This window comes from Chelon labrosus (genome assembly GCF_963514085.1).
Source record: "Chelon labrosus genome assembly, chromosome: 22".
Lineage (NCBI taxonomy): Eukaryota > Metazoa > Chordata > Actinopteri > Mugiliformes > Mugilidae > Chelon > Chelon labrosus.
The window spans coordinates 9607492-9729387 of NC_140355.1; the positions used below are offsets into that span (position 1 = coordinate 9607492).

The 121896-nt window shown below is 41.2% G+C and overlaps 6 protein-coding genes across 10 annotated transcripts; 2 read left to right on the forward strand and 4 right to left on the reverse strand.

Moving 5' to 3' along the window:
• Positions 1-4593: 4593 nt before the first annotated feature.
• On the reverse strand, positions 4594-62267 carry trabd2a (TraB domain containing 2A). Its single transcript, XM_084572295.1, has 7 exons — positions 62137-62267; positions 60448-61008; positions 32583-32729; positions 31963-32137; positions 12171-12261; positions 10688-10960; positions 4594-6088 (listed from the first exon to the last, which is right to left on the reverse strand). Exons 1-7 carry the CDS (start codon positions 62239-62241, stop codon positions 5878-5880), a joined length of 1563 nt encoding a protein of 520 aa, XP_084428421.1. The 5' UTR covers positions 62242-62267; the 3' UTR covers positions 4594-5877.
• Positions 62268-79411: 17144 nt separating this feature from the next.
• Positions 79412-105591, reverse strand: hook3 (hook microtubule-tethering protein 3). 3 transcript variants are annotated; one of them, XM_084572677.1, is made up of 25 exons: positions 105388-105591; positions 98655-98740; positions 97380-97452; positions 97116-97166; positions 96791-96923; positions 96608-96675; positions 96387-96449; positions 96179-96262; positions 95284-95346; positions 93603-93766; positions 93347-93487; positions 91520-91607; positions 91189-91302; positions 90933-91043; positions 90707-90791; positions 90561-90630; positions 88613-88753; positions 88258-88345; positions 86239-86273; positions 86007-86089; positions 85781-85881; positions 85580-85684; positions 84773-84844; positions 84148-84284; positions 79412-82601 (listed from the first exon to the last, which is right to left on the reverse strand). In XM_084572677.1, the coding sequence occupies exons 1-25, from the start codon at positions 105442-105444 to the stop codon at positions 82586-82588; spliced, it is 2229 nt and encodes a 742-aa protein (XP_084428803.1). In that variant the 5' UTR covers positions 105445-105591; the 3' UTR covers positions 79412-82585. The 3 variants fall into 3 exon arrangements, with proteins under 3 accessions (XP_084428803.1, XP_084428804.1, XP_084428805.1); XM_084572678.1 differs by lacking the exon at positions 95284-95346 and having other exon boundaries at positions 105388-105588; XM_084572679.1 differs by lacking the exon at positions 95284-95346 and having other exon boundaries at positions 79412-84284; positions 105388-105587.
• Positions 105592-106885: 1294 nt separating this feature from the next.
• Positions 106886-111904, reverse strand: rnf170 (ring finger protein 170). Of its 3 annotated transcripts, none has more exons than XM_084572811.1 (7): positions 111728-111904; positions 110550-110713; positions 110200-110275; positions 109549-109663; positions 109155-109228; positions 108565-108696; positions 106886-108434 (listed from the first exon to the last, which is right to left on the reverse strand). In XM_084572811.1, exons 2-7 carry the CDS (start codon positions 110687-110689, stop codon positions 108165-108167), a joined length of 807 nt encoding a protein of 268 aa, XP_084428937.1. In that variant the 5' UTR covers positions 110690-110713; positions 111728-111904; the 3' UTR covers positions 106886-108164. The 3 variants fall into 3 exon arrangements, with proteins under 3 accessions (XP_084428937.1, XP_084428939.1, XP_084428938.1); XM_084572813.1 differs by lacking the exon at positions 111728-111904 and adding an exon at positions 111517-111684; XM_084572812.1 differs by lacking the exon at positions 111728-111904 and adding an exon at positions 111501-111684.
• Positions 111905-112230: 326 nt separating this feature from the next.
• Positions 112231-114665, forward strand: gpn3 (GPN-loop GTPase 3). Its single transcript, XM_084572810.1, has 8 exons — positions 112231-112378; positions 112538-112646; positions 112951-113118; positions 113334-113458; positions 113556-113671; positions 113921-114017; positions 114109-114237; positions 114337-114665. The coding sequence occupies exons 1-8, from the start codon at positions 112331-112333 to the stop codon at positions 114400-114402; spliced, it is 858 nt and encodes a 285-aa protein (XP_084428936.1). The 5' UTR covers positions 112231-112330; the 3' UTR covers positions 114403-114665.
• Positions 114666-114748: 83 nt separating this feature from the next.
• On the forward strand, positions 114749-117924 carry arpc3 (actin related protein 2/3 complex, subunit 3). Its single transcript, XM_084572815.1, has 7 exons — positions 114749-114867; positions 115248-115347; positions 115911-115987; positions 116433-116501; positions 116730-116856; positions 117317-117411; positions 117661-117924. The coding sequence occupies exons 1-7, from the start codon at positions 114862-114864 to the stop codon at positions 117721-117723; spliced, it is 537 nt and encodes a 178-aa protein (XP_084428941.1). The 5' UTR covers positions 114749-114861; the 3' UTR covers positions 117724-117924.
• An 87-nt stretch (positions 117925-118011) lies between these two features.
• Positions 118012-121348, reverse strand: ube2g1b (ubiquitin-conjugating enzyme E2G 1b). Its single transcript, XM_084572816.1, has 6 exons — positions 121052-121348; positions 120548-120650; positions 120341-120438; positions 119907-120085; positions 119127-119226; positions 118012-118965 (listed from the first exon to the last, which is right to left on the reverse strand). Exons 1-5 carry the CDS (start codon positions 121092-121094, stop codon positions 119140-119142), a joined length of 510 nt encoding a protein of 169 aa, XP_084428942.1. The 5' UTR covers positions 121095-121348; the 3' UTR covers positions 118012-118965; positions 119127-119139.
• Between the last annotated feature and the right edge of the window lie 548 nt (positions 121349-121896).

The following is a 121896-nucleotide window of genomic DNA, read 5'->3' on the forward strand; positions in this document are numbered from 1 at the left end:
TGGTGAGCCATGTTTGAGTTAAGAATGGACTAAATGTGCTACTGTATGTATGATATACTACAAATACATTGAGGTGCATGTATGTTTGGACACTGACAGAACATCAGAGACGCGCTGATGCTACAGGTATATAATGAAAATGCAGACTCACTTCACATCCAAACTGGAGGAAGAGGTTAGGAGTTATAACTATTTTAAACACAGCACTCAGAGGTGGTCGGACAACATAACAATCGTACATCAGAATCGTACAACAGATGGCGCAAAGAAACGGGTTTCCTTCTTTGTGATGCTTTCCTAGTCCTTTATGCAACTGTTTTACAGCAGCTTACACCACTTTTTAATCTTCTCTTAAACTCCTGGGTTGCTTTCACAGGATGTATTGAATCATTCTCCGTCTGTAATGTGAAGCACCGTCCAATCACCAGTTTGCTTCATTTGGATGAATCTGGGCAGTATCCAGTGTATCTGGCATTCGGTAACATCATCAATAAATACCTGTCACCCAGTGCCACTGGAAGCCACGCACAGCCATACATCACACTACCTCCACCATGTTTTCCAGATGATGTCATACGCTTATGAGCAGGTTCAAGTCTTCTCCAAACTTTTTTTCTGCCTGTCATTCTAGTACAGGTTGATCCAGGACTGGTCTGGATTATTTCATTTCTGCTGGTCTAATCAGGCCTTTCCATTCTTCGGGTTTATGAATGGGTTGCAATTAGACATGAACCTCAGGAGTTGTTCTTATCAAGACATCTCCTTACAGGAGACCTGGATAATGATACGCCTACATCCTAGAGAGTGTTCCTCACCTGGCTAATTGATTTTTCATCATCCACGACTGTTGCCTTCTGCAGATGTCCAAACCTGTATCTGAGCTCACCAATATGTTTTTGTTTTTTTTTGCCCAGATTGTACCGACCTGTTGGTTTGGCCAACTCTTAACATTCCAGCTATCTCTCTGATAGATTCCTTTTCATTTACAGCCCAAGGACGGCCTGTTTCACTTGCACAGCTCCTTTAGACACGTGCTGTGAGTTCACAGCAGCAGTTTCCAAATGCAAATGCCAATCTTGGAAACAACCCCAGAACCTTTACCTGCATAACTGACGAAGAAATAATGAAGAAATATCCCACGCCTGTAAATGAAACAGCTATTGAGTCAACTGTCCAATCCCCCTTGAAGACAGACAGCTAAAATAACAACAAATGTGTCATTGTCCAAAAATATCTGGACCTAACAGCATCGTATTAGTAGAACAAAAGAAATGAAGAAAGATGGAGCAGGAGCAGTGACAAAACATACATAATGTTGCATCTTGTTGATTGACAATCCGCAAAAAGACCAACACATCCTGCTGTTTACCCTATGCTCCCATTGGCCAAAGCTCTAACCCACACTGATCACATATTATACATAAGCCCAAGGAGATTTACTATGTAAATATACTGAGAACTCAGTCAACAGAGCTCTTATTGCCATGGGTCTCAGTTAACACACTGCAATGACTCTTAGACCGATGCTGTGATAATAGCCACAGTGAGACCTACGGTTTATTTGTCCAAGACGGTGAGGGATTGACCAGAGCTACATCAGATAAACAATAACACACTGTGCTTGTTTTAACAATAGGAAAGTGATTTGACCTGGTGTCGCAAAATGCACAGGGAGACTGGCTCTGTACATGGTTGGATCGAGGCATGGCTGGGTGATTGAATCTTTAAATGGGCTGGTAATAATTAGAGAAATTAATATCCTGTAATGTCCTCATAATACAAAAGTTTCTGAGTATTCTGCACTCGTATCTTTTTTAACTATGTAACGTCTTCCTTTCACAAAGGATCGGATATTTGTAACATAGTAAATAACAGAGAAGAGTTTTTTAAAGAGAACTGTTACGGTAGAAATAAATTACGCAATATGTTTGATGCCATGTCTTTATTTCTACCTCTAGTTCTCCGCTTTACAGGAAATAGACGTCTGCACGGACATCTGCTTTCAATTCCTACAGGTTTGATTTGTCCAATCTGGCAAGCCCACCTCCAGCCCCGTGTGGTGTTTTTTTTACAGAACCTGTTTTATTATTTAATTGTGTTTTAAGGAGTAGATGTCTGTCAAGGGGATATTTTTTCATATTGAGATGAATGAGGACATAAAGAAAGCAGAAATTCCTCAAGGAACTTTAATAACCAGGGGGGAAAAAAGAAATCCTTTATATTTCCTAAACTTTGTATTATGTGGATGTAATAGTTACATGCATATACATTACATTGCTGGTGGTTCAGTTGCCGGGCTGAAATAATATCCCCTGAGCTAATTTATGTCTGTAATGTCAGCAGGCACCAACATCTTGGGTTTGGGTGTGGAATTAGGCTCACCTGTTATCAAACAGTCTTTACAAGCTTAAATTACACGTGGGACCTGGTTATAGCTAGGAAGTGAAAATGGTCCGTGTTGAATTGATGTCGGCGTCTCCAGATCTCGGTTTCATGCCTTGAAATGATTTTGCCTGGACTGCTCTGAGCTCTCATGCCGCTCGGTTCGACTCATGGAATTCACACCGTTCTTCATACTGTGTTTCTAATAGTAAATGAGCTGTAACGTCTGTCAGCGAGAGCACTCAACGGGAGGCAATTAGAGGAGTGACCTGCACCTTTATTTGTTTGTACTTTTAAAGAATGACTGAGTGACTTGCAAGGTCTGTTGTTTTTTAAAGTCTTGTGTTACATGGAGCGGGGGATACGTGCCGTTTAAAGTGCCGTTTTAACATGACGTGAGTGCAGTTATGACTGTCCGACTGATTTTCCCTGCACTTTTTCTTCTAGGACATAATCACACAATAAAAAGGTACTTTTGTTTAGCTCTGCATTTACATGCAAGGTCAACTGCAAAGTTGTAGGGAATAAGAAAGAAAAGATAAATAGAATTTTATCAAAGTGTCCAACGTAGGCCATAATAATGAGAATAAAAGACATTCAAGCAGCTATTTGATCATGTTAAGTAATTTACTTTTTAGTGATTACCCCTGAATTCTACATTGGCCAGACATGGCAATCTTACCCTCTGTAAACAGCCAGAGAAATTATTAATTATATACCTATATGTATACTTGATTTTTGTTTATGGAATCTCTTACCTGTTGTACATACTTACAGCATTGCCCGTACACATCAGCACATCTAGCACCCGACCCCTCTGACATGAAAGCACAAACTAACAAGTCACTTAGCCCTCCTTTCCTGTTGATATAACAAATCAATTAATTCTCATTTCCTGTACATCTAAAGAGTCAATTAGCTCCGGTTTCCTGTTTGTTTCCTGCTGGGACGACATTTGCCAGCAGGGCAGCTGTCTAGTTCGTGGCAGACCTCGTGCACACATCAAACAACGACGTCTAATAGAGGCCTTATCAGAGCACATTAGCGACACATAAACATGGCATGAACTCCGGATGAGGGCAGCGTGGCAGCATGTGTACGTGTGGGTACCAGCTCACTGTTAAACCTGCCTTTGACATACATCGTTCAGCCACAACATTAAAATAACCTGCCTAATATTGTATAGGTCTCCCTTGTACTTGATCAGTTTGGGATCTAGTGAATTTGGAGGCCAGGTCAACACCTTGTGCTGTTTTTCATGTTTTTTGAGTTGTTCCTAAACTGTTTGCATCCTGCTGGGGATGGCTGCTGCCATCAAAGAGTGTCATTGCTATGGGGTGGGGGTGTCTGGTCTGGTCTAGGTGGGTGCTACATGTCTAAGCAACATCCACACGAATGCCAGGTCCAAAAGTTTCCCAGCAGAACATTGGATTGTCACAAAATGGTCAATGTTATTCACTTTTCCTGTCAGTGCTTTTAATGTTCTGGCTGACCGATGTATTTTGCTCTTGAAGCTGTTAAACACATTAGCAATAACTTACTTAAATACTCAACCGACAAACACAAAACATTGTTAGAATCTCGAGTCTGCTAATAATTATTATTATTTTTTTTTTTTGCAGATTTGTCATGAAAAACAACCTCTATCATGTACACATTGAAATTTGATTTAATATGTAATTCGCTAACAAAGACCATACCTTAATTTATGCAAATATATTTATTGGTAAACATGGATGGACGGATGAGAAGGTTTGAAAGGAATGGGATGAAACGGGGTCGAGGGGATGGGATGAAAAGTTTTGGAGGGGATGGGATGAAAATGATCGGAGGGGATGAGATGAAAAGGGCTGAGGGGATGGGATGAAAAGGGATTGATGGGAAGGGATGAACAGGGTCGGAGGGGATGAGATGAAAAAGGTTGAGGGGATGGGATGAAAGGGTTGAGGGGATGTTTGAGAACTGAGACGAACGGGGGGGGGGGGGGGTTAGGAGACACTTTTATAGGTAAGCACAGGAAATAGAATGATATGGGGCGTGGTCTAGTTCCTGAATTTAAGCTATAATAACTTCATATATTGATTATTCCAGCTTTAAAGACACTATGGTAGAGGGCAACACATGCCATTATACAGTATATTTTTCCCACCAATTTGCTTTGCAACCAAAGATGAGCATTAAAATCCAATTTGAATCTAGATAAATATTTTATTGTTGCCATGGTAATACTATTACAATCATCTCATGCCATAAATGAAATGTGATGTAAAGCACTATGGTGTATGCAGTCTATCTATGTAGACAGCTTTAAAAACTGAAGTATTGTTACCATCATATGCATTTGAAATTGTATTGTATAAAAAAATAACACATATGGACATCATGTTGACAAAAAATATAAAAGAAAGCCATAGGGAACGTTGGCCTACAGCAAACACAGTAGTTAAATAAATTAAACAAATGACCTCTATGTGAAAAGAAAGTACAAAAATCAACACAAGTTCTTTCAGCAAACACATACAGCAAAGCCGGTGATAACACTGATACATAAAGTACAACACGATCGCATGTCCCTTTTTTAAAAAAATTCATTTCAGTGAGACACATGACACGGACTATGGTGGTTAGTTCCTGATTTTTCTTCCAAAAATATACTGCATATCTATTTATATATTTATATAAACAACAACAAGGCTTGATAATTTTCTTTTGTTTTTAATAATTCTAAAATACATCTATAATATTTAGAAACAATATGTACAATTTCCCCCCCGCCGCCGTGCAGTAGGTTTTTATGCAACGTTAAAACAGATTCTTCTAAAATGGAAGAATAAATTAAGGTCTGTAAAATAACACCTCTGTTTGCAAGCCCAGGGGGGGTTTAAGAGCTGATAGACTTTGTTTGTCACACACACGCTCACACACACACACTCACACAAAGGACATAAGGCTCCAGATGTACTTATGAAAGGTACTTGATATTCGGCTATGGTTTTTATGGTTTACTTCGGTGAGATCTCAAATTCTCAGAGGCACTGAAAGTTGAATGAGTGTATACTGTAACAGTGTCATCCATCAGAGAGCTGATATGCCATTTAATGTCTCTGAGATGTCTGATAACACTTCTTCTTTTTGAACTTTTCTTTCCTGCTATATTCTGCGTGCTTGCTCCTGCTCTGTCTGTAAAATAAACCCAAAACCATACCTTTATGTTCCAAGAGAGCTCTCATCATATGAACTCATTATAACCTCAGTTCCCAAGACATGATTCACCATTGTGATTCACCATTCGGCTCCAACAACACAACTTTTATCTAGTGAACTGCTACCTCACAGCTAGAGCTCATGTTACATCGTTTCTCCGTGCTCTTTCACAGCCTCCTCCGAGCCTTAAAATGCTCAATAAGCCCTTACTTTACACTGAAACCGACGTATGTTCAAGTTTTTGCTCAAGGAAGGCTGACAGTTGTTTATAGAGTCCCAACAAATGCTCTACTAGAGAAACAAGGTCCATGTCTGTGGGATCACTGTGAGCAACGTGCAGAGGAGGAGGAGGAGGAGCGAAAACGCTAAGGATGAGGAGGCGGGTGATGCCGAAGCCGCGTGATGGTGGCCGTGCTGGTTGTGGGCTCTGTGAGGTGGCTGCACTGTGATGTAACCGTTGATGATGCGCACCAGCGGGGGAGGCGGGGACTGCAACCTGGAACTGTGGAGAGAAGACAAAAAAAAAGAAAAGATAAATTAAAATGAAACATGTGTCTTTATCACATTTATTGCTCAAAGGCTTCCAGTACTTGATATGTTGTTGCCACGGGGCTTGTTATATTTCACCTTCTCGTTGTAAACCGCTGTGAGGTGCACACCGCCAACTTGATTAAAGACGTGATGACAGTGGATGGGTTGTTTGCTTATGTGCGCCAGCCAGCTCTCAATCAGACATGACTGACCCTTTAAATTTAACTGTTGCTCACATTCTGACAATCTTTTCATTCTCAAAGTTGGAGAAAAACACAGCACAAAGCCAGATTTGTAAAAAAAAAAAATCAGCCCATCAGTTACATCAGCCCATCAGCCTGGTTATGGCCTTATTATTTCCAGACTTTTCCTGAACTTTCTTTTAAAAACATCTCGCCACGTATCTGCACTTTGCATTCTTTGAGAATAAAGGGGGAATCGTTTACCTAATCAGCAGAAGAGCAGGGCTCTTCCCGCAGTTGCCAGGGAAAATGTGCAGTGTGCGGGACGTAAACAATGGAAAAATTAATGACGATAAAAGCTGCAACGGAAACGTTCTCTTACAAAACTCCTGGGCATGAAACTCATTGATCAGCTCGTAATCCAGCTGCCAGTCCACCAGCCAGTTTTCCTTCCCTTCCCCAACCGCTCATTTGGTTTTTCTCCATTTGTCTTTCCTTTTTTTTTCTTCTAAATAATATCTGCTCTCCTGTTTGGTGAAGAGCTTGAGATTTTTTGATTTTGACTGGCCTGAACCTGACCTTAACCCGTTGGTATTTCCAATTAACTTAAATACAGTAATTAAAAATACAGTATATGAAAACACTTAGATCTTAATTTAAAAAAAATTATTCTAGCTCTCATCCCAACTTATCTGTCATGCCTGAAGAAAAATTCTAAAAGGAAATATATTGGACAAGTGAGTGTCGGACTGCTTTATGGAGCGGTTGGCATGGCAACTGATGGTTATGTCACACCCTGTTTCTATAGTGTCAAATAACTAAATGAAACTTATCTGAAATTATATTAACTACAAAAATGACAGAAACCATCCTTGAAAAAAAATATATATATTACGTGTATTTTAGTGTTTTAATTTGGCCCAAGTCCCATCCGTTAACATGGAGGGGGTGGAGCTTATGACCTATACTGCAGCCAGCCACCAGGGGGAGCTCTACTTGCTTTGGCTTCACTATTGAGGAGCAGCTCTGTGTCTGTATTTATACTGTCTATGCTTTGGATGGGCAAATGAAGTATCCTTGGATTTGTTAGCCACAAGAATTTGTGAGTCAAGTGCTGGTCAACAAAAAACGTTTAACATATGGCGTGTGTATGGTGTGGAGAAAACCATGACACAAATGGCCATCAATACAAACTACCATATTTTTCCATTCCCCAATCAAACTGAAGGTAACCAAACACTTTGATTAGTGAAATATTCCCCCATAATTAACCTTCACTAAATTAAACTCAACTGATGATAAGGGATGTGCTGCCATTGATTAGTCTTGCCTTTTATACGAAAGATTATTTGAGAACAAGCAAGCAGCAGATAATTTAAGCCACACCTTTAAGTAAGATTTATTTCTTTAAAGTTTTTGTAAACTCTTGACGTAGTTTTTATTAAACGCGCACAGAAGGTTTTCACAAAGTTGTGCAGCAGGTTTATTTAGGTTTGAGGGCGTCAAAGAGGTGCGAGGAAACCAGGTGTGACACATCACTGTGTGGCCATGCATCAAACACAACGGAGAACTGTGGAGCTGCAGCCGCTTCTGTTTTCCCCCGACCTCGCCTCGCCTCTTCTTACCCGTCCGACTTTTCAGACATTAAAATATACAAAAATGTGCGCTGGGTACACCGTGCAACGTGCGTCCACAAACAGTCTGTTTCTCTCTGCTCAAAACTACGGGGGCTCGCAGAAAGAGAGAAAACATTTCTGCAGACAAAATGTACACAAATGCTAACAAACCTCCTCTGTTCCCATGAAGAACAGACGCTGCTTGGTTGGGTTTTTCTTTCCAACACTAATTCGGAATAGTTCTTACTGTACATGGGAAAATACAGGGGTAGAAATCCCTATATATATTATTGGCAGAGTAATGGACGGATTCAATTTTGCAAACCCTGTATTTTGCATTTAACCATTTAACCCATTTATGTATGTTAGTTTTATAATATCAGAGTATAAATCAATGCTTATATTATAAACAATGACTCTAAAATGATTTTCTGCCAACACTCCTTCTAAATTGGTTCTTAGAAACAAATTCCTATTCAACTTGTCACCGTATAATATAGGAAACAGATCTGCTCACATTCTAAACTTGTTTGAAAATTGCTGACAGGGAAATATCAATTTGGCACATAACAAGGTAAAAATGTGCACAATTACCATAAAATATCTAATAAGCAGGCACCAGGTGCTGGATGCATCTAGTGGAAACTGAAACGGTGATTCTGGAGGAAGTAACTTGTGGTGCTGTTAAACTGGGTTGAAATGGGGTGGTCAAAACTAGAAGAAAAAAAATAGTCGAATCAATAGCTCAATCAATTTAATCCACACGAAGCAATGATTTGTTGCGTGACTGGTGTCATAGACTCCAGTATATAAGTTTCGACTCGGCGTTCCTAATAAACTGGCAGCCGAGTGCATATTCAGACCAGTTCAGGCTGGATTTTTCTCTTTGGATTGAGGGAGGAAACTGTAAGGGAAATTTTTTTTTGAGGAGACTTTTAGTTTGTGGATTTAAGCCAGTGTAAAGAGAATTTAAAGCTCTACGTATTAACGCGGGGAGAGCAAGAGTGAAGACAAGTAACGTCAACACAGAAGCTCATGAAAATAGATCCACACGAGAAGTGCAGCTAGTATTCTCAGGCCACGTGTAGACATCTTAGAAATGTGTAACCATGTGCTGAAATGACATGTATGACAGTAGCGTTTGTGTTGCTGTTTAAACAGTCCAGGTCTCCATCCGTACTATATTACATAATAGTCACCAGACAGCCATAACAGATATATTTATTAATGACTAACAAGAACATTTTCTTACAGCACATTTATGTTGAAAGGTAAATTTTCTACCTTATTAACGTGAGTCCTATGCTAGGACGGATTTCCTGTGCCGTTCATTCATTTCCCTCAGACACAGTGAGAAAATGTGGTGTGAGTTTTCTCCTCGCTGCAACAAGGGCTTTTTGTGTGAAGTTTGCGCGATATTCTCCTCGCTCTTTTAAGTTGCTCTGATTTTCACCCACAATTAGGTGAAACTGGAAACTCCAAATTGCTCGTAGGTATGAACGAATGCGGTCGGGGCGTACACGGCGGCCTCGTGAAAGACTAGAACCTCCAGCTGACCCGTGGTCGGGGCAGAGAGCCGAAGCGAGCGCAGCGCAGCAAAAAGTCCCTTGTAATCTATTATAAATGGTATAAATTATATCTGATATGTGATATAAATGATTTGATTATAAAAATGATCAAATATGGCCGCCACGCTTGCCAACCATTTAGATTTTTCTGCCTAGCTCTCCAATGTTCAAATAGAGCAATTTCACAGATTTAACTCCCCACATGATTACTACAGGCGCTCCAGAAGTGGACATACATTCACAGCTGTTACCCAGAAATATATACACCGATCAGCCACAACATTAAGAATACTGACAGGAGAAGTAAATAACATTTAGTGACAATGCAATGTTCTGCTGGGAAACGATGTTACTTAGACGTGTGCCACCCACCTAGACCAGACCAGGCACCCCCACCCCATAGCAATGACACTTAATTCATGAGGTTATTATCACCTTGTTCCTGGTGTGAATAGCCAGGCTACTGCTCGATTGTCCCTGGGGTGATACATGCTAAGATCTCTGAACTGTGACTGTGGAGAATGGATGGGGGGGGGGGGGGGGGGGGGTCATATTAATCATCATAAACGTTCCATTGAAACAAAATGTTGCCTTTACGCCAACCTGAGAAAAGTTTCACCATGGCAGACCACACCTTGTGCAGAGGGCTTCTTCTTGTCTGAAAGGTGAGCTTGTTTTGTTGTCCGGTTAGTCCCTGCCTAGAGCTACTACGAGACCAAAGCCGATACTTAGCAGGAATTCCCAGGTTGCTATTTTCACATGCAAGATACTTATACCTGCTAAGAACTAGTCTGAACTCATACCACAGTGCTGTGTGAGTGTGTGTCTATATATCTATATCTATATCCATATAGATATATATATGTGTGTGTGTGGGTGTGTGTGTGTGCTGAAGTGTGTGCTGACTACATGAAGAGTTAAGTGATATGATATGGAGGCTGCCTGAGCCTGCGGCACCACATCAGGAAGTGTCAGTTTTATGCTATAGAAAAGTCTGCATTCCCATTTCCCCTCTCTCCCCTCTCACATCCGCTCTGCCTTTCTTCTCTCGGCTTTTACCGTTATACTCTTTTATTTCATTCTGTCCTCACCCCTAGCCTCTCATCTCAGGTCACTGATGACACATGTGAAGAGGCGAGACCCTCGTCTATTCATCTCTCTCTTTCTCTCTCTCTCTCTCTCTCTCTCTCTCTCTCTCTCTCACCTCTCCTCGATGCGAACCCAGAGGTCGTTAAAATGCCGGTGCCGCTGTTTCTTCTGCTTGTTCCTCCTCTTCTTCTTCAGCATTTTTCTCTCAGCTTTCTCCAGCAGCTCCAGGCTATCTGGTGGCAGAAGCATGTGGGGTAACAGGTCGTCCTCCAGAGGACGCCCCTGATCGTCTTCCTTGTGGGGGAGCTCGTGGAGGAAGGGCTCCAACAGAGGGGGCTCATCGTGGTGGCCTTCCAACTCCGAAGAGGCAAGCCTGGATGATGACCTCCTGGAAAATGTCACAAGACCACAGCATATACTTTAATGTAGGCTCATCTGTGACAACTTTAGGGTAAAAACTAAACTGCTTTAGATTCCTTTATGTTTTTAGATCTTTAGATTTGTTTTCACAGGAAAAATAAAAGTTGTAGAAGCAAAACAAATGTTGAGTTTGCTGTAAAGTATGCCAAATACATGCTCATGTACAGTATATGAGTTTTGTTTGGAAATTGGACTATATCCAACCTGAGAATACTTTAAAAATAGATAACAAAGGGTTAACGGTAAAGAAATTACTAAATTAAAGAAAAAATAACTAAGGAAAAGAGAAAAGAAGGAAAGGAAAGAATCCCTGCCATGTAAGAACGGGATGTGATCCAAGAATCCATATTCAGTCTAACAGAGAACATATTCAACATTTTCTTGAAAAACAACAAAAAGGTCTGAAATAGGAAGTGTGACAAACAAACCAAAACTCGTCTTGGTGATTAAAATCACTGTTGCTTCCACTGAGTCGCTAGGCATCTGGACGTACAGTTGCAGGCCCAGGCCCGGTGTTAGCTCGTGATTAGCCATAAATGGGTCAGATGCGGGTTCATCTCAGCCTCATAATCCCGTATCAAGCGCAAGGGTTGGTGTGTGAAAGTGGACTGACTCATTCATTCGCTCCCACACAGGAGCAAGAACACAGATTTGAACGGCGATAGCCACCCGCAGTGTGTCATGGTAGAGTGCACTACATGCTTCACAGCAGGAGGTATGAGCCCTGCTTAGGTTGGCCTTTTCAACACCGCTTCATAGGTGGCCGGTGGGGAATTTGTCAGATTTATCTGGGGTTTACAATCTGTTGAGTGGAAAAATCCCAAAGAATGGCAGACTACGCTGAGAATCTGACACCCAAACATCAGATTGTTAATTTGGAATTACTGTACATTTAGTGTCAACTAATTGTTGTCTGGAATAATTGCCAGATGATGCTAATCAATTTGTTTTGGCTGGCTTTATACAATGATGGACAGAAGAGTAGCAGGGACATCAAAATGACTCTGATTGCTTGTAGGACAGTCTGTTTTTTTCTCTGTATCAGCTGAAAACACGTCCCAACGGAGTGTGGCAATCATTCTGTTTGAACTTTAAATATTTTATCACATTTCAGTCCATGAATTATGTTTCTACATGATGCACATGTGAGTGTGAGTGTGTTTAAGGGCTGAATTTACCTGTTTATGGGCTGCCCAGCAGGGGTGTGCTCCACTTCGTATCCCTGGCGACGGAGCACATCAATGACCGTATTGTTGCCAAGAAAGTGACCTGCAGCCGAGAAAAAGAAAAGTGGTGACCCCCACGCATTTGGGCACTAGCGATCGGCTATTGCGAGCTAAAGGAAACAAGACATTTAATATCCCTCTAACTGATCTCTTTCAGAAGATTACAGGAAAAGTATAATCAAGTCCTAATGTGTAGGAATGTAGTAGAGAAATAAAGATGGTGGAGCCCACAGAACAGAAAGGAGAGGTTGTACCGTGATGACAAATGCTCACATGCACAAAATATGATAGAGGTACGGTTTTAGGTTATTTTTGTCAAGATAAAGTGTTTTTAGGTTAGTTCATTTCTAACATCTTTTTTTCATATGCTCCATACGTATAATCTGAAAAAAATATATATATATATATATGTCAGATAATAAATGAGATATTCCCTTTCTTGTCATCAGATGTTCTTCTCATTTTAACTTCCACCTAAAAGTGTAATCCCAGCTCTGATTTTCTCTGGATCTCCTTTCCACTTGCCTTTCTCCTCTATACCTCTTTACCTTTCTTCCTCAATGCTTGACCATACGTTGCTAACCCCCCCTCCCATATTTTACCTCCTTTCTTCCCCTCCCGTTTTCATCTCATCCATTCTCCTCCTCCTTATCTCTAACTTCCCCTCTTCTCCCCGCTTCCTCTCTTTCTTGCGGTGACCCTCTCGGCTAGGTGAAGTGGGGGCATTGAGGCTTCAGGTTGCCATGTCAAGAGGTCTCCATTCTTCCTCTCACTCTGACAAAGGGGAGCGGGGGCCCATTGTTTGGGCCAGCTCAGCCGTGGCACCACAGAGCTGTGTAAACAATGAGCCCCGGCACTTTAATCTGGCCCAGAGCCATCGATAGAGGGAGGTTAGCCGAGATGCACTATGGGTGCCATGATGCTGCCCCATGCCATGAACTAAATGCTGGTTTAAAAGCAATGTCACAATATGCACTGGTAATAGAGAAAAAGGAAAAAGGTCTGAGGGAGGGGGCTACTGAAGAAAGTGCAATATCAGCATGTGATTCTTTGATTTAATTGTATTTGTGAATTTTAATGGACATTGTCTGCTTAGTCACTTTGAAAGGAACAAAGGATCACGTTTGATCAATTTGATTAAAGCTTTTAAGGCTTTTTACTGGTTTACAACTGATAAAGCTTCAATTTACTGGTTTTGGGAAATGTCGCATTTTTATAGCGACATAAACTTTTTTTCCCCCGTGAGCATTTTCCTCACGTAAGGCATTCATTCATAGGTTAAAGTTCAGATAAACATTTGCCTTATCTTGATGCCAAGGTGCATTTAGCAAGAGTTCTTCTCTACGTATCTGAGAGAAAGAACCACACAGGGACTTTTTTTTTTTTTACTTTACTTTTCTCAAAGCAGTAATCATTATCAATACAGGTGGTCATCTAAATATCCAGAAGCCCTTAAATCCTCCATGAGACCAGAACGAAACAGAGAGACAGAGACAAAGTTCTCCAGCCTGCCCACGTTTAGAAACAACTCAGAGTGATTTATGCAAGTTTACGTCAGGGGATTAAGGTGGGACAAATGGAGCTGTTCAGCACAATGTAGGGCCACAGAGAGGTGGGCGGACTATGAAACTTCAAAGGGACACACACACAAATACGTATACACACGCAAATGCTAAGGAGGTAAGCCATCAATTTTGTCATGTCCCCCAAAGGCCAGTGTGTGTTTGAAGAGTTGAAAAAGCCCAGAGCTTTAAAAAAAAAAAAAAAAAGAAAACACACAAAAAAACTCACTAATCATCAAGAAAAATGTGATTTAAAAGGTGACGTTTCTGTGCTCTAAATCATACTATAGTATTTTGTGAGCTCAAGTTACAATAAAAACTACAACATCAAAAATAAATCCCAGTTTATCCTAGTTATCCTTAAATGAAATCATATTAAAGATACTCCATTAGTCTCACCGTTTGCACAGCTCCTCAAAAACAGTTTTCCTTGAAGCATATTTTTCAAGTCCTGCTTAACAAGAACATGTTTCATACTAAATAAAAGGGGTGAACCTGCGGCGTGCCGGTGAGCAGAAGTCACAGAATTACACATAAAAAGAAAACGTAGACTTCTTTGATTAAAAATGATTGATGCCCTGGAAAAAGGCAGAAATTAGGAACAGAAAATGAAGATTTAGAAGGGCCGCATTTTCCTAAAATTAACCCGTGCATGATGTAACCCTTGGCAACTTGACATGAACTATAAGGCTGAAATATGTCATGTGACCTCATACTGCTAATACCAAGCACCAAGCGATGCATTATTCCGGCAGAGAGGATTTTTTTTTTCATTCTGTGAAATTCCCACTAGATATAATCTTGAGTTTAACTTGACACATAAGTAAATAACTGTAGTCCAGTTTTGTCACTTCAGTAGTTATATTTATTTATAGGCTCTCACCAGAAACAGACCTGCAGCCCACGCTACAGCCCAGCCCACAGTCTTATACACACTTACTTCTGGAGTAACATGTGTGACATCTGACATATATTTCCACTGATTATTTATTTAGGCCAATTTCATACATTTTAAATCTACGGAACCGGCCCAAAACGTGCAAGCCTACGCACAATGTGCTCACTGTATGTCATTTTAGTAGTGCTGAGAGAGGGGAGATGGTGAAGATAAAGACATGGGACAGGCCTGAAAGCTCTCATTCACAACTCACTCCCTACATGCAGCGACAATAATCCGTGAATAGAACACTGAGTGTCATGGTTGTTAAAAAAAAAATTGTATGATTACTGCATTTTTCTATGAAGTGGCAGCTTTTATAATCATCAACAATTTCTAACAAAAAAAATCATAATATAATTAGTTTTTAAAAACAGTCCAGACCAGAACTCCAAGGCTCTTGTAGGGAGGAGATAGGGGCGTGTGGTTGGGTGTGGTGAGCTTCAGACTGTTACACTAGAAGCTTTGCGTTTTATTTTTTAATTTTTTTGTTAAATATGCTGTCAATTGCTATAAATCTAGTAATTTAGCCTGGCATCAGTCAAAACAAAATGTGTTTATCTTAAAAACTGACAAAGCCCTCTGCGGCTGTAGGTATTATAGAGAAGGGGGAAAAAGGGGGAAGACAGAGGATGTTACAGAGCAGTGAAGTTGACTTAATGCGGAGGTTGGGGTGGATGGATGGGTCAAAAGCCAACAGACTCCTTGTGTCCTGTTTCCATCTTGTTTTCCTTTAAAGCATGACCATGCTTGTTCCTTGACCTTAAAGGGGAATTACCGTTTTTTACAACCTGGACCTTATTTCTGGCATAAAATACGATTGTTCACTCACCCATATAACTTTGGTGTCATTTGGAGTATTTAGATCCAGTGGAGCGCCGCGTATATCCATATAGTGGGAGTGACTGGGGCACCGAAATGCAGCCTCTAACTAACGCATTATCTGCAGCGAAACTCATTAATTTCACCAATATTTTGTTATAATACGCTATAGTTGTTATCTATGTGCAGCGGTTTGTTGTTCTTTGGCCAGCTGTTCCTTTCTCTGCCTCCGCATCCTTCTTTCAATGAGCTCCTCATCCGTATACTCTGGCTCAAAACGTAAGAACGTCCATCATAAACAAAGTCATTGTCCACAACCTCAGAATCGGAAAAATATTCAGCCATGTTGCAAAAAACTAGCAGTAGCAAATTACAGGTAAACAAGATGACCATCACGGGTGTGCGCGGCGCTCAGAGATGACATCATCTAGGTCAGAAGTTAGTAGGTCAATCTACAGACCCCGGGTGATGATAACAGGTAAAAATATTGGTGAAATGAACGAGTTTCACGGCAGATAATGTGTTATTCCGTTGTATGATTCATTGTATAATGACAAATAAAGCATTTTACTTTACTTTACTTTACTTTACATTTAGAGGCTGCATTTCGGTGCCCCAGTCACTCCCACTATATGGATATACATGCATCTAAATGTCTTCCGAATGACTCCAAATGACACCAAAGTCATATGGGTGAGTGAACGATCGTATTATATGCCAGAAATAAGGTCCAGGTTGTAAAAAACAGTAATTCCCCTTTAACTACGCAGTTATTTTAACCCAAACCACAATCCTAATATGAATCCAACCAGGTTGTGTTTCTGTCCAATCCTAAAACCTCAGATCAGATCGTTGTGAGGGTGCATGGACAGACACGACATACTGTCATATTTGGAGGACACTGAAGTTGTTCCAATCACATTTGACTTTCTGAATGACCACCATTACCCTAAGCTGCTGTGGCTTCAAGGGATTTCCATTATATGGGAAAATGAAAATAATAACTAATGTTGAACTAATGTTTCTTTGTTAAATTGGTGAAGGAATAGCATTTGGTGGCATTGTATTTGTAGTAAATGTTTCTTTTTTTCTTTTTTTCTTTCTTTCTTTCTTCATAGTTATATCATTTTACTTTCCTGGCTGTCCTTCACACAGTTGTACACATTGTCTTAAGTTGACAATATAAGTACTGAATGTGAAATACGACTTAGGAGCTATGGAAGTCTAAGAAACACGCAGCGTTTCTGAAACAGATATGCCTTCAACTTGGGGGGAAAAAGAAAACGAAACTTTTGCAGACTCTGCACACCTGATCTCAATGAGAGGAACACCAGATGAGAACCGCGGCGGTATCCGTCCTTAAAAAGACATCCAGGCTCCACAATCAGCGGCTCAAATTATTAGAACATATGGTAAGCCTTAAATAGCGTTTCTTTTCCATACACATCAATATTTACATTACAACTTGTAACCGGGGCCAAAGCAGCAGTTCTCATAACATTACAGCATGTTGGATAAACAAACGCTATAGGCAGCTCTGAGGCCATTCTGCCCCATATAGGCTTTTCTTGCTGTTTATGTACACATGTTCCTTGCTAGTCAGCTGGACCCATCAGCCCACGATCTCTGCCACTGGGCACTGAATGAAGCCTTTATTTGAAGAAGCTGACAATAAGGTGTCCGCTGTTATTGTTATTTTTTTTAATGCATCGTTTTAATTTGTTTCTTTCTGAAAGACTCTTTTATTGCCCATGATATGAAGCCACAATTTTCTGGCTTGAATACGCATTACATCTGGCCTTTCTATTCTTGTGTGGATATCTGACACCACAGTGGTTTTAGGAACATCAGTCGTGCATAAATTACAGTACACATGGACATAAAGAGGGCTATAAAAAGGGAGAATCGAGCCATTCAAACTATTGTCAAACTGAATAATAGACTGCATTTTATGATGTGACATTTCTAGGACGTTAGAAGTGCGAACCAGCCAGAGATTTTACTGGAAAATCACATTTTTGGCTTCGCGGAGCCGCTAACGGTCAAGCAAAAACCTCAGTGTCTTCAAGTGTCAAGGGGACTCAGGCATCCATACAAGTGACAGTCATGTCAAAGGCAAATAACAGGAAAATGACGGGTTATCCTCTGGCATGAAAATCACACAGCCATCCAGGTCCTTTCAAACAATGCCAGCTCTATATTAGCACACATATCAAGTGACTGGAAACACGGGCCCCGCTTACATTGCAGTTTTTCTTATCCCTGGTTAAGTCATAGAGCTATATGTCCTTGATGGACAGACAGTTCCTGCCTGTATTGAATTTAGCCGTCGCCTGTTATCAGTCGGGTGCAATTTGTTTGAAAAGAACAGGACGCCGTAGCAGAGTCCCAAAGGAGTGGCAATGCATTTAAATGCTGTCAAGTTAGCTGAGAATAATTGCATGCGGTAGAATTTTAACGCAGACTTCACTTTGTCATCCTGTAATGGTTTGTGAATATACAGTATATTTGTGCGCCATTTTGGTGTTTTCCTGATTTGTAAGTAAACTTTGTGGTTACTTTTTCTTATAGAAACCAGAGCATGAGTGTGCAGTCACTACCCATCAGTGCCGCCAACTATTTAGTAGCTAAAACCTGTTGAAAAAGTACAGTATGTCACTAGGTGGCATTCATCAGAATATAGTGCTGCTTCTTAAGTTTTTAACTTATACAATCTTCTGCATGTACTATATGTTACAGTTTATCTTGTAATTCAAGTGTTGTTAATAGGCAGGATTTAGACACAGCATACGTGTGAAAATGAGTCAAGGTCTCACCAAAGAAATCCGTAAGTATTTATGCTGCTTGGTAATTTTTTATTTTTTTTTTGCTGACATAAAGAGAAGCTTCAAAAATTAAAATATATATCAAGGAAGTTGGTAACAGCTGTAGGTCATTAGGCACGGTCTTTGAGTGCACTGTCAGCATCTTAACACAACACAGCAGTGGCAATGGAAAGCATCTGCTGATGATCCGGCCTTATGTCTGCCATCTTGGTTTAGCGTGTTAGCATGCTAACATTTCGCAGCAAGCTCCAAAAGATTAGTTCATAAACCAAAAGTGTCGGTCAAAAAAAACAATTCAAATACATATACTACATAATGAGAACAGATCATGACTTGATTACTTTTCGTTGAGAGGTAGCATAACCAAAACTGTTAATATCTTGGTGGGATTTGATGAAATGTAAGTGGATGGAAGTCATTTGAATATATTTTCTGGGAACCGTGAACATTCATACAGTTTTTCATGATTCAGGGATCATGAAAGTCATTAGTAGTCCTCCTTTGGGGACCATGAATGTATGTGCAAATCTATACAACCACTAGATGCAGCAAAGAGTGTTTAATATAAAGCCACCTTAACCACAATTTGATTACTGCATAGCGGCAGTTAATTCGTTTAAGTGAAACTTTCATCATTTATGTAATGCAGCCAACTTGTGGCGTCGGGACTTTCTTAATGTTAACATATATCCTTGCAGGCACCAAGATTCTTTACCACTGGATGTACCATGGAAACAAAAATATTTCAGTAGTGACTGTTTTAGCCTGGAATCAATTTAGTGTGATGTTACTAGCAAATATACTGTATGTTGTCATTTGGGTCCAAACTCCCTGTTGGATAAGCGTACTCCTAATATAATAGCACAGGGGAGAAAGTCAGTAGCCAAACCCATGAAATGTTTGGTTATATGAGTTTGCATATAAGCCCGCAAATTCAGTTTTGGTCCCAAGAAGAAGAAAAAAAGAAGACATCAATGGAGCAAACCAGTCTAAACGGACAGCATATTACATTTTTACTCCATTCAGCTTCATCTCTTTATAACTCTCATCCGTACTAAAAAAGCAGAGATGTTCACTTGAAGGGTGAAACCACCGACTGAGCCCGACTAAACCTCCACATCTTGTTTTGAATAAACTTAACAACTTATCCTAAGAATTGGGCCACTTTTCCATTCAAATTCCCCCAAGGATGAGGTTCTGAATGGGATATGACAGTGACGGGAGGAGGCCGGGACAAAAGGCAGCTGTGATATGGCTGTAAGAATTTGAAAGACAAGCACGACTGATCACACAAAACAGCCGGCCGAACGCACATATATACTTTTGTTCCAAGAAATAAGCCTTTCTTCAGTCGCCCCGAAGAATGCTAACATCTCACCCACAACCACAACATTTCCCTTTTCTGTTTCCCTTGGGCGCGGTGAGACATGTGGTTCAGAAACAGGCCGAATTCAATAGGTCACCGCTTTCTTGTAAAAATGATACCGATCACCATTTCATAAAGAGGGCACATGAAAGGCAGGGGAAGCAGGGGTGAGACAGACAAGCAGATGGAGAAACAACAGGCTAGACAGACAGTAAACAAGACAATTCATGACAGAAGCGGAGACAAAAGGCAGAAGGATTGATGTCAACTGCTGAACTTAGCGTGGAAATAAAAACAGGAAGAGAGAGCAAGAGAGAAAAGGCACGCAAAACAATGCAAAAAATGTTAAGGTGTCAGATGCCAGACTGCGATGGGGCCTTTCGTCTTACAAATAAAACACACTATTGAGACTGAATGTGTCTTGAAGTGGATACGACTGAAACAAGAGATTAGAGCGACATGTGAACTGCTTGTCTGTAAAAATCCCATATCAGAGAACCTCAAACATATAGTAAATCTTCACGTTTGCAGTGGAAGCCTGAGTCGCCAGTACCGTCACTTTCACCTCATCCGCAATTACAACATCGAGACACTTTCGTCGTTTACCGTCGCTATACTTTATCGCACGCTGTCATTGTCCCTGCCCCAGACAAATCTCCAAGACTAATGTTCTTTTAAAAAGCATCTAAGTGCAGTTAATTATGAATGGTACTTGGGGGGGAATGTAACAGAAGAGACAGGGAGGCGGTTTGTTTAAGCCGCGAAGCAGGCCTAATGAATTAAATCGCATGTGAAATGTGTCGTTTGCCCCAGCGTTGTGTGCACTTGAGAAAATTAAAAAGATGGATCATTAAACATGTTCACATTCTAATTACTGCGCCCTGCTCTGGGCTGAATAATGTTTCACTGTGTTTAGCGTTGGGCCGCTCAAGAGCTTTCTGAATATCGTGCGGAGCGGCCTCGAATTTATGCCGAGAATAAATGAAAAACAGGGCACGTAAGAGGTCTGTGGTGTGAGGTTGTTTTTTAAATAAACGCTCACTCAGAATTTGTGGTGGCGCGCAGCACTTTGGAGCCGTGTTAGGGATTACATCTGTCAGGCTGCAATAGTCTCTCTCTCTCTCTCTCTCTCTCTCTCTCTCTCTCTCTCTCTCTCTCTCTCAGCGCAGTCCTCACTTTCGCTCTTCGTGCCAAGAAACGATGGCGCACACCAGCTCATTCACTGTGAACGTACGAAAGAGTGATCAAAGCTGGACATTTCTGCAAAAGCTCTGACAAAATAAACCAGAGCACAGCCAGCTCTACACGTCCCTGCCACCAAATGTCTCGTTTTGCTCACAAACACTCAGGGAGTATTTGTACCATGAAAGCCAGCGAAAGGAGATTTTAAAAGCAAGATTAAGATAGGTGAGCTGTGACTCGTCCAACTGTCCACCTGCACTCTGCAACTTAAAGTAGCATGGAAACACTTAGGTAAAGCTGCTCAAAATTAAACTAAAGACACTTTCCAACACTTATTGCCACATCAGTATACACGATCTTCAGCTTCAGTCACCGAGTGCAAATGTTTCCTGTTAATTTAAGTCGTTTTCTGCCGTCAAAGCATGGGACAGACTGTCTTAATATGCAACATGTACACTGATGAAACACGCAATCTTACATCTTTATAGTAATTTTGGTCTCTCTGAAGTGTCTTTGACTAATGATTCACAATCTGTCTGAACAAATGCAAACCTGAGCAGCTGTAAGACTGTACGTTTGACATCCAAAATCCTTTTTTTTTCTTTCCTTATTATTGTTTGGTCAACTGGATAATGCCACTTCTTGAAAACTGTTTAAATATTTGGTTGAAATGGCTGCTATACATGGACGCAATCGGTAGCAACGGTCTGCAAGCGTACAAAGCTTTGTGTTAAGGGTAGTGGTGCACCATTAGAAAAGGCAAGCGTGGGAAAAAAACATTAAAAAAGGGGCCCCCAGATTGGCATATTTTGAAATGACAACCATAAACCCCCTGAAACCTATGAAGACCCTACAGTGACTTGACAATACTCCACAACCCCCTCCTATGGGGCTTGCTCTATACCCTATGACAGATTTAGCTATCTTGGATCGAGGGACGACATACATCTTTGTTTGGGGCCCCCCAGAACCTGGGGTCGCCTCGGTTTAAAGGGTCACGGGCCATCTGACTGAAATATATTGAAGAGTTGGAAATCAAAAAGGAAGAAGACCAGAAATTGGGTTTAAAAATACTGGTTGCCCACCAAACGTCGTGACCTGTTACGTCACACTTCCGCCGTGCACTGGATGGTTTGATCGATCTTTCTCCTCGTTCAGGCGGCAGGAGTCCTGCCTGAAGCTGTGACAGTGTTTTTTTGTTTTTCATCCACTGTATATCTACCAGAATGTATTCCTGCAGTTAGCATACTGCGGCCTGAGAAACCGCTTCCTCAAAGAAAACACATGAACCTCTGCTCTCCTAGCTCCGGATCCCGCTGCGAGACTCTGCTCAGCCTTTCATATGTCTCAGCCCCAAAAAAAAAAAAAAAAAAGGAAACCAAGGGGAGTCGGATGCCCTCTCACTTTTTAAAAAAGCATTCCACGTCGTCGTTTTTCCTCAGATGTTTTCTCGCAAAGCCTCCATCTAAAACATGTGGCTTAGAGCGCAATTTTGTGCCTATTTAGTTTTTTGTAATCTGCAAGAGATCTTGTAGTTGTCCAATGAGGCCTGCATATGATCTGTGAGTTGGGTCTCAGTTATAACTAACAGCAGATCCACAGGATGGAGTCCTGTAAATTCTCACACGCTCCGGTTTGGGCTGTCATGCTCTCTCTCCTTCTCCAGATTCTGTTACTTGCCCCACCCTGTTTCACCCCTTATCACTCCCCCCTCCATCCCTCACTAACTAGTTAACCGGAGTGTGTTATGCTTGTTTTTTTTTTTTTTTTCGAGGTCTCCTGCATTCCTCGAAAATACTCGAGCATCTCGGCGAAACGCTGCCAATTTTTACATCTGCAGCAACTAAAAAGTGTCTGAATCAGCCTCAACAAAAACAGAAAATCATGTTTTTCCTATTACGCTCCAGACCAGTTTTTGACGTCAAACAAGAGTTGCAAACCCCACAAGTGTAATTTCAGGACGAGTTAATAAAAACGAAGCCCCTTTTGTATCGAATCGGGAAGATTATTTTGTTATTGCTGCATTGATAGTATAACAAAGATGCAACAGACATTTTTATAAAGGTTTCTTTTCCCCTTTTCCCCATTTTCTTATTAATTTAGGAGAGATGAAACTCTTAAAAATACTCTTAAACATTGTCACATGACAATAGATATTTACCATTCAGATTAGGTTTCTAATGAAACAGTCATTAAAACACTAGAGGGAAAAATGTCATTTTACATTACTTTTTGCCTCATATCCACATAGAAACAGTTGGAGCTGCTGGAGTGAAGCTTGTTTACATTGGCCATATCTGCTCATATATAGGCTCACAAACTCCTGTAACAGCTCTTGAACTGTCAGTCAAACCCAAAATGGCGCGCCTCTATAAATATAATAAAGTTTAGGGTTTTATTTGAGGATAAAACCTTAAACTAGTGCTTTATGACACGCCAGAATCCTGCTCTGCTTGTGTGACGGTACACACTCCACAACACAGGCTCATTCATGCCACGGTGAAGCAGAAAACTCCCGGCATCAGCAAAAAAAAAAGAAGAAAAAAATTATTCTAAAACCCTGCGGTGTGAAAGAGAGAGAGGGAGAGTGGAAGCCACAAATCACACAAGTCATGTTTTCCTCTGTCTCTTCATATCTTCATCCCCTCCGGCCGGTCTCCTTTACCCCCAAAATGAAAGGGGACAGCTCCTTTCGCAGCAATCCCCCCTTCAAAGTCATCAATAGATGCATTGATGCTCACTACCTGAATATATAATTTTCCTTTCCCTTTCCCCTTTCATATAGGAGCGAGGTATTTCTGGTCCAAATGAAAGCTGAGCCCCTGGGCAGGCACGTAAAGAGCCTGTTCCAGGTGGATAAGGAAATACTGCTGGGTTTGAATGGGGTCAGGGGTGAGGAGTTCAACTCTTTCAATAAATCACAGCAAGCTGTTGTGACAAGCGTTCACTGCTATGACTGAGAGAGAAGTGTGGCCCATATGAAATATGTCTTTCAAGTACAGAGACTGAGGCCTTTGACCAGATGAGCGCAACAAAATGTATATATTTAGGGGCTTTTCACTCAGCAGCTTAACAGGCAGTTAGTTACCCAGAGAGCCTGACAGGTTTATCTTCCTTTTATCCTCCTTTAAGAAAAGACAGGGATCCACTGATGATATATTACAGATGCTCCTGACATCCTGCTCGTTAAAATGTGTTTCAAGTATATCCTGGTTGTATTTAAGACTGTAAATATGTAGATTACAACACTACCGGAGAAAGAAACAACAACAGGGGTTTTGGCTGAACTGTTGTTTTGTTAAGTAGCAGAAACACCTGAATGTTCTCTGTTCCAGTAGCAATAAAAAATCATAGGAGCCGTACCATTAAAAACTAAAAAAATCTTTTGTTTTTTTTTTAAACGTTTGAGCATAAAGGTGTCATTCAAACCTAAATCCGGGACTAAATCCAGGTTTGGCAGACGGTTCGCCCCTGGCTGCCCGCTTCCCTACCCAGTGTGTGGTAGGTCTGGTCTGGATTTTAATGGTGCTGGATGACATGTGTGTACTCGTGTCAGCAACTACCCCAAACAGTTGTAAACTGGCTGTTTATGAGGGCGAGGTGCTGCGAAAAAGCACCACATTTCTGACTTTCACACCATCTGGGAAAGAAAAAAGCAAGGCAGGCGGCTGCAGTGATGTAGTGCTTGGTGAGAAAACATACAGGAGGTATTTGGGCCAGATATGTGGAAGGTTTAGGCTGAAGAAATTGAAAGGGAATTTCCAGTCTATCAGCTGTCACCGAACCTTACATTTTATACACATGGAAAGTTAAAAGAGCGCTTTGCTGATTTTCAACCTTATGTTTTTGTCCAAAAGAGTGTGAAGAACAATAGTTTTTCTAATGTTCTCCGTGTCTCTCTTTCAAAATCTGATGTTAAGTGGCATAATTTGTTCTCAGAAGAACTACAGACTAAAGAACTAGACTGGATTTTTAGGAATCCAGGGGGGTCCTCTATATGCCGCTCAAAATCTGCCACTTGCTTGAAGCTTGAACTAACTAGGCTTAGAAATTTATTTCCTAATGTGAGTGCAGAGGACGTTACAGAAGAGGATACCTTTTATAGTTCATTGGCTGCCTCTGACAGACAACCAGAGTATTTATTTAATCCGGCAGAAACAGCTCGAGGCTGCAACTGCATTAGCCTTGCAAGAGGATACGGACCGGGGGACCATCCAGAAACTGAGCTACCGAGAACAAACAGCGACTGGGTAGTGAATTTGCTGAATTTCACTCTGATGCCAATGGAAACTGAATCATTCTGCCGCCATCAATTTCACAGCGTGTTGTTTTTGTTGGACGCTGTCGCTGAAGCCAGCCCCGAGGGAGTCCTTGTGAGTGTGCCTCACAAAGCATGAAGGTTTTACCCCTCACTTGGACAGAGGTGTGTGCTGAGCACCTTCTTCAAGATCCCAAGGATTAATTGGAAATGACGGCAAAGACCGGCAGGACAGAGGGTGCAGGTGACCGCTGACTGAGGAACATAAAATGTGTAACAGAGCAATATGTTCAGCCAACAAAGAACCTTTTTTTTTCCCAGTGTTATATTTCTACATAGAAGTAACTTTATTTCAGACTTTACTGTTGGGACACGGAGGTGAGTGCTGCTTGGGTTGCTTGAGTGCAGGGCATCCTGGTACATGTAGGCCATGAGCTATAATTAAATAAAATTAAATGTATACTAGCAACAACTACCATTAACGCTGGACTGAATGTGGAGATAAGAAGTGGTGAAATTTAGTTTTAAAGCATGTTCACTTGTAGAATTTAATTTATTTCATCGTAAGAGTGTTGCTATTGACTTTTATTTTACAATTCTATACTACTATTTACAATAAGATTAAGTTGACTCTGTTTCAAAAAATTTGTTTTCATTATGTAATGTTACTTCTTTATAAATGTGGCTATGAGATGACTCAGTACTGTCTATGAAGAGACTATTTCTTTGCCCCAGTACCACACACTGACATGTCAAGGTGCTTTATGTGAGTTATGACTTCATGTCAACTTCTGTCATGTGCTGCAGCTCATGGGCCAAGACATCCATCTATTACAGAGCACCCAGTGCACTAAACAGCTCACTAACCGAGGGGTATTCAATTTAGCGCGGCCCTACCAAGCTAAATAGAAAAAGATCCAAAGGCAAACCTTAATTGTCTGTGAAAAGAGTCAAACATTTCAAAGTACAGTAACCGTTAGAGCCTGTCAACCACCCTGGCAATTACACTGCCGCAAATATTTAAATTTGTGGTTTTGGAGCAGAGTTTGAGGAGAATCATGGTGTGCTAAGCAGCTTCGCGCTGATGCCGAAACACAGTGGCACACAAGTTCAGGCTAGAAAAAAAAAAAAAAAGAATTTTTAAGAGCGGGCAGAAACGGAGCCCTGCGCCTTCACTGATATGTAAACACATCATTTTATTAAAGTCAAGAGTGCTAGGGTATGGCAGAGATTATAAAGGGAACAAGGGTTCAGATTGTATACATGGATTGGGTTACTGTACCTATGGAGCGGAGCAATAACCGCTTCCATATGCCTGTCTGAACATATGGCACTTTTTCAACATCATCATTTACGCTGAATGATGGGTGTGGTATTTCAGACAAACAGATGGGGGGGCCGACAAATTTCTAGGAGATATTTACTTACAGCACAATAAAGTACAGTGAGGCATGAAAGCGGGGAAAGACAGGACAGCAGTTTAGTTACACACAGGAAAACTGGAAAAACCTTCATGTGTCTGCCATGATGGATACGACCACAGTGCTTTAGGCAAAGCTCTATCCACGTTACTCCTCGAAAATCACTGCAGGCTGTCTGAGACTCAAATGCTTCCTGACAGAGTGTAAGAACTGGCAAATTTTAACTGTCAAAAGTACGAATCCAGCCAGTGAGCACAGTTTGGAGTTCTGCGGCTCAAAAAAATAAGCAGATCGCAGAAATATATCCATCCATATCCAAGCAGTTGTCAATATTTTGACAACTGCTTGGATATGGATGTCAATGAAGGTTAGGGTGATGTTTCTGTTCCCCCAATACCGTACTTTTTTAATTTGGCACAAAAAGAAGCTAACATGATAAGGAATTTTGCGCAGCATAGACATTTGCTATATTTTCCCCGTAGATAATTTCATGATGTAATGTAATGGAGCTGAAACTGCTTACCTACTGTCATCAATCCTGATACACTAACATGAATGAGAATTTCCATGAACCAGTAACCAGGACACAAAGGGACTTTTATGCTTAGCTCTTGTTATGTCTTCATTTTCCTTTGGCAAGGCCCACCCTACGAGACGAACACACATCTTTCTAATGTAAGAGAGTGAGGTAACGACACTAGATGTTGTTTTTTTTTCATCTTGGTCTGAAAGTACTGACCAGTGACCACTACTGTTTGTTTGACTGTTGCCTTCCTTACCACTACTCTGACCAGAAAACACAAAGCTGAGAGTTGGGACATAAAATCAATCACAGGCGACTTTCTGGTTCTCCAAAAGATAATTATCCATCACCTATAAACACTTATCCTGCAGAGGTTCCTCAGGGGGGATGTAGACATCCCAGCTGGCATTGCGGGAGAAGTGGAGTACACAGTTTGCCAATCCGTTCACACTCAAATGCACACCTACGGCCAATTTAGAAACAGATTAACCTAAGCGACCACGTCTTACGACCCCACACAGGCACATGGAGAGCATGCTAAATCCACATAGATAGGACATGTGAACTTGGTAGTGCAGTCTTGACAAGCTCAGCTCTGAACTATAGATGGGAGAACACAGTACGGTCATTCTGTAATTGGAACATTTGATGATGCCCGTAAAATTTATTCTGGAATACCTAGCTGTCCCAAGGCCCCGCAAATTACCCCCCTGATGCATCCTCAATAAAGGGGTTAGGGTTAGGGAGAGAACGCATCCCGGGAATTCGGATCATTCTTGGTCAGACTTCAGTTTGGATCCGTACTCGGGCAGCGAGTCGTGATGTTTCGCAAGTCCACAGGAACACAAGTACAGACAAGAACGCAAAACTGAGAAACATCCCTGGTCTCCATCCTAGTGTAAGAAGCTCAGCCAAAGAATATCCTTCCTGTGATATGATCAAGCTACATGTTACAACAGATGTGCTTGGCTTCTGCGAAAAAATGTCACCACAAATTAAATGAGTTTAACACTGCATTTAACACTAAATAAAGTCCAATCCCCGTTATCTCCCATGACTTTCTCCTCCTGTTTTTTTTTTGTTTAGGTTTTTTTTATGTTTCAAACAAAATTATCATTCCATAGCCTAGGCCGAGAACAAAATGTGCAACCGCTTGATTTATGTTTGTGTAACACAGTTTTAATCACCATGTGTACTCACAAACAAACTGCGTCTTGTTACTCTTCATCTATTTAGCCGTTTGCTCTGGCATCAAGGTCTAAATGAATCTCAAAAATGGTTTGTACTCAAATCGGTCTTTGTTGGTCTAAAACTGTGTGTGTGTGTGTGTGTGTTTGCTGTAAACACATGAAAAATCATTTAGGGTTAGAAAACGTTAGCTCTGGTTTGGCATCGAGTGACTGTGAACCACTGATCCTTTCTCCACGAACTATTTCCGACCCCCCCTCAACCAAAAATATTTTATCTCATAGCCACATTTATCCATTGACACAATCTTATTGTCAACCTAAATGTGACACTGTGCTTATTTAAGTTAGGATTTTATAACATCTCTGCTTCCTGTGATGTTATTAAACTAAAGATAGATGAGTATTTTGTTTGACTGTATCAGACAAGCAAAATTAATAGATATGTGGTATCATCAACATATAACATCAACATGATGTTTTAATGTTTGTGGCACATTGTAGACCATTAACATCACTTACTGTCATTAATCCTGATACTCTAACATGATCAAGGCTTCCATGAACAAATACCCAGGACACGCAAACACTTCTACGCTTAACTCTAGTTATATCTTCAGTTTCCTTTGGCAAAGCCCAGTTGGTGTCTAACCAGGAAGTTTGACGGCTACTAAATTATCATGTATAAACTGTTTTGTTAAGTTGTTGTGGCAATAAAGCTTACTGAAGGCAAAAATGAAAACCCTCAACCATTTTCCACATAGCGTCAGTCAGGAATCTGCAGGCCAAACCCTGCAGGCTAATGGGATCATTACTCGGGAAGAGAAATATGTTAAATATGTCATTGCACTTTCAAAAAGAGCAACTCAAAATTATTCTGAATCCGGTTTAGTTTGAAGTCGAGGATGACTGAATTTCAGACGATCATGGATTAATCTGAAGCTTGCAGTGATGCTGTGTAATGGTAAAAGAAAAAAGGAAAGAAAAAAAAAAAGCCAGTGGTTCCCCAGATTCGGGTTACTGCAACATGTCACGCTGACAGTTCAGTAAATTAGTCGTTTGAAAATACACCGGCACTAAATGCAGACTAGAGAATAATTGAACCCTTAATCTGTTGAAACATCCTTTTGTGCTGATTCCGAGGGACATGAGATGGCCACTGATAAGACCGCTCTCAAAGCTGATGGTAACAGGGAAGTTGAGTACACACTGACATAATGGACTGCATTGTAGTGTGTGTGTGTGTGTGTGCGTGTGTGTCCTCTGACCCCTCCAGGGATAATTAAAGACACATTTTACCCAGGTCGGCTCTGAGTATGGCTTCTGGCGGAGGCGTGTGTTTATATATGTGTGTGTGTGTGTGTCCGTGTGTGTGTTTGCGCACATGCACTCTAATATGCCCCGTCCCATTCCTTGTACACATCGACCTAACCTGCCCTCTGTGTCTAAGACTAGTGCTTCTGGGCTGATTGGCCGTATCTCTTTCACTCAGGAGCATACACACACACACAAATACACACAGGCACACACCTTTAGAGACCAAGCCCTTGTAAAGGCGCCTCCTCAGGGACACACCATGAAATGTACTCCTTGTTAGGGGTTGAGAGAGAGAGAGTGTGTGTGTGTGTGTGTGTGTGCGTGTGTGCGTGTATGTCTGCTTTTCCTCAGCTGTTTCCTGCCAGCTCGGAGACCAACAGACTGTGAAGGCCTCGCTCCAACTGCTCAAAGCTCACCGCTCTCTACCTCAAAATAACTTTGAACGGTGTCTCCGACGGTGTCATTATGAGGAAAATCTGACATGAGAAACGGACGCCACTAAAATCTGATCCTCTACGCTCGCATACCCTGCAGTGATTAAAGTGAAATTTTGGTGAAACAGATTCTTTCCAAAGCGTTATCGGCCCTTTGCTGCAAAATATAACTTTATAAACGCTTTAAAGGTTCCCGTCACTCTTAAACTTAAACGGTTTTAGTGTTATTTTTTTAGTAAATGAAACGGACATTTTAACTTTATTAGCTTTAAACGACAACAGTGACCATTTTGTTTCAGTGCACCTCTACAGTACAACACTGGAAAAACATATTCCTATATAATTCATAAAAAGATTATTGAGGTATTTTGTTAATCAATTAAACTTTTTTTTTAGCTTCTTGGATGTGCAATTTACTTTTCCAAGCTTTCTGAAGACATCGCACATCACATGAGTCTGAGACAAACTATACAGGACATTTTATAGACGAATTAATAAGACAATGAATTGGGAAAAGAATATAGGATTTTTCAGTAGTGATGTCTAGTTTCCTTGTCACGTTCCTTCATATATATGCATTTTCTGATATATTTTCTGCTTTAAGTTTTGCAAGACATCTGCTGGCAATAACTACAAGTGCTTATGTTATAGGTGTGTGTTACTTGGCAGTACCTACATATGTAGTTTCCAATGTGTACGTGTCAATATATTCCTTGTGTTGTTGATGTTATATCTCTATAGTCTCCTCTAGTTGATCCAAACCTGCCTGAGCGAGTGACAATGAAATAGCCTTGTCTACTTTATTAGGTGTGACCAATGCTTTAACTGAACCAAAGGTCAAAAAAAAAAAAAAAAACACAACGAAACAACAGGACAAAGGAAATACTTTAGGTATGAACTGCCCGACCACGAAGCTTGAATCTAATCCTCGCATACGCGCACAGTCATTCATGATTTAGTGGACAGCTCTGTGGAATCTTCTCCGTCGCTATCTCTTCCTCTTCATCCTCCCTGTTTTAACTCAAGTCTCTTATCAGTCGGGGTGATGCTTATGAGGCCGCCGCATAGTTACAGAGGAATTCAAAGTATTACACTGACATTTCTAAATGGCTCAAAAAGGCCACGAGTCTGTTTCTGTTCAGCCCTGCATTGATAAAAGGATGTTTTATGGAGCCTCTCCAGAAGGGCCAGGAGCTGATAAAGACCACCAGCTGCAGATCAGAGTGTTAGTCGGTTAAGCCGCTGATCAGCGTTGCAGGTTGTCTAAATTCAGTGCAAATAAAATAAATTTAATCCTAAAAAAAAAAAGAAATCTAGTTTGTCACATCCAATGAAGAAAAGTGCCACTATATTTTTATGTGCATGCATCTTTGTGTTTTTATATCTGAAAGGATCCGAAGTACCTTTCAGCTTGATTCAAAGAAGGCAAATCAGCAAGTTGCACTGTTCCCTGTTTCCTCTGTCGTCTTTGTTTTCTCATATGCCACATGAGTTTGTTAAGCTGCTTGGCCTAAGATGCTTTCTATCTCTTTTCCAGAGGGGCTCTTCTAACAAAGACAGGACTTTAAGACATTTAGTAGAAGGGATAAAAGTAATCTTACTGAGTGCCTCTGTGAATGAGCGTGCAAGCAGAGACTGGTAAAGCCCTAAAAGTTATCTTTTGTCTGACATTTTATGGAAACTTCGGATGCTTCAGGGTGAAGGGAACATTACAATGAGTGGAAATATGAGTAAACTTTTGACCTGCTATGGCAGCAGAGCATGCTTGACTGTGACAATGAGCCAAAACATTGGCACGAGTTTCACAAAAACCAACATAGCTGATTACCAAACAAGCATGAGAATCTTTGATTGATTCTCTTTAATTATATCCTTCTTTTAATCTCTTGTGGCATTTTAAGGACACCAACCTGCTCCAAAGGCAAAGAAGAAGCTCTTGTCAGGGTGTTCCTCCAGCAGTGCCTTGACCCTCTTGCCCATCCTCTCATTCCTCTTGTAGATGAGTTCCTGTCGGAAGTAGCTGTCTATTTCCTGGGCGGTGACCTGCTCACTGGGTGGCAGTGTCACATTATTGAAGTTAGGGACCTATAGTTGCAGGGGTAGCAGTTCGGTCGAAGAAGGTGGAAAAAAAGAAGAGAGGACACAAATAAATAAGCTGTAGCTCTAACCACAGAAATGGCAGACGAACGACAGAAAGAAAACTATGTGGAATGATGAGGTCTGTGGGGATTGTCAGGAGAAAGACATGGCAAAGATGATGAAGAGCAGAAGAACTGACTTGAGACATTGGGAGAAGGGGGGTGAAGAGGAGGGTGAGGTCGTTTAGAAGGTTAGGGGTGAAAGCAAAAGGTCAAGGGTCATGTCAGTGGGACAAACATAAGGCCAAGGGGTCAAAATGACTCGGAGCTTATTAAGTGAGAACGAAAGTAGAAGCAGTACGTAACTGCTACGTACTACTAAGATAAGGTAAGACAAGACAATATAAGATCAGATAACATAAAATCACATAAGATAACAACAAAAGACATACCTGCGAGGTGTCGTGATTGAAGATGATGGAGTTGAGATCTCCACAGTTGTAGTGCCTGATGAGGTCTTCTGTGGTGTACGGGACCTGGAGGCTTCCTGCCCTCAGAGACTCCTGCTGCAATAGCGTCTGGTTCAGGGCAAAGATCACCTAGAATGAGACGATGACAACCGGTTATTGATCGGTTTGTTTGTAACCTGAGATATGTCTGTAAGACTCTCTGAGCTCCAGAACGTACACATAGTTGTAAAAAGACCAAGAAATGTGAAATAACTTAATTTAGTTTCCCACAAAATTGCTCACGATTATACTTTCAGATCTACATTTGTCACTGAAACAGATTTGTTTTATGTTTCATTTATATAAAAAAAAAAGAAACGTTTCCAACTGCTCAAAGAAGAAAGGCTGATCTTAGTGAATCTCCATTCCTGAGGAAGGTTTAGAAATGCAATAATCCAGCCAGTGGAAATGCCAGTGGAAAGCTCTCAGCGTAGCAACACTAACTTAACAAAGTCATGATACGACAGAGGACGACCGCTAAACAGCAAAGTAAGACTGATGTCTTCAGAGAAACCGAGGTCCAAACCACACGCATTCAAGTGGAAGCTACAAAAGCAGTGGCGGCTAAACATTTCTCTCTCTAGTCTTCAGCACAGTTCAGTCATTGAGGACAGGAGAGCATGGACCGGCTGCCTGTGGTCGACCTAGGACCACAGTTGGCTTAGCTTCGCTCTCACCTACTGTGAGGCTGCTGTGGAAACGAATGTCATTAGTGTGGCACGGCGGGACTAAAGCAGGCCAATCTTGGATAGTGTAAAAACTATCAATGAATAATCTTCTTGTAACCGTGAATGCATGTACAGCCTTTTATCCATCCAGTAGTTGACGTAGTTTAGAACTGACGCACAGAAACAGTCCACAAACAACATATATTTTAGATTGGGTATAAAATTTGTAATACTTCTTCTTGAGCAACACATACACATGTATTATAACCCAAACAGGTAGTAAAGCGCGTAAACGTTTTGCTGAATTCAGTAGGCCGTTTGGGTTTCTCCTGCCAAAACCCCTCCAAGCTTTGCTCCAGAGAGTCGGCTATTATGCGGGCGTGAAATCGGCCAGTGTTCGGCGAAGGAGCCCTGGTGAGCCCGCCGCCTGTGATCTGCGCCGCAAGGACACACATGTGCGTGCTTGCACATACGCGTAAACGCACACCCGCTCTGAAGGCCGTACAGTTTGAACACAACAAAACTGACACAGACGCGCATGCAGAAAAGCGCCGCCACTCACTCCGGTGCGCGGCCTCCCTCTCATCTCCCCGCCGCACAGGCACACCTTTCACCCCGCGAGCCATTGATCTTGATTGCCATGAAAGGCGAAAGTTTGTATGGTTTATTTGTCTCTCAAAGGGAACGCTCAGTCAAAGTGAAGATGTGTTTTGTCAGCTGTGGAAGGATGCAAATGTGTCCATAGTATGTCTGCATACTTTCTGTGTATGTATTCATCTGTGTGCGTCTCAGATCTTGTGTCAAGTGTATTGATATGCATGCTGGTACACAAACCAGGGCAACCTAAGCGGGTGTTCAGTTTTCTAAGGTGCTCTGATGACACTTTTCCCTCTCGGCTGTCGCATTGTGGGAGCCTCGGTACAGCAGGAGGAGAGGAGGGCAGCGTGGAGCAGATGCCTTCTTGTCAGGGGACAAAGAACCTCTCCGTCACCCTCTCTTCTCCTCTCCTCCGCGCTCCCTCCAGCTTTCATCGGCCGCGCATCAAAGTGGCGCTCTGCATATGAAAAGGGCCCCGTCTTTATGCCACGCAAATTAGCCTATCGCCGCCCCTCCCCGACTCGTTTCACAAAAAACACCCTCACATCTGTGCCACGTCCGAGAGGGAAAAGCCCTCATCTGCAGGGTCTCCCCTTTTTCTCAGCTCTCCTCTTTCTCTGCTCGCCATGCCTTTCAGCCCCTTAAATTATGGCAGTGAGGGGGGGAGGAGGGAGAGGAGGAGGAGGGGGTGAGGGGAAGGATCAGCAATATATAGGCTGATTAAAAAAAAGGGAAAGTTAAGATCGACAGGAAGGAAACACTAACAAGAAAGTGTAGAAGGACACAGAAAAAAATAAGCAGACAGGAGGCGTGGAAATAAAGAAAGCCTTAGTAAATGATTTCTTTCTTTCTGCTGTGATCCTCCTCCTCTGTTAGTGCACTGTGGGTCAGTGGGTACATTTTCCCACTCGGCTCCTTTCATCAGGTCCCCCTGTTTCTTCTTCTCCTTCACTGCTGTCCCCTAACCCGCCCCCTCCTGCACACACACACACAGACACACTGACACACCCCTTGCTGATATCAAAGCAAGCGGAGCCAATGAAAGTCAATAATTGTCCTTTGTCATGGAAATGTCCCCCCTTGTTGAGATGGAGTGGGGTGGGTGTGCTCATCTAGAGCAAACATCATCACAGTCAGATTCCCACATGTGGAGATTTGGAGTGTTCAGCGGTTCGGTTGAAAAAAAAAACAAAAAAAACACTGTCGAGTGAGTTTAGGATTCGTAAAAAAAAAAAGATAAGATAAGCTTCAAAGAGTATCTTTAAGGGCATGTGGTATTAATTGTATTAGGAAAATCATTTTATTGCAAAGAGAGATGATAGCAAATTAGTTTGATTGGGCCAAAAGTTTGCACCTGAAAACGCTGCAAAGACTGCAGCCAACTAACGTGTGAGCTCTGCCCTAGTGTTGGAGGAGATGTCTCTTCATTCCAGTAGGTGGCGGTAGTTTCAGTGTTCGTTGGTCTTACGTTTCTCCAATCCAGATGACCATGAGGTTGTGAAAATATTTGCGTATGTGGATGTTTAGATGAGAGCAGCAGAGTCTTCTGTGTGCGCCCTGTTGATTTCACATGCTTGCTTCACACCCATTTCCCTTCTTGGGCACTGGTTCGCTAAGATGAACAGACAAGCGCTCCACCAGGGCCACTGACCCTCATCCACGGCCCAACGTTGGTTGACGACCCACTGTCAGCTTGGTGTGGCACGGTCAATGGACGTTGTACTTTATCATTGGTGTAAGAGATCTGTTGCTATGACAACAAATCAGATGAGACACCAGTGGGCTTGTCATCTTGTGCAGACTCCATAACTGAGCACATCACAGTTAATATGATATCGCAGTGTAGAAATAACAGTAGATTTGGGGGGCCAGAACAACAGCACAACAGCCGAGCTACTTCATGTTCGGTATGCACTGATCAGGCATAACATTATGACTAGAGAAGTAAATAACATTGACCATCTTGTGACAATTCAATGTTCTGCTGGGAAACTTTTGGACCTGGCATTCGTGTAGATGTTATTTAGACATGTAGCACCCACCTAGACCAGACCAGGCACCCCCACCCCATAGCAATGACACTCCTTGATGGCAGCATCCATCCCCAGCAGGATGCAGGCTGACACAGACACACACACAAAAATGATTTGGGAACAACTCAAAAAAACATGAACAACAGCACAGGGTGTTGACCTGGCCTCCAAATTCACTAGATTCCAAACTGATCAAGTATCTGTGGGATGTACAGAGGCCCCTCCCCTCAACCCATAGGACCCAAAGACCCCCACTAACAACTTCTTTTGCCAGACACCACGGGACACCCTCAAAAGGCCCATGTCCATTCTTTGACGAGTCACAACTGTTTTGGATAATGTTACGCATAATGTTACGCCTGATCGGTGCATTTCACCCTCTGCCTTCATGATCGCCATAACCGTAACCGGTTATAAGCACTGATAAGATAGCTAGAGGTATTTGGTTTCAGCAACAATGTCAGCAACACGTTCCGTCTGTATATACATGCATAGCGTAAGTAAACTGTACGCGAGGCGCTGTCACAGTATGAATTTGGTGTAATGTGAACAACATGTAAACACAAAGCTACACTCCTTTTATGGTAAAGCCCCTGGCTAATCGAAGTAACTCTGATTGTAAATGCTGGCACTGGACCCGGAGAGTGTTTCAGTAACTTAATTTCCAATTCAGTTTTAATGAGACACTAAAGAGGAGCATGTGTGCACCCGCACGCAACTTTATCTTTATGCGTGCGTGCGTGTTTCCCTTGTTTTCTGACAGACTGTGCCTGTTGTCACAAGTTTTAGAAGTAGTCCATCCATGCTGTCGACAAACCGTGTGCTCTGACAGTCGTGCACAAACAAATACACACACACACAAAGCACTTGCAGCCAGTTCTATGAGTCTTGGCTGTCTCCCAAGTACAAATGAGGACTTCCAACAGCTCCTCTGTTTCCTCCTGACTCTGTGATGTTATCAGAGTAACACAGCTCTGTCTTTGTCTCTCCCTCTTTCTGTTATACACATATATAGATCAGAGTGGCACAGAGAGGACAGTAGAGAGTATGATTCCTACTAGAAATCAGTAAAGAAAGGGGGAGTTAAAGCAGTGGGGGAGAGGGGGACAGAAAGAAAAGGAGAGATAGAGCTCCCTGCATTGATGTTATCAATGAAACCTCAGAGGAGGAAAGAGCAGACAGAGATGAAGGCAGACAGGAAAAAAAAAAAAAAAAAAAAAAGGAGATAGGGATTCTGAATTTCTCATGTGCGATGTTATCGGCGAAATGTTAGTCGGAGCAGTCAGCCCTAAAACAAGACCGGTCAGGAAGACGGCAGCACTGCCAGGATTTTACAGAGCAGAGACTGAGAGTAGTCAGGCCGTCCAACATTTACACACCAACACCTGGCAGTTTGATTGCATTGTTCTCTTTGAACGTTAGGAAGTAACTTCTCCTTTACTGCAGTGACATGACGTGGGAAGGTTTCATGAACTTATTGAATAGCAGATGTGAAGCTTATTCTTAAATTAGTTCAAGGTTGATTTTGCTTTTCAAAGCACGTCAGAGAAAAAAACAACAACGTGAGACCCAAAAATGGGCTAATGATGCAAAAGAATAATCTCTTGTTGGCCCAAGAGGAAGCACTACCTTGGATACTATTTAGCATTTAATCTTCTTCTTTTTCTTGGAACCAAAGTCGAATTTTTATTTATGTGCGCGCAATGATAGCCAAATTTAGCTGATTTCTTAAGAGAAACCATTAAAATCTCTCGGTACGTACATCAGGGAGGATCTCACATGGTCTCGCAGCACTCACGGCCCCGACAAAGACTGTAGGAAAGGCCGAGGATGTTTGGTATGTCAACCAATATCCTCAACACAAGGAGGTTTGGGAACTGCACTGCTCTGGACAGGAAGGCTCTCCAACATGTGATGAAAACCGTGGTATTCATTTGTGGAGGAGCCTTCCCATCACTACAGGACACTGACAGGACCAGGGTTATCAGGAGAGCCCACAACATCATTAAGGACAATACGCATCCACAACACAACCTCTTCTCCCTCCAGCCAGAATCCGATCTAAAGGTGGTCTGGTTCGCATGTGTCAGCATTCCTTTGTTAGTGTGAACACGATGCATCCGGAGTTTTGTGCAGGTCTGATTAACCTCAGGGTGGAGACCAATGAATAGTAACTTAACGTGTGAAGCCAAAGTCATGACACACACATAAAACAGCGCTGTTCTGGATCCTGGAGCAGCAGTCGAGATCAATTAGAGACAGCAGCTGTTAAAATATTCGACTTTGTGCCAGATGATGTCAGAGTTTATTTACATACAGAGCATCTGGAGACGCATTTGGAGAAGCATGTAAATGCCAGGCCTGAACACATAGTACCCAAAGCTGGTCACTTGCGATCGGACAGCCCAGATCTGATCTTAATGCAAGGTCTGAACAGGCACCCCTTACTCTTCTTGCGTCCTCTGTCTCATCTACCTCCTCCAACTCTCCAGTCTCCTCCTTGTCCTCCTCTTTTTGCCTCTCCTCCTCCTCCACCTACACCTTCACCTCTCCTTCACCTACTCTTCTGCCTTCTTCTTCGTCAGCTTTCCTCCCTATCCTTCCTCCGATCTCTTCTTCTGCTGCTGCTGCATCTTCTTCTTCTTCATCATCACCATGATTTTCTTCTTCTTCCTTTAACGGCACTTGGCATTGAGATTTACTCCCACTATATCTTTAGGTCTGATCCTATGAACATTAAACATGTCTTTTGTGCTACATGTAGGTGGCTGTGCAAAAGAGAAGTACTATGTTCAGCCAAGCTTTAAACTTAAGTGAACATGTGCAGAAAGGAAGAAGCAGAGTATGCTACACGGCTGAGAAGTTTCCGTAGACATCTGAATACCTTTTTTCGTCATGACTCTGGATCGACACGGGAACTGACTGAAGCTTTTCTGATTCCAAGACACCCACAGGTGGAGAATATTTCAGATTTCAAAGAGATTTCTCTTGCACTATTCCCTCAACACCACTGAAGCGGAGGAACAGTTTGTCGTTCTTACAGCGGTCACATGCCTGCAGGTTTCACACAAGATCCGTTTTCGTACATCCAAGCACAGCAGTGGAAAACAGTTAACATTCTGGGGCTAAAATGTTTGTTTTCTTTCCCTCACATTTGTAAAGAAATGGCTGTGGCTTCAGTAGCTAATGGGTATTGCGGCTGCAACAGGCTCTGTTTTATTCAGCAGGTATTCGCAGACACTTGACACACACAGACACACACACACATGCTGCACATAAATCTTTCACCACTGCACAAGCTTTCACTTTTGGGCTCAAAACCTTCCATTTAAACACAGATACACACACCTGTCAGTTTGAGTTATCTGTATTCTTTCTTCACCCTTCCTCGTCTACATCTTTTTCCTCCCCTGTCTCCCCCTTTTCTTTCCTCCATTCCCTCCTTTCCACTCCCCATAGCACATTTCCCTCCCCCCTTGCCTACACCTCCACTCTCCCTCGCACATTCATCCTCCCATCATTTCTTTCCTCCCTTCCTCTCCCCCCTTTGATCCTGTATATTCCCTCCCTCCCTCCGCTTCCATCCATCTCTCCCTCCCTTTCTCCCTCTCTCCTTTGATCCTATACATCCCCTCTATCAGCTAGGTCTTTTAAGATTTGACCCCTGCATTCCTCGGGTCACTAATGACCTCCTCGCTGCGCGCGTGTGTGTTTCCATGCATGTAAGTGTGTATACACCTGTACGAGATTAGCCCTTTCCTTTGTGTGTTTGTATGTACATGTATGTTCATGTACATGCGAGCATGTGCGTGCGTTCAGATGCTTCATCATCGCGGATTACTGCAACCTCCATGGAGCTCAAAGTCAACCTTTGAAGGTTTATTAATTTTCCAATATAAGAGGAAGGAAATATGGGGCTAAGATTTCCTGCACGGGAGAAATGAGGAAAGAGCGAACAAAAGAAGAAGAAGCCAAGCCACACAGGCAAAACTCCCCAGGCCTACTGCTTTGAAAATAATGATGACCAAAAACAGTTTTTCCTCCACTTTTTGAAAGGAAAATCCATCTTCCTCTGTTATAATTGATACATCCCATTCCTCTTGATCTTGAGCAGTTCAATCGATGAATGTTGACATGAGCAACTTTCCCCACAGACATAAACCTGAGGTCTGTGCCCTCACAGTACTTTCTTCGAAATGTGCATAAAACTTATTTTTTTTTCCATTTTCACTGGAAATGATGTGTTCAAGCATAGTTTGTTCCAAAAAAGTTAAAATGTAAATCCATTCACCACAATACCAGTGATGTACAGCTGCTAATTCCATGGATAAAGATTCTTCAACAAACCTTTTAATCTATAAAATATCGAATACACTGCACGGTGCGACATGTTCAAATGGCTTCCTGTGACAATAATAAGTATTAAGGCATGACATACACTGATCAGCCATAACATTATGACAACTGACAGGTGAAGTGAGTAACATTGACCATCTTGTGACAATTCAGTGTTCTGCTGGGAAACCTTTGGATGTGGCTTTCATGTGGATGCTACATGTACCACCCACCTAGACCAGGTCAGGCACCCCCACCCCATAGCTATGACACTCCTTGATGGCAGCAGCCATCCCCAGCAGGATGCAGCCTGACACAGGCACACACACAAAAACGGTTTAGGAACGACTCTAAAAAAACCTGGAAGAACAGCACAAGGTGTTGACCTGGCCTCCAAATTCCCTATATCCCAAACTGACCAAAGACCCCCAGTAGCAACATTCTGTTGCCAGACACCACGGGACGCCCTCAGAAGGCACAAGGGAGACCTACACAATATTAGGCAGGTGGTCATAATGTTATGCCTCATTGGTGTATTTACGCTATAGGTGTCCTTCGAAGGCCAAATATTAGTAGGTTAGTAGTTATTTCATACTCCATCACTGTGTCAGATAATTATTTTAGTTCATTTTGTTTTCTATTCTACGTGTTTATATTCAAGTCAATGTACGCTGTCATGTTTACTCGTGCGTAGTGTATTCTGTCTAAAGAACTCTAAATTATTACTGATTAATTTTCAGTCATTTTCAGATGGGTTAACGTCTTCCATCAAAAACCAACACTTGTTCCCTGTGGATCCCACGGCCTGCTGAGACACCAGTGGTCAACACGCAGCCCACACTTATATGAAACTCCTCTTTCAGTGTGTACTCTGTGTTTCTTTATCTCCATCCAAAACCTACCTCGCTCCCTCCCCTCCCTCCCTTTCTCTCCCTCTCTCTCTCTCTCTCTCAGTCTCTCTTGCCCTGTAAAAACATTCTTGCGGGGTGCATTTACCTTGGTGCCCGGACGCGGCCAAATATTTAGGCTGTCACAGAGAATCAGCCTCAAACCAAATGGCTGGAGGTTTGTGTGTGAGTGTGTGGGTGTGTGTGAGTGCGTATTGGGGATTGTGGTGATTGAAATGTCAACTGTTCAAACCCCCCACTCTATCCTGCTTCACTACGCCCTGAACAAGCTGTACACCAAGTCCCCACCAACACACACTTATTTGATAAAAACACATTTGCACACATCTATCATGAGGGAACCCTCGTATCACAAAGAGTCATTCATAGTCAGGGATTAGCTTCTTAACCGAATGCCAACAATTGTGATAGCTGATCAGTCCTCATGTAAAAATCTGAACTACACAGATCAGGCATAACATTATGACCACCTTCCTAATATTGTGTAGGTCTCCCTTGTGCCTCCAAAACAGTTGTGACTCATCAGAGAATGGACATGGGCCTTCTGAGGGTGTCCTGTGGTGTCTGGCAACACAATGTTGTTAGTGGGGGCCTTTGGGTCCTATGGGTTGAGGGGAGGGGCCTCTGTGGATCAGATACTTGATCAATTTGGGATCTAGTGAATTTGGAGGCCAGGTCAACACCTTGTGCTGTTTTTCATGTTTTTTTGTGTTGTTCCTAAACCATTTTTGTGTGTCTGGGGGTGGCTGCATCCTGCCGGGGATGGCTGCTGCCATCAAGGAGTGTCATTACTACGGGGTGGGGGTTGCGGTGCCTGGTCTGGTCTAGGTGGGTGGTACATGTCTAAGTAACATCCCAAAAGAACATTTAATTGTCACAATACGGTCAATGTTATTTACTTCTCCTGTCAGTGGTCACAATGTTACGCCTGATTGGTGTATTATAAAGATTATAGACTAAACAAGTGAGAAAAAACCCTAAGATTGGTGGGTTTAGTACAGTCAACGACTGGATTCAAGTTTCCTTGTATTTCTCACACTTCTGTCGGTCCAGGATATTATCTTGTCATCATTTTAAACATACAAAAAAGAAACTTCCTTCGGTAATCACACACTTTTCAACACACAGTTTGTGAGTCTGTGAGAGCTGCCGACCGCAGACATACACTGTTTTGAATTTCACCTCCTTCTGTCTTTCTGTCTGTCACTCCTCCTTTCTTTTTCTTATCTTTTGCCCCCACACGCAGACACATGGGCTCGCTGGCCAGCCACTCAGTCCGTCAGCCCAGCTCAGAAACAACACGAGGATCTTAAAAACACGGCGAGTCACAAGGAAAACAGCCATCAATCTCAACGACTGTCTGTTGACCGGGAGATCGTCGTTCTGACACCGTGAGTCAAGAACAACACTGCCGAGCTGTCTCATGCAAAGATTCAGACCGCTACAGCTGCGAGCACTTAGTGTGGACACACACTGGCCATGTGAGAATTCACATTGTGTGTGCATTAACATGCAAACAGAGAAAGAGAAGCAGATTAGATCAAGATATTCTGCGAAGATTTGCCACGTATCCATGATAGCTCCACAGAGGCATCATCATCTGAAAACTGTTACAAAGCAGTTAATCTATTCTCTCACTTTGCTGACGCATCCATTTCTATCGGGTTTATTTTCTTTTGTACGGTACACACTTCTAAAGCTGCACAAAAAGATAGGTTCACACCCTCAACCGCAATTATCATGCAATAAAACTTAATCAGCTATTTATCACTTCAACTCCTTTGACAGGCTCCATATCTCAAAACAGGACAAAGAGGAAACACACTGTGTCTTCGCACAACTTCTGGTGCTGTCAAGAGAGTTTTCTACCTCTTCAGACTTTAAGGACGGAGACATACATGCTTTTCAACCACTCGTTCACGTAGACTACCAGTACCATCATGAATGTAGTTGTTGCCACACTACGCACGCACTATGTAAAATGTATGTTACTAGAAGATTCCACTAGAGGGCACACATTATATCTGTAATATTCACTTACAATATTATTTTGAGCAAAAGTGAGCTCAGTGGACCAGTGATGGGCAAAATTGCTAAACTAGCTGTGTCTGATTAGATTTTTTTTGCTGTGCATGGATCTAGCGGCCTTAAGGCTCATTTCAAGTACTTTGGTACCTAGACGCCTTAACCTACGCAGCCATTTATACTTGTGCCCTTGTCAGTAAAAAGTAAAAATACCATTTGCCTGTTGGGTTCATTTTTGTTTCTACTTCCTGCATCGCTATCCACATCCTGCTTCACGTTCAACAATGGCGACTGAAAATTTCCCTGAAGACGAGTCCTCGATGTGTTCCATCTTTATTGACCCAAAACAATCAATTCAAAAATTGTGAGGATGGAGAAGTAGCCGGGAACACTAAAGCAGAAACAAGCGGACCAATCACAGCTCTTTTGGTCTGCGTCGCTGTGGTGCGTAGTTACATTTCTGGGGAGTTACACGTCAGCTACAGCGCTAGGGTCTGCGTATTCCCTGCGCTGACACCGTAGCTACAGCGTCAATTTGACGCAGAAGCCTAAACCGCCTATTGGAGTTTCCATGTCCACTTCTTAAATGTTACCACTCTAATGCCAGTAAAATGCCACTGTCCAAAGACATGCTCATTAGGTTCATTGGTGATTCTAAATTGGCCGTAGGTGTGAGTGTGACTGTGGGTGTGATTGGTTGTCTGTCTCTCTGTGTGTTAGCCCTGTGATAGACTGGAGACATGTCCAGGGTGTACCCCGCCTCTTGCCCAATGACAGCTGGGATAGGCTCCAGCCCCCCCGTTCACAAGTCAGAAGATGAATGAACAAAAGCATTTATCTATAATTATGCATATAATTCGTCTATAATCTAGAAAGAGAAAATCACATTAAAAGTGTTCTTTTAGGGGTTTAGAAACCTCTTCTTAAGACTATGGGACACAATGCTTTGGATGTTGGAAATGTCCTGAATTTCAGAAATTAAAAAAATCTGGTTAATTCATTTGAATTGATTAAAGTGAACGGGAATAGTACGAAGCCTTGTTTGGGCCGTTAAAGTCGCTGCATTACTCTGTTAACACAAATTAAGTATTTTTCCTGTAACCATTAAAGTAATATTTATTATCCCCTAGATACAATTTGTGGCACAGCCAGCAGTAAATACAATCGACACACAAACAGTTTAAGACAATTGCATCTTGGCACATTTCATCTGCAACCATGGAAGCAACATGAACTCGCTGGAATGATTCGGGTCAAATTAAAACCCCACTAGCGTTTCACTTGACAGAAACCTTTCATGTCTTTAATTAACAACAGTTTTTTTCGCTGTTGTTTTTTATCTAAGGAAATATAGTAATTACGATTTCATTGTACGAAGCACAGCCTTCCGACTGCACAGGACGATTGGTACAATCTTGTCAAGACAGCATGTTTTCAGCATTGGACGACAAAACCAGCAGACAGCAGGTCCGGAAATAAATCGCCAACTTTTGACTCTGCAGAAATCAGATAGGAAGACACAGCTGGGATCAAAAACCCACACAGCGCTGTTTACGAGTATCTGCAATTCGCTTAAACCACTGGCCCGAGCTCAGAACCGAGGAACCGCTGGCAAACCAAAATGAAAAGGCCATGCGCACACACACAAACACACACACGCTAGCAGGCAGAGCACACAGACATGCGTGTTCATATTAATATGCACGTAAACACTTTCTGTCAGCTTGCATCAATTCCCTTTTTCTAAACAAAAACACAGACTCAAAGCGCACCACGGTCACGGTCGACCTTTAACGCCATCGCCGGCACAAACAATACACATGACACGCACATGCAGGATGAGTCTGTGTAATGGAAAGTAGGGCCATCCATCCAAACCATTGAAGAAATACAGTGTATCTGTTTATAGCGCTGACAGACCGATCATTGAAGGAGACAACGGGACTGTATCACATAAACAGAGGGCGAAAAAATGTTTTTGAGAGACAAATGGTGGGAAGAAGGAAAGAATCCTGCCTGTAAGGATTAAAAAAAAAAAAGCCAAAGAGGATGAAGAGGTGAAGAGATGGAAAAATCAGACAGACAAAGTGACGGTTGTTGTGCAGACGCCTTCCGCGACACACAGCCTCGCGACCACAGACTTATAAACAGCATCCAAACATCCTAAATGTGTTGGGAGTTCAGTTTTCAGAGACGTGTCCCTTTGCACTCTCTGCGGATGGCACAGGCATAAACACGATCCTGTCATGTTAGGTTACGATCAAAATAACAACCGTGGAAGTTACACAAATGATACAAGATACGGGAAAAAAAAAAAAGACATGGAGCAATTTTAGAAGTGCTGCTGGAAGAGCAACCGCAAAGGGAAGACACACAAAGAGATATAGGGAAAGACAGTGGTTTGAATGCAATTTTAGCTCAGCGCTTGGGGATTCAACGGTTTTTAGGTAAACAGGTTTTTATATCTATACTGTGTTCACAAAGGCTGACATGTTTTCAAGTCATCTGACCATAAAGAAATGAGTAATAACAAATGATTTGCTCCGTAGGATTTAAATTGGACAAAAGCGGTTGGATTTACAACCATTTTTGCGCACCATCTCCTATATTCAGGGACTTGAATGTATTTAACAGTTGACTCAAATGTTGTTTGATTGATTTTGGACTTGTTTATTGGGTCCTCATCAATTATCAATTAAGCAGGTAAAAGTTCAGGAGTTTTTTCCAAGTCAAGACAAGTGCATTAAGAAAACTGTTGCTTCATGTAGGCTATCCTTAGGCCGCAAAAACCTCTTCTGTTTGGACTCCAAAATTAAATCTGTGTGACTTGAACCCCATGTTCACTATATACAGTAACTGTAAGTTTGTATGGTTGAGTAAAAAGCTAAAATTCTGCCAAACATAATTCTGTATAGCATGGCTAAACGTTTATATCCAGAGGGCCCAAAACTGAAAAAAAAAAAATGAAAGTAACATGAAGGCAGTAAAACCTTTGTATGGGAACGGGAGCAAAGAGAAAGTAAACCGCGGCGCTGAAATGAGCTGCGAGGCTGAACAGTGGTGTTTCTGTTAAACTCTCACAGGTTTCATGATGTCAGCTACCACCAGCAGACAAACCCCCAAAACACAAACAGCGTTTGAGTAGAAACAACCCTGAAATCCTTCATCCACAGAGTGGAAGTGACTCTGGGTGGTGGGAGGAATCCGATACGCGTGTTTATTGGACATGTCGGCCCGACGTGCGAGCGTCAGTGCCTGCACTAATGCCTGAAAGCGAATGTGCGTGTAACACCTTACACACACTTAACTGTTTGTGTATGTCAAATCAGAGACACAAATTAAGAGCGGAGCATGCAGCAATGATGCACCACTGTCACTTGTTTCACTGCTGATACAGATTCTAGCATCATCTGGTCTTCTTTGCACAGTTTCCTTGTTTTGTTTTCTAACAGGCGCATGACTTCTATCATCAAATCACGAGGTGCCTTATATTTGTTTTATCTAGATATTAACATCCAGTTATGATGTTGTCGTCTTTTTGTCCACTAACAAGCTGTATTTTTCCAAAATACAGTTTGTTAGTAGTTCGAAAACTTACAAAATGCTTCAGAATAGATGGTCAGACACGGAGACAAAAATGCACCACACGTAAAAACACAACCACACACCACAGGTTTATACAACGTCTCTCCCTTTCTATCCCCGTTTTGAATTCAAAACAAGTCAGAGCAGCAGACCATCACATTTCCCGTTGTGTTCAGACCAATATCTGTCAGTCATCCAAATAGCAACAACTATTAATCAAAAGAAGCTGTTGGACAAAGAGAAGATCTTATCTAGAATTTACAACTGCAAGGTGTTTAGGGTGTGTTCACACTACCGTTGAAAGGCAACAGGCACAAAAAGACGTCTTCGGTGGAAGGCGGCGATTTGAAGCAACAAAGTGAAGCCCGAGCCTTGTCGCTACACGATACGCAACAAATCAAAGGAGATTTGGCCTCGACCTTTTTTTTCAGTGCTTGACTGATGCAGAGGGGCATCAGTCATGTGCGCTTGGTTCACCAGGTAATTTCCAAATGGATGACGGGACAGCGGCGTCAACAAGCGCGTGAACAGCGCTTCAACGGCTGACCATGCTGCTCACTTGAGGAGTTGGCGATATTGTTTTTTACATGCATGCAAGGAAATTATGCAGACCATGTGACAATTAAGTGCCCAAATAAATGAGAAAAAATTGACTCAGTGCCTGGAATGATTGACTGGAAGAGCTCAATCTCAAAGTTTACTTGCCCAGTTTGTGAATGATATACGTTGTTGGTGCACAATGGTTAGTCTGAGACGTCTCTACCAAGTCATGTCAGGCCATGATAATCTAATCCGTCATGGTTACAGTGGTAAACAGACATATAGTATAGTCTGATATAAATCAGATATAAGTGAAAACTTATATCAGACTTGTAGAAAACTTGTAGAAACCACCACCCAGCAAAATATCTTACAAGCCTCAAGTGATGTTTCCACTTGTCATAGTTACTTGGAGAGTGAACGAACTCTGGTAAACATCAGATGAGCAATGACTTAAATGTCAGAAAGCAACTTTGCAGTGCAGGTTGAAAATCCTCACCAAGCTGGAAGGAATCCTTGGCGATGTTTAAGACAGCTATTCACTAGCCTCCTGTTATGTGTGAAGATATGTAACAGCTTCGAGACATTTGGCTGTCTGAGTTGAAGTCGGGCCAAAACATCTGCGGAGAACAGCAAAGTCTCTCAAAACCCTCCTGTGTGGTGCTCACCTGCGAAATTCCACTAAAGCCGCAAAAATGTGGACTGGGTCCAGAAAGACACAAGTGGTTTATGGTCGTTTTAGCTCAGAAACTATGTGGTCCCGACCGTAGTTCATCTCTTTATGGGTTTCTTCCGATAGGTTCGATTTTATTATTATCTACTGTACATAATCAGCGTGAAACCACATTTACTCCTTCGCTGAATAGTTATTGTTGGGTAAAATCTAACACATATTTCTGTAAATTTAAGCCAGAGAGAACAAAGTAAGTACACGCTGCAGTTTCTCTGCAAAAGTGAGGCTGCCACAAAGCAAATGAGAGACACATTAATCATGCAGTTTTTGCTGTTAAAAACAATAAATTAAGTTTATTCCTATTTATAAAGTGGCTGTTACAGAAAAACCTTTCGACAAGGTGACATTCTGCGAGGAAGCAGAAACTATTAATCCTGTGTGTTGGAGCTCGTGGGCAGCTTTGGCCTTGTATTGCTCGGCTGACGTCCAGCCAGGTTTGGCTCATTTCTCCAGGCGGTGGAGTAGCTGGACGTGATCCAGACCAGCCGCAGACCTCACCAGTACACGGGAAGCATACCAGGCACAATTTACGAGACGTCAAGGCAAACAGCAAAAAGGTTAATGGTCCTTTTAAAATTAAAAATCCTGTCTTTATAGGCTTTATCTTTTATTTCTTGGGAGTTTTAAACATTTGGTACTCTTTACTTTGCTAATATATTTGCAGAAGATAAATCTTTCAATTTCTACTTTAGTTTGATGCTATTTAGAATCTAAAAGTGCATCCTGAATGGATAATCTCGCTTCAGTTGCCTAATTTTAGGTGTTAAGAGATTAGGTTCTGTGCCTTAAGGTCACTGATAATATCACAGACGTCCAATTGATTAAAAGTTAGACTCTGAACAGAAGCATTAAACTGTTCACTGCTGTTGTGTACTTCCATGTAAATAAGATCTTTATTCACTTCTTATTATTCACATGACAAACACTGTAACGCTGTTTAAATACCATGTAAACCAATCTAAACCACAGCTTTTACAGTTAAATCCACTGACACATGAGGATTTGAGTCAAAGTACTCCCATACAGTGAAATTACAGCAAAGTGAACTAGTGTCAAACGTTTGTGCCAAAAGTAAATGCTTCAACAGCTGGCTGTGATTGTTCAATGAATTATAAGGCTACTGCAAGAAAATAATCTACTGTAAAAAACAAAACAAAAACATTTTTGTATCATTTATGGGGAAAAATAAATAATAGTCTTGTCTCAGTGAGGTCTAAATTCCACCTCATTCTGAGCCGAGCCCTCCAAGTTAAGACACGTTGCCCCACACAAGGTGTGTTGTGCGTTTGAATGAAGGTTTAATCAAATCTGCGGTGTTTTGATGTAACAGGAGACACCTCTAGAGTGGGTTAAAACTGAACTCACGATGAACCACAGTTGTTTTTTCTAACTACTGTGTCTTGACACTTTGGGTAACTGCTTATTTTCGTCAATACACGTGAATAAATCACCCCTAAATGATCATACGGCACCCTTTAATTTTTATGGGCCGCATGCTAATTGAATGCTAATTGGTTGCTGCTTAGTAAAAACAATGCCCCGGGGGCCTCGGCCGCATTCAGCCTGCTAAAATCTTAACTTACACGACAATAGAGGGGAATGATGGTCACCAAACAAATTAAAATTAGCATCGTAATGACTCTCACAGCTCTTACGTATGACTTACATTAGCTTTAATTATGGGAAGGTCGCCGTTAGGGAGCGTTAAGTTCATTTGTGGATGCTGAGCTTTTCTTACTTAAATGAAGGCGGCGTTACACCGAGCGAGGTAGCAGAATCCCGAATGCATTTTCAGTGCTCCTCCGTGAGCTGTTTATCCTCGGCACAGTTTCACAATCAGATGCTGGAACAGTGGATGGAAAACTGCCTGCTAAAATAAGCGGCGGTAGAAATATCTGTTATTTCATCTGTAATTACATTCGGAGTTATTTTTACTTGTCTCATTTGAGTTATTACGCATTAATCCTGGGAGCAGATCAAGTCTGTGATTAATTCATTATAATGAACTGTGCTTAATTCGAGTGTTACGTTGGAGCCATTGGCCAACTAAAGCAAGTTTTACTTTGCAGAAAGAAAATTACATATCTTTATGTATTCAGTGCGTAATATACACACACAAAAAATTGTAATTGAAAAAAATATCGACTAGGCACAAGGACAAAAGCACTTCTCTGCTTTACTTTCAAATTATGACAATATGTTAAACTGTAGGGATCCCTTGAAAATATTTTATTGATCTGTGAAGATTATATTTAATTTACTGTGCGCTTTTTAATTTAGAAACTGCAGATAAATCATCACAACAAGTATTTAGTAACACATAAAGAGACTCTTTAATCATGGTTTGTTGTGACTTTGTGCGCGGAGTGTGCACAAGCTGTTGCATGGTCAAATAAATTCGGCGTAAACACAATTAACATTTTTGCACGTGGTTAGAGCCAGTCTGTTACACAGCTGATGTTGTGTGTATTTCTGCATGTTTGTGTTGGATTTTTGAGAGGCTTTCAGACTTTGTGATGTGTATTATTTTGAAGTGTACGGGTGCAGAGCGGTGTTGATACTACGAGGCTCCTGAGCCTGCACAAGTTTTCATGACCCGGTGTTAAGTCAGAGAGACAAGCTATTAAATCCCTATTTGAGCTGCAGAAGCTTGTGTTACACAACCAGGAAAAGCCTGCGGCAGTCTCCAGAAGTCAAACTCTACTCTGCAGGAGAGTATTACTGTATATAATTTAAGGGATCTAAGCTCTTTTTCTTGGCGCACTGATGGCACCATCCAGCAGCATCCGATCTGCTTTCAATCAAGTATGCCTGAGAAACAAAACGATGCAAATGGTAGGATTGCACAGGGATGGAAAATCAAATTTGTATCATTATTCTCGTTTGATACAACAGCAGCAAAAGTATGATTTTCTAATGATCGGGCAAAAGGTGATGAGTGGTTCCAAATGGGACAGTCAGAAGTACAAGGAATTCTCTCTAATAAAGCAAATGTTCAAGCAAACAGAAAACATTATGAACTCAGAAACATTTTGTGTTGAGCAACAGATTTCTGCCAACAGATCTTATTTGGATGGAGCGCATATAAAGATGGATAAACAATGTGGTGGCTCCAGCTGTCACCATCTTGACAGCGACTGAAGTGCTCCTCCTAACTCGTAACTGCTAATTCTTTGGCAAAGAGGTCCCACCTGTCACTAAAAGCTGTCTCACCATTAATTATCTATAACTTTGCGAAGTCTTGATATAATTTAAGCGGATGAGTTATGAAAACCATATTTTCATACCGGCAATTTTAACACCGAGGTCTATGTAGATCGACTCGCGTCAGAGTCAGCCTCAAGTGGCCGTTTGAGGTAGTGCAGTTTTTGGCGTGTCCACGTTGGCTTCATTTTTCAACCGTGTCCACATTCTTCTCGTTTGATTAGAGACCGGACACCAACCTTTTCATTTAGTTTGCACTGAAAATGTTAGCAGGAACTACAAACTCATCATCGGCCAACAGTTCAGACTGATGAAGTTGTTTTTGTTTTGCCAGCAGAATGACTTTTTCTGGACTTGTTGACAGACTTTGTGCTTGTGCACAGAAGCTCCGCGTCCTTGTCTCCGGTGTCATGTTTCCAGACAGATGGATAGATAACGTCTGAGGAAACGGCAGACATCTAATATGGGACTGTTTGGTCAACAGTCGGGAGGAAATCAAGCACCTCAGTGTGACATGAAACCCGGGAGTCAAAGCGAGCCGTGAGGGCATTTTGGAAATTCAACCGTACAACTGTATACGCACATAAACATGCATATACAATCCCTCATTCATACCCAAACATGAACTCTTGCAAACAAGCGCAGAAGTGCACACGTGCATGGAAATATCCAGACACACACACACACACTCACACACACACACACAAACAAACAATAATAAACAGACGCGAGCAATTAAATGAACAAATACACACCGGACAAATACGCCCCATTCTGTAATTATACATGGAAAGTTTACTCCCCATGATCAAAGCAGAGCGAAGCAAAATAATACATAGTTTTATGAACTATTTGGGGAGGAAAAACACAAGTGAATACCATAGATAGGAATACAAATCACTTCCTACAATACCAGCGAGAATAAGCATGCAGCTGCACTGCAAGACGTGTATGTACGAAACATCTCACTGCACTCGATCCACCTCTCCTCTTTCTGATTTCAAGAAATCCCACAGCTTGTTTCCTTTTAATATCTCACGCGGTGACATTTCCTTGGCGTTACTGTTTTATCACTTATTTAAAAACGTCCACACGATTCATTATTTGTCCCAGTAACAAATGAATATCCTTTAAGCCAAGACGACTACTTGGCAGAGCTTTAAACCTCCACTTAAAGAATAACTTAATGAGCTTAATAAATTTGAGTACAGGTTAAGATTTATTGTTGTACTTGTCGTTTTTTTTTTTTTTTTTTGGCTGTGTATCCGTGTGAGTACACATGCATACATTTCATCACTCCGGGCTATTCCGCTCTGATGCTCACTGAATCAATGGACCATGTGGCTATGGTTCTTTCCAGTAGGACAAATGAGATCTAATCAGATTTGCTGCCTGTGTAACGCCGTGTACTACTGTCATCATGCCAGCATATGTTCTGGCGGAGAGACAAAACTCACATTCAGAAGGTTTAAAGGTATTGTTCAACATGTTGGGCAATGTACATAGTTGCTCTCTTGCCATGAAACAGGGGGCAACAAAGTGAACAAAGCAACCCATGTAAAGTTCACTAATTAACATAAAAATTGACGACTGGATTTCGTTCGTTCAGAGAGTACAAAAGGACAATATGTGGATTTAATAGGGTTTATGTGAAGGACTGACCTCTGACAGTCACTAGCTATGCTTACAGGGACACTAGTATTCTGCTAATAACTGCAAAAATGCCTCATGTGACAACGGCCTGGTCCGATTGGAAGGAGCACATCACTTCACTGAATGTTTGGGCCATGTGGCGTAAACCTCAGCTGATTCTGAGAGGCACAAAAAGAATGGCAGCAGCCACCACCTAGCAACAGTCCTGCCCAAAGCCCTTCTTTAACCACATGCTGTTGCCTTGGCGTATGGTGTAAGAGGTATAACAAATGGGGATATAGAAAGGTTAATTGGTGAGCTCTACTACTTGTGTTACATTTGGACAGAGAAAAGCTAGCCTTTTCTTCTAGTTTTCAGTCTTTGTGCTAAGCTAAACAGCTTGGCGCGTTTTCATACTTTATTTCACGTGTGCACTCACATCACCATTCTCATTTTGCCATTTATTCTTATTACAAAAGGGATTGAGAAAGATTTTCCATTGTGGGCAAACTCTGGAAATCGGTGGCAGCTTGCTCAAAGCACTGCCCATGCAGGGCTGGAAAATAAGGATGGCCATTGTACTGTCTGCAGTGTGTACTTTCACTTTTAATAGAATTTACATAAACAACGCACTTAGATTCTCACGCTTTGTGACAGCGGTCGTTCAGTGAATCCGTCCGGTGGATTCTGATACAGCGTGAGTCATCTGACCGTACGTGACATCTCAGACTTGAATGCTGATCCTAACATTATCCCACAAATGTGCCGAGCCAAAAACAAACGGTACTCGGGTTACTACCAAAGTTTACCACCTCAAACCAAGAGAGTTTTGCCTGTTTCTCGTAATTGAGAGCAGACCTCATTCCCTGAGTGCAGAAAATATTTCCTGACCCAGAGGTCAAGACGATTTCTACAAATATTGTACCTAAACCTTAACATGTGTTACGTACAATGATGCAAACTGAGGTAGGATATGTGCAACGGCTGATATGACGGGGCTCAAAATTGCAAACAGGCAGGAAGATATGATAATTCATGCTCGGCTTCCCATAAGGCAAAAAGTTACAACATGTTTGGTTTTAGTTAGTGAAATATCTCTCTGATATCTTACACTTCTCCTTCGGCTAAGAATGAGATGCACTAAAGCGAGGGAAGAGAGAGGAGAACTGTAAGTCTAACAAAAAGTGAACTGCATCTGAATCGCATCAAACAAGAAAACAACTTGTTTGACAACCTTGACTTTCTCTGCTGCTCGAAATGTTTGGATTTCTATCCTTGTTGAACTCGCAGATCCAAAACCCCTGTGGCCTGTGAGTTCAAGTTAAAGGAAAATACCGCGAGTGGACTTACAAGGTTGTCAAACAGAGGTAACGTCATGATACCTTTAATGGAGACGGAGTCACGCCTTCCTTCCTTAATGGCTCTTCCACTGATCTCAGTCTGCATCTCTCGGCTCTCCTTGTTCTTCTGCTCAATGAATGGGCTTTAAACATTCCTTCCCTGTTCTCAGAGACGTACACTGAGACCTGCATTCATCACCATCTCCATGCACCATTACTCCCAGTGATGGGAGGAAAGAAACAACACTTTCATTAGCAGGTCTGCTCCACTGAGGTGTGGAATGTCCCGTGGGTATCCAACAACAGTGACAGAGAAAGCCGGCCTTCATGCGGCTATTGTTTTCCTCAACAAGCTCACTTAGTGTATGTAATGGGCAAGGCCGAGCCCGCTCTCCAAAAGACGAGGGGCACCGCGCGCCGAATAAGAGCAGTCATGCTTAGTCAGATTAGAGGAGCGACAAAAAGAGAGCATAATTGATTGTGGTTTGAAAATAATGAGCTAAATGGGCTTAATTTATATTGGCAGGCAAGCTCAAAAATGGACACTTGTAAGAAAAGGGCTGCAGATTTTTTCTTCTTTTAAATGCATTAAGCTATGCAGAAGTTCAGCAGATTAACACAGAAACAAAAGCAAAATATTTTAGAGCATTTTTCCACCAAAAGGTCATGTGGGGACATTAACAGTTAAAACACTGATGTCCAGGGGAAGGCTTCAAGAAATTGGTTAGTCGGTTAGGGCTGAACTCATTCAGTTTTGTAACTGTAATGCTATCAAACATTTTGAGGGAAGAATGACAAACAATGTCCACTATTATCTCCATACTTGGAGAGTATACTAGACCACACCAACTAGAAACCGTCCAGCAAGAATCAAATGGAAGCTGGAAAAACACCAAAGATGCCGTACTGAGCTTAAAAATGTCCTGTTTGGGACAGGAGACAACGGCGTGATCCATTTGTGAGCCGTGGGTGTAAAACAAAACGTGATTTCGAGGCCTCAAGCTTCTTCGGGATCGGTTTTCAGTACAGTTCATGGAGAGCCTCCGTACTTTTCCAGTGTGGAAATCAAGAAACAAAGACCCAGCTGGTAGCGCGCTCTCCCAGTCAGCTGCACAAAGGGTTTGTGTTGATGCTTCAGTGAAGATGCCTGCACCAACTGCGGTTAGTACATTTACTCAAGTATTGCACTTTAGAGCAAACGTTCGGAGCACATTGTACTTCTCCACTCAGAGGGAAATACTGCACGTTTTGTTTCTACAACACAGCTTCTACTTACTTTACAAAGTTAAGATATCTGCACACAGAGCAACAAGTTAACCTAGCGATTAATCACTACCACTCTGATAATTGTTTAGTGTACTTGTGTCAGACTTTCTCACTATATTAAGAGTGATTTATCAATCAAGTCTTTGAGAAAATAAGCATTTGCTGCAGTCCTACACATGAAAACATTCTAGATGAGCTCCAACTCAATCAACTGCAATCATAAAATCCTGCTTTTATACGAAATGCATGAATAATATCATTGTGATTATATAATATATTATAGTTTAACTGTCACAGGGGGTATATTTTTGCAAGACTTTCAATGCGAATACTGTTAAAAGTGACGCAACCGTCGGTTTGCCCTTCACAAAGGTGTTAGGAGGGAACTTTTCACCGCTTCACTACATGAAATATTTTCATTTTGCTGTAAGATCTGCCGCACGCCAGACGCAAATGGCCAGTGAAAACATTACAGAGACTATTACAAACCGTAAATGTGCTTCTCTATTTGTAGCCCGATTAAACATCTCCTTCAGTCAGGAGTGGCGGCTGAGGCGTCGGCATTGTTTCACCAAGCGTGTATCTCACTCATCACGCTCTATCTGGACATCTCACACTTGAGTTGAGCTAAAAAGACTTTAAATGGAATTGCCCTTTTCAACTACAAGGCAAAACAGCGAAGAAAAAAAAACAGAAGCTCTACTGCGATATTAAGCGGGCTGCTTTCAGACAGCAGGGTGAAGGCGTCCGTCGAGCCGCTGCTGATTAGATTGAAACTGAGTGTGGAAATTATGGAGTGCCAAGCTGCGTGCTGTTTTGGTTCAGTGTTGGGATAGGGGTTGTTTTCAGGACACTAGAATTCATTACTGAGCCTTATGGAGGATTTGTGGACTTAATTCAATGAAAGCTAGGATGATGGCAGGTTTATTCTCTTTGCAGGTCTGCTGGCTAACCCAGTTTTAGCCACCCACACTGTTTCTCTAACAACCATAACAATAATTTACTGTCTAAACAACAAAAAGATTGAACTGGCCACCTCCTTCGGGCCAATAAACTTTTTGGTTAAGGCTTGAGCAAATGGTACCCGAAAGAAACCGATGAAACATCATGCAGTCTGCCGTCTCCAGCGTAATTCACAACAAAAAAAAAAGAAATTATTTGCACAACCACAAGAGGTTGCTTGTCACCAGCAATAGTTGGTGCTGTCATATTTGTGTTATAATGACAATCTCATCCAAAACGTATGGAGTTAAGATCATGCCATAAGTGGAAAACTTGAAATCTAACAATAAACATTTTTTCAAGTCTGAAATTAGCATAGCCATTAAATGGTTTTTGGGGGCGCAATGAGTAAATCTCACCTAACCCGCCATGTGATTTGACTCTACTTTGCCACAGAGTAACCAAAGGATAAAAACTAAATGTCTCTGCCTCCAGGAGTCTAAATTCTTTCAGACTCTCTGATTCAGAGTTTCAAACCCGAGCAGCGACAAAATCCTGCCAAAAGAATCAAGTTACTTAAAAGCTTGTAAAACTGTTTGGTCATAGTTGGTGTTGTAAAGTCACCACTTAAAGAACAAAGCAGTACGACATCTTTCAAAGTCCCAAAAATAAAGTTTAGCTCCTTTAAAAACTCAAGTTTCAGCTTCTTCAAACAGCAGCTGTCACGTGTCTTATTTACAAGGTTTAACACCTATAGACACTGTAAAAAGAAAACCTTTCCACATGTTCAAACATTGTGCAAGATCTCTAAAGTGATTTTCAGTCATGCAAAATGTTTTCGTTACACCGCAAGCGTTCAGCTCTTGAAAAAACAATCCGAACATTAAACAATTATGAAAATATCAAGTTTGCCGTTTCAAATTACGGCTGCGTCTTAATCGCATAAAATGACACAATTATTTAAAATAACAGGGGAGAATCTTCTTTCCAAGCTCAATTTGATCATCTCAGTCGGAGAAGGAGAAAAGAAAAATCTGCACTCGTGATAATTGTTAACTGTAACTCCCCGTGTTTATCAGGACATAAACGCTGCCATGGGAAAATGATTTCTACTTCACTGCCTAAGCAAACACGTGGCAAGACCCGTCATTAATTTTGCATCTGACAGATTATATGCAGTGTGTGATTATTGACGTCCCCGATTCTTCCAGAGAATGCAAATAAAAGTGCTGTTGGGTGGTTTGGGCTGAGAGTTATGGTCCGAGGGGCCTGCTTTAAAATAACAGAACTTTAAGCTTCTGGGTGTTAGGGTAAGTGGTCAAGTGTAATCCGTTTAGCTCCCGAGCAGTATTAGCAGAAATTCCTCAATAATATGCAACATGATTTCATAGTGACTGCCGCCTTTGAGACATGTTTGTAATGCTGAAAGGGTCACCGGGGGGCACGGGCAGACAGACAGGCAGGCAGACAAGGAGACTTAAGAGCACTAGTCTGAGGAACAAGGTCCCTTTTTTTCTGGAGATTTCAGACTTGAGTCATTAGGATCCATTTCTCTTTAATAACAAAGGACGTGGAGAAGCAAAGCGTCTGAATGTTTATACAGCTGATTATTAACACCGCACCTTTCTCCACTGAGCTGTGGGAAAAAGAGGGAAAGGTTCATAAATCTGGTCTATGTCATTTGTGCCACATATTTTTTGGAGAGAAAAAGCATCTTCAGGGCAGATTTGACATGTGGTTTATTGAAACAGACCGTAAAAGTGTGAAGTGTGAAGCCACCAACTGAGTCATGTAGCACCACTTCATATGACCTCTGTAGCCTGCAGCTGATGCCGTTCAGAAGGAGGAAGGTGTCATTGGACAGTGCTCTGATCTACCGATGTGAGTTATCCATTACAGACCAAGAGGCAACCTCCAGGGCTGAAACATGAGCTGCATTTCCTCCAATAGCCACTTAGGCCTGGCTCCAAAAGTGAGTCAATCCATAATTTTAAAGACAAAAAAAATGTTTACAGCCAAGTACAAAAAAAACAGTTTTGGTCTGTGCAGCTGATGTCCTCATTTGTCGGCCTTGGTGTCATCCGACTGCTGTGGCCACTCAAGTTCCACCTATCCCGTTTTCAGGTGCTGCCAATACGGCAACAGCCATAGCCACCACAGAGAGCTTCAAACGCGCTCTTCTGGAAACCCATGGTTGACATTGCATCCATCTCTATATGTAGTATGCACGATCAGCCACAACATTAAAACTACTGACAGCAGGAGTAAATACCACTGACCATCTTATCAATGACAATTCAGTTCTGCTGGGAAACTTTTGGACCTGAGATTCATGTGGATGTTACTTAGACATGTACCACCCACCTAGACCAGACCAGGTGCCCCCACCCCATAGAAATGACACTCCTTTAACCCTCGTGCTACCTTTGGGGTCTCTGGGACCCCAAGAGAATGGACAAACAGAGAGAGATTATGCAAGAGGGTAGCACGAGGGTTACGGCAGCAGCCATCCCTAGCAGGATGCAGCCAGACACAGGCACACACACAAAAACGATTTAGGAACAACTAAAAAAACATGAAAAACAGCACAACTGATCAAGTATCTGTGGGATGAGGCCCCTCCCAACCCAACCCATAGGACCCAAAGGTCCCCACTAACAACATTCTGTAGCCAGACACCACAGGACACCCTCAGATGGTCCATGTCCATTCTCTGATGTGCCAGAACAGTTTTGGAGGCACACGGTAGACCTACACAATGTCAGGAAGGTGGTCATAATGTTATGCCTGATCGGTGTATGTTCCAGACACACCAGTCTGTCGCTAGCCAGTACCAAGAACCAATCTAATACCTCTTTTTCCAAATGTAAAATATGTTTAACTTCTGTGTGTAAGCTAACAAAAAGGTGTTGCTACACATCATTTCTCAACTTTTCAGGGTTTGTGTAAATTATAAATATAGCCTGAGGTTTGAGAAATTGCATTGCTACAATGCAACAACCGTATTACGACAAAACATACCGTTGTGTTCAGCTTGTCGCGGTCCACTTGTCCAAAACAGCAGTCCCTGCTGTCGGATTACTGTTATTGTGTACGGATAGAGACCTTACAAACATCACTTACATACTGTCATAAGGACTCACTGTACTCCGTGTGTCCAAGCGGCTTCACTCAATGTAATTACATGCCTCCGCATCCCTCCACTAAACCACTTATTTTTCTCACAAAGCAAACCAAACACAGCCTGCTAAACACTGAAAGGCATCCAAAGCGTTTTTTAGCTAATTGCTACATTTTGTTTTTGTAATGAAATGTAATGCTGGTCATTGTTCTCTAAACAGCTCCGCTTGCAGTGTTTGGAAAACAGCCTTTTGTGAGAAAGAAAAAGAATATAGAGAAGGCTGAGAGGGTGCTGTGCGAGTTTTAGAGTTTGAACATGTTTATTGAGATGTGAATTAATGGCTTTACGAGACAGTCACAAAATAACACAAGCAAAGTAATTAAAGTAAAAATGGCTGTTTTTGTCAATGGAGTCTGGTGTCTGTGGTGATGATACTCTGATTATAACATGCACTTAAATTAAGATTGATTTTGTTAGGTCAGTCTTGTTATAGGTGACTAAAATACGTTTTTCCACAGCAGTTTATTGCTTGGCTTCTGTTCTGATACTCTTATGCGCCTCTGCAAACTGAGGGCCTGCCAACCACATACAATAGATAATACACTGACTAAGGATAGAAGCGCAAACAATCCCATTTCAAAGGAACCCGAGTATCCTTTTACATCTAGTTAAATGTCAGAAAGCAATCTCTTCTGGTGATTTTACTAATGTAAGAATGTTTAGATGTTCCACAGCAAACTTTAAAGAAATCCAGCCTTTAGATTCGAGTGACAAAGACTGAAAGAAGTATAATTCCAGACACTGTATTTTTGGTTTATGTCACTGATAGTTTCATGGAAAGTCGCAGAGGTAAATCAGAAGCTTAAGTTTCAAACTCACCTGAGAGAAGTTGAGCCCGTTGAGTGGATGGCATTGTTCCTCCACCTTCTCGACGGCCCCCGTCCTCTTCCTCATCCTCTCCGCCTCCTGGGCCAAGTACAGATCCAGCACCGGCACCCCTCGCGTCTTAATATCTGCCTCGGTTAGCGAGTTCACCATCAGCATCACCCAGACGGGGCGTTTCCTCTCCCAGTTCCCGGCGATGGCGTTGAAGAGGTAGTCTGCGTAGAGTCCCTTTCCTCTCTGATCCGGTGTCATCCATGAAGGCATCATGAGCTTTACATACTCGAGGTGTCTTTTCAGCCTCCTGTAGATGTCTCTGGGTAGGACGTCCTGCAGGTTCTCGCCTTGGGGAAGCAGCTGGCAGCTGGTCAGGGCTGATATGGTGTAAGGGTCAGTAAGGTCCAGCTCAAAGTAGACAATGTTGCTCTCCTGGAAGGCCTGCTTGGAATTTTCAGGGATGAAGTCCCAAACACGTGTGTAGGGAACGTGGATTGTACCGTAGAAATATGAGGGAGGGTCTCGTTTGATTGTCCACAGGAAGGAGTTTAGGTCAGTTTGCTGGGGGAAAAGACAAGAATATTAGAAGGGCTAGGACTTACAGTTATATTTAGCATTGAGTTATAAATAAAATATGTATCCTTTGATGGATATGTACATGTCAAAAAGTGGCACTAAGTGACATTTTCTGTGTATTCAACACTCCTGAACCCATAGATATTCAGTTTGCAATGAACTCTTTGAGAAGCTGGAACCAGTTTATGATTACTGATCGCCAAAACAGAAATAAATCTAACAGCATCTAAGAAACACATAAAAGGATGTAAGAAAGAAGCAAAGGAGTGAATCTGAAGTCGTTTCATGCAATCAGTTTGCAAACCAGCCGACACTGGGTCTGTCTGACACCAACCACCTCTTTGTCCCGGAGAAGCTGTTTATTAGACAGACCGCTAACAGACTGATAATGACTTATTAACAGGCCACTTAGAACCCAAGTGCCAAACAAACAATACACATGTCAGTGATTGTCAGACTATGGGCTGTTGCCTAGAACGTTTTTTGCCTTCCTGTTGCCGTTGACTTTAAACTGTCCGTGGGACTGTTGAGGATCCCTGAGTGACAAGTCAATATAAAACTAATCAAAGAGAGACTAAAAGCTAATCAATCAGAGGGGAGTTAAGAAATCTCATTCACTTGTAAAATAAAGCTGACGAATAAGGCTCGAATTGATTTGCTTTCTGAATACACACTTTTGTATGTACAGTGTGCATGGATGTGGACACAATGCCAATACACAAACCTACTGCTGAGACAATAATGTTGATAATTAAAATGTGGTTATTTTTTAGTTCGTTTAGGGGATGGGGGTCAGATTGTATGAACTAAAGCCTTAATGAATTAAACTAAAACTGCAGATCTGACAAATATATAACCACGGATTCAGAATAGATAATGAAAAACGGGTTAAATATTAGACAGTTCTACAATGAGTGGTTGTTCCAGCTATTTTGTCCTGGTGTAAAAAGCATGACATGCAACAAAAATAGTGTAAATGACATTTTGGGGGTTGACTTACAACTTTAAGAACTACTTCAGAATAGAAGACTGTGCACAGTGGACAGCCTGAATCTTCTGCAACACTTCAGCGGTTGCAATAAACTCATCCATTTTTGGTTTGTAATTACTTACTTTCCTGTGTAACTCGCAGTTGGTGGACTCCTTCAGCCTCCACTGGTCTGCTCGGACCAGCAGTATGAGACAGGACTGAATGAATGCGCCCAAAGTGCCCCGCATCGTAGCTCTCTCCAAAAACGGTGCACGGCAGCCTGCGTTCTCTTCACCGCAACGCGTTCCAGCAACTATTCCCCAGAAAGCGTGGATTAAGTCCTACTCCCACAGCTCCGGCTCCATGCGGTCGCGTAAAACGAGGTGACAAGTATCCGACAAACCGCCGGACAGAGTCATGTTGACTGGAGCCTCCTGGACGCAGTGCCGCTGCTTCACGTGTGTTAGGGAGAGATAGAGAGATAGAGAGAGAGAGAGAGGTGGTCACTGGAGTTTACACAGGGTCACATCATCCTCTGACTGCTGGTCAGGCTGATTTATCCACACCTTCTTCTCCTCCTTCTGCACTCACTTTATTTTTTTCGATCTGGAAACTTTGCGCGAGTTTATCCAAAAGTTGCGGGACAAATTGAACCAACAGGTCCACGCCGCGTCAGCACCTGAAACCAAAAAAAAAAAAAGAGTCAGGATTGCGCGTAGAGCAAAAACTGTGTCCCTGTTGTTCGGTTGGAGTGAGCAGGCTGCACCCGACGAGTTGCACTCTCCGAGGAAAAGTTTTTAAACTTCTCTGCGCGCTGCTCTGTCTCCCTGACAAGTCTGCGCTGTTCGTGTGCAGCTCTCGCTCGCTCGCTCGCTCTCCCTCTGCAAAGCGAGTGTGTGAGAGCATCTCTGTTGGGCAACTCCACTACCTACCCCCTGGGTTGCCTGCATAACCCCTCCACCCCCAGTCAACCCACTCTCTCTCTCTCTCACACACACACGCACACAGCAGTAAGCTGATTAAACATCAACTTTGGTTACGTGCAGACCATTAAGATTTAGTAGAATAAAATCAACAGCCGGTACTAATAGTGATCTATATTTTAAGTAACAACATTATAGCCCTTATTTCATTCATTTTTTTCGTTTTAAAAAATGTAATTTTCAGTTAGACTGATGAGGTCTCTTGTTGTCGCGCTATGGGAGGCCTGAAGGCAATCAAGGGTGCCAGTGGAGATCCCGTGGATAGATTATCGTTCCCTCGTACTTAATGCCTTACAAACTGGGGGCATTAACATGAGAAAACCTGCAATAACAGGGTTGCATCTGGGCACAGACGTGGAAGCCACAGAACTCCACTTTGTCATGAGGAGTCAGAGGACGCCACGCAGCAGCTGGGGCAACCATATTAAACTTCTTGATGATGAATGGCGCCTGCAGAAAATGTTAGTAGGCTAAATGTGTGTCCTGCATTTTAGTTAATAAAAAATAGTGTGTTGAAAACAAGCTCTCGGTGTAGACGGCTTTATAACGCATCCGTGCGCAGTTTTGGATTGCGCTCTCAACGCGCAACTCGGGCCTCTCGGTCAACTCGTGTCCGGGAGGCCGATCTGTGCGCTCTGCTTCTGTGCTCCTTACGGTCGAAGTCCTGGTTCACACGGGGCCAGCGAACACATGTTGATGTTGTCAGACGTCTGAGTCAATACAAAACGGTTTGTTGACGCGAAGGTTCCCCCCCCCCCCCCCCCATTCTTCTTCTTCTTCTTCTTCTTCGTCCGGCTGCTGTTTGCAGACAAATAGAGCAGGTTGGGAAAAGTCTGGACAGTCTCTAAAGATCAGCGGTTGCAGAAATCTGATTTAAATCTCGCGGCTCGTTAACGCGAGATTCATTAACTGATCATTTTGGCAGGGGAAATTAAGTGCGATTAAATGTGTGTGCAATAATAACACATCTGGGCCATGTGCGTACTTTATGGATAAATAATCTGCAGGGTTTCTGTTCCCCAGTGTGTTGTGTGCATTTATGGTTGCAGTGTAATCCAGCTTTGCAAAAGGCCCGTTAAGGCTCCTCCTAGTGGATACAACCATTTTTGCCTGCCGTGACATTTCGGTGTGGACATGCAGAGGGAAAGAGGAGACAGACTGAGACAGACTGATAAAAAGTGGGATAGAAGTGCAAGGACAAAGTTCACAAAAAGATGAAGTAATGACTGAGAAGAACAGAGAGCAGAGAAAGACTTACCTGAAGACTGTGGGGGATCTGTCTCATTGGTTTTTAACACCAGTGCCTGCACGCTCACTGGTATCCAAAGCCCTTCTGAAAGTTTTACTGCGTCTAACTTTACATTACAATTCATCCCAAAGACCAGAAAACTGATCAAATAGCGCAGGACATGAATGATGTGTGTTTTCAGTTGCGAGAAAGTTGAACATAACTACTGGGAGTTATCTGCTCTTCCTTTGATCGATCACTCATATTTTTACAGGGAAGAATGAATTCTCAACCCAGATTTAAAACCAGTGGATAGATTGACTCAGAAGAAAGCACTGCTCACACCAAGACTCTAAAAGAGCCTCCAATAGCTGTGTATCTCCAAACATACATAAAACGTAGCCTGTTTGTATTAAATTTGACATTCTAATGCAAACGTTCAGCTTCTTATTCTAGATGGATTGACTTTCTACTCATTGTGGGGAATATTTTGAGAAACGAATACACGAGCAGAGTAAAAATCACTGCATCTGTCGCGCTCTGTTATTGTCTGAATATGAGGGGTAATGTGAACCATCTACCATATGCAGCTTTGAAGTGCTCCTATCGCCACTAATTCATCCAAGCTGCTGACAGATCACAATGAAAGAAGACAAACAACTGTGTGCGTGTTCATGTTGATCTCTTCTCATGTGTTGTGCATCTATACGAAGATTAAAAGAGCTCCATCCTCACACGCACCTGTTTCTTTATGTCCACACTCAGCCGACGCAGGCTTGCTCCATCATCCCCTCTAGCTCTGCGTCGCTGTGCATACAATATGTCTTATTTAAGACCTGTGCTGTTTGTCTTATCATTTCTGGTTATTAAACCACATATTTTAGTTCCTCAGATGGGATCAGGATGAACTCTGGGTCTCATGACTCCTCAGAGACCAGAGGAATCCGTGAGCATGTCACCAGAAACTGCCACGTATCCGAGCAAAGTAACTCCAGCTTGAAATTTTCGACACATCAGGGTATTGTTTTTTCTTAGGGGCTGATTTTTATGTATTTTTATTTTTTTTACCTAAATGTTGGCAAGTAATTCTAAAAAGAGTCTTTAAGTCCAAGTTAACTAAAGGCTTGGTCAGGACCCAACTATTTTACTTTTTTAAATATAATATATAAAACAATGGAGATAATTTATCATATATAAGTGTAAGAGTAAGCATAATGACGCATGAGACTCATTCAAATCATATATAACTATAATAAAAATGTGACAGTTAAAAAAATCTAAATGATCTGTGGCCCATTTCCTTCCAACATTTTAATGCAGCCCCATTCTTTTATGAAAGAGAGCCTGTTTGAAGCCTGTAATGGACTTCAGTGACCCCCACCCCGTCAGTACTGATACTGCAGTACATCTGTACATTTCCACTTTAAAGTGGCTCGGTTTGTGAAGATCAAACGGAACCGGGGTCTTCTGAGAGATCCTGAGCAAACATCTGATTCTGCCACTTTAAAGAAAACCTTCAAAAGGATTTCGCAATATGGAAATGACCACATATGCTTCGTTTTATTAAGACTGGGTGGTGGATGCATTTGATCTTGTCAAGCGACTCGCACAACACGCTCTGTCCTTCTCGCTCGGCCTGCGACAAATATTTGTCGGTTAAAAAGTGCAAATGTGCAGAATTACTTTGTAAGATGTGAGGATGAAAACCTAACGTCGGTTTCTGATTAAGCCGATTTGGGGAAGAATACACCAGGCACGTCTGGAGTCTCTACCACAGGAATTAAGTTCTGCTGTAACAGTGTCTTCTTACATTATAAAAAATATTATTGTCGTGACACGTTTTTTGGTACCTTGTTATTTTGTATATTAACAATTTAATATTGCGTCTTATGTGTTGTTATCTTGTTTGATCCTATCTCATGGCCCATTGAATCTACATTTTATGCATGAATTGTGAGATATTAAAAAACTGGAGGCAGACCTGAGAGGGCACTTTTCCTTGACCGTGAACACAGCCCGAAAAAGGTGTCACGGAGCTGCTGGCTTGTGGCCCCACCTCCACAGGGTTCAGGAGTCTGCGATGCACCTGGCCTTAATTCTGCCCTGGACTGCAGGGACCTACTGTGGGCATGTTGACAGGATGGAGCTGGCGTGGGAACGGCATCATATACTGTAGCTGCACAGTATAACTTCTGATGACAAGCTGGACTCTGTTCAGTCCTGCGTTTGTTTAGAGTCTCTAGGTGGGGTCCTAGATAGTAGCCAGGGGCTCAATGGGAACTTGATTGAACCTCATTGGTGCTTTGTCACTGAGCGTCTTTGCTTGTCATGGATTGAGAGTAAACAAACACAGTGTTGGAGCAGAACTTCGTAATTATGCTCCAACATTGTAATTGAAGCCACGTGCAACAGGACACATTAGGTCCAATTCTTCATTTTGCTGTAGTATCATCAGATCTGATCTGTGGCAGTAAGTCTTAGAGGATGAACTGAGGATGACTTGCTAGGGTTCTTGTCCATGAGATCTTTGTCCCCATCCATATTTCTTGTGCATTTCTTGTGTAGACCAGAAATCTAAGCAGACCATTACCAGTTCCTCCATTGGTGGTTACTTGGAACTGTGGTCAGAAGGCTGTCAGAAGAATCATCAAGCTGAAACGTTTGAGCTTGGCTGGTCCAGCGGTCTCCTAATACAGTAGGTGGGTAGGATATGGTCATGTATGCAAAAACCTGGGCGTGAGAAGAGTTCCGCTGACTTGAAGGAAGTTCTGACAGATGACTCAGGCTGCGTTCAGGAAGCACAACTGATGACCTGGACGGAGGATGATGTTTGGTGGTGGAAAGATCCGCTGAACCGGATGAGAAGCGATGAGAAGCATGTGGACTGTGTCTGCCTTCCAGTAACAGTTTGCGCTCATATGATTCAGTTCTATTTACAGATGGCCAGTCAAATCAACCATGGTATACTTCCTTCACACCACATTAAACTCAGATTGAAAAGACCTGGCGCTAGTGTAAGCAGCCCTGCATGCATGTGTGTGCATATACAGTATGGCTGTGTGTGTGGTTTAGTTAAGGTGGCACAAATTACTGCATAAAGCAGAATATTTTTATATGTCTTCAGATTTATGGGTGAAATGTTAAACATGTGGGAACTTTATCGATGCTCTCATTAAAATCTCAGATCACTTTGATATATCCCTAAATGTCCAACTATTTATTTAAAGCCGCTTTGTGTGTATTGGTGTTTTGATGGATTCCTGGTGTGTGTGTTATAAACACCATTAGAAATACTTCATGAGCAACAATCTTGTACTGCATGATTGAACTTTGTTCAACACAGAAAGAGAATTGTGTTCACGTCGTCCAACACTTTCTCACTCCTTTATTGGATGCTTGGCTTGTATTCAGGCCACAGTCTCTCCCTTACCGGTTCAAGCAGAATACACTCACATCTCCTCGGATCAAGGATTAATGCTATGAAAGCAGCCGGGTTCATTCCAACCAACCAGACAGTGAGAAACACATTTTCAGGTTTATGTCTGGGTCAAAATCAGTCAGCGTACAAGTGTGACTTCTCAGAAGCAGATACAGGCCCTGTTCACACTTAGTATTAACGTGCATCCTGGGTGATCAGATCACAAGTGGGCAGCTCTGAATATGTGTGTTCACACCTGGCGTTGGAATACGTCTCAAGTGAACACTTGTGATCGTGTCTCAGTTCTGTACTGTATGTGGAAATAAACACCACCATCATTTGGAGTGCAGTAGAATACAGTGCAGCTGCAGTTTCTAATGGATTACTATCAATACCGCTCTGTCAGAACCACAAACAGCTGCTTGTGGTGTGTAGTGTGCACAACATGATGACACGATAAGCAACAAAATGTGGACTGCAGTGTGTGCTGTCAAACATTAGGCTAGGAGTTATTTATCACAGCTTCTGGTGGTTGTAATTTTAAAAGCCAGCGCAGAGGTCAGATTATAAACATCCATAACCACAGTAATGTCACTGCTGCAAACAGCCCACAGTGAGACTGAAACGGAAAAACCTCAGGTGAAGAAATTAAATGGAGGTAAGGTAACCACTATGACACTGTGTGGCCGTAACTTAATCCCATGTGGCTACTTTGCATACATCGCACAAAGCCCCAGTGGTAGACCTCATCACTGCCACGGAATCCGCCATAAAAAAAACATCAAACTCACCAGCACAGAAGCCAAACAACTAAGTCTGAAGGTAACAGCAGCCCTCGCCAGTGCGGAAACGCCACCTTCCAACATCACTGTCCAGGAAAGGAAGGCCCTAGTGTCACTACAAAAAGACCAGGACGACAAGGGAAGATGCACAGTGGTTTTGTATACAGCTGATTACCACACCAAAGTGAACAACCTTCTCAGTGACAAGGCTACATACGAGACACTGAAGCGAGAACAGTTGGAATTGGAGAAGGTCAATGATAGACTCCTTTACTACCAGTTGTACCCGGGGGGGAAGCCGCCACCCCCTCTATTTATGGACTTCCCAAAACACACAAGGAAGGAGACCCACTCAGACACATAAACACAAACAGAGATTAAACAGCAGCATGAACTCGGTCACAACCATTTTGTCTCCATTGGTGGGCAATGCTCCTCACCACATTGGAAACTCTTGGGACTTTGTCAACAAAGTCAGGAAGATCACACTGGGTCCAGAAGAAACCAAGCATTCCCAACAAAGAAGCCACAAAAGCAGTAAGGGCAAGACTACTAAAGGATGACACCTTGGCCGATAGAACCAACCTCACCCCAGACCAATTCTACATGTTGCTCGACCTGTGACTGACTACCACCTATGTCCAACACCTGTGCGATGGGGTCACCAGTGTTACCAAAGGTGGCCAATCTCTACACGGAGGATGTAGAGATCAAGGAAAAAGTACAGCAACCAACAGTCCCTCCTCAACAACAGGTAAGTATCTAGCCGTCAATGGACACTAGTCACACCAGTTTCTGGTCAGTACAGAAACAATTCAAGCGTGTTTTCTGGTGGCCTCTTTAAACCTCAACTTCCCACCAGTCCCCTAGAACAGAAGAAGCTACTGGGGTGAGAGGTGAAACGTCCTCTCAAAAAACTCTACAAGTCCGGTTGCCTTTCTTAAACGCTTTTTGGATATCACACAAATGTGGTCTGAACAACTGGATCTCAGTGTGTCCTCAACGCTCACTTCTGTTCTTGTAGCTGCACACTTGTGATCATAATCACCCAGGATGCATGTTAAGGGGGAACTACTGTTTTTTTACAACCTGGACCTTATTTCTTAAATACCATCGTTTACTCACCAGTATCACTTTTGTTTCATTTGCACTCATTCAGGAGATAATTAGATCAGCATATATCCATATAGCGAGAGGGATCAGGGCACCGCAACGCAGCCTCTAAATAACATATTATCTGCCGCGAAGCTCGTTCATTTCACCAATATCTTGTTGTGATATGCTAGTGCTATTCCCCGTTGAGTCCGGAGAGCCGGATGATATATTCTGACCTGGACGATGCAAAAAATGCAAAAAACTAGCAGTAGCAAATTACAGGTAAACAAGCTGACCGTCGCGGGTGCGCGCACCGCTCAGAGATGACATCGTCCAGGTCAGAAGACATCATCCGGGGTCTGTAGACTGACCTACAGACCCTGGATGATGATAACACGTAACTCCAGACTCAATGGTGAATAGCACTAGCTTATCATAACAAAATAATGGCAAAATGAACGAGTTTCACGGTGTGAACAGGGCCAGAGTAAGTAACTGACACATGGTATTTGGCCAGACTTTCATGAGTCCAGGACCAACTTGATTTTGTTCCACTTTCAGTGATTAGACTGGACCAAACTGGAGATAGAGATGACTGATTTTGTGCCAGATAGCACACAATTAGTCTGTCCAAACTGTCGCTACAGAGCATTTCACTGACACTGGTAACCATATTGACTCATTCACTCTTGTGTATCCCTTGTGAACCCTGGACTTCTAAAGGATGAAAACAGAAAAACAAACCGCCTTACTGTATATCTGGTGTATTTATCAAGTTGCTTCCTGTTGAAGGAAGCTCTGGTAATCTCTCGCAGCCAAAACAGTGACTCAGTGACATTTTATTGCTTATAGAAACCACACTGAACCAGCTTGTATGCAGCGTGTTCTAAAGACAAATCTCGATGAGCTTTCAGCAAACGGATACCCTGTGGTGGTTATAAAGTGCTGATTCGAATTCTAGCAATTTACATTTCTTTCTGTATTCGTCAGGCCCAAAAGCATGTCTTTATTGCACAGATATTTGACCTCTGTAATGATGTCTTTTCTGGTTCTGGTGGGGGGGGGGGGGGGGGGGATCATAATTTGTCTGAATGGTGGTTTTTGTGCCGCTTACAGTAATCCCCATCTATTCTAATCTGCGACAAACAAACTCGCGCAGCTTCAATAAGATTTACACACTGACTTTCCAGTTTTAGCAGGGACCCAGACCACATGATTGTTGTTTTTGATATTCGCAACACATTCAATTATCTGCTTCTTGTAAACAGCCATGGTTTCACGTTTCAAAAACAAACATGACATTAATGGCAAATGGCACGCTGGCCAGAAAAGGCATGACTGCACGGTTAGTTGTGATGGAAGCGTCTGTGTGACTGAGCTGTTAGTCACGGCATCAAAGCAAAAATTGTGTTCGGGGTATAAAGCACTTACTGGAACCCAGGGTGTCCTGGCAGCTCTGTGGGCAGACACACACATGCCATGTAAACTTGATCCAAAGCTCTGATCCCAGCGTATGTCCTTAATTACCACACACACACACACACACTACCAACAACAACTACTTTTCCGTTACTCATGTTTATCATATTTCACCAATAAGAAGAACTAATGATCATAAAGCATACTTTCCCAGTTATTCATGCTTTAGGTGTTTCTGTTCTCACCTTTCTTAGCCTCTTTCAGTTACTTCATTTTGGAACAAAAGCACCTAAAATGACATACTCAAATGAAATGGCTGTAGTTTCTGCACCACTCTGACCATGTTCACGAATGAGGTTTAGCCAGAAACAAACCCTTTCCTGTGAAAGTTTTAGAAAACCTGGAGGGGATATGAAAATGGCTAGATTGGGTCCACCTTAAATCATGTGTATATATTTCAATTTAAATAACGATCCGTGGCTTCATTCCTTTAAAAAGTGACTTTGTATTCTTTGTATTTCTTCCAAGTTGCATGGAGGAGGGAAATAAAAATGAAGTGGGCAAATCTCCAGCAATGCTTATATTGGCATTCAGGACTGATACACTTTAAAAAGTGCATGGAGTATACTTTTTCATGCAGTATATCCTCATAGACATATAATATAATGAGGAACCTGCAGCCTTAACGCAGTATGCAAGTGTATGCAATCCAAACAGATACAAGGCAGCCAAATATGTTTTGTTTTTCTTGTAATTCTGTGATTTTCCACATAAATATGCTTTAACGGTCATCGCAACTTCGCACGTAGTTTTGATTCTTGCAAAGGACTTCCTGAATCCTGCGATAACCAAACATGTCCATAGTTAGTGGCGCATTAGTGGGGCTATCAATAGACAGGAAGGTGAGGGGATTGCAGACGAAGGTCATGGCTAATGATGACAATTAACAGTTGATGGTGTGAGGTGTGAAAAGGCACAACAAATCAAAATGCGCCGACGAACGTGAACTTCAAACGTAATAAACCGCCCCCATGTTCAAGAAAATACATTATTTCTTGAAGCCCATTCCACATTAAAATACTTCCAAACTTTGAAGTTGATGCAGTCACTGCAGCTGAAAACACATCACTGTAGGCAGTGATGTGTTTGCTTTGGTTTCCCTTCATTTCTCTCTTTTTAGGTCTGAGGCATCAAATAACAAACAGATCAAAACAACTACACGATGAAACGCTTTCCGTTTTATACAATTCCCGTACAACAGTGTGAAATCTATATATCACATCCAGGGATTTTATCCAGATGAGGTCGGAAGTTAATAAAGAAAAATGATAATTATCTTTCCTACTATTATCATTCCAACCCCACCCTCCACTTCCAACCCATTCCAAGGGCTCTCTCTCTCTCTTTCTGATGCAGTGAGTATCCAGATCATTAGTTTTCACGAAGATATGCTCAACCTGACGTCTCAGTTTCCTGTCACCAGTAGAAGCTTTGAAGTGCTCAAAGCCAACATTTCTTTTTCGCACGTTCCAAATTTGATGTTGATCTTGACCTCAGCCTGCTGCTGCTGCTACATGTGTTTCCGAGCTCGTCCTGCCCTTTTGCCTGACAAATCATTGGCACAAAACTTTTCTAAATGCAAAATTAATTGTCCAGATACAATGCTCGGATATGAAGTGATTGCGCTGATATACTCCACAATCCAGGATGGCAGTTGAGACACCTCATGTGTTTTGCATTAGTTTCGCTCGGCTTTGAAGTCATTTTTTAAAATGACAATATACGGAGCTACGTTTGGATTTTCCAACAATTTCTCCCGGGATTGTTGCAGCAGATAATCAGCGAGGATCCAGTCAGAATGAAGACATATATCCGTGGAAGTTTTCTTGGCTCTTTTTTTAACCTGTGCTTCACTTCCAGCCGTATGCTTGGCGGCTTACGGAGACACCTCCATTCATTTAAAGCTCATCTTTCTTTGGAGAGGAAACTGCATTCACTCCCTCGTGAGTTTCTTTTTGTCTGTCGAGTGTCACGCGCACAAGAGTAATGGGTCGCCCAACAGAAGATGAATTAAAAGATTACTTTTTAATGGAGACACTGTCATGCTTCGTTTCTCTCAAGGATCAAACCGAATGCGTGCGCCAGAAATAACACAGTTGTTGGTCGTAGCCTGAAGCTAATCTGTAGTCCAAAAAAAAAATAAAAAATTAGGAAAACATCTCAGGAGGCAGACTCCTCGCATAAATTTGCAAAAAGACAGTAAGATAACATTGGTTTGGTTGTAAGGAGGGACTCTACAAAGATGCAAATAAAAACTTTGAGCAGGAAAATATATTGCATTAAAATATCGAGCAGGAAAAGTTGATTTCTTCCTTTTGTGGTAGAGAAAAATATTTCCCAAAATGTTTAAGCATTCCTTTATGTTCCTTAACTGCACCTAACATCTCTACTATAGATGCACAGCATTCAAAATATTAGGCAGTATGGAATATACTCTTTAGCATACCATTCAATCATCCCTCCCTGTTCAGAGATCCAACTAAACATCTGAAGCTTAAAACAAAGGAAAAGTTCCATTGCTCGGTTTGTCCATACAACTGCAATTACCTTGCCTGTCACTGCAAACCTAAGGGCCGACAATAGACAACTCTGGAGGAGGGCAGAACTATGTGTGAAAAGAAATGGAAGCTGCATAATGACTCACTCGGGCTGTCACGGGGCTATAAATCAGCTGCAGTCGCCGCTGTGAAGCCTCGCAGAGTTCCTCTGTCTCATCTTTACGCTCGACCTCTAACAGACACCTGTCCGCGGTCAAAGGATGACTTAACTCACTTTTGCGCTCTTTTTCCATTAAGCTTGATCTCCATCACAGCAGAACACTGGCCCGGGGAGGGGGTCCGGGTCAGCAGCAAAAACCAGAATTAGTGTGACTGCACAGCAAGAGTGAGGGAGAGGATGAAGGGGTGTGAAGGAATGCAGCTGTTCAAACAGCTCTTTGATTTAGTGGTCACAGCGCCCGGTGTGACTCACTCTGGCTCAAACACCGTGGAGATCACTCAGACGTTCATCCCTCTGGTCCGGTGGGTTTTCTGCTCTCTGTTGGCCCCTGCGAGCGCGTGAGAGGGAGCGGCGTACCTGAACTTGATGACTTGTGTGTGGAATTAGTTAAGTGCCCACATGCTCTCTATTTATAACACTGATTAAATAAAGATCAGCCACCTGGAAACATGCATGGAGAGGCAAAAGTCAACAAAAGAGATAATGGCCCAATCCGTTTTAAACACCTCAACATGGCGTTAACTGGAGTCGCGTTTCAAATCGTGCATGTGTGTTGCTCATTACGAGCATCTGTTCATGAGAGAAACAAACCCTTTAATGGCCAGAGAGATAGAAATAAAAGGTTATGACAGTTTACTGGTGTTTCTGTTTTGGCTGGATCCTTCAGCCGGTCACGTCCCACATGTGCTGAAAAGAATACAAAAACAAGCACGGGGTCTCAGGGTTGACAGCTGTGTTAAACTACTCAATATATAGCCGTACTCATCAGGCGTCATACTCTTGGAACAACTCAGGAGAAGAAATACGGCCCGAAAATATACGATAATCATGATTTAAAAGTGCCCCGTGGAGGTTTTGTGTAAACAACATTTTTGTTTACATTAAGCTTTACTCAAGCAGCAAGGCCAGTTTCCATCCCCGATGACTGGCAAATGCTCCTCCGTAAATCATCTGAACTACATTTGCTAGGTTTTCCTCTTCGTTGTCTGTTGGCACACTGCCGCCACCTGTAGATCAATGAAATGTGAAACCACCTGTATGGCTTCACATGATAGAGTCAGTGCTCCGTAGCATCACTAGTGGCCGAAAAAAAAACACAGGGTACCAGAAAACAGCAATAATATATGGTACATATTAGTAAAAATGTCAAAATGAAAAGAAAAATTATTTAATTACAGTTCAGACCATGGTTGGTTTCTTCACTGGGGTGACTTGGGCAGCACCCTGCCAAAGAGAGAAAGAAAGGGATTTTTCTTTCTCACCACAGTCAACCACAGTGTTTAGGTAGCTGTCAGTGGCTGTCACATGTTGTTGCCTCTTAATGTGCCTCCGAGTTTAGCCCAATCACAACGAAATCTGTCGAATAATGCCGGCCCACCTCTTTGGGGCCGTGTCAGTATTGCTGCAAATGGCCCGAATCATTCTTTTAGACTCTCACATTAAGGCAGTTGTGACGGAATCTGAACGCACCGCAGTGTCTGCAACGCATTAGGCTTCGCGATGCGTGTCAGCCAGTTAGCTAGGTACCAAGGCATCCCTGCGAAACACAAGGAGTCAGGAGCATCTGAATGCACCGGTTTCCACGGAATACGACTTGAATAGTTTTAATTCATTGTTCGCCGTGAACACCAGTGATGAACCGATTCGGACGACTGTGAAAGTAGTTGCTTTTACACCCAACTCATACACGGTAGCCGTATAGAGGTATTACCGGTCGGATTAAACGTCAAAATTCAGTTGTTTAGTGCAACGTGGCTGTTAGTCTGCTGTTAATTCAGACATTTTATAGTCACCTCAACTATCATTTCACCTTTTGCCCAAGATTGCCAGCATCTCCCCAGCAACCCATACGCAAATCTCGTTCTGCAAGACAATAGATTGATCAAAATAAAAAGGACAACTGATGTAGTTGTCCGGTGACATCTGTAACTTATCAGTCAACAAGAGGCACTTTAACAGCATTACATTTTCTACACTACCCTGTCAACCTCTGCTCAGTTACTTCACTCTGCTCACAGGGGTCAGTGCAATCAAAAAGAGCCCCTCTGCCCCTCTTTCAACTCTCTTGACTGTGTCAACGGGCTGAGCGCGAGGTCTCGGGTTGCCCGGTGCACTTCTCACCTGTGTTTCATTGAAGTCACGCCAAAAATGATCGCGTTAAACCGGATGGGTTGACGTGGCGTGCCCCGGCTGATAGCGAAAGTGGTCCGTGTGTGTAAGAGGACGTGTGCATGTCACAATCTGAGGTCAGGTATCCGCTAAAACTTCAAATCCAAAAGTGCTGAGACACCGTTTGATCCATATGTGTCTGATTGTGTGTGCGCGCGCATGTTGGAGTGTGTGCATCAATGAGAGCCTTGTGTTATCAGGCCACTTCCACCAGCCCCCCCCCCTCCACCAGCCTGATTGAAATGTAAATTGAATGTGTCATAAAGCCCATACTGTCAGCCAAACTCTAACTTATGAAGAAATAATAACAGGCTCTTTCATTAGGGAAATGACAACCCTCATTTGCTCTGATTTGCCTCTTGGTGGAATGTTTCCATAATTACTTCAATATTGGGAAACAGAAAGACCCATCTGGGATCAATGACAACATTTTCTTTGGATATTAAAAACAATGTTCCTACTCTGGCAGCATTCGCCGTCAAGGAGAACAATGTTCTGTGAAGTGGGTGTATTGAAAAATCTTCACACTTAACAGTTTTAGCATGTCTTCGAGGTGTCACTTTTTCTATTCTCACATAAAACTGGATGTGTTTTTGAACTGAAAGAAAATCCACTCCACGTCCAAGAATGAGATTCTTATTAACAGTGACTGAGTACAGTTCTTACAGAGCATCTCCAGGGAATATACAAAGCACTGTATAGTTTTATACAGAGGCTTCATGTGTGGGTTTGTTATAATCGAGCGAATGTCTCACCACAGTGGAATAATAACGAACGAGACACTGTGTGGTCATGTTTCAAATAACAGAAGAAGAATTAGGGGCTTTTGTCTGATCCACACAAGTGGAAATGTGTCAGGGCTGCTGGTTGCTCGCTCTGCTCATGACGTTAATGACTCACTGTCTGTCAGTGACTCTCCCTGAACTCCCTCATTTTCTATGTGATTCTTTGTAGCTGAGTTATACGGTCGATGACAAAATGGAACAAATTGAAACGCTTGCAGTCACAGTGTGTGTGCTGCCTGGAGGTTAGAAATCATCCGAATATTCTGTAGATTTGGATTGAAATTACGGCACACACTGATTACAAGAAAGATTTTTTATCATGACAGTAGTGAAAATTAAACATTTGTCTTGTTGTAATGTAACTGTTCTCCTAAACTCTACTTCAAATTTATTTTTTTTTGCTTTGAAATGCAGTACCGTTGCACTGCTGCTGAGTTTTTCCTCCACACTAAGGGACAAAATACATCTGTTTCTACCTACAGTACTTATCACTGTATTACTTTGCCCCGTGCAATTCTGTCTTGCCTTTTTCTTTTCTTAACTGCAATGAACACACTCATTTTGGTGCAAAACTTGTTTTTTTTAAGAGCAATCCCTCCTGTTGGAATTTGTATATTCAGCCTCCTACCACTTCAACCTTCCATTAACATTGGTTGGTTTTTAACCAATAATAGTTGGTTAGCTGCTTTAAACTCGATACAGTGTGCAAATATTTTTTTTACCTTTAACATATTACTTTCATACAGTCTTTTTCTTCGTACCGTATTCTATTTTTGTATTTTTTGCATGTATTCTTTCCCTGCCGCTGTACCTTAATTTCCAAATGGGAATCAATAAAGTCTCATCTAATTATCTTTACAGTGTTGATAAGCCCATATGTGGTATTCATTATATGTGGACATTTTGTAATGGAAGTTGTGAGAAGACCGCTGATGGGCAAGTGTTGGCGACTAGAAACCAATGACTCTAACAGTTTGGTAGGCTAACAACTGGGTGAAACACAAAAGCCATATAAGGATGAGGGCGTTGGGAATGTCCACATTTTCCTTAAACATTTAATACAATTATTTGATAACTACATAACTTAAACCTTTCACCTCTGCCATTTCTGAGAACTTCAGTCGCAATTTGTTAAAATTTACACTTACAAGATTGTGAATATCACACCAGTGGCTCATTCATGTGGACTTTTCCTGTGAACACAGAAAGCATTAAACACGTTTATAAATGAATCACATGTTAACTCTTGAACGTCAATTACAGCTTTCATAACTACACACTCACGAGTCCCATTGGAAAATATACCACAAGCATTTATTACTTGTTACAGACATGGAGAGGGGTACTAAAACCGTGGATTGCAAACCATCATTTCTCCTTGAATCACTTGGCCTTCTGTGATAGAACTAAGTAAGCAAGTAACCAGAGAAGTGTATTTATATTGGCTCTGGACCTCTGCCGTGACTTGTCATGAGGAAGCACCCAGAGGCTGAGGTTAGAGAGAGAGAAAGAGAAGCTCTCAGGAATGAAGAATGGGATACCGATACAGGGAAGTTCCTGTGTCCGCAGCCTCGAGGGGAATCCAGGCTCAGTTTCCCAGGCTGGGGAAAAAAAAAACACATTCAGTTCATAAGAGAATACTGAAAATCCAAAATCATTATTATCTATTGCTAATGAGGATCTATGACTCGATCAATCTGGATCACCTCCCTTCCAGTGCGTTCCTTATCTGGCCTAGAGGTCTTCTTTTCTAATGTTCTAATGAAAGCCAGTAGGCTTCATTGGAAAGGGTTTAATGAAACTGCTAAAGAAAATATTTAAAGCGAGAAATTGGTTTTCATGGTTCACAGTACACACCCCTTACTATCTTCAGGTAGTCTGTTAGCCTGTCTTCAGCTAGCTGTAAGAAGCCAGCTCGGTATTTTCAGAATGGACATCATGGCAACAGACCAAAGAGGAAGCTAAAAAGCGAAAGCATAACCAAGTCCAGAGAAGATCTAACTTTCTTTTGGTTGCTGATAGGAATGTTGCAAAATTAAAGATTACAAGACAGACGCCGTGCTAGTCTTCTTGTTGTTAGACTAGTAAGTAAATTTACATAGCAAACAACTTTATCTTAATTTTAAAGCTATCAGACCTTTGGCTGCAGTACATGGAGAAAGCTTAGGAGAAATACTGCTTTCTTTCAACACGGCTATACTATCCCATCATACAACACTGTGGAGTTCTATTAAATGCTGTTGATGATGCTGAGTTGCAGCCTGTTTTTATACAGGCTATACATATCTGCAGCACATTGGCTGGCTGTTCTCATCATATGTATTCAGGTCAAGAATATAGATTTCATTGCTGCAAAGCATTACTTTTTACTGTGTTTTTATTAGTGGCGTCATCAGCGACTAGTCGATTTCGACTTTCATGATTTAATAGCCGACTTTAAAAAATCTGAACTTGTGCAACCCTTAGTGGGAACTACACTTTTCTCTTTCATCGTCATGTGTGGCTGTTATTTAATATCCTTAAGTCAGAAGGGTGGGACAACCAATTGTCATCCATACAATTCACTGCTAGAATTTGAAGCACAAACAGGATTTAATGCACAAGAAACCTATCATCGGCACGTTAAATTACTTAACCTGGCAAACCTAAGAGCAAATCACGGACTTAGATCCCCCTGACAATCAAATCTGAGGATTAAGTATGTGTGTGGTAATTTTCTCACAAGAGAAAATTGGGCAAAAACGAGAAAACCGACAAAAAGCCTGTTTTATACAAGCTTTATTTACAATGTAATTTCCAAGTTTTACAGTGTAGGAAGCACATTTTCATCAGTAAGTCCTCATCGGACAGATGCTATATGAAATCCACCTAACTAGACATGACTTTTATGTTCTCATTCTCAAAATATTCAGACACTTCCTATCCCACTAGCACATACTGTATGTACATAGTGTGTTTGTATACAAGCAATATAAAACTTGGCAAATGGAAGGCTATTTGCTACGTCAATATGGAAAGAAACATTTTTCCAATGAGTAAAAAAAAAAAAAAAAAAAAGATACAGCAAACACTGCACGCGTTATGATTCTGACCTGTTAACAGCTTAGTGATGTTTATTTGATTTAATACATTTTGACTGCCACACTGAGCAGGTAGCAGTCAAGTAACACTAGGGAATACTGGGTAGTCAATGTAGCTTGGGCATGTAAAGAGATACACAAAATTATGCCAGTTTTAGAAGGATTACTGCAATTCTGATTCAGACTTTCATTCTGAAAACATAAATACGGAGGATAGATTTATACCTTGATATCATCTTTCCTTTTTTATTGACAGGAAATTGGTATTGGTCTTATAAGGTCTTAAAAAAAAAAATAAAAGGCCCCAACTTCTGGAATCAGGAGAAACTAAAGGATGCAGACGGACAAATAAAACCACAGTGGGTGATTTGATGGCGATAACATTTTAACAGGTCAACCACAATGTGTCTGTGTTCCATTATATACAAATTGCTTACCAAACCATGGCATGGGGATGGACGGTTAAATTAATTCTGTGTACTGTCGATGTTAATGGATAGTGGTTTTATTCCGAATCACGTACAGACCTGGACGAGACATGCCACCACCGCTTTACTTTGCTGAATTACTGAAGTTATACAACCAGTGTTATTTCACTACTTCATTTTGATTTTTGTTGCCGCCTCTGAACATTAGAAAATATCCTTTGTAGGTTTAGAGTAAATTCACCAACGATTCACTGAGAAGTAAAGTGTAAAATGTGCTTTTTAGTTAAAAAAATGACAATTTCTTAGCACAGTGAAACTTCTTTTGCTGAATTAATGGAGGTAATTGTAACCTTGCACTTCTCCAATTTACAATGACCTGTCTCGGTCCACTAATACAAACCTTCTCCTCCTTTTGTTGCATAAAACATTTATCCAACAGTATTTTGATGTATATGGAAACATCACATCCATTGTAACAGTATAAGTGGGGATATAATAATACTAATAAAAAAATGTTAATACTGCTATACAAGCGGCAAAAGAATAAATAAGCCATTAAGATAAAAATGCACGGCATGGATTAAACTAAGATTACACAATTAACAATAAGTAAAATAGGTTAAAATTGAGAGGAAAAGCCCTCATTAAGCCCATGTAAATGTTTTTTGTTTTTTTTTTTTGAATCAAGAAATCTACCATGTAGATCAATTTAAAGCAAACAACAGAATAAATCTGGTCAGTAAGGTCCAATCCTTACTGCCTTTAATCCCAAAAAGACTAGAGCGGGTTTTTACATATTTTAAACAAAGGCACTAAACTGGAGGATTCAATCATCTCTCTCTTTTAAATATATGTATGCATTTATGCCAGTAATATGCATATCCTCAGGTCCAACTGTGTTTTTCATCTCACCCCCCACTTTTTGCCGACATAACTTAACAGGCTTTGGAAATACAATTTAAATAAGACATTTATTTAAAAAAAGAACTGACATAAAATATACAGTATGACTTACAGCAATGTCAAAGCTTCCCTATGACTGATACTTAAAATTTGCCTCTTGGGTAACACTGCACGTTAAAGGAGTCAGTTAATGCCAAAATTTCTAGAACCCTGTTAACAAAACACTGTGACGCTGTAACATGAAATCAGGATGCCTTTGAATTTCCTGATGTAAAAGCTGTGTGAAGGGTTTGTGAGCCAACAGGATCTTTTAAGATTACTGCAACCATTTCCCTTTACACATCTATTAAATGATTAGCCCTTTAGGTCTAAATGAATAGACAGTACATTAACCTGCGTGAGCTAACGTACTGTGCAGTTACTTATATTCTTTTTTGTTCGGCTGTCTGATCAAATTACCGTTCATTTTTAGGCTATTAACCTTACGACAAAATGCACTCAGCATTGGGTTTGCAGACCACAGGTTATTTGCTCAAATAACACAGACAATGTGGTCGACATTAGAAAGACTGCATACATTTGCATTAAATGTGTATTTAATCAAGAAATAGGTCCTATGCTGAGGAAAATTGTGAGCAGGCTTAATGGGGGCTTTTATCCTGTATAAAATCTGTAACATTGCTATTCCTTTAAAACACTTATTTTACCATCTTATGCTCCTATTGCAATATGTCCGTAGACCTACAGAGCAACACAGTGTAGCCCCATAAGCTCTCCTTTAGTCCAACACTTGCTCAGTTCAATACTTGAGGTAAAAGCACTTCTATGATGCAACCTAGCAACAAGTTGAGGAGAGGTTAGACATACATACGTACTGTAGAAGTTTAAAGGGGAGGGGACTCCTTTTTTGTTATGCAGACCAATTTTCAGGCAACACCTCTCAAATATTACCTCATTCCTCCAACCGTGTAACTAATACAGATATGTGGAAATTTGTCATTGAGGTATCCTGAAACAGCCAGACGACGTGTGTGCAAGAAAATCAACTGGTGGATTGACAAACAATACTGTAACATTAGTTCCCCCTTGCTGGGTCTTTGTAACATAGGCTGAATTGTAACAGACTTGACGCAATGTGGAAGCACAAGCAGGCATATCCATGAAGAGGGAGGGAGGAAGAAGAGGAGGTGGAGACGATACCAAACAGTGTAAGAATGAGGGGAAAGGAGCGGGAAAGGTTGAAAAGAAATTAATTGGAGAAAGGGAGGGTGAGGGATATCTCTTCCATACCCGCTCCTCCTCCGGCTTGTCTGGAGGTTATAATGCATGACACTGCAGAGGCTTGTTAGTGCTCATGCTGCTGGTTATTCGCAGGCTTGTGTCAATGCAAGGTCATGCAAACAGTACGCAGGCAGGTAGTTCATGCATTGCGTGCCTCAGCCTAGCCCAGCCAGGGGTCAGTATGGGCCACAGAAAAGGCCAGGCCAGGCCACACAAGGCTTGGGAAGGTCACTGGTGAGCCAGTCATGCAGTGACATTGCTGTTGAAGGAGGAGAAAGAGAAGTAATGATCAGATGGCAGAACTTGTAAGCCACAGAACCAACAATGCGCCTCTCATTTAACAGACAAAGAAATGTTAATTTCAAGGTTAATAAGACACCATTCATAAAATGCCTTAAACAATGATAGCGTAAAGGGAATGACACAAAAAATGAATGAGTTGCAACAAGCACACCTATTCGAGGTTTTAAACAACAAGGCGTTCCTGTGAAATGCTTATCAAAGCACCCTGAAATATCTTCTTATACTATGGTAGCAACTGAACCAAGATTTATATGGAAAAGAAAGCCCGCATGAATGTGCATCACTGAATAAACGCCATCTTATTATTGACTTTTTGGCATTAAAGGTGATCTAAAAAGAAAATTTCTTTCTACCATACTGTCTCCGGATCTAAATCTCGGCAAAAAGTTCATGGTGAAATAATGCGATGGGGAGGGGGACTCTGCCGTTTTGCAGGGGTATTATTATTGACAGATTACTGTGGTTGGACATATATCTAACACTATGGCACGTAAGGTGTTGTCTGACACAACCTTGTAATGCTGGTAAAGTTAAAACCAAGTGGTTTCGCTTGATGGTGGCTTTTTGTTCTTTAAGAGAGAAACCATTACACACCATTATGTACGGTGGAACAAATAAACAACAATCCTAAAATCTAAAATCTACCTCGCAATGGATTGCACCTTCTGAAATAAAACTTGAAGACATTTCCTGGGAAACAAAACTTCTAAATTATTGCTGCTCTGTCACCAGCCAACAGTCCCAAAACATGTAGTCCAAGCAGAAATTACTCAGTTACATCACTCAGACCATTTAGCAAGCAAATCAAACATTTACATGTGATGTCACACCGTCCTATGTATTTTCTTTTTTGTATAAGATTGATTTAAAGTCAGATGAAATGAAATTTAAACTTTGACACATGTAAATGGAAACGGCTTTCACGTCCTTAAAGCTACATCATAAAGAGTTAGAGCAGATAACAGAGGACAGACAATCAGCCAACTCCTGTCACGAAGCAAACTGAACGTTATCACAGGTAGAGATGTGCATAAATACTGCATGAACAGGTAGAGCGGTTCCTCTTATCAAAAATGACAGTAACTTGTCATGAAGATGTGATTCTTCTGAACTTCGGGGTCCAGATTACCTGCGTGGCAAACGCTCGCCACAGAGTACAGGTTCAGGAAGGTTGAGGGGGAGGATGTTTGGAGTGATTTAGTCAGACCCTATCAAATGTGCTGGGGTTTGAAAAAGGTAGAAGCCTTGCATCACAGGAGTCAAGGTAAAATATGCTTAGTCAGGAAAAAACAGTGGTGCAAGATTTGGAGAGGCTTGACTGGCATCCCTACCGCATGGATCTGATCGAGAAAAAAAAGGAAATCAATAGGCAGAATGTGGGAAAACAAGAACTTCCATTAGAATGCATGGAAATCATGCGCCTCAAAACAGGCCCATAGATGAAAGTTCAGGGGATTTGTAAGGTAGTTTGTCGCGGTATTTCGTGCCCTGCTGCCATCTACCTTGCGGTAGCTGGCTGGACGTGGCCTGGGTAGGAGCGGCGTGTGCTGGTTGCTTGTCTCTGCCGGGCCAGGAAGGACTGACCAGAACCAGTGTTGGCAAGTCGGTCTTCGGCCGCCTTCTTCTGCATAGACATACCCTGGGAAAAGATATAAATGAAACATCTTAATGCCCTTACCGATGATCATCAGGTCGCTGTGAGTATAACGACAACAGCGTTTATGCAGGAGCACAAATTGTCGCTGTTGACAGTCTACCACTAATCATGATGCACGAGAAAGCAAATTTTCTCAAATTCAATACATTAGTGCTGATTTAAGATTTATTGCCCATTGATCAAATATGTCTTGAGTCTATACTGTCTGTTGAGGTTATTAAATAGTCTATGCTGCCCTCTAGTGGTTAAAATGCAGATTACTTCTTATAACAAGTGTTTTTGGGCAAATCAAAAAGGGTTATTTCCTGTATATTATGAAAACTATTCATATAAGTATTAGGTAAAAATATTATTATTACTATGACTTATGGATTATGGTGCTCGTTGGACTCAAATCTAAACTAAACCTTCTTGTGAACCAACCAAAAAAGTGATAACTGTCATTTGCAGGCTGTATAGGTCCTTCTTACCATATTGTACCAGGCTGACACAATCAGTTTCTCCTCGTGGTCTCTCTGGCTCTTTGTCTTGTCCATTTCTTTCTGTTTGGATGAAACATTAAGCCACATAAAACTTGAGCAGAGCAAGAATTTCCTAAGTTACAGAACCGTTGGAGCAGATGGACGAATATATCACATATCTGTGTATGCCGTTGCTGTTTATTTACTTTACTTTGCCTATGTACTGCCTTTCACCTCCTTCAGAATTCGACTTGATAAATAATTCAAATGTAAAGCACAATTCAAAGCACAATTCAAAGCACGAGCTGAGAGGAACCGCTGGTTGGCGCTGGCCCACATTATGGATGTTCTTTGTTACACTGTCTTTCACAAAACAGGGAAGTGATTAAATGAGACGTCTCTGGTTGCGGTCTGATCGATTGGTGCTGAAAAGCAACAGCAATTCATAAATCATTTTTGAAAGCTATTCCAAATACTGCATGTAAGGCTGTGCATTCTGATCATTTAATACCATGTGTTATCTCTGTTTGTTTATAAAGAGACTGCAAGCAGAGGTGTCCTTCATTTAAGGCTAACTTCAGCAAATACAGTCACTTGTCAGTTCATTAGGTACACTAGTGAAAACGAATGCGTCATAATGAAACAGTCCTGCACTGAAACCCCCTTATTACTGTTATAATTACTGTGATATAGGCAAATAGTTGGACTAGTTGAAACATTTTCCATATCACCTGACCCCATTGCAGTGTTTCCACATATTCTCACTGTGTTGTCACAGACATGCATCTTCTAACTCCTAACTGATAGACTGATTACCTCCAGTGAGTGTAACATCCTCTCCTTCTCCTGCAGCTGGTTTTTCAAGGCCTGGACCTCTGGACCTGAACCCTGGTTCTGCTTGGGGTCCAGCGTCCGGATCACCTGTAAAGGACAGATTCATGTCATCACGTTTTCTTGTTGACATGTACCTACAACAACCTGTCATCCATCGATCCTTTTGTACTGACGTATACTCACACTCTTGGCTTTTTCAAGGTATTTCTTATATCTCTCCTCCATCTGTTTCATGTCTTCATCTTTTTTCTTCAAAGCCTCTTCCAGCTCATCCACTCGTTGGGCTGAGGGCAAAGCAGAACTGAAATTTAGCTTTCCTTTACTACGGCTATATAGTATAATACGCATTTCTATCTGCTTGTAATCAAGTGGATTGATGAATGTCAACAAGAATTCACTCCAAACTCACAGCTGGCGGTGTATTTAGGTTCCATTTCGTCGATGACAGCGTTTTTCTTTAACAACTCATTGTTCAATTCTCTTAGTTTTTCCCTAACAGAAAGAACAAAGCACCAAATAAAAATGCAATGTAATAAATTGTCCGATACTCCAGGATTAAATGTAAGAACACTTGAAACTATCTTCACATCAAGGTAAACATAATCATCAGATAGTAAAACACGGGTCAGAAGATAACTTACATGTGCTCCTCATATTTCTTCTTCAGAATAGAAGACTGAAAAAAAAAAAAGACAAATGAAAATTATGTTTTACAACCAACACATGCAAACTGAATATCAAAAGAGCTGTAGTACACTTCTTGAATTAAACAGTTGTACTCAGTTATGTGAATATCCAGCAGAGGGAAGTGTAGAACTGATCATTTCTGGAAATCACATCATATATTATATCTGAAAGATCGAACGATCATATAAGAGGTGATCAATACTGTTGGTCTGAAATTTACAGACCTCAAGCCAAGTGTGGGTGATGATGAAAATGTACAATTTTAACACCCACATAAATTATTCAAACTTTTAGTTGGTGCCGGTCCTCACGGTGTCTATTAGAGGCCGGAATTCTATGAGTCTGTGAGATTTTTCTCATCCTGTAACTGGGACAGGACCAAGAGTCATACCGACAATTGGTTCATTTCTGTGCACAGACATATAGTTCTAATATAAATAAATAGCATTTCTTTATTTTGAATGTGATGCTTGTTGTTCTGTTGTCTTTTTCATTCTCTTCTGTCAACACTGGACAGATGGCTGACCAGTGCATGATGAGTGTGCGGAGTGAACACAATGCCAACAATGCAGTCAGTGAAGACAATGGCGGTGGACAGATTATAGGACAGTGGACTACAGGACAAAGGACATAGTTTCTACGAGAAGAGAATGAAAGTGTTAAAACTCTGTACGCTGTTTATAACACACACAAAATACTATTTGAAACATGGGGACAGGATGGGACGGGAGTCATTCTTCTGGAACTAGGATGGGACAAAATTTTCTTTTGCCCTAGAGAGGAACAAGTCAGGAAGTGGGATAGGATAATAATGGAAATCTATTACTCTGTCGCCCTCTAGTGTCTAGCAAGGAGGCATGCAGATTTATGTATAAGAATTTTTCAGAGATTAGCTACAGCATGGGGTAAGATGAGGAAACAGGGACCATGGGCTCTAACAGGAGAGGAGTTATTGTTTCATCCTCTAAAACGCATTATATTGGTACTACGTTCTTTTTCTTTATTTTTTTGCAATGGTAGATTCTGTTTCCCATTTATTTCAGAAATCAAACCCCAAGTATTTGAAAGCACAAAGTGTAAAAGACAGAATCACAAAGACATACTTACTATAGTCTGACAGTGGAGCATTGTTTGAAAAGAAAATGGACAAGTTTGTCTTTACTGAATGGAAAGAATCACAGACTTGCCAAATGTGGATGTTGTGTTTCACATCTTTTCCCCTCACATTCGGCCCTTACCAAGATGACTGCAGCAGTGCAGAGCACCAACTTCATAATGCTTATATTTCTGGGAGAAAACCAGTTTCCCATTTTCTGCTTATCACCTACAAGCTATAAACTCTTTATTTCTCTAAAATATTGAAATATGTGTTCTGATCATCTTGAGTGAAAAGACAGATGGTTAAAGCAATACAGATAAAGCTGGTAATGGGATGTAAAATCCACAGACTGGCAATAATGGAGCCTAAACCCACAGTGAAAACATGTCTTTTTAAAATGCACATCAACACTTATACATGTAAGCATTATTGCTCTACATATTAATTGTCTGACGTGAACAAAGAAGAGGGCGAGGAAACCAATCCAGTCAGTCAGGCTCACCAATCAGCCCTGAGTTAAATATACCAACTAGAAGAAATCTGTGTTGCGTATTTGCTGATGGCGAGATCATTTAACTTCACTGATGTTGTCAAGCCACTTAACTCAATAAAGTGTCTTAAACATGCACTTAATTGTTCATAGTTGTACAACTAAGTACATCAAAATTAAATCAAAAGTGTAAAAGTGTTGTTATTTGGCCTCTTCACTGTTAAAAGTTACTTAAAAATATATGAAATCACAACCCTGGACCTTTAGGTGGAGCAGTGCACTCCAGTCCTGAAAGTGTGGCATGGTAAGTAAAAGCCTTTTTGTGGTTATTGACAGCATTTCAACTGGTATCCTAGTTATACACAGAGACCTTTATTTACTTACATCATCTGCTATAGAACCTTGTTCTTGGAGATTCTTCTGTAGCTCCTCTACCTGGCTCTGTTCCTCCATCAAGCGCTGATTGATTAACCTAGATAACAAGCACAAAAGACCAGTTGGACAACATAGTTAACATAGCAATGAGCAAAGAGCAAGGTATACAGTGGTAGATAAAACAGCAGATTGTTGGCTAAAAGGCCATTGATGGAAATACCAGTAGAGACAAAAAAAAACTTTGTCAAGAAGGAAATGGGAGACTGATCCACAATTCAACACAGGAGTGAACATGTGGATCAAATCTATTAGGTTAACAGTGCAAATGAAAAGAAGTAACAACGTTTGAATGCTCCTAGCCGACCTGTTCTCTGTCTCCAGTTCATTCTTTCTTCTGTTAGCATCCTCCAGGAGACTTTGCAACAGGGCAATCTTTTCATTGTCTGATCCCTCCTGGGCCAGCTTCAGCATCTTGTTCTCATGCTGAAGACGAATCAAATGTTCTCTGAAGAAACACAGTGGCGAGAATCAAATGTTACCTACGTATGATACTGATGCTTGAACACATACAGCTGGTTGTTCTACACCCATACTCAAAAACCTCTGAATGTTAAAGAGCGATACATTTTTAAATGTGTTTCACTGCTAGACCTCGATAAAAAAACACTTTTGGGTCAAGTTTGTATCAAGTAATTTACTATAAACCATAGTATTATTGATAGAAATTCTACCTAAACCTTATGCAAATATGTGCACCAATCTGCTGGTTGAATCCAGTTAATATTAAAACAGAATGAAGCAAAAAGTACTAATAATGTTCAACTATTTGAGTGACGCTGCAATCTAGCTAGATGAAAAGAGATTTCACAAATCCAGTGCCTTTTTATAGATTGTTTTGTTATGATTTTTTTTTTTTTTACACAGCTTTATTTAAGTTTATGTATTCAGTTTTCACCTTTTATGTTTAAGTTTCCTCTGTTGGGGGCTCAGGTAAATTAAGGTTGCCTCCAAAGTCTAGCATAGATTAAATTCAGTTGGCATAAACAGGGTTGACAGCTAATTTGGTTGAACTTCCAGTGCATTTCAATTCCTTTAATAATAAGATAGAAATGAAAACAGCTGACATACACAAGGTAAAAGAGAGGCAAACGCAGAAGACAGCATTGGCTTGGACTCTGGTCTAATGGACTGCCAAACAAATACAATCTGAGAGATTTGTACTTGTGTAAAACACTAAAACAGCAGGTGAAAAAACAGGTAGGGAGCTTTGTTATTTCTCTCTGTCTGCTGTCAAAAGTCTCATGAGGCCTGCCTTTACAGGGTGTGGCTGCTGATTCCTTTCCAGCTGGAGATCTGGCTAAATGTTTCCAGACAAACTCACGGCTAGCTGCTGGCTAGTAAAGGTTAAGAGAGGGAAGGAAAAGGAGGCGCTGCAGGGTGAAGCGTGAATAACTGCATTTCCAGCTGTTGTTCTTGCCGTTTTATAATTATGATATATATTTGACAAGCAAAGAGCAATCCCAGATGCTGATTATAAAAGCAGCAGAGATAAATTGACATGAAACATCACTATTGCAACATCTTACTTTCATTTTCAAAGGATATGAGAACACCTCGAAGCAACACTTTTTTATTAGACTGCCCTTTAAAGGTTAAAGGAATGCCTGGACTGAGTTAACTAAGCCATTACTCTCCAAAAGCAGCTTTTAGAAGATTTGGATTTCAACGTTAATCCACTTTTTTTTCCTCCACAGGTTCACAAGCACTGAGAAAAATTTCAGGCATGTTGTGCAGTCCTCTATGAAAGCTGCTGTCAGGCTGATGTAACTCTCACACAACTATTACATAACTCTACAGAGAGCGAGAGAGAGAGAGAGAGAGAAAGAGAGAGAGAGATCCTTTTGGGCCAAACTCATCTACCTTAAAACAGCAGGAGGAGCACATGGACTAGGCTGGAAAACATCTGGCTATGAAGATAGTAACAGAATCACAGACATACTTCACTATCCAAAATCTTGGAATCAGGCCCATTAACCCTTTAAGACCAGATGTGACGTGTGTGTATATCACTTTAAAACCGGGTTTGTGTGTTTGGTTGGATCGAGTGAGCACACTTTATACGTTTCTCAGGAAAACTCAGGTTTTAGGGGTTTACAATTCTTATATCTGACAATAACTGGTATTTTTGAATACACGTTACAGAAGAATATCCTCCCACACATAACACAAATGTGATATTTCTTGCACAGTATACCATGGTCCATGGACTATATCTACAACTCAAAGGGTTCTAAAAGCATATATTCACATACCGGATCTCTGGGGTAGTGATCTCTGCAGCCAGTGAATCAGTGCCATCGTTGCTGACCATTGGTAACAAACCTGGACAAACAGATAGCACATGTCAGAACACGGTAGCCCCAGCTACTCATATTTAGCCACCCAAACATTTCCGTACCTGATGTAAGCTGTCCCTCCTGAGCTTGGACACAATGTAGTTCCTCGATAGTCTCCTTCAGTGAGTCTCTTTCGGTCCGCATACGCTACAAAGGGAAACATGATTAAGAATGAGTGAATGAGTGAAATAGATACATTTGATTCCAGCTATTAAAACAGGACCGAGAAATAAACTTTAAGATCATTCCTTTGTCAGTCGTTATATTACTCATATGAAATGTACATACATCTTTTTCTTTTTGTAGAGAGTCCACTTTCTCTTTGACCCGCTTATACTCAAACTCCATCTTGTCAGCCTTTTTGGACTCTTCTGAGAGTCTGTTCTGAAGTTCAACTACCTGTGTGGAGAGAGGACAGTTGAAGAGAAGACATTATCTCTCAAAATAAATTTATAAGGTGTGAGAGTAACAGTATATCTGAAAGAGTCGGGTTACATCGCACAGCCCGGGGGAAGTGTAAACGATACGTCTTTTGGTCACGTACCTGTCTCTTGTAAGTCTCCAGCTGGCCCTTGGTTGCGTTCGCCTTTCGTAGCTCTTCCTCTAAGCTGACGTTGGTCTCCATTAACACGGTGTTCTTCTCTTCCAAAAGCTTATTCTAGAAAACAGCAGTGTAAGTTGCACCAGTGTAAGTTTCAACTGTGCGGTTAGGCTTGACATGTGTGGACATACAAGCTTACTAGATTCAAAGTAGTTACGCTATGAGTCCAACTAGTAGAAGTTCTACTACTAGTAGTAGTAGGAGTAGTAGAACTCATTGTGATAAAAATATAGTCAGTAGCTCCATCTTTGTATGATTCTGCATGATTGTCTACCTGTCTCCTGAGAAGCCCCATGTCCTCCAGCTTCTTCTTGTAGTGTTCCACTGTGCCCTCCAGTTTTGATACTTTGTCTGAGGAGTGCCTGAGAGAAAAACATCAGACAGTTTCATTTTGTGAGCTTGCATTAAAAAAAAAAAAAAGAAAGGAAGGGGAAACGGTTTGTGTTATCTCTCGTCATCACTGATTTCTGACTACTTTTCACATCCATTTGGCCTTCGGTGCAAGACAATCACTTTTCAAATGCCAGGAAAATAATAATCTCTCCTTAAACGCTGAGAAGACTAAGGAGATGTTTATTGACCTGAGGAGTGGAGAGACCAGCATGCCCTACTACACATCAAGGGACTCAGATGGAGAGTGTGAAGACCTTCAAACACCTCGGCACCCACAACAGTGAGGATCTCACCTGGACTCACAACACGCTAGAAAGGCTCAACAGAGACTCTTCTTCCTAAAGAAGCTGAGGAAATTTAGATTATCCTCCAAACTCCTCAGCAATTTTTACGAATGCACACTGGAGAGCATTCTGACAAACTCCATCAAAGTGTGGTATGGGAACTGCACCGTTCAGAACAGGAAGGCTCTCCAGCGTGTCATTAAAACGGCACAATTCACCACCACAGGACATTTCCAACACAACATCATCAAGGGCCGCACCCGCCCACAGCACACACTGTTTACATTCTGGTCCGCTGACAGAAGCTACAGGAGTGTGAAAGCAAGGACAGCCAGACTAAAAAAAAACGTTTCTATTCACAGGCCATCAGGCTACTGAATCACCGTATAACTGACTGACTGCAACTTTGAACATTTAAACATATCTTTTCATTGCCGCATTTGCACATATCTTTACATGTTTGTACAAACGGAAACCATATTTGCACCTTCTGAATGTCCTACTACTGTGACAGTATTGCACAACTATTTGCGCCTTATAACCTGACTACACCCTACCCTTTAGTACACAGTACTTACTTGCTTAAAGTTTGTTTCCTTTAGTTTAGTTGTTTATTTTAGTTGAAGGGAATTTGCAAAGCAGGAATTATCATTGCTCAGTGTAACCCTTGCTGTGTATATGACAATAGACTTCTTGAATCTTGAAATAATTTAACTTTAACTATAATTTCAAGATCATGTTTTAGCAAGCTGCCACCAGTGCTTATCCTTTGATCAATTTCATGTTATACTCTCATAGTTTACATCCTTAGCATCTCGCGATGCATAAATTACAGATAAAATGTCAATCAGATTTTTTGTCAATTAGTATTGAGTCATCTGTCCAATCAATTAACCTTCTAAGGCTTCAACGACGAACGAAGTATGATTAACTATTCCTCCACAGACAGCATGCACTCTGGTGCACACTGGAGGAAAATAATGACAAAACATAATCCTTGTAAACTGCACACAGCAGAAGCAGCAGCATTAATCTGTGAGACATTGCTTTTTATTTAGCCGTGACACACACATTGGAGCTGTTTTCAAATCTCCCCAGTTTTACTGCCTGCAGACCATCTCGCAGTTCTGCAATAAAAGGAGCACTTGCTTTGATGCAGTGGATCTCCTTCCTAATGCAAACATGGCAAAATTGTCGTCATGTAAAAAGAAGAAGTAGTGTGAGAATCAAGATAGAAATTCCCCAATAATCAACTGTGCAGCCCTATTAGAATCCCATCAGAGCTTTTGATTTCACTCTAAAATAAAATGTAAGTAAGACAACAAGCTTTATCTGCAAGGCAATGAATGCTAACACTAAAACTCCAAGAACGTATCTTCTTTAGTTTTATTTGTTTTACTTTAGTACTTTCACTATGTTCTTACCTGAGGACATCTATCTCGTCCTTTAGAGACTGGGCTTCATCAGCCAGTGAGGTAAGCTCTTCATTCTGGGACTTCACATCCAAAAGTTCTTTTTCAAGCTCTTCACAACGGATCCGGTAGTCGTCTTTTGCCGCCTCCAGCCTGGACAGAGTTAGAAACAATAACCATCATCGAACCTGACGATTTTTGGCATCAGCATAAGGCAGTTCAACTCTGACTTGCTATGTGGCACACTTTCCGTGCCGCAACTCCTCACCTGAAAGTTTCCTCCTGTAGCTGCTCCAGTTGTGTCTGCAGCTGGAGATGTCTGCGTCCAGCAGGACTGTTTATGTCCTCTATGGAGTCCGACTGGTTAAGTCTCTCCATCAGGACCTGGTTTTCTGCTAACAAACTGCTCTTCTCCTCTTGAAGGGCTGCCACCTGGGGAGGGAAGGTGTTGAAGAAGAGGGAAAAGAACAGGACGCATGGAGAAGAGAGGTGAAGGCAGAGGACAGGAAATGGAAAGCACGGAAGAATTAAAGTAGAAAAAAGGGTGCGGAAGAAAACAGATGGAGAGAATGTTTAGAAGATAAAGAGATGGAGAAAACAAAAACTAATTAGAAGGGAAATGATAAAACATATCTCTACTTTTTTTTTTTCTTTTTACAGCATTCAGTCCTTTAGGTTTACTGCAGCATCAAGTTTGGCAAGCACACATCAAACACACTTCAACAAGGCAAATCAACAAACTCCAACATAGCAAAGAGGGCTGCATATGGGTTGATGTTGTCTTCTCAGTTTAAAAGACAGGGAATCAAACTCCACACGAAGCAAAGCAGAAGCTGGTGGTTGTCTTTTATAACGTGTACAAGTTGACAAATTAATTAATAACCGTGCCCCTCCTCAAGAACAAGAAACTGACTTTAAAATAACTCCCAATACTCCAGTAACATTAATAGGCAGTGTTCTTTTAAAGCTGTCAAAGTAACTGACATGTAAAGCCAATTCTCATCACAATATTTTAAGAATTTTGATCAAGTCCATAAGCTCACACTGAAACTAATTTTGGGAACGTTACCTTTCTCTGATCCAAAACAATGATATCCACAAAACCAAATAGCAAGTGAGAGAAATATTATTTAATGTCATCTAAATCACAGAGCAACTATTATTTCAATGCAACTGTGAAGTACACTTGTTCAATTGATTGATTTGCATAAATTATGTCTGCATATATATATTTTTTAAGATTAATTAACACATCAATGTCTAAACTGTATGCCGTTTAAATGCTGGTAACACTGTTATGTGGAAGCATTCTGAGAGAACTTGCACCAGTGTGAAAATTCTCTCATGGCAACAAGCCTATATCACATCAAAGATGTGAACAGGACAGCTCTGAAAGCAGGAAATGGGGTGGGAATCAGCTGTACTCAAAGGGTTTCCTCATAACATTGTTAATTCCTGAAGGTATTTAGATTCATTACATGCAAGACTAATCAGTTTAGCTGACAGCTTGCAGATGAAAGCTATCCAACAGGCCTGGAATAAATCTCAGAAAAAGCACAAGTTCTTGGTGTACGTTAAATATTTAACAAATATTCAACATTTCTTCTTAGAAGTGACTCCTTCCTAGTTTCAAATGCCAACCTCTTTCCCTTGCTGTCTACTGTTGCTGTGGGAAAGCATGAAACACACCAAGGTAAAAAAACACTGAGGACTGTTAGTGAAGGGATGACATCTGACACACCCAGACAAAACTGCAGTTGTGCCTGGTGTGCCCCGAGAGGACCACGTGTATACGTGTGCACACTTGTGCACTAACGTGTAACATGCACAGACAGTTTGGAGAGGGGGGATTTGATGCAAGCAGACTGGAAAAGGATCCAGGGCTATTTGACACACCACACACCATGGACAGCAGAAAGAGACAGTAAGAAAAGAAAGTGTGGATTTACCCTCTCCTCTAGCTCATTAAACTCTAACCTCAGTCTATCACGCTCCTCTTGGACATGGAGAGCCTTTAAAGCAAGGCACACAGTATTGAAAAAGTAAAGAAATAAGAGGAAATGGATTCAATACCGGAAGACAGCAAAGAACCCTTTAAACTACAGCTCCAATTTTTTATTTTTTTTTTGCAAAAATCTTGTCTCATTGTAATCTCCTCTTATGAAGACAGACATAGAACTCTTACGTCTTAAGCCAGTACAGGCTCTTAAGGTAGCAACGGGACCAGCTGTTTTGATACAATATAAGTGTAGATTAACTCAAAAAACTGGAGCTGCTTTTAAAGTGTAATCAAAAATATCTGTCAAAGTATAAAGCAAGAGTATGTAGTAAATGAATCACAAAATACAGCAGCAGAAAATATAAGAATAAAACTTCATTCAAGGTTGGACATGGAAGGGATAGTTGTAGTTTTGAATTTGTCTACATAGGTTTCATCAGTTTATGAAAGTTAATCATTTCAAAACACATTGTCTTAATTTAGCCACTAAATATTTATCACTACTCGTTTCTGACGAGTGTTGACTCGTATTTCACAGTTCAAATCATACATTTGAATGCAGGGATAGGCCACATACTTTAGAAACTCACAGCATCTAAATAAAAAAACAAATGGCTCGTCAGCTCATGAGAATGTTCAGTTACACACAAACTCACTCTAAGATAAGGTAATCCTTTATTTATCCCACAGTGGGGAACGGGAATAATAATAGCTAATCCACTGGCAGGCACTATCTCTTTTTAAGTCATTCAGACATGTGACATTGAGTAACTGAACACTGTGCTATAGAGTATAAAATGGGAAAGACTTTCAATCATGGGGCATACTAACTGCATTAAACCAACCTGCATGTCAAGCTCACGACACCTCTGGGAGATCTCTTCCTTGGTAGCCAAAGCATCATTCAGGTCCTCAACTGTCTTCTTCAGCTGAGAACAAACAGGAAAAATCATCAGACACAGACATGTTGTGACCACAAGGGAGGAGCTTAAAAGGTGAACAAAAAAGAAATATCAAAAGGCACAACACTGAAGGTCTAGAACGTCTCCATACCTGTCTGTCTAGATCCACATATGAATCATTTCCTCCCGTGACCGGAGTCTCTTTGCTCATCAGCTGCAGAAACACACAAATATATTGTAGGTTAATAGTCCGAAACCTGTTTTATACTGAAAGACCGAAAGGTATGTCCTACTAATCCCACTTCATTCTTGTTAATCCCTTATTAACTGCGAATTCTATTTGATTCAGGTATAACCAGAATGGGAGGCTACCTCTTGGATGGCTGTCATGACAACATGCTGCACCGACTCCTCCATCATCATGATGGTTTGGATGTACTCTGGAGATGACAGAGAAAGAGACAAGTTGGTCAGTTGGTAATGCAATGCAAGATCACAGAACATTATTTTTACACACACACACATTGATAAGAACACACAGAATGTGATCTGCACCTTGTTTCTGTTCACAGTTGACTGCGCAGCCCAATAGAAGTTGTAACATCCTCCCAAGTTCTGCTGCGTCAGAGTGTTCTCCAATAAGATTAACATCTGGTAGTGTGAAGTCATTTATGTGCTGACCTAAGATCTAGACACAGGGAGAAGAAATGTTAAATGCTTTTAAAAATGTAATACAGTCGGACTGAAACGTCTCACTATATGATAACTGGAGAAACATGACCTGTGTCGTGCTAAAAGTATTAAGTGTCGAGTAAGCAGTCACAATATCGCCCTACCAGCAACAGACTGATTTTAAAACTATTACAATAAAACTTCTTACCTCCTGATTATAGTCTAGAATTCCTTTTAAGATCTTCTTTAGATTGCTGACCTGAAAAGGAGATAATTTAATTGTCAAGATGTTGCGAGACGTGAAGTGAATCCCACAGCATTACAAAGATATAAGGACACAACATAATTACCACTCCAGATCATATTGACACTTGGATAGGTCTGGTGCCGTGCAGCTTAAGGGTTAAAAAAAACAAAAAAAAACAAAGACTGCCCCAGAAAAACTAAAGCACAAATAAAAAGTGATCCTTACCTTTAACCTCCAGTTGTCCCCAACCTCTGGCTTGATTCTACTAATCCATGCATCATTGAAATACACTATATCTCTAGAAAATTCAGGCAGACATAAGAGTAGGGTTAGTGTTGAGTTTTTTTTTTCCGATAGACTAGCAAGGCACAAACAAAGTAGCCATTTTGGGAGGAGAGGGTTGGCAGAATTCATCAAAAACTAAAAACACATTTTGCATTTTCTCATACACCAACATTAAAGATAAAAATTAGGGCCGGGACTCGATTAAAAAAAATTAATCTAATTAATTAGAGGCTTTGTAATTAATTAATCGAAATTAATCGCATTTTAATAGCATATAAATATTTGACCTGAGAACAGTGAGAAGTAATTTTTTTCATATGGATTTTTAGTATACCATTGAATAATGACTAAATTTCCCATCCACGGGGCCAACCAAAGCGGTCTCATCAGCTTCTTCTTTCATGTTCACTGTGGTTTGTTGTTGTCTGAAGTATTGAACAGTGTTGCCAACTCCTCAGGAAAGGAAAGTAGCTATTGGCTGTCCTAAAAGTCGCTAGAAGTCGCTAAATGACGTCATCGGCTAATTTGCATAATTTACCTTTTGGATGTAATTGTGATGGACGCTGTATTATTAACGCGCCTCCTTTATCCGGGCTTGGTATTGGCAAAATGACTCTAAAGAGACACTCTGGCACAGTAACTTAAGTTTTTTTTTTTTTTAGTTTTCTTAAGTTTGGTTTAGTTTCTCACAGGTCACAGGCACAGAAGAACATGAGCATTTTTTGCCATAACTAGAATATTTTTAACATTTTTTGTACAAACGGTTTTTACTTGACAAAATTAACAATCTAAATGGATTATTATTTTATTATTTATTTTAGTGTGACAGTGAAGAAACATTTACATCCCGCTCTGTAAATCAGCGGCAGTTTTGCGCATGCGTCATTCGTTTGCAGTCTGGACGCGGTGGCGTGGTTCTCCCTCTCTGCTCTGACTGCTGCTGCGCGGGGCTACTGTGAGACTGACCGCCTGTGAGTGCTTTGGGACGGGAGAGGGGCTCACGGCTGCACCCGCTGCTTGTTGAGGACACTGGTAATGAACGCTAGTTGGTGCTCCAGTATAATCGGTCCGCCGAAACTCATCCAGTGAGAAACGTTCCGCGGTGCAAAAATAAGTGCGATTAAAATGCGTTAAAAAAAATTAACGCGTTATTTTTGTGTAATTAATTAATCTTAATTAACGCGTTAAAGTCCCGGCCCTAATAAAAATACTTACATTTTCTGCAGAGCTTGGGCCATGACAACACCACTGGTCAAGTCTTCTACTGTCTTGCATGGAGCCTCTACTCCAAATGTCTGGATCTAAACGACAAATAGAGACAAACGCTGGGTGAGTGCTGAACTACAGTAAAATTAGTTTGAAACATTCAGTACCACTACATTAATTGCAAGCCACTGAACAGCTCCATACAGTCAGAGTTTGTCCTAGGGTCCTAGTTTTTGTACTAGTCAGACCCCTGCTAGTGGCTTTCCAGCCAATTGAGAATATCCAATGAAGCACATTAGTGAGAGAAAACACTAACAAACAAGAGAAGAGAAATAAGCAAAAGATGGCACACACAACTCTTCTCATTTTTTTAGCTTCAGCTTAGTGCTCAAGTATTTTCTGAACAACATGATAATCTGGAATGAAAAATGTTGACCAACTGAACAGCGTGATTCAGGAGAAGCCCACTCTGTACGCCTCTGTTTGAGTGCAAATTCTGGCCCAGACGCATCATGTTCATGATCAGAAGACAGTGAAGGTAACAAACTGGTTTAGTCAGCGTCAGGATGAATAAAACAAAAAGATCAGCAGTTGGTAAAATGTCAAAAATTTGTTTGTTGCACTGTTTTTGGGGTGTCTATGTAAAATTGCATGCAGATTGTTTTTACCGTGGCCTGCAGACAGCCTGCAGACAGACGGCAGACAGAGATACAGGCACGACACTAAACACTTTGCTTGTCATCACTCCTCAGTTTTATTACATCACTACTCTGTAATTCTTTTTCTGATCTTTTTCTTCCTTTCCAAATGCCTCACTTGACATGTCTTTCTTCTCAAACGGTATCCTCCAGGCAGAAAGTCTGCTGTCCAGACAGAAGTGATATTCTTCAGTCTACATGCCAACAAGCCTGTACGCCAAAGGAGGAGGAGAAACTGGGAGTAGGAATGTTGGAATTCCAACAGGAAGAAAACGATGAAATTGAAATGCTGCCTGCACATCGTTCAGTCTCTCCGTTTCCACTACGTGGCTCAAATGCAACATCCACGCTCTTAAGCCTTTAGTCAGCAATTCACCGCAAGAATCAATGATCAGAATTTCAACAGATATACCACATGCTCCCTATCAGCTAGGATATAGGTTAAATCATCGATGAAGGGCTTATCTTTTACCCACATGAGATACTGAGCTGAAAGCTTCAAGTAAGACTTAAATATATTTACATATATATAGAGTAAACCCCATACAAAGTTTTGTTTTTTATCACTAGGAAGTTTTTACAGTGAAAATCAACAAGCAGCATGAACAGAATATGCCATGTACTTGTTGTTGTTTCAGTCTTTTACTGTGTGACTACTAGGAGTACAACTATATACACAATTTTCTAAAAATAGTTATGATGCAAGAACAGCACCTTCTCAGACGCTCCGCTGTACTAACATCTATTCTGAACAAGAGTAAACAATATGAAATGAAGTGACTTCACTGTTTTGTTTAGTTTTTTCTTTTAATTCTTTAGCACCAACTTTATGAGTACTGGACACTGAGAAGAATTTTATTAAGCCACAGATGAACAACCTATCATCAGCAGAAATGAAGACAGATCAGTTAACAAGAAGAGACTCAACACCGTACACAGTGTACACAGAGGGTATGAGGACAACATGACCCTGAAAATAACACCCACTGATAGACGAATACAGATATCCTAAACAGACAATATTCTCTTGGCTTTTAAGCCGTTTTAACCTTTAGGGACCAAATAGTTGCATGGTTTAGTTATTTATTTTTTTAACGACGCCTTGTCAATTATCCTGCAGGGTTTTCAGGAGAACCAAGCACAAATAAGCTTCCTTCTCTGTGTATTAGTGAGTAATAGGCAGTTAATGCCTAAAGCCAGCCAATGGCTCAGGGCCGACACAAAACAACAGAACCAAAACAACACCCTGCACTTTTACCTGCTTCAATTGCCCACATTGTTTTCTCAATAACCTACCAGTCAAGATTGCACCCTTTCCTGTCGCAGTCTATCATCTTGAGTAGTTACTTGTGTCGGTTACTTGCTGACTTCCTGTTTTAGATGCTACTGGGATACACAACGTTAGCGATTGAGAAGACACCGAAAACAATAGCCTCTTAAAGCATTACAATGGATAAAATAGCAGGGAAAGCAACACAATGAGACAAATCTCTTTCCTTTTGGGGCGGCACAGTCAGACAAGGAACAGAAACCCAACGATCATCAAGGCAAATGTGGATTCACGCAGAGTTTTCGTTCTAAACCAACAATCAGTGTACATCATTTCCCCTTCACGGGAAAGATGCGACAGGAAAGAAAACATAGGATGAGCCACACAGAGACAAGCATGACGAGCAGCCGACAGCTGTCAACAGGCTGTGAAAGTATTTGAGCAAAGGAGATGAATCTAAAGCCACTGACATGTAGTATGCCGAGTGCTTGATGCCAGGCTGAAAATACGTTAACAACTATTTGTGTCATGTGGATGAGTTAAAGTATTAGACACCTTCAATCTATAAGCAACGGTTCACGTTGTCGACACGGTGTTTTCCTTCCTGTTTCACGAGGCTGCTGCTTTTTTGTTAAACATCCTATTGTTTTTGAAGCAACAATGGGCACCATAGCCACGTGTGTGCCGCATGTGTGACAGCTTGTCACACCTACAAAACTGTAGTACACATATATATTTATATATTCTTATATATAAAGATTTTAAAAGGAATGCATGTGGTGTCTATTGTAAAGCAGAGCAGGTGGGTTGCTTTACGCAGTATAGGACATTGTGAAGGCACCAACTATCTGGTAACCTTGCAGTTACAGAAGGCACACAAATGATGTTTGTATACGATAATAATTTACAATGAATGCCAAACATGCATAAACATAAAAGTAAATGATTTAGTAATTACATTTCCCCAAAAATATAAAAAAAATACAACATAAACCATGATTATATTCTTTGTTGATGCACATGTGTTTATCATTGCACCCAACTAGGATGGGATTATTTGCAAACTGTACTTACTTATTTTACTTTTTAATTAGTTTTTGTTTTTCCAATGAGGAATATGAATATTAATTGAAAAGCATCAACACAAAAATAGAAGACGTTGACAACCTGGGTTTTAGCAAAATTGATCATTTACATTCATAGTCTCTAGGCAGCAATAGTATAGTAACAATTTGCCGTGATGTTTTAGAGTGATACGACTGAAACCAACGTCTCAGAGTAAACATTTGTTAGTGTGGTAAAACTAAACGCCGAAGGCCGACATCTGAGCTAAAATGTTGCACTCGAACGCACCGCAAAGACCATAGCCAGCAGGCACATACGTTCTGTGACTGATCAAAAGACTGGGAAACTGGCAAGAGCCACTATTAGCTGTTAAGGATAGGAAGCTAAGAAGAGCTACAAGCCGTACTACAGAGCTGGCCTCTCCTGAATCACGCTGATCAGTTGGGCTATATTTTATTCATTCTAGATGATGATGATGACAACGTCGTTTTGAAAATATTTGTGTGTTTGAATGTCCAGATAGATGAAGATGTAAAATGAGAAAAGCCTACTGTGCGTCATTTGAATTTTGCTTTGTTGTTTTCAGTTGTGATATGACCTTTTCATAGATAGCTCTGGGCTGATCCATGTCCTCTGTGTCATCTGGATCACTTCCCAATCTGCTTATTATGATTACACTAATCGTGGAACCTTGAAGCACTGACCGCACAGTAAAAGCAGGTCAACAACCACTCCTGTATCTAACCGAACAGTATTTTCTGTATTCCCTTCATCACAGCTACCAGGCTTAACAAGCCCTTTAAAGATCTGCTCATGTTCCATCTTCTTGTCAGATTACAATAAGTCTGCTTTGATCACAGCATCAGTAACGATCTAGAGGGCAGATAAGACGGCTCAAGAGAAGCTTAAATTACACTCCTTAGTTTATTAATGGAAAGTGATCATCAGAAATAATTCTGTGAAGCTACACCTGCAAGTCTGTGGAAACGGTTGGGAAAGGAGATGTTTGAGCTGTGGAAAAAGCGTGTCTGTCTCACAAGACCAGAACAAATTGGCTGCCACGCACTTACAACGTACTCATCATGAACACGATCAAGTGTGGAGACGACAGCGGTGCACAACTATCAACACTGATTCGGGTCAGATTTTATGCTATTTTCCATGAGATTAATAGCGTACCAGTAAGCACACACTTATGTAATTATAGAAACATGGTGATATGCACTCAAATACATCATTCCGTGTAAAACTTGAGCGAGCGTCAGACATGCTTCTTTTTAAGAAGTATATCTAATTATTATTTTGTTGAGCAGATCAAGATGATGGGGGAAAAAAATAAAAAAATAGCACATTTCAATTTCTGTTATGTTAACTTTATTTGATACCAAAGTATTTGTGAGCAATTAAAGCTGGGAAATATGTGAAAACTTGCGTCGCACGTCAATTGAAGGTGTGGAGTCCTGCCAAGTAAAATATTCTAAGCACACAATGTTTCTTTGGTTAATAAAGAAAATATGTCCAGTAATAACAATATCGTGGGACATCATCTTATCACTAACAAAAATCTGGCACTGTCCCTTACACTCAGACGTACTCGGCCTTCCTGTTGGACTGGCTTAAACCAGAAACATCTACCTTAACACTACTACTTCACTACTCTCCATTTACTACTACTTACACTATGTGTTTTAGTTTTAACAAGTAGGGCTGGGTTTTAAAAAATCTATTTTCTAATTCAAGTCAATGTTCATTCGAGAGATCGTATGCCGACTTATAAAATCCTTTGGATCAGCTTTTTAAGTGTATGGCATTTCTTGCATCCTCTAGTTAGAAATGTTGCTGCAGTCTTGCGTGAGTGGTTTTGTATGACTAGTCTCACGAGACCATGCGACGAGATTAGTGTATGTGTGAGGGGAAGCCAAAACAACTCTGAGAGCACCACCATGTCTTCAAAAAATATTGTGGAAATAAAGGAAATCTCTGTAACAGAGACAACATTTTTGTTTTGTAAAAATCCGAGTAGATGGAAATTTAAATATCTCAAAATGAAACAATACTGCATTCAATCAAATCGGACACCATGAAGTGAAACTATTCAGGAAATCAGTAGTGATGCACAGTCCTGATAACCAGTCACACTCAGTGACGTGACTTCACAGATAAAAAGGTATGTGAGGAATGTTTGCCATGACTATTAGTTATGCAAGCTCTATGAGCCAGCTCTGAGAACTTTTTATTAATCAGTAAGACAGAACACAACAGTCTTCAGAGTCTTGGTTAATAGTAATAAATATTTTTAAACCATGCATAATGTAAAATATAATGGTATTCTGGAAATCTTAAGCTTAGGTATAATTAAAATGAATTATTTACGTGAAAGAGCAGACTGTCTTTTCCGAACTGGGCCTCACAAAAAAAGAGACCCATCTCTTATTGCTGCATTGAAGATTTTTCTTAGCTGTCAATTTCACGAAAAGTGAATCCAGCAATTGATTTCAAGCATCGTTTATACATAATCAACTACTGCTTCTGAGGCGTTCCTGGATGTTTTGGGTCCTACACCCTCTCCCAGATGAGCCAGCAGAACCTGAGCAGACCAGATAGCATGACATGTCAGGAAGCACACGGCTATGCAGAATCAAGGAAGCATGTCTTCACTAAGCTCTATTACAACCAACGCCTCATGAAAGTTGTCAGCATCACTGCTGACTTTTATGCCAGCAGTGTATTGTTGCAACATGTCAGTTTCTTATGACTTAAGCTTCCTTAATATGCCACCCCATTCAAACCTGCACACCTGACTAATGCTTTGTGATGCCTGCTTTTCAGTTAGATGAACTGTTGCACCATCCTTGTATACAAGTCTTCAGTACTGTTAAGAAATACACGCAATTTATGTGACATTAGCAACGTCTGTCCATTCATCACTTCTCTCTTTAGATTATGAAGTTGCAAAACAACACATACCAACAAACACACGTTATCAGTTTGCAAACATGTCCGATCAGCATGGTCCCATCTCTTGACACAGACTTGGGACACTTCAGCAATGTAAACATGGCCAATCGGTAGCACGTGACTCTGCGGTCTCTCTCCTTTTTCGCGTGTTAGCTTAAAATATCTGGTGTCAGGCTTTGGTTAGGAAGATTGAGGTTAACGCTATAAATCAGAGCCCAGGAAGCTAAGCCTGTATTCGACATTTTGATCAGGAGAAGGAACGGGGACGGAAAGGCGAACATAATGATACGCTACACTATACGACAACGACAGGAATTCAGTCTGAAAGCAGACACCGATCCGTCCCATATTCATTCCGGAGGAAAAAGCCTTCGCCTTGTTGTTAAAACCATAACAAGGCCAACGTCTCTGCCGATCGATTCCTCCGTTACAACAAACCGCAGACGTGTATCCCGGTAAACCTGAGCTAACGTTAGGCAGAAAAAAACGAGTTTACGGAGCTAGTATTAAAACGACAGTGGCACCACGGTGAATTATTTTCTGGTGGCTAGCGAGCAACACATCAGCAGCTAAAGGAGCAAACAGCTGGCCTGCACACGTAACCAAGGCGAGCCCGTGTCATTTTCCTCCAGCCAGCTAACGGTGGAAACGTTAGCTGGCTAGCATTAGCCCTGTAGGCTAGCTAGCATCGCCGGTCGCCTCTCGGAGAACTGTCTGTCAGTGTGTAAAAACCTATAATTTGACTACTCACCCATGTTAAGAGGCTTTCACAGAGTTCCATTCGATCCAAGGACTCTGATGTACTCATCGTTAGCTAACGCGGACTGACTTTACGGGCCGAAGAGAGCCTAAACTTAACAGTCAGCTTCATACACTCCCGAGATCTCTCGCTCTCCGGCTGCCTCGCAATCCGTTGGCCAATAGACGGGGTGAGCTGCTTCGACAGACCGGCGTCTCCCACAGGCGGGTTGGGTGGGCGGAGTCTGCAGTTCGTTTTTAAAGGAAAATGTCCACAAATATAGGAACAAACTTTTCCGCATCTCGAAATGACATGTTATTTGTTCCAAAACAGTGACAGTAAATGGTACATTTACCGTAGAGTAGTACACTGGCAGTTCTGAAGTCGCAATCACTTTCACAATATGCGGGGTTAATTGCAAATAAACTTAATAAAATAACACCCATTCTGGCAAGCAAAGTGCAATCAGTCAATAATATGGATCAACTGTGTTTTATCAACTGTGTTTTCAGTTTGGAGGCTGTGTTTTGCAGTACTATTGATTTGTATTATTTTGTACTGACATGTTTCCATTACTTTGACCATTATATATTGTAAACTTTGATGCACATTGCACCAAAGCAGTGACTCTTCCACTGATACTCTCGATGCTTCCAGCAGTATTTTCCCACCAGGCTAATATTAAGACTCTCGCCCAACCAGTTCTCAGCTGTAGAACAGCGGGAAGATTTACGACGTGTGTTGCTGTAATCATTCGCCTTAGTGTAGCTACCAAAAACAAAAGGGTGGAGGTTGTTCAAACACCCTAGAGACAAATTGGAGGAGACACTGTCAGTGACAAGGTGTGACACATCTTGGCATGTGACACGCCTTAGAATAAGGGAGATTTTTTTGTTGTTGATGCCGAACTGAAGGCGCCACACACAAGAATATTTTCACAGTTCACTGTAGATCTGCCACACAAACCTCAATCTCCTCCTTCTTCTATTTATTAACATGAATGCTTACTCAGCAAGGCGAGCCCTCAAAAAGCAAATGGCCTGGGCAGTGTTTCAGTCAGCTCCCCGAAGCAGCCATTTTCAGGCTGAGGGTCAAGACCCCACATGGACTCCTGGTAACTTTAGAAAGCACATGCCCAATAAATTCTTAATAAAGAACTGAATATACGTATATATGTACATGATATCAATTACTCTTTATGGTTCCATTTCTTTCCGTTTCTAAATCAACCAGACACTTCTCTTTGGCCAGACTAGTCAATGCTAATTAGTTGGTTCACAGGAGTCAAAAAAGCTAACAATGAGATCTGCATATTTACTGTGCACCATCGAAAGTTCCTAATAAAGATCTTCAATAGAACAGCGAGAAATCCCACTTACTCATTTTACATCCTCGACAAATTAACACTTTTCTAACAAGTACACCATTAGCAGACATATTGTACAGTTTATTTTTTGAAAACAATTAAATCTAGATTATTTTTTGTTTTAGATTCAAAAATGGACGCTGACATTTGAAGAATCTGAAAAGTTTTGCAATGTATTCAGCTGATTTGAGATTGTACAATCTGTATTGGAGAAAACCCACCATGACCTTTAGAATGGCGAGATAAACTTTGAAATGAGAGGTTCACATTCATCGCTTCAGTGAGCTTTCTAGGAATGAGGGTATGCATGGTATTGTATTGATACAAAAATGCCAAATATCTAGATTTTCTTGTTCAAATCACAAATGTGTGTTAGCCCTGCAATAAACTGGCGGCCTGTCAATTACAGCTGGGATAGGCTCCAGTGAATGAATAAATTAAATTACAAATGTGAACGTTTTGGTAGTTATAATGAAACCAGTTGCTTTTGGATAAAGAATTCATAAAAGCGCCAACTGTGAAATGTTTGAACTTATTTTGGATGTGGACAATACAATAAGTTAAAAATATACATAGGAAATTAAAATGTATGTTATCAAACATTTTAAAGTTGCAATAATGTCGTATGCTTTCACCGCAGAGATTCTTCTTTCAGTCTTGTTTGATACCACATGTGGTTTGGCTTCTTTTAGAAGGACTATCCTATGCATCATCAGCTTACAAGGTTCAAATTACATTAGATTTGATCAATACATGTACATTTTTTTATGGTAGAATGATTCAATCATTTTCACAGTAGCATCAAAAGCTATATTTATCAACTCATAAATATGCATGGTTATGCGTTTATTAAATAAGTGCATCATCAGTGTAAATGACTACACAGGCTGTAATAGCCACAGTAAGAAAGTTGATAACGTGTAGCTGGCGGTTGACATTCTAGATGCAGACAGCCAACTTTAAATCCATTTAATCAAGACAGCGCCATTAACACAATACTTTCAAGGACTCATTAAAGTATAATACACTGCCATTATGATGCTGTGCACATTAATAAAATGACTGCTTTCAGTAACAAAGATGTGAACGGTAGAAATATTCGTCTTTCAAATAGGGACGTTCCTTAAGGACATGGACAGGCCAGAAAGATTTTCCTGGATGACAACAGTGTTTGATTCAAAGTAGATTTTCACATCATTACACAGCCTCCCTCATGTTCTATTCTTGCTGGTCATTTGGCTTATGAAACATTAATTGTAAATTCTAGACGCAAAGTCAACATTCACATATGTTTTGCAAACAACTGAGAAAAGCAACATTGTCAATGGACTGTTCTTTGAATGTTTGTTCAGTCTTAATCATCCACCTCTACTTTCACTCTTTGTGAGCCGAGCAAGCCAAGGCCTCTTTTGTGAATGATCACCTAGCCGTTCAGTCTCTGTGTAACCACCTCTCTGTACATGATAGAGATGTACACAAAGAGAAGCAGGATTACAAAGAAATCGTCCATGAAGCCCAGAAGTCCGAAAAGTGCTTCAGGGAGGATGTCGAGCGGCGAGGCCAGGTAGGTGAGGGCGCCAATGAGGCAGAGAAGAATTCGGATTCTGAACATCCAGAAGAGGCCGCCCATGGAAAACATCTCCCGGAAGGCATGACGCAGCAGGGTGGGCACATCCCGCAGCCTGTCCATAAACTGAGGGATAGCAGAGAGAGAGAAAGATAGAAGAGAGACAATGTTGTGAAAAGTCTGTCCGAAATATACCAATAATTAATCATAATACACAAGTGAGTTCTAAAAAGTTATCAGGATGATGTTTACTCACAGATCTTGGCTGGCCTGAGAACCTGCGGTTGTAGTCGTTGATGTCTCTTAATATAAGCAGAGGTTCTGCCTCGCCATCCTGCACCCTCTGAGGCGCGGCATGCTCATGAAATAGTGGGAAGAGCAATGTTACCTGTAAAAGGTGAGGAAAAATAAGCACATGACAAGTTTTCTCAAAGGGGACGAGGACCCCCGAGTACACTAATTTCCAGTGACCATGAAAGGCATTGTTGTGCATAATAAACCTTTACTGAACCCCCTCATCAGACTGTTTACATTGAGAAAGAGTGGTGCGACCAATTGCGATCGGTTCTAATCTGGTGATAGACGCACAGCATCAGAGGCTATTTATATAAAGTGGGGCCTTTCTCATCTTTCTTAAGTAAGTGTCCATCAAGCTCAGGAGAGGCCTGCAGCCCTGCAGAGTCAAGCCTTGTCCACTATAAATAGGAGCTGTCACTGTCCCAGCCTTTTGAATGCACATGTGTGTATTGCCCTTTAAGAAGTAATCGTCCAATTGCAGGAGCAGCAAGGAGAAATGATATTAATGACAGCTCAGGATAAATTAATAACAAGCATTACGAGTCTCACCATTTGTCTGCAGATGGGGCAGTTAATAGCTCCCAGCCAGGTGCCATACCTCCAGTAGGCTATAATGCAGGAGCCTGTGAAGGAATAAAGCAGAGGCCACGTGAGTAAAGCTTAGTTTAAAATTATTAGCAAAAACAATTGAAGATATACTACTAAATTATGCTTTAATTCATATGCACATTTGCACATGAGTTCTATAGTCATTCGTTTTCTTTGTACTTGTCATTCAAAGCTCAACCGATTTAGATATTCAGAGTCAACTAAGATTATAAATGTGACAGCAAAACTATTACCACACTAGCAACACATTTCTCTTGTTTTTTCTTTCAGTTTCATGATCTAATGGTTTAGTTTCTGTTTGTGCATTTTACTAGAATATGTACCATACACTTACCACAGAAAAGGTGTCCACAGTTGGTTTCCACAGGCAGAACAGCCTGCTGTAAACACACAGGACACGACATGTCTGTGTAATACTGGTGCCTGGCCTCCCCCTGAGAATTTTCATCCTGAAGTAAAGGAACCACATGTGTAAATTTCAAAAACAAAATGTAATTCATCTCTCCAACAGAAAATATAAATAAGTTAACAAAAATCAATCCTGCTAACGGCCTGCCAGTACGTCTGTTGGTAAAATATCTTAATCAGGCTTCTTTGTAAACAAGTACAGTTTATTTAGGGCAGACTTTTGCAACTTCCTGTAGTTGTTGGGCAACACACAATTTTCACCTGCTACCCTAGCCTTCTACTATTTTTAAGCAAAGCCATTACAAACACTTGGTGGAAATGAATATAATTTTTGAACTTACTTTCTTGATATAAGACAGAGATTAGATAGAATAATACTTTCAGTTCACCTTAAATATGAAAGCCTCTAAGTTAAAATATGATTCTGAATTTTCTTCAGTCCAGCGTTTAATTATTTTTCACGCATTTGCAGGCCCCGTTGTATAGTTATTTTCAGCAGGCACGATGATACTGAAGTCCAAAACAGAATCTGAACTATGCTTGGGTGGAAAGGCTGGAGCTGCGTACGCTTTCTTACCTGCTCTGTTTGGAGCTGTTGTCGGACGGCTCGTACATGCTCCTGATTTTCAGGATGAATGTTCTGCTCCTCCTGTCTGCAAAAGTCAAAAGGCAGACATTTGACAATGCAATATCCCCAAGTCGAAACTGTGACCATTTAATAGAACACAGAAAGTTTTCATATCCTTCAGTTTGTGCCAATTGCAATGTCTTGGCTTATTAACTATTAACTTGCAAACCAGTCTAAAATACTTGGGAGACAAAGTCATTCATTATCAGTGTTTTCTCTTAAATTTTGAAAGGTTTTGTGTAAATAATCCAAACATTGTGGTATTTCTTTATCAGAATTTATGCACATTTGCTGCTTACCTACAGAGTAGAGTAAGGAGGCCTGCGAGGAAGGTGACACTGAGCACCACAACAAATAAGACCTGGTTGCTCACGCCCTCAATGAGACTGTCCTCATCTTGGATCAGGTAGTCCAAGTCCTCACATTGACTGTCCTCCATCACCCACACTCATAGCCTACAACGCTGGAAAACAAAATAATAAAAACAAGGTTAGACGTTCACTTAGCACTGTCCTCTTTCTGATGTTCCTATACAGAAAGACTGTACTTTTTTTTTTTTTTATAAGCAAAAGGAGTGGATTTCAAATATGCTCTTTGTGGTACAGCACAGAGTGACAGTTTTAAGTTAGTATGGTTTTAATGACCCCAATCAGCACATGTTACCACTGTTAGATACAACCTAAATGTTATTACAACCCAGTGCTCTACTCTAGATTTTTCTAGCCACATATACAAGGTTGCTGTGACCAATCCCCCCCAAACCACCAAAGACACAGATCTCTTTCTGTAGCATATGGTCCCACCGTGTCACTTGCACAGTAACTGCACAGTGCCACAGAGCAATGTTCTGTTATTTGGTTTGAATTTTTCAGATGATTTAGGGATTTATCTGGATTAAGCTGCAAACTTTCAGACTTGTTTTAAATTACCTGTTAGCTACAGCTTCAGTAAATCTTTAAAAATCTTCACACTAGCACATATAAGAGCACCATATTAGCTTATCTAAATTACAATGTACGTTACCATGATTACTTCCCCAGTAATTTACTGCCATTAATATAAACTAGCATTGTCTGTCTTAATGCTCCCCACAGAGCTAGCTGTGTTAGCGTTAAGTAGCTAATTTAAGGCGTTGTAACACATTTGTGAATACTGCTGACGTTGACAGCCAGCGTTGTGTTGTTTCGCTTTTGAAAGCTCCCAGGACTGTTGATAACGCTGTAGCTACTGAAAAACGATAAAATACTAACAGCTTCTCTTCTACACCTGAGCTCATTCGTGTTCATTGTCGCTCGTAATTCAATACATAGCTACCATTTTGACTAGCTAACTAAACACCGTCTTTGGTCTGTTTGACGCGTTAACCGTTCAAAGAGTAAAGTACGACACAAGAGCACAATCGAGCCAGTGCCGTTCAGGCAACCGACACCGTGAATTGCAACACACTGCAAAGGAAGGCACGGTTAATGACACCTACCTTAACTAGAAGTCCACCTTCGCAAGGGAATCTCTTTCTAAAAACTTGGCCTGCCCACTCCATTTACTCTAACGGGGCATTTTATTCCAAAACAACGGCGGGTTTAAGGGACGGACAAATCACCACGTCGCAGGCAATTACGACTAGTATTCCCGCTTTTGCATTGCATTCTGATGTTGCTGTTTCAGTTTGAGTCTTATCTTTTTCTTCCGCCTTCTTTTCTTCTTCGTCGCTTAGGCAAATGCTCCAAGGTACGCTTCCGCCCTCCACAGGATAGTTGGTAGCCCACACATTGCCACAAATGTAATGGCAATAAATAAATAAATAAATATAACATGAAGTAAAACTAACCGAACCAACAACTGTCAGTCTTTCAAACGGTGTGTTTATTACATTACTTGTTATTTTGCATATGATATTATGTTTTATCCCGACTTGATAACGTGAAATTCACACTCTGATCAGCAGGTGGCAGTAGTGAACTACACAACGGATATTAAGAAGAAGAAGAATTCCTGAGACATGAGTACATAAATATTACAAGCCATCTTCAGCGGCTAAAGGAAACTATCTTCAGTACATTATCCCTTTCACTGAGGCAAAATGCCTCGTTATGCCCAGCTAGTGATGGGCCCAGCTGGTAGCGGTAAGGTAAGTTCGATTATACCTGCTTTAATGAATTGTTATGCTATTCGGCTAACGCGCTATGCTAAGGCATGAGGCGGTATTCAACACAGTCCAACTTCTGATGGCATCTGCCTTTTTTTTTTGCTTGTTTGCTTATTGTTTGAGTTTTATTTTGGATTTCAGAGTACCTACTGCTCCACGATGGTCCAGCATTCAGAGTCCTTAAACCGCTCTGTTCAGGTGGTCAATTTGGACCCAGCAGCTGAACACTTTGACTACCCTGTCATGGCAGGTGGGTACAGTGCGGTATTAGATTATGTTACATGGAATAAAAGAGCTAGCAAATAAAAAAAATAAAAAAACGTTATGATAAAAAAGAAGAAGAAGTTATTACACACTCATAGTCAACCACTGAGGGTTTTGCTTATTCAATGGTATTTACTGTGTTACATTTATTTCAAAACAGTCATTTGTGTGGTTAGAGGTGAAATACATAGGACTGGTTACTGTGGTTAATGCTTTGAATCTTTGAGTTTTATTGAACTTGTGTTATTCATTATCCAAACAAAAACCTTTCACTGTTTCCATGCCTTCAGACATCCGTGAGCTCATCCAGGTTGATGACGTGATGGAGGACGCCTCTCTCAGGTTTGGCCCTAATGGAGGCCTGGTCTTCTGCATGGAATACTTCGCCAACAACTTTGACTGGCTGGAGGAAAGCCTGGGTCACGTCGAAGACGACTATATATTGTTTGACTGCCCAGGTAAATGTTCTTGCAGAGATCTGCTGAAACTGCCATACACATTTTGCTTTTTTACTGAGGTGTGGCCCAGAAATGAGATGCTATCTGTTCTGTGTAAGTCTTATTTACATCACCAGTATAGCTACCGTCGCAGGTTTAGAGCAACCTGTCCTATCCATGTAAAAACGGCAATGTGTGTCTAATGAAGTAGTTTTAACACGTGGCTTTTCTTACAGGTCAGATTGAGCTTTATACACACCTCCCTGTAATGAAGCAGCTGGTGGAGCAGCTCCAGCAGTGGGAGTTTCGGGTTTGTGGAGTTTTTCTGGTAGACTCACAATTCATGGTGGAGTCTTTTAAGGTAACAATGCCTGTGTTCATTTTTATTCTGAATGCGCTTCATTTTTGGGCGGTGACATTGTAATGACCAGAACCTGTCTTAAATGTTTTCACTGTAGTTTATCTCAGGAGTCATGGCTGCCCTGAGTGCCATGGTGTCACTAGAGATTCCTCAAGTAAACATCATGACAAAAATGGACCTGCTCAGTCCCAAAGCCAAGAAGGAAATTGAAAAGTAAGTTCCATATTATTACAATACAATAGTGTTTTACATGACACCTATACATATAATTCCCCGTTTGTATGAAGACCCCAGTAAAAGATGGGTTGTTGTGTCTGAATTGTTACAAATTGTAACCGTGAAGTGTTTGATGCCGTCTTATAAAGTAGATTTCTTTAATAATCTGAAGCTCAAAACGTAATCTTAATAAAAGAGGCACACTTCAATCCTTTTCTCTGCAATTTTACTTACTATTTTCACAAGGTACCTGGACCCAGACATGTACTCCATGATGGAAGATACCTCTGATAACGTCAGAAGCACAAAGTTCAAGAAGCTGACAGAAGCCATTTGTGGTCTGGTAAGGAAACACCTTGAGTTGGTATTGTGCTTACTTTTGCATGAGATTCTTGAACTTTGTCATGAGACGGTTTCTCTGTTTGTGCATCCAGATTGATGACTACAGCATGGTGAGATTCCTTCCTTTTGACCGCACAGATGAGGAAGGTATTAACATAGTACTGCAACATATTGACTTCTCCATACAGTATGGAGAGGACCTGGAGGTCAAGGAGCCGAGGGTGAGGAAACGAGCGTAAACAAAACACAATTAAATGTTACTTAACAATATGGCGTATGTTGGATTTGATGATTGTTTTCCATCTTTTCCTTTTCTACAGGAGGTTGATGAAGAGCCCGCTAACCTAAATTATGATGAGATTTTTCAAGACAGAGTGAACAGCTGATGAATAATGTGACCCAGGAGATGCCTCAAAAAAAAAAAAAAAACAGACTGTGTATAAGAAGAGGTTCAGCTGAAGAACTCCATGTGACTGCATGGACTCAGAGAAATGGACACATGGTCATATATTTTTATGGTTTTCTGTTTTGTTGTCTCATAAACTTGAGAGATTCAATCCGTTCATGAGCTATAATTTTAGGACAATGTAAACATTTAAATAGTTGCTGTTAAATACATTTATTAATGCTATATTTTAATAAATAAAAGACTTAACACAAAATGTATAACTCGTGTCTGTGTGGGGATTAAAGAAATGGCACATTAGCGCCCCCAAGTGGCTGCTACGTCACATGACACGTAGCTACTTCCTGTATAGCTAAAGGGTGGGATAGGCGGAAGCAGGGTATTGCGGTGCTAGTATATTTTTCTCGCTGAGCAGTTGGACTGATTTTTGTCATTCAGCATGCCGGTAAGTAAATACTACACGATTACTGACTAGCAGGAGTAGTTACTGTCCAGTTACGAAGAAAAGTAGTTGTACATAAACTCCATTGGGTGACAGAAAGGCCTCTGAGTTAACGTTAGCTGAGAGGATGAGTCGCTTAGCATAGTCGGCTAGCTGAGTTAGCATTTGCTCGCGATTTAACGGTAGTCGACGTGTCAAAAATCACGAATTAGCACCTGTTACTTAACTGCAAGTGCCTTTTAGCATTTCATCTGTAATTTGTGTAATTTGAGAACACGTTAAATCCGTATACAGCTTACAGCTGGGTTAATGGTAGCAGGGATGCCTCAGCTGCTACCTGACAGAAATGCAGCGAAAACAAACATGTTCCCTCTTGTTTTCAGGCGTATCACTCGAGCCTGATGATCCCCGAAACCAGGCTGGTGGGGAACATGGCTTTGCTCCCACTCAAAACTCAGTTTAAAGGACCGGCCAGAGGAGACGGTAAGAATCTAAGAATAAGCCAAAAGTGCAGCTACTTCCTCTTTAGATGGAACAGAGGCATGCACTGGACCAAATATTTACTTTAAATGTCAGGTTCACTTTCTTGAGCAAGTCGTGTGCAGAGTTTATACCATAATGCGACACGTTGTTCAGTTCCTGATGTCAGCTTCACTTCCTTATATGGTCTGAAGAGTGCATCCTCAAGTCTAACTTCTTCATTGATGTCTGTTGACACTCCCAGCTTTTCACAGTCTGTAAAACAACACACACACAGAAATGTTACAATGGATCTATATCACCCACACATTGTAATGATGCATAAACAAAACACTTGAACCAGAATTGCAACAATTTCTTCAGTTTGTGAAACAACTGCCGGGGTGGTTGGAGTCGTTTCTCAGCATCCCCTTGTATCGCAAATCAAAAATAGAACTTACAAGAAAAGATGTGAAAGACCAAAACAGGAAGTGACACTAACAAATGTGCGCCCTAGAATAAATCACATATACTGCAAGCCTTGTATTTACTGATACGCCCTTTTTTTTTTTTGCATTGCATTGCAGGCATAGACTCTGATATTATTGATGAGGCTATCTACTACTTCAAGGCCAATGTCTTCTTTAAGAACTACGAAATCAAGGTAAGCAGCTTTCAGATGACCAGAAATATCTAAGGGAAGTGGTTTTTGTAAAACTCACAGTGCGATTGCTCCATTTGTGGCTGCAACTCCAGACATCATCATGAACGTAAAAAGTCAGGAAAGAAGTTAAAAAAAGAACATATTTACTTTTAAAAATGACGTCTGAGCTTTTACTGTATAAATTGGACCAAGCCAAATCTTGCAAAAACGGAAGCAGACAAGCATTTACCTCATTAGTATTCTTGTTCCTCTGTATTTTTCTCCTACCCATCTTTTTCTCCCTGGGTGTCTTGGAGCAGCTGTGCACTTTGTTCCTCCGCATGCCCCGACTTGTTTCTTCCCATCCCCAATACAATCTTCTCATAGTTGTTCAGGACATACGCTTGAAGCTTTTCAGACCTGTCCGGGGTTTTATTTCAGCAAAGTGTATGTTTGTTTCTTGCAGAATGAGGCTGACAGGACGCTGATCTATGTGACGCTCTACATTTCTGAATGCCTAAAGAGGCTACAGAAGGTAAGTTGAAGATTTGTTACTGTACAGAGTTGAACAAACAATTATTTCCTAAAGTAGGTTTTCCAAATCGGAGGCTGGCGACCTCAGCGGGATCACCGAATGTGATTTGTTGTACCCCATATGTAGCAAGGAGGAAGTAGCTGCTTCAATGCCTGTTTTTATAGGTACTATTGAAGCGGGTGATCTGACTGTTTGTATCTGTTCTGCTGTATCTTTGGCTCTTTACAGTGCAGCTCCAGGAACCAGGGAGAGAAGGAGATGTACACTCTGGGCATCACTAACTTTCCCATTCCTGGAGAGCCTGGCTTCCCTCTTAACGCGATGTATACCAAACCTGCAAACAAGCAGGAGGATGGTAAGAGTCGGCACTATAAACTAGGGATCACACTTAATAAGGTTTTTTTTCAAGAAAAAAAATAAATAGTCACTGATGTAACATCTCTGTTCTATGAATAAGCACCAGTTTCCTTGTGCCCTTCTTATATTTCATGTAATTCGCAGTGGTAAAATCACACCAAAAATAGCAGCGCTTACCAGGCCCATATCAACTTCAAGCGTCTGAGTTTGAAAGTGCTGTTTCATGCAGGGGGTTCCCTCAAACTTGTTCTTACACAGAAGCCACATTGATGAAACCCAGTGAACCTGCACCAAGACATTTAATCACCTTTAAATGTGGAGAAGTTATATAGCCAAGAAAATATTATGTGGGAGGTCTGCTTTTGATGTAGTAGCCATGAATGAAATGTCCTCTCATGGTGTCACTTCTCCAATAATACTGTCTGGAGTGATAATATTTGCTTTTCAATGTATTTCAGAGACCATGAGGGCGTACCTCCAGCAGATCCGCCAGGAGACCGGCTTGAGACTATGCGATCGCGTGTTTGACCCTCAAACAGACAAACCCAGCAAGGTGAGTCGAACATCTCCAGAGTAACAATTCTGCTTTCAAAACATAACGTGGCCGAGCAAGGAAATTGAGATGCCAAGGTCAAAAGTTTCATGACTTGGTGTCTGCAAATTAAATTCTTTAACATATTAAATGGAGGTTCTACATCGTCCAGGCTTGTTACTAATTAGGTTGTGTTGTCCTCTGCTACTTTTTCTAAAATCTTTGCTGTAGTTTGAGCACTTTTTATTGACAGATCTTTGTTTCTTTCAGTGGTGGGTGTGCTTTGTCAAGAAGCAGTTCATGAACAAAAGTCTGTCAGCTCCTGGACAGTGAATGGCTACGCAGATGCAGTTTCTGTTCTACACTTGCGAGACTGATGGATGGATTTTCGGGGTGGGGTGGGAAAGGAGGGGTCTGCTTTGTGTTAAGATTTTATACTCTTTAATTTCCCAGGTATGTCTTCACTTGTCTGGATGTTGATCATATTAAGCTGGTGCTTAATTCAATAAAGCAATCATGGAGATTGGAAAGTAACGTGGTACTTTTTTTCTTTTCTTGTTGTGAAGGAAGTTACGTTTTGGTGACACTGAAGCTGTACAGTGGAGGGGTAGAAACATTCAACCATATCAATCAACGATATCCACACTGAGCTTTATTATTGTTTTCACAAACATTCATTTACTCCAAGTCAATACAACAGCATACCTTTTTAAAAATGCTACTACATAGAATCTTTTGTGGATGGTATTCAAAGAACTTGAGAACTAGACAACCCACTACCACTCCTACCAGAACAGGAGAATGCATTTCTTCTACATGTGCAATAATGAGGACAAACAGAGTTTGTATTCACATAGTTAAAATGTATAGCATCTTGATTAAAAATCACATTTATTGATGTGCTCTCTTTGGTTTGTCACAGTAGTTTTCCTGGATTCAAAGAGCAGTCCTTACTGAAGAGCGGTTTCCTTCCCTGGTTGTCAGAGTTAAGGCAGTGCTGAGTGATTCCACTCAATGAGAGAAAGAGCACTTAGGATGTACTGGGGAAGGAGAGCAAGTGTCTGTATTTCCATCTCTTTAAATGACTGCAAACGCTCCAAAATTGCATAAATGGTTGATTCGAGACTGAATGGCTCAGTGTGGCAGGCTGAAAGTAAAAAGAAAACCTCAAAACAGACAAAATCCATCTAAAAATGGCCTCACTCTAAATAAATACGCAAGTACAAAGTAAACTAACTTTAGAAAATGGTACACTTATCACAGGAGATGTTTTCTCCAATAATCCGATGGGTATGTACATAACAAAAAAAAGTAATAAGCTGTGTAATTATTGTCCTGTGGGTGAAAATGCTGATTAACTGTTCATGGTAATCTGATGGAAAACGTGGTTTAGGCAGCATAAATGCCACTGCCATTGAGCAATATTCAAGAATGGCAACAACTATTGAAACGGCTAGAGAAGAAATAAAGGGCTGCGCTGAGTTTCTTCATTGGTGAGGAGTTGTAAATTTCTGCCAGCAGTTGTCCGGCTGACTGATGTGTAAATAGTTGTCCAATCCACTGTGCAGTTCCAACCTGAAGCAAAATGAACATTTCACTTTAGTCATCTCCATTTGGTGTTTCAGCACTATAACTGTTGTTGTTTGATGAGACAAGACGCCATCTGCGACAGTAGCGACTTCACAGGTCTCTGTCATTTCTCACGACATTTCCTGTTAAACGAGGTGATTACTTACTGAGATGATGAGTTTAGTCAAAGGCCATTTCTTGACTCCTCCGCACGCAGTGTGCCACTTTTTTCTTAAAAACTCCTTTAGGATCCTCCCTCCACTCTTTCTGCAGGGTAGACACACACACACAAACTCTGATCCACAACCTCATTATTGTAACATCCTCTTGTGCTACATGCTTTTAACTACTTCCTGGCCTCGCATTCGTACTATTCTGGGACAAATTTGTTACAGTGAAAGAGCTTTCAGACTAATCTTAGGTTGAAAACAATACCCCCCACAGTAAACTGTTAAATCTCTGTAGCATATCTCTGTATGTGTTTGTAGTAAAGTGTAAACACAGGATGGGACCAGATTAAAGATCCACTCATGTCCTCCTATTGTGCAGATGTCAAGACTTTTAGCTGAACAAAGTCATGTGGCTAAGAAACTGCTTTTGTAGTTGGACAACATCATCTCGTGATTTAGTTTTACGTGTCATGATGCACGCAGCCTCATCCGTGTTGGCTGGCTCACCTTTATCATCATACTAGAGCCCGAAACACTGTCGCCACTTGCAGTCGTCTTACCAAGGTACACTATGATACTCTGATACCTTCCAAGCCTAATGATAAGCTACTTTAACACAAGCTTGACTGCTTGTGATTTGACCCACCACATCCCACCCCCATTATTCAACCACTTATATGGATTTCTAAAAGAAAAGAGATTACAAATAAAATATTTCTGATGAATACATAGCTTCAAATGCCTGGTACACACGTATCGCCAGTAAGAGGCACTTACAGCTGCATCCACGTTGGCAGGAGAATCTCCATTGGGGTCTGCCAGCATGGAGATAACACTGATCATGATGGTCTCCACGGTATGGATCGGTAGCCAGCGCTCCTCAGGCTTCTCGTAGCCGTACTTGTCCTCGCCAGGTTCATGCAGGATGGAGATGCAAACATCACCATTTTTTGCCACTGGCAGAAAGGAAAGCAAGAACATACACAGAGAATGATACAGTTCTGCAGGTGACAAAGAATCTGGAAAGAAAAAACGAGTACACCCACAGAAGCGCATTTTCATTCTGATGGGGCTATTATTCTGATTATTAGTTGAATACTACTGTCCATCTAAACAGAGTAAATGAGCGCAAACTAAACTTAAATAATTATTTTGAATACTTTCAGATTCAGATGGTTAGAGATACAATGATCTGAGATCTTTATTCTAACCATTTGGATGCCAAATTTCCGTGATGAACTTCATCTTAGGTGGTCTCAAAGGATAGTCACGGGGGAAGGTTAACGTGGCTTTGAAAAATCCTCCTTCACTGCAAATGAGAAACAGAGCATGGTGTTAAGATGGACACCAGCGGGTCGAGTGAACATATAACTCAGCTACGAGTGAATACAGGTTTACTGGTGAATATTTTTACTCACAATAATGTGTCCTGAGGTCCGATAACCACCACTTCCCACTGATAGATGTCATCATCGTCCACAAGACCCGCAGAAAAGCCTTCCACTGGGTTCTTATTCAGCTCTGAAATTTAATACGATAACAAGGGTTTACTCTATGCAGCCTAAATGAGAGGAAACTCAACACTCTATACGTTTGGCAACACATTAATGAGTTTAGAAAATGATCCAAGCGGGAGGTAATCCGAGGAAAAGCAAGCACATTCACCAGTCTGAGTGATTTGGAAATAGCAGATATTGAGCAAGAACAGCTAGCCTTACAGTAAGATCTAAGCTAACAGCTGTCCGGCCCGGTAACTACACACGTGTATACCATCTTTGCTGCCAAGTACGTGAAAAAAAACAGGCCAACACAAAACAACAACAGCTAAATAAAAGGCGTATGACTGACAATATATTTAAAAAATTAATAAAAAGCAGAAATAGTAAGGGTTTGAGCTCGTTAGCAACAGCTAGCTAACTTACCTGCTAATTGTTTGCGTAATAACAACGAAGACTGTTCCGTCATTTTATAGCTATATTTTTTTTCAGTTACGTATTAAATAACTCCTGCTAATTGTCAAGGCGGTTAATAGAGGTAGAGAAGGTAACTGTCCACGTTTTCTCCCCCGTACTGTCTGACAACACCGTCAACATGAGTCAAACAAGAAAAAAACATTCAGAGGAAGTTGACTACGGTTCTGTGCCCTCAGTGTCGCCTCTCAGGCAAATCTTCTTTCATGTTGTGTACTGTTACCAGGAAGGGTTTCCTTTTAAATTAAATTTGAGACCGCGTCGAGGCCATAGTGATGTTTCTTCGTTGTATTCTGGCAAAACAGCAGGAATTTAGTGCTCCTATTGCATAAACGTTTTGCCTGTAAGACCAATTTAGGAAATTAATTTCCCAACGTAACTTTTCTTCTTCGTGTGGTATTTCAGCAAACTGAACTCCAGTTGGTGCATTTCTGCCTAAAGGCGGTTGGAGGACCGAAACTGTTATAAAATAAAATAAAATAAAATAAAACTGAAATGATTCAATAAATGACTTTATATTCCACTGGATGCAACAAATACATGCATAATGTAAATGTAATATAAAATTTAAAATGTGTGAATTAAGTAATTCATACACCGATCAAGCATAACATTATGACCACCTTCCTAATATTGTGTAGGTCTCCCTTGTGTCTCCAAAACAGTTGTGACTCATCAGAGAAAGGACATGGGTCTTCTGAGGGTGTCCCGAGGTGTCTGGCAACAGAATGTTGACAGTGGGGGCCTTTGGGTCCTATGGGGTTGAGGGGAGGGGCCTCTGTGGATCAGGTTTGTTC

Coding starts and splice junctions, on each gene's coding strand:
- gpn3 (XM_084572810.1), top strand. CDS start 112,331: ATGCCTCGTTATGCCCAGCTAGTGATGGGCCCAGCTGGTAGCGGTAAG. Junction 114,018..114,108: donor CAGAAGCCATTTGTGGTCTG/GTAAGGAAACAC, acceptor TTGTGCATCCAG/ATTGATGACTACAGCATGGT. Junction 114,238..114,336: donor TGGAGGTCAAGGAGCCGAGG/GTGAGGAAACGA, acceptor CCTTTTCTACAG/GAGGTTGATGAAGAGCCCGC.
- hook3 (XM_084572677.1), bottom strand. CDS start 105,444: ATGAGTACATCAGAGTCCTTGGATCGAATGGAACTCTGTGAAAGCCTC. Junction 97,167..97,379: donor GGGACAACTGGAGGTTAAAG/GTAAGGATCACT, acceptor TCTCCTTTTCAG/GTCAGCAATCTAAAGAAGAT. Junction 88,754..90,560: donor ATCACTACCCCAGAGATCCG/GTATGTGAATAT, acceptor GTGTTTCTTCAG/AGAACATTTGATTCGTCTTC.
- trabd2a (XM_084572295.1), bottom strand. CDS start 62,241: ATGCGGGGCACTTTGGGCGCATTCATTCAGTCCTGTCTCATACTGCTG. Junction 32,730..60,447: donor ACGGGCTCAACTTCTCTCAG/GTGAGTTTGAAA, acceptor GTCTCATTCTAG/GTGATCTTTGCCCTGAACCA. Junction 12,262..31,962: donor CTTCTTTGCCTTTGGAGCAG/GTTGGTGTCCTT, acceptor TCTCGGCTGCAG/GTCACTTTCTTGGCAACAAT.
- ube2g1b (XM_084572816.1), bottom strand. CDS start 121,094: ATGACGGAACAGTCTTCGTTGTTATTACGCAAACAATTAGCAG. Junction 120,651..121,051: donor ATTACGCAAACAATTAGCAG/GTAAGTTAGCTA, acceptor ATTAAATTTCAG/AGCTGAATAAGAACCCAGTG. Junction 119,227..119,906: donor CTGCCAACGTGGATGCAGCT/GTAAGTGCCTCT, acceptor TCTACCCTGCAG/AAAGAGTGGAGGGAGGATCC.
- arpc3 (XM_084572815.1), top strand. Junction 115,348..115,910: donor AGGACCGGCCAGAGGAGACG/GTAAGAATCTAA, acceptor ATTGCATTGCAG/GCATAGACTCTGATATTATT. Junction 117,412..117,660: donor AAACAGACAAACCCAGCAAG/GTGAGTCGAACA, acceptor TGTTTCTTTCAG/TGGTGGGTGTGCTTTGTCAA.
- rnf170 (XM_084572811.1), bottom strand. CDS start 110,689: ATGGAGGACAGTCAATGTGAGGACTTGGACTACCTGATCCAAGATGAG. Junction 110,276..110,549: donor CTCCTTACTCTACTCTGTAG/GTAAGCAGCAAA, acceptor TGACTTTTGCAG/ACAGGAGGAGCAGAACATTC. Junction 108,435..108,564: donor TCTCAGGCCAGCCAAGATCT/GTGAGTAAACAT, acceptor GCTATCCCTCAG/TTTATGGACAGGCTGCGGGA.